At 38.7% G+C, this 144,179-nt stretch overlaps 2 protein-coding genes across 2 annotated transcripts; one reads left to right on the top strand and one right to left on the bottom strand.

Moving 5' to 3' along the window:
• Nucleotides 1-5,299: 5,299 nt before the first annotated feature.
• Nucleotides 5,300-6,323, top strand: LOC126355591 (E3 SUMO-protein ligase KIAA1586-like). The gene is made up of 3 exons (XM_050005954.1): nt 5,300-5,804; nt 5,909-6,040; nt 6,121-6,323. The coding sequence occupies exons 1-3, from the start codon at nt 5,300-5,302 to the stop codon at nt 6,321-6,323; spliced, it is 840 nt and encodes a 279-aa protein (XP_049861911.1).
• Nucleotides 6,324-31,065: 24,742 nt separating this feature from the next.
• Nucleotides 31,066-124,675, bottom strand: LOC126353809 (uncharacterized). Its single transcript, XM_050002907.1, has 6 exons — nt 121,876-124,675; nt 107,996-108,220; nt 77,246-77,339; nt 47,694-47,996; nt 32,249-32,765; nt 31,066-32,145 (listed from the first exon to the last, which is right to left on the bottom strand). Exons 1-6 carry the CDS (start codon nt 124,319-124,321, stop codon nt 31,912-31,914), a joined length of 3,819 nt encoding a protein of 1,272 aa, XP_049858864.1. The 5' UTR covers nt 124,322-124,675; the 3' UTR covers nt 31,066-31,911.
• Nucleotides 124,676-144,179: the final 19,504 nt, after the last annotated feature.

Here is a 144,179-nt window from a genome sequence, read left to right as displayed (position 1 = left end):
TATGGTTTTTGAGAGCGTCATTCAAAGAATTAGCGATAGGGCTTGTAGATTCAACTATCTCCAGTATCTTTTGTTCAACTAATGACTGCAAATGTTTTTTGCAAATTTGTCACAGAATTACATCAACCAGTTCCCTACTTTGTTCTAGAACTGCTACCAAGCCTCAGGAGTCTGAGATTTGATTATTCATATTTTCGAAATTACTAGTTGAAGATTCTTCTATTTGTTTCATCTTTGTGTTTATACATCTAAACTATTCTTCAGCTTCTTTCCAGGTTAGGTCACACTATTTCTGTTTCTAACTCCCTTGATAATTTTTCTAAGGTTTCTTCTATTTTACAAATTTTATCTACTTTCATGTATAGCATAAAGCATGACTACTTTACCCCTGGACAGGGGTAAGCTATGGTGCAACTCTTAAAAGGTTCAATCCTGTCTAGCACCTACTCTAATAAACATTTCGGACCAGTTCTGATTCTGTCCAACAGTTGACAGTTTCTAAAAGCTCATATCTATGAGTTATTCTGTCACTCACTCTTACTTTGTTTTAGAACTGATTCAACTTGGGATGAATCTTATCACATTGAAAATGAGTATTGATAAGATGATGTTATAGTCAATGACTCAGTGCTGTTTTTCTGGGGGAACGCTGGGGGACGCGTACCCCTAAATTGTTCGTCAACAAAGTAATTTTTTTACGATGTTGAGAACTTGGAAGAGTGGCAAAGATTTATTAATTTTTTTATTTCATTTTTTCGTGTTGGTAATTGCAATATGAATGATACCAGTGCAGTTTTTGGTGGGAAAAGCGATGTCATTGACTGTTTCAAGCATTTCGAAGCTGTGGTAACCGTTCTCGACAACTGACTCGCTGGTAGCCAGTTCGACAAGCATGTAGTGCCCTCGCCCGCTAATCGTGGGTGATGATAGTGCTAAACGATTTTGTGATTATTATCAGTGGTGCAAATGACATTTATAGAAACGAAGGGGAAAAAGTGAAAAACTCATTGAAAGATTCATTGTCATCACTCACTCACACTAATGTAATTGTCGTAAATATACCACATTGCCATGACTTGATGGAAAATTCTTGCGTAAATTCAGCAATGAAAACAACAAACTCTAATATATTAAAGGTCAGTAAGCACTTCAAAAATGTTCAAGTTGTAGATATTTCTAATCTTGGAAGGGGAGTGCACACCAGATATGGACTTCATTTAAATCATGGACTTCATTTAAATCAGACAGGAAAAAGATTACTGAGTGATGAAATTTGTAAAATTGTACTATCTAAGCATAAGGAAATTAGTAATATGTTCCCATTAGAATGTTATTCAAGCTCAGGCAGTCAGGAAAGTAATACTTTTTTAGATTATAAATTTGTACCCATAACAACTGCACTGAGAACGCCTTACAAAGTAATTGTAAAACAAGGCACATAGCACATAATACTCAGGAATACAAGCAGAAATTAGCGAACTTTTCTATTGAGAAGGATATTTTAAGTGTTTTTCATATCAATGTAACAGTGTCTGAGAAACAAAATACATGAGCTAGAGAATTTTCTGGAAGATTTTCCATGTGATATTCTATGTATTAATGAGCACTGGCTCTCAGAGGTTGAAGGAACTCTCTATGTTCCATCTGGGTTTGAATTAAAAACAGGTTTTTACAGACAGAGACTTGGTCATGGAGGTGTCTCAATTTTTCTAAGAAGTAATAATCATCTATACCATCAGTTATTGAATCTAGGAACTTTCTGCTTAGAATAGTCATTTGAAGTAGCAGGTGTCCTTTTCTCAGGAATTAAGCTTATTCTGATCTCACTCTACCAAACCCCAGACGTAGACATAAATATATTTATAACCCACTGGGAACAACTGACACAGCATCTACAGAAATACAAGAATTTCAGTATAATTTATCTAGGGGACATTAATACTGATGTCTTAACCCAGTCAAATGCTATGACCCAATTATGTAATATTTTGAGATCATACAACTTCTATCTGATTAATGACCAACCAACAAGAAAGAAATCTTGCCTAGATAATATTCTCACCAACATGGATAGAAATTCATTTTCATATGTAGTTGAAGATCCACTCATCTCTGACCACAGTGGGATCTGGATTAAATTTCCAATGACAAGAACCGAGCATTATAAAAGGGAACAGAAAACGTTCAGAATGTTGGGGGGAAAGGAACACAGAAAAACTGAGATTCATTTTAAGGCAGATGGACAGGGAGAATAAAGTTTTAAACTGTAAGAATGTAAATGAGGCCTTTACAAACTTTTTGTCAACACTTAGCTTTAATATTAATAAATACTGTCCAAAGATAACAAAGGTATTAAATAACAAAGAGATCTGCAAATGGTTCACTCCAGAACCTGGAGTCCTTAGGAAGATTACAATCATCCTTCATAAAAAAGCCAAACAGGGAAACCAGGCAGATAAAGATAAGTATACCAGGGCAAAACAAGTCTATAGAAGGGAAATAAAAGCAGCCAAGATAAGAGCCAATGAAAATTTTATCAATAATTCTAAAAATAAGTGTAAAGCTGCCTGGGGAGTTATAAATAAAAAAATTAGGAAGAAAAGTAAGAAAGGAATCAGCGCCTTTTGCACCCAAAATACTTAATGAGTTCTTTGTAAATAGTGTTCAAAATATTACTCCCACTGACAATCGCGAGTTAACATACAAACATAGAGTGAGCAACTATACCACAGACAGAACTAGGGGATTAAATTTTAGTTGGAAACAAGTCACCCCTAGGGAAGTGTCTAAAATAATTGCAAAATTGAGTAACTCCAAAACTGAGGATTATTACGGTTTCTCTATTGCGATATTGAAACAAATCTCAGACACATTATTGTTAAAATTAACTTACCTCATAAATTGCATCCCTGAGGAGGGAATCCTTCCAGATTGTTTAAAAATGACTATCACAGTTCCAATCCACAAGAAAGGGGACAGAGACTGTCCAAATAACTACAGACCAGTTTCGATTGTCCCTATTTTATCAAAAGTCATTGAATATTGCATGAAAACACAACTATTGAAGTACTTTGAAACGAACAATTTATTTAACAATGCTGAGTTTGGATTTAGGACGGGTAAATCAATCATTACAGCCATAGATAATATCATCAACAAGATTGTTACCAATTTTGAGCTACATTTAATTACTTGTATTACACTCTTAGACCTCAGTAAGGCTTTTGACACTATTTCCCATGAGATCTTATTTTCTAAGTTAAAACTATACGGAATAAAGGGCTCACAGTTACCGCTAATAGAATCGTACCTTGATAACAGATAACAAATGGTCATAATTGAGAACCAACTATTAGACATACTCAAAATTGAAACCAGAGTTATTCAAGGATCAATAATTGACCCACTTCTCTTTCTAGTGTATATTAATGACCTCCCACATAACTTGTCAGACAAATCTATTCTATATGATGATGACATCACCTTAATAACATCAGACAGAAATCTGAAAACTTTACAGGAGAAGAATACAGACATGGTTGGAAACTCCGCCACATGGCTGCAAAGCAATAAATTGGTCTTAAATGGCAATGAACCAGAGACAGTATATATTCATTTGAGTAAGTTGAAACCAGAAGGGAAGGTAAATACATCTGTCAAACCGCTAGGAATTTATTTAGACCCGAATTTGAACTGGGGCGAACATACAAAACAAATATGCAAGAAACTATCCAGAATAATTTTTTTACTGCACAAACTTAGGACTTGGGTCAGTAAGAGCCAAATGTTAGAGGCATACTATGGGGGAAATCTTCAGGGGCTCAGGAAGTGTTTAAGTGGCAGAAGAGGGCAGTTAGGGGTATAAAGGACTTACCCAGCAATGAGTCATGCAGACCAGTATTCAGGGAGCTGAAAATAATAACTCTCTCTGCAATATTCATTTACCACTGTCTGATAGACATCAAAGAAAGCCAGAGTAACTTCACAGTAAGGGGGGAGGTACATTCACACAACACAAGAAATAAACATTATGCTAAAGAAAACCCAAAACTGCCATAACTACATGGGGATTAAGCTATTCAAGAAACTGCCTGTAACACTGAGGGAAATGCCAGTACAGCAACTAGGGAAGAAACTAAAAAATTGGCTGATTCTGAATACAACCTACAACATTCTAGAATTCGAAGAAAACTTGAGATGCCTCCAGAATGAATGATGATTATAGCACGTAGTGAAAATATAGGCAGTATCATACCCTGTGACAAATTTGATCCAAGGAGATGTACAACTGTAAATACTTTCCTTTTCTGTATATTTTTTAAAAACTAATTGGTACTTTTAAAAAAACCTGTATGTATGTATTGTATTGTGTTTTGGTACCTTTCCTTGTATTTTTTGACGCTGTCTATTACAACACTAAGTTGTTTCATGACAATAAAATCTGATTTGATTTGATTTGATTAAACGGATATGCGTACGCTCAAACGCCAAGTTACCAATAGGTATTTCTACGGTCCCGCTACCATGATCCTTCGCGATTCATTGCCATCTTTGTTTTGTTGTTCTTTGTTTGTTTGCATTTGCTGTTCCGTTCTTGTCGGTTGTGCAAAGTTTTACAGTGTGTCCTATCTTTCGCTGCAACTTGTACGTTAAGTTGGAGGTGAGAGATGAGCAGAAAACTAACAAACTATTTTACTTGTTTCTCATCTAAAAACCAAAAACTGTCAATAATTCGTGTGAAAAGCCATTAAGTTCAACGTCAGTGGATGACGAAAGTAAAACTGTAAACCAGAGCACTGAACCTACCTGTGAAAATGCAGTGAACGAATGTATGCATGATAGGAAATTAAATGATCATCCAGAATGTTGGACTTTGGAACAAGAAATTACATTTTGTGAGAAAAATGACTGGTTCATGGTTTCAAACTAAAAACCTGGCTGTAGAATTTGCAAAGAAGTAGGAAGTTTAGGAGTAGAAAGAAATAAAAAAGGTATGAACATTGCACAGCCTTGGGCTACAGTATCTGTGTCATCTTCAGGTGGTTCCAGAAATGAAGAAATGGTTTCATGGGGAAAAAAATATTTATAATCATAAAGAAAGATCCGCTCATCAAGCTGCTGCCCAAAGAATACTTTGTGCCAAATAGAAGACTATGGAAAATGCTTGCATTAGTGTGTTTCAAAATGAACAGGAAGTGACAGCAAATATATTTCACACTGCTTATAAAGTCGCGAAAAAGAACCAAGCATCCAATGATTTTGAGACCGAACTGACTTGCAAGAACTTAATGGAGTTGACATGGGCCACAATTTACATTTTAGAAATGCATGCACTAACATTATTAATCACATTGCACAGGAAATGAGAAAGACAGTGATTAAAACAATTATTGAAGCAAAATCAAACATATTATTATTAATGACAGATGAGAGCACAACAATTAGCCCTTTATCATCTTTAATAATTTATTTACAAACCAAACTGCTTAACAAGGCAGAGCCCACAAATATTTTCATTGATATAGTTAAGCTGGACAGTGTTACTGCTGAAGATATTTGTAACACATTGCTAAATTGCCTGGAATCCATGGGATTTTCTAAAGAATTTCTGAATGACAATCTTATTTCAATTGCAACAGATAGAGCAGCAGTGATGATGGGAAGAAGAATAGGAGTTGTTACCTTAATGAATCAGCATTTCCCACAGATTTTGGTTTGGCATTGTGCTAACCATAGGCTCGAGTTATCAGTTAATGACGTAATAAAAAGAGACTTCCCATCTCATGTGAATCACTTCCCTTCAGGTCTTTCTTAGACAAGTTATATCCACTGTACCACCAGTCGCTGAAAAACACTCGAGAGCTAAAGCAACATGTAGAGCTATAGGAAATTGAAATCTTGAAAATAGTCAGAATCTTGGGCACCAGATGGGTAGCATCGAGCTTCAGAATTGTGTCAGCAGTGTGGAAAAACTTTAAAGCTTTGGTTGCTCACTTCACAACTGCAGAAGGTGGTCAAAGCAGGGAATCAACTGACAGAGGTATGTACGGTGGTTTATTGAAGTACATTATCAAAGTTGACTTCATTCTCCACTGGCTCTAATGTGTGATGCCCTTCAAGAATTATCAGAATTAACTCTTGAGCTACAGTTAAGAGACATCACACTGTATTCTGCCCAACAGAAGATCAGAAATCAGCTGTTGGTGCTTGAAGAAAGAAAACTCAGCTGTGGTCCTCATTACCGTAAAGCTCTCAAAGTAGTCCAAGAGCTGAACTTCAGACGAATTCCACTGGAAAAGGGGGGCAACTATCAGACATTTTGAGCCCAACAATTTTACGATTGTCTGAAACAGCGGATGGAGAATCACCTTCTGCAGACAGAGAATATTGCTATCTCTGAATGTGCGAAAGTTTTGGACTCGTTAAATTGACCTGAGAATCCTGGAATAAAATATGACGAAACAAATATCAAATCTTTATGTTGTCGTTTTTCTCTTACAGAGAGAGAAATATGTAGAGGAATCAGGAGTATTTGATGGAGAAGAAAATTCCAGCATCCCTCCTTCCTCTTCAGAATGCACTGAAATGTGTTCCTCTATCAACGAGTGAATGTGAACGTGGGTTTTCCCAAACTAATCTAATCGTCTCGCCAACAAGAGCTTCATTTCATCTTTCCACAGTCAGCAACATGATGTTCATAAAGTTGGTTGGTCCTCCACTGATGTTGTTCCAGCCCATGGACTATGTACACTCTTAGTTCATGAAAGGCAGACATCTTGCTACTGGTAGCAAAAGTAAAGTAAGAAGGCTTGAAGACTACAGCATCGGTTTGATTGCCTCTCGAAGTTGCGGGGTCCAAACGATACATATCGAACGTGCAATCATAAATCGATCACACGACTCTGGTGGTGGGCATTATGAGTATGTTTACGTTTGTCACTATAGCAACAACAAAAGAGCGTTGCAAAAATACTTGTAATTACAAAGGAGACGACTTACTTTACTCATTGTCAGTGTTGTCATTATGTGAAAGTCCATGTGATGTGTACGCTAGGGAACAATTCCCTTTATGCCATTAATTCGCGGAGGTGTGTATCTTAGAGCAACTAAGGGAATGACAGAAAATGGATAAAAATGACAATCACAAATAACTGATCATAACGCCCACCACCAGAGTCACGTGACCGATTTAGAATCGCATGGTCAATATGTATCATTTGGACCCCGCGACTTCGAGAGGCAATCATTCTTGGAAATTACCACAGCACCCATGAACTAAAGTCAGTTTGGAAACTGTTGTAACGTTATTAATGTAAGTTACACTGTAGTTTTACAGTTAAATAAAAATTGGGTCAGCTGAAGTTCGAGGTACCCCCACCATCTATGCCATTTCGGTAGCCAAACAAGGTGGTGGTGGTTAGTGTTTCACGTCCCGTCGACATTGAGGTCATTAGAGAGGGAGCACAAGCTCGAATTAGGGAAGGATTGGGAAGGAAATCGGCCGTGCCCTTTCAAAGGAACCATCCTGGCATTTGCCTGAAGCGATTTAGGGAAATCACGGAAAACCTAAATCAGGATAGCTGGAGACGGGATTGAACCGTCGTCCTCCCGAATGCGAGTCCAGTGTGCTAACCACTGCGCCACCTTGCTCGGTGGTAGCCAAACAAGGTTACAAAAGATTTTTGTAGTGTAGTTTCTATTGTTGTTGATGATAAGTGTGGATGGTTTTTGTTGAATTGTGTCTTTTATTGGTATTTTATAGGTTAAAATATGTGTTCGGTAATATTTCCTTGTATTGTTTTGTATGTCAGAGGGTTGATTCGACTCACCTGTTTCATTTGAGGTGTACTGTAGGTCAATTGAAGTGTACGATATCATTTTCTTTTATTGTTCAGGAGTTGTTGGGAATCGCTTGCTTCATTTGAGGAGATGTAAACTGAAGTGTTCGATACCACATTCTCTTGTATTTTTGGGTGTTTCTCGGTATTGCCTGCTTCATTTGAGCTGTAGTAAAGTCAACTGAAGAGTCCAATACCATTTCTTTTTTTTAGTTCGACATGTTGATGTCGTCATGGCTAAAAGCAGATGGCTAGTATCCTATGCTTAAGTTATAAGTAATTTTTGCTGCGTTCTATCCAATGTCAGAGTACACTCAAATTTCTGTTTAGAAAAAAAAAAGCACTGGTTATAGTATAGTCTAAAGTAAACAGCCACTGGATCTCACCAATATGCAGTTCACAGCACCGAAAATTTGAAAGAATGCCTGGGATCCATAAGAAATAGAACTATTGCTTCAAATGATGCACATGCTTTTAACCCATTGTCAGATACCAGTAAACAACTTCAGAATAGGAAAAACCCAGACAGTGCTTGATTATTCTGGTGATGAAGATCTATTTGAAGAACACATTCTTGGGGCAGTTTCAGATGAAGATTGTAACAATATTATGAGTTGTTACTCACAATATACCAGAGATGCTGGGTCGCAGATAGGCATAACAAAAAGACTGTCAGAAACTGAGCTTTCGGCCAACAAGGCCTTCGTCAGAAATAGACAAAACACACACACACACACACACACACACACACATTGTGTGTGTGTGTGTGTGTGTGTGTGTGTGTGTGTGTGTGTGTGTGTCGAAGGCTTTTGTTGACCAAATGCTCACTTTCTGACAGTCTTTTTGTTGTGCCTATCTTGACTCGGCATCTCCTCTGCTGTATTGTGAGCAGCAACTATCCTTTACATAACACTGCATTTTCCACTGTCAGATGAAGACTGGGAACCATACAGATGAAATTGAATGGAAATATTAGCAACATCTATGGAGAATGAAGAGAGCCTATCAAAAACACAGGAAAAACTGAAACCAATTGGCACGGAGATCACTGTGTTTATGGTTACAAGTATGAAAATAAACGTTACTATGGTATTTTTGAAAGCTTCATCGAAGATGGTGAAATCATAAAAACAATGATAACATTTCTTGATAACTGGAAATGGCCTGTAACTAGAAAGGTACTTTTTTTGAAAATGGGATGAAATAATGAAAATATAGACCCCTCAAAATGATTAAGTAAAAGAGGTATTACTCAGTGCTACAGCTGGTCAATGGTGATGAATTTTTGCTAAATATTCTGCTAGTGTAGTTGCTGACATTCTGACACTCCAATATACCTAACGAAAACATTGGCCTTCTCTTTGGTAACAAAACATCACTAAATTTTGTTCATGCTTATTACTTTCTTTTTACATATTAAATAAAAAGTTACACTACCCTGATTTGTAATTATTTTTGTCCCTTAATACCAAAAACTACAAAAAATTTCAAAAATATATATTTGATGTCTCTGTATGTTACTAGACAGTTTTTAAATTTATTGATAGACTAACCTCATTTTAAAAAGTCATTTTACAAAATTACTATGCATTAAAAGATTTTGTCTAAAAAACTGTCCAAAATGGAACAAAGTAACCCCACTTTACAGTACCTTATCTCCTTGCCTCTTTACACCTGAAACTTTCCTCCCTTTGGGTTTTAAGCATAGTAATACTATTAGACATTTCATCTAATTATCTCCTTTCTCTACTTGAGCTTTACTACTGTCTGACAATTCTTTCAATTTCTTTAATACTTCTGACTTCCTACTATCCATTTTGAAGATAGTAACTGGCATACAGTGTAGACAAAATGATATACATTAAATAACACTTCAATAGCATGAATCTGAACACAACTGTCCCCAATTAAAGAAATATCTTTCAGTAACATTTTACACACTATACTATAAAAAAAGATTTCAGTTCTGGGCTGTTTACAGCTCACCTGATAGGTCGTACCGCTGACTGCCCTGCACTACTGACGCATCATGTGAGGGCAAAGTGACAAGCCGCTGTGCAGTTGTGTAGTCAGCTGAGTGACTGCTAAACTGAGAAGCAAAGCTGCGCTATTGTCACACTGACCGACACTGAGGCACCATTGAATGTTGAAATTCTTCTATATAGTCGACTTAATTGTTCTTGGCTCACATGCAAAAAGTTTTTAATCAAGCACATGAACATGTCTTACTCTTGACCTGATTGCTATTGTCAACTACTTTAGTTTATCCAATTCCTTGGTTTTCACCAAATGAAAATTAATTCTTCTTAAACATTTTAGCTACTTGGGCAACACTATAGCCAGTGCTCACCTATATCTTCTTCACTGTTTAATTAGGTTACTCTGGGCAAAGTTGCATTTTCTTCCCTTATTTCTTGAAAATTCTTCTTATTTTCAAAAACGTTCTCCTTTATGCACCCCTTATTTGCACCTTGCACTCAGGAGTGTAACAGCTGGACTAAGCCAAAATGAAGTATTACCTTCCAAATGATCTGACACCTTGAAGCTATTCATGATAACTTTTACTTTAAGTATATCTTGTTTCTTAGTGGCCATCTTTCTCTGCAGAGGACTGAGGGCTGTAAGAGAGCTCCGAACTATGCAAGCTACTAAATGGTGTAAATGTCTTTCAATGGTTCTTCTGTATTTTGTGCCCAGTGTGTAAGAACACTTGCAACTGTTGATGGACAGATCACTTCTCAGTTCATAACTTGTATAAACTGTTACAAATAATCATTTCAATAGAGAACCTCGGAACAGAATGATATTTTTGTTAAGCTTTCTTCAATTGTTCCCAGGTGGTGGTGTTATCACACAGCTTCTTACGCTGTGCCGTCTAAGACATAACCAAGCTGCAATGGCAAAGTATAAGAGATACTGCCACTTCAGGTGGTGCGTCTTGATGATGTACAGTACTCCACTTCTGTCACCACATCTGCACATACCTCAAACTACAGCACAAACAGTGGAAAGTTCTCCACTTAAATACTACATAAACAATGTTGTTTTTTTTTTGTTTTTTTCCTACATGCTCGTCCCTCATCGTTATTTTGCAGCCCAAATAGCAAAACTCATCTCATCTAATACTTTTTGTCTCTCATTTCCAAATCCCCTCAACATTGCCTAATTTGACTACATCCTATGACTCTTGTTTTGCTTTTGTTGATGCTCATCTTGTATACTCCTTTCAAGACAATGTCCATTCTGTTCAACTGCCTTCCAAGCCCTTTGCTGTCACTGACGCAATTACACTGTCATCAGCAAATCTCAAAGTATTTATGTCTTCTCCCTGCATTTTAATTCTGCCTCCAAACTTTATTTGGTTTCCTCTACTGCTTGCTCAATGCACAGATTGAATAACATCAGGGATAGGCTACCACACTTTCTTATCTGTTATCAACCACTGCTTCCTTTTCATACCCCTCGACACTTTATAACTGCCATCTTGTTTCTGTAAAAGTTGTAAATAACCTCTCCCTGTATTTTGCCTTGCAATCTTCATTTTTCAAAGAATGTTTTCCAGTCAACATTGTCAAAAGCTTTGTCCAAGTCCACAAACATTATAAACACAGGTTTGCCTTCCCTTAACCTTTCTTCTAAGAGTATTGCTTCAAGTGTTCCTACATTTCTCTACAAGCCAACCTGATCTTCCTCAAGGTCAGTTTATACCAGTTTTTCCATTTTTTTGCAAATAATGTGTGTCAATATTTTGCAACCATGACTTATAAAATTGATAATTCACTAACATTCACACCTGTCAGCACACGCTTCTTTGAATTTGGAATTACTCCATTCATTTTTAAGTCTGAGGGTGTGAGGATACTTTGAAAAGTTTGTGGAATCACCACCAGATGTCATCTCTAGTGCACTGAGGTTCCCGCATAATATTAGGTCATCCTTTATGAGTAAATGTGACAGGTCAGTACTCTGGTTAGAGATCTATAGTGTGGACATCTCTCTGTTATTCCCATATAGTGATTTGTGAAGACAGAAAAAAAAATCGAGATTCAAACAGTGATTTAAGTATTTCATAAGGAAAAGTGTGAAAGCAAAGGAAATTCATGCAATTTTTACAACACACTGGAGGGACTATAACCCTTCATATTCAATTGTTGCCAAGTAGACAAATGAATTTAAATTTGCATGGGCTTAGATGAGAATCTGCTTGGTGGTCAGACAATATGTGCCACTATGCCACAAATTATGGCAAAAGTGCATCAAATGGTCATGGAAGATTAGATTAGATTAGTTTCTCGTTCCATAGATTTGTGCTGAGGAGATCCTTGTGGATGTAGAACATGTCAATATTTTTTTTTTGTTTACTTATTTATTTTAAAAGCTGGAATAACAATACTAATAGTATGAATATATACATCATTTGTTTCTATTTAAAAATTCGTCAATGGAGTAGGAGGAGTTGGCCACTAGTGAGTCTTTCAGGCTCCTTTTAAACTGATCTCTATTTGTAACTAAATTTTTTATGTTTGCTGGCAAATGATTGAAGATGAGTGTTCCTGAGTAGTGGACCCCTTTTTGAAATAAAGTAAGTGCTTTTAAGTCCTTTTGCAGATCATTTTTGTTACTGGTATTGTATGTATGAACTGAGCTGTTAGTTGGAAAAAAAAGATATATTATTTAGGACAAATTTCATTAAGGAGTAAATACACTGAGAGGCAGTAGTTAGTATACCCAGTTCTTTGAAGAGGTTTCTACAAGATGTCCGTGAGTTTACTCCACAAATAATACTTATTACACGCTTTTGGACTCTGAAAACTTTTGTTTGTCTTGAAGAATTATCCCAAAATATTATACCATATGACATTATGGAATGAAAGTAGGCAAAGTATGCAAGCTTTTTCATTTTTATGTCACCTATGTCTACTAACACTCGAATTGCAAATACAGATTTGTTATGGCGTTTCTGCAGTTCTGTGGTGTGCTCCTCCCAACTGAATTTATTATCAAGTTGCAATCCCAGGAATTTAAGACTGTCAACATCTTCTATCTGCTCTTCTTCGTACTTTATGCATATGCTGGGTGGAAACCTCTTACAGGCTCTGAATTGCATACAGTGAGTCTTTTCGAAGTTTAATGTCAGTGAGTTGGCTTTAAACCATTTATTAATATCCATGAAAATATCATTAGCAGATCTTTCTAGAACTACACTCGACATACTATTTATTGCATTACTTGTGTCATCTGCAAACAAAATGAACTCTGCTTCTGGCAGTGTAACTGATGAGAGATCATTAATGTACACAAGAAAAAGCAATTGCTCTAAGATGGGTCCTTGTGGGACACCACATGTAATTTCTTCCCATTTTGATGATGACTGATGACTTAATTCACTAGTCCCTTGCACTGACACCCTTTGTTTCCTGTTAGCGAGGTATGACTTCAACCATTTTGCAGCACTGCCTGTGACACCATAGAATTCTACTTTATTTAAAAGGATGTTGTGGTTTACACAATCGAATGCCTTTGACAAATCACAGAAAATACCTGCTGCTTGTAACTTATTATTTAATGAATTAAGTATATTTTCACTGTAGGTGTAAATAGCCTTTTCGATATCAGAACCCTTCAGAAATCCAAACTGTGTTCTTGGTAATATGTTATTTGTGATCAAATGGTTGAGAAGCTGCCTGTAGATTACTCTTTCTAAAATTTTTGAGAATGCTGGCAAAAGTGAAATCGGTCTGTAGTTTGATGGCATCTCTTTATCCCCTTTCTTGAATAGAGGCTTAATATCTGCATATTTCAGCCAGTCAGGAAATGTCCCACTTATAATTGACTGGTTACACAAGTAACTTAGAATTGTACTAAACTCACAAGAACATGTCTTAATTAACTTTGTTGATATTTCATCGTAACCACTAGAATGCTTTAAAAACAAAGACTTTATTAAGGAAGTTATTTCTTTTGGTGAAGTGAGTGATATATTCATGTACCTGAAGCTATTTGTAAAGGCTAGATTCAGATATTCAGGGGCATTATTTACTGATCCTGACAATCCCATTCTATCAGTAACGGATATAAAGTACTTGTTAAATAGATTTGCCACACTATGCCCATCGGTTACTACTGTGTCATCTACCCTTAGTGCTATTTGCTCCTGTTCCTTTCTGGTTCTACCAATCTCCTCTTTCACTATATCCCATATTGTTTTTATTTTGTTCCCTGACATTGCTATCTTCTTCTCGTAGTGCATTTGTTTAGATGTCTGAATTACTTTTTTTTAATATTTTACAGTATTCCTTGTATTTAGCTAAATCATCAGCATTGGAGCTATTCTTGGACGACAGATACATTTTCCCTTTTGTCTTAAAGGAAATCTTTATTCCTTGCATAATCCATGGTTTTATTATAGACTTCTGCTTAATTTGAGTAACTTTGAGAGGAAAACTGTTTTCAAACATGGTACTGGCATTGCTCATGAATGTGTTATATCTTTCATTCATGTCATGAGCACTATAAACATCCTTCCAGATCATATCTTTGAGCAGTTTTCTAAAACACTCAATTTTTGGTTGATTGACTACTCTCCTGTACTCAGATTTAGCAGTCTTGATAATCTGCTTAAAATTTACATCTAAAACAAGGAGCTGCATGTCATGACCTGATAGTCCATTTATTGCAGGTTTTATGATATGATTTTGTTCCTTTGATTTGTCTATAAACATGTTATCAATGGCTGTCCTTGAGGATTTAGAGATCCTATTGGGAAAGTTTGCAGTGTGAGTTAGATTGAAAGACAACATTACTAACTGCAGTAAATGTTTACCTGAAGATACCATTAGAAAATCTGTATTAAAGTCACCAGCAATCAAAATTTCTTTGTTTCTTCCTGTTAAATAACCCAAAAGAGCTTCTAGATGATTTATGAATAGATTATAATTTCCTGCAGGTGCTCGGTAACTAGTTACTATTATATAGGATCTGTTATGGAACTCTACTTCTGTTGCACATGCTTCTAGATGCTGCTCTAAACAGAATTTATTAACGTCAATGTTCTTGAATTTATGGCAGTTTTTAATAAATGTGGCAAATCCTCCTCCATCCATATCTACTCTGCAGAAGTAGGAAGCTAGCTTAAATCCTGAAATGTCTAACATATCTATACCATCGGTCACTTGATGTTCAGAGAGGCAGATTATGTCAATTTGGTTAGATGAATTCATTTCATCGATACAAATGAGTAGTTCATCAGCTTTATTTCTGAGTCCCGGAATGTTCTGGTGTAATAAAGATAACTGATACTGCATACTAATGGGATAATAACTGCTTTGGCTAAGATGAACTGGCAGTTTCTGATTACTTTCTGTTAAACATTGTTTCAATGGAGGCTGTATGCTAAAATCTGACTCCTGTTCATCTGGTTTCTCAAACTGAGTGTGTATGCCAGTCTCTCTTAAAACTTGTTTTCCTTCCCCGTTCCCTATCCTAAAAAAGGCATCCCTCTGACACCTGTGACCGCTGGTATTTTACCACTTGTGACAGTGTCCCTCCCTTAAGTTTTCTGCAATCAACCCAGACAGTTTTCCGGTCCCTTTCCTATTGAGGTGATGGCCATGCCTAGTGTAGTCCCACCTATCGATAGCATCCACAGGAATCAAACCAATATGGGACCCTATATCCGTCCTAAGCAGCCACTCCAAGTTCACTCTCCCTACAGAAGAGTTCAAATGAGGCCAATCATGGCGTTTCAACAAAGACACAAATCCACACTCGTATGCTTAATTGCTGATGCTATCTTCACCAGGTCACTCTCTATGGAATATTCAGAGTCTCTGTCAACGCAATTTCCCGGAGCACCCACTATAACCACAGCATCCTCCTTTGTGAAATCCTTGCATAAAGAACCTACATCCTCTGTTTCCTGACCCAGATCAGCACTAGGCTTGAAAAAGTTTGTGACCTGGTGCTCTGGACCTAGATTTTCCTGCAGTAGTTGGCCAACACCCCTAACATGGGAACTACCTAACAACAGAACTTACTTTCTCTTTACAAATTTCCCTACCTTTTTCAAGTCCTTAAAAGTTTGTTGCGCCCTTTCTACAGCTTCAGCTACAAGAGGCTCATTCAATTTTGACTGAGGCAACAGGTCAAATCTATTTTCAAGATTTATGACAAAGCTGTCTGATGCTCTCCTTTGCCTATTCACTCTATTACCTGTTGCCACTTCCCACTTCTGTTCACCCTTCTCCCTCTTTAACCTGTCCAGATCCTCCCTTGCCTTGTCTGGGTAAGCTTGAAGAGCTGCAATTTTCCCTTCCTGTTCCAGTATTTTCCTATCTCCACTGCAGATCCTACAATACCACTGGTGAGCCTCATTTACGTCCCCATTTCCCACGCCACTACATTTGCCCCAATGAAAGAAACTACAGCACCCATCACACCATACTCCAGAACTAACAATCCTATGGCATGTCACACACTACTCACTCACGATAAAAACAGAAATGATATAAACTGATTTAAGTACTGACTAAAACGTAAACAAAGGACCCTAGAAACTATCCAGGCAGATATAAATAAATTGAGAGAGTACTGAATTAAAAAAAAACTGGTGATTACATATAAGTTTAAGTCACTGCTTGCTTACAATCCGTGCACGTGAAATGTATCAAATGGTGATGGAGGATCACTAACTAAAATTTTGAGAAACTGCTGAATCAGTATGGATATCATCTGAATGGACATATCAAATTTTAACAGAGGAATTGGATATGAGAAATTTTTTTTTTTTTTTTTTTTTTTGCTGCCCTACTTCCGACCACAGATAAAACTTGGGTCCACTACTATACTCCAGAGACAAAACAACAGTCAAAACAGTGGTAACACATTGATTCTCCACCAACAAAGAAATCAAATGCAATATGGTCAGCCAGAAAGGTCATTGTGTCAGTTTTCTAGGACGCGAAAGGGATTCTGCAGATAGGTTACCTTCCCACATATCAAATAACTATGGAATAATGCTATGTTATATGTCTGGACCACCTACAGCAAAAGAAACACCAGGAAAGGGCAGCAGTTAACATCCATGTTTTGTACATATGGTTCTTGCTCTGTATTACCTTCTCTGTCTACCACTTTTCGAATATGGTCTGTTCATGGTGTAAAACATGATTGAAAATGGTCACTGTTCTTAAATAAAGGTGTTTATGTGATTAAAACTGCTTTTTAAAAAAAAAAAAATGGTTCAAATGGCTCTGAGCACTATGGGACTCAACTGCTGTGGTCATTAGTCCCCTAGAACTTAGAACTACTTAAACCTAACTAACATAAGGACATCACATACATCCATGCCCTAGGCAGGATTCGAACCTGCGACCATAGCAGTCGCACGATTCCGGACTGCGCGCCTAGAACCGCGAGACCACCGCGGCCGGCAAAACTGCTTTTTAATTTTTGTTAAATCCTAGTAGAGTACCCAGCATTGCCCAGGTATGTATTTATTTAAATTCTAATAGTCCACCTCCTAATTTCTCCTCTCTCAGTCTACCTCTTCCATCCCCGCTCTCTGTGCTCTCCTCTCACCCTTCTTTCTGTACATCTGCTACTCCCTCTCCTCTTTTTATACATCTCCTACTTTTCCCTTTCTCTGTACATCTCCTCCCCTTCTCTCTGTGTCATTCAATGATATAAATTTGTAGGTACATTCAAGGGCATATATGAATACTGTGTTTTAAACATGTTGGAAGTAAGGTTAATAGCAATGAAGTGATAAAGTTAAACATCATGATGTCGTGCCTGATGCAACAGTTTTAATTAATGAATGGCAAAAATTTAGTAAGTGATAAACTTATTTTCATTCATCATTTTGTGGGAGCTGCAAGTGAGAAAATGTTTAGCAAATGTCTGAAATTATGTGTGAAGTTTGCTGCAAGTCACTAAGGGTTCTCGTTCCCAAATACTTGATAGCATGCATAGTAGCTATACATTATACAATGGGTACATTATGCAGCAAATATTGTGTAATTATGGGTTAAACACATTGAAGTTGAATCATATCATGAAGCACATATCTACCAATAAAAACATTTTCACAAATATGATAAAGTTCAAAAGTCTAAGAGTAAATAGCTTTTTCAAAGAGTAACCATTTTCTAATCCACGTAATATGCTTCGAATCAAGTATCTTGTGCTACACACTTTCTAAAGTAGCTTACCCCTCAGGGTTCAACACAGCAAGGCCATGTTAGCTAACATTACAAAATCACATTAGTGCTTCATCCAAAATGTTGCCCCTACAGCGATGGAAAAGGCTGCTACCCCCTTCAGGAATCAGATATTTCTTTGGGCTCTTCACAGATACTGGATAAACACTAGAGAGGACCTTACTATTCAGAGGCGCTGAGCGGCAGACTCACTCTCTCTCTCTCTCTCTCTCTCTCCTCTCTCTCTCTCTCTCTCTCTCTCACACACACACACACACACACACACACACACACACACACACACACACACACACACACACACACACACAGAGAGAGAGAGAGAGAGAGAGAGAGAGAGAGAGAGAGAGAGAGTGTGCACCACTGTTAGTTCTGGTACTGCAGCTCAACTGGAGTGAGCACTAACCTTGGCTGGAATAAGTGTGAGATATATGACACTGGGTGAAGTTGTGGATCATAGCCTTGCAGAACATTTAGTGCACTCAAGATGGGAGTATGGCAATGGCCTAACCACAGTAGATACACCGGTTCCCATATGTGCTGTTACCATTTTTCGGGATGCACTCAGCCTTGTGATGCCAAATGAGGAGCTACTCGACCAAATGGTAGCGGCTCCGGTCACAGAAATCCATCATAATGACCAGGAGAACGGTATGCTGACCACACGCTCTAACGCTTCCAACTTAAAGTGTGAGTGTGAATTTGGGTTATTTCTGTTTATTCCCCCACTCTTCTTTACTGGATAGCCGGCTGCTGGAAACCCTCTTGACATCTTCTCCATCGAACAACACTAGGTACAGGAATTTTCAGACTCTTTCTACTTACGAAATAAGTAGATATACAAACTTGGCTTTTCGTCAATTAAAGATGTATTTGACTTTCATACACAATAAAAAAATCTCACTTTCAACATAAATATATAACTTCCAGTAAGTCTCTCATACAGCTGAACATCAGAAGCAAACTGAGTTACAGTTAAAACAACATTGGCTTAGATACCATACCTTTTCTGAACATGAATCAGAAAAATAAGTCTTGCCTATTGCAAGCTTACGACAAGTGTTTTCAAGAGTTCTTTTTCAATGGTCCTTGTTTTAATAACAATAGTCAATGACACAATATGCACATAGCTGCATATAAACTCTGTGGTTCTTCCTTACACACTCACTAAAACATCTATGGATTGCCCAACAGGTACTTGTCGGTGCCGTTCATCCGCCTTGTGTACTTTCTTCCCGCAACTGATTTTAAACCTGCACACACGAATATGTGACGCACAGTAGGTAGGATTATGCCATCCCACACTCATGTTCAGAATATTGTGTGTTCGAGACGGTAGAAGGCTGAGTGGTTCTAGAATTTACACAGAAATTCTCGAATCACTGCGTAACCCCCCTTCAACTCAAACACACGATATTTTATACATTATTATTATCCAAATAATATCACTCATAATAATATTTCATATATTAACAGTATACAATTCTTACATATGTTTATATACATATCTTTCCTTTCAGTAACAATTCTCTATCCTCTCTTGAACAATATTTCGCTTATTGCTTCTCTACTCTTTTCTTATTTTACTTTGTTATTAAAACATGAGCATTTACTCGTGGTTTTAGTGAGCTTTACTAATATTTAGGAATTGTGAGGACTCTTTTTCTTTATTCAGCCCCCCCCCCCTTTTTTCCCCAGTCGTAAACTTCAGGTGTTTATGACACATGAGTAATCTATTTTCTATTCTTATCTTTTGTACTAGCTTTTTTCTAGTATGTACTATTTTCATTATTTGTAGCTTGGTGGAACTCTGGACAAAATAAAAGTCTTCTTTTGACATTCATTTGTTTTCACGAAACCTTATAATCCTAGATGTTCATAGAATTCACACTTCCCAGAATAATCCCTATAAAATTTGTGACTTTTGTCACGATACTGTCCCCTTCTCCTAGGAGTCAGCACCTATTCTTTGCTTGTGGGTTGATCTCATGAGAACACTTACTCTTTCCATTCTGGTAGGTACACCCCTTACAAAACATCTCTATTTTTTAGGCCACAGAGCATCCTATCTCCACATAGGTACACCTGCACTTCATACTTAGTGAATTCTGGGTACAGCCCCCTTATCCTTTCTAAGTAGGCCTCATGGTTCATTACCCTAGTATATTTCTATGTATACCATAATTAAGTATCTTTTGGTAAAGATATATATCTATTTTAAACTTCGCATTCATTCTTTAATATATCATTTACTCCCTAGAGTCCTCCTCTACTTATCAACTTCGATATTTTCAATAGATACTCTGTCTACATATAATATTTACGTCCCACTATCCTTCAGTTCATCAGACTACTTATTACACTGACGTTTCTTAATGATCAACATGACTAATTCCTTTCTTACTTTCATTTTCTTTCTTTGCTCACGCCTCTTTCTTATTTATCCATTACTCACTACTAATTTATACATGCTGTTGTCTCTCCTTGTGCACGAGTTCATTGTGCCTATTCGAATCTGTATTTAGAATTCATTCTTTAATATATCATTTACTCCCTAGAGTCCCCCTCTACTTATCAACTTCTATATTTTCAATAGATACTATGTCTACATATAATATTTACGTCCCACTATCCTTCAGTTCATCAGAGTACTTATTACAATGACGTTTCTTGATGATCAACATGACTACATCCTTTCCTACTTTTGTTTTCTTTCTTTGCTCACACCTCTTTCTTATTTATCCATTACTCATTACTACTTTATAGTTGTTCATTATGTAGCGTTTTTGTTCCATAAACTTATATGCTTTTGTCTCTCGTTGTGCATGAGTTCATTGTGTCTATTTTAATCTCTATTTAGAACTGTGACTGTTCTTTGTTTATGTGCACCTCTTCTTATGTACATTCTATGTAGAATCAACATAGTTTCCTATATGTAGGTGCATATTTCCATATGTACACGCATTTTCCCCAACAACAGCTGGTGGTTCTGACATCATGACAGGCTTTGTCTTACATAATTTAATGTTTGTGTAGAACTGTGTATTTGTGTATATGTGGATGTATGTTCGCATAGTCTGATTTTTCGGTCTTCTCAACTAAAGATAAGATTTAGGTTTCTAGTAAACATGGAAATAAGGAAGGGCTTCAGCTATAGAAGTTTGTGAATATGAAAAGAGGGGAAAAATAGACAGGTCTTCAAATGAGAAGCAATAAAATAAAAAATAAAAATGATGTGGATGCTAGGATCAAAGAAGAGAAAGAAGATAGCCCCAAAGATAGGAAACCGTCCCAACCCCCCTTTCCTAAGATCCCTACCCATCAAGTACTTCAGTGAGACACCGGAGGTCTGGCATTAAATCGTCCCCTATGGAACGGACTTGTCCCACTTTCACCCATTGAGGTCCCCGAAGGAAATCCTAGCAACCCTATGGAAATGGCAAATGATGAAAAAACAGGCACACTTGTTTGAGAGGGTTATTCGAAAGGAGTGATGTGTGTTAGTCATGATTTATCTTTTCTTGTAAATCATGCTTTTAGCTACAATACCCACCTCTTTCAAAATTTATACAAACCCTCTCACCTCTATCACATCTCATAAAAGGTATAAAACACTCTATACACAAAAGAAAAGCTATATACTACCGGTATAATAGTTGTTCAGATAGTCACACAATATTATATTTTCCACAAATATAATACTCTATTCAGTTTATTTCGTCTAGATATCACTTTTTTTCTGTGATTCTCTTAAGTTGTTCTCTATTTTATAGTCATATCCAGTTTTCTAAGCAGTAAGATTACAGACTAGCTTTAGATTTTAAAGGAATTCAGTGCAGGAAAACTATTTTGGCAAAACACCAAAAATAACTCAGTATCTGACAGTCGTTACTCTGCCTGTTAACTCAGAATTTTAATTTCCTTGAGGGATAGATCACAGAATAGTTTAAGATTTTAAAGGAATTTGGGGCATGAAAACTATTTTGGAAGAAACACTGAAAACAACTCAGTATCCGACGGTCGTTCTCTGCCCATTAGCTCAGAATGTTAATGTCCCAGGGGGATATACAATTTTACACCCTTTACTTTGTATTCCCCCCACCCCCCATTAAAAAAAAAAACAGACAATCGAAATATTTCCTTATAGTACCCCAAGTATTATTATATTTTGGGTCCCACAGATATGATATTAGCTTTACTTGAACATTGACAGACCAGTACTTCTCTTTCAATTTCTTTTGAAAGTCTCCCCAAGAGAAAAAATTCTCAGTATTTACTGTTCCCCATTCTGAGGCTTCCCCTAGAAGGTACCTCAAAACAAATTCGATCTTCTTGGTATCTTCCCAATTTTTTGGTAAAGCTTGGTTAATCTTTTTAAGAAATGGGTCGGATGTACATCTCCGTCCGGCTTAAATTTAGGGAATTGTCTAGATAACCCTGAATTAGCTACCCATTTCAAATCATTCTCCGCTTCACTAGTTAACACAACATCACGAGAAGTTACCCTTTCTTCTACTTTTTCTTGGATAAGCTTAAATTCTCTCTACTGGTTCTTCATACCCTTCCTGGTATCACTGAGTTCAGAAGAAGGAACAGGCAATACATTTCTGAATGTTATTCTCTGGGTAACCTTTTGATCTATAATTTCTCTAAATTGTTCCTCTAAATAATTACATTTATATCATCAGAATTAGCTATTTTCTCTTTGAAATTTCCTTCTACATTATCTACCCATGTATTGACATCTGTAATTTGCGATTGAATGATCGGCATTAATTCATTATTCTTCTCTACACTAACTTTCAAGTATTCATTCCCTGTCTTACATAATTATATTTCATATTGTACACATTTTAAAAAAGATCCTAACTTTTCAATAAACTCATATTATATATTATTACATTTGTTCTCAATGTTAAGTTCTAACCTTTTAAATAAATCTTGAAAAGTGTCATTCTGCTTCTGACTAAGATCAGTAAACATATGATTTATATGAGTGGTCAAAGGATTTGTCGGCTCGTTCTTTAAACCTACTTTTATATTCTCTACTTTATTACTTATAGCCTCAAACTCAGTTTTCAAAGCACCCATACCTTCACATAATAACTAAATTCTTTGCTTTGAGAGTCGACTTTGGCATTCAGCAAACTTAAATTTCTCAGTGGAATACTTAGAGTTTCAGTCTGAGCACTTAAAGCTTCACTCTGGGTATTTAATTGAGAACTTAATGAGTTTAACTTAAGACTCTGAGCTTTGATTAAATTTATCAACTCAGCCCACTCAGGCATTTATTTGTTAATTTTCATGACCATAGCTGGATCTTGAGTTTCCCCAACCTGCTGTATATTTTCCATACTTTTATACCCCTTATCTCTTGTAAGCATTTAAAACTAACTTTAAATATGATAATTACACAATAAAAGTTCACTCAACAATATCTTGTACCACTTAGTACTAAAGTAATAAAGTTCTGTTTCACACTCACCCGTCGTATAATTCGCGTTGCGTAGGTGAGCGGATGTGGAAGCAGGTCAGCACTGGCGAACAGCAGCTGGTGCCGGCGGCATCGGATGTATGTTGGTTTCCACACCTGCATCTGTGTCCCCGTGATGTGTGTGAGAGCTGTATACTCCCGGCACTGGATCTTCTTGGTTGAAGCGTTCTATGCCTATTTCTTCTTAGACAAATACGTCAAAATCTTCTTTGCTGTTTTATTGCTGTGAATTTTTAATTTCTTCACCTTTATCTATTTAAATTTTGCTCCAATGTATAATTGAACAATTTCCAATTTTTCGGAATAATTCCCTTGTCTTCATGTGCTTGGTTGGAATGTGAATCTGGGTTATTTCGGTTTATTCCCCCAAACCACCTTCCACTTCGGCACAAGGGGACTTACTTGGAATTTGCAGTCACTCTTCTTTACTGGATAGCCAGCTGCTGGAAACCCTCTTGACTTCTTCTCTGTCAAATAACGTTAGGTACAGGAATTTCTAAACTCTTTCTACTTATGAAATAAGTAGACATACAAACTTTGCTTTTCATCAATTAATGATGTATTTGACTTTCATACACAATAGAACTCTCACTTTCAACATAAGTATATAACTTCCAGTAAGTCTCTCGTATAGCCAAATGTCAGAAGCAAACTGAGTTACAGTTAAAAGAAAGTTGGCTTAGATGCCATAGCTTTTCTTAACATGAATCAGAAAAATAAGTCTTGCCTGTAGCAAGCTTACATCAAGAGCTTTCAAGAGTTCTTTTTCAACTGTCATTGTTTTAATAACAATAATCAATGACACAATAAGCACAGAGCTGCATATAAACTCTATGGCTCTTCCTTACACACTCACTAAAACATCTATGGATTGCCCGACAGGCACTTGTCGGTGCCGTTCGTCCGCCGTGTCAACTTTCTTCCCGCGACTGATTTTAAACTTGCACACACAATAGATAGGATTCTATCATCCCACACTCATATCCAGAATACTGTGTGTCCAAGACAGTAGAAGGCTGAGTGGTTCTAGAATTTACACAGAAATTCTCGAATCACCACAACGCCCCTCGTACCCGCATCCTCAGCTGAGGATGACATGGCGGTCAGATGGTCCCAATAGGCCACTTGTGCCCTGAAGATGGAGTGCTTAAGATGGGATTATGGTTGGGGTGGTGCCTATGTTTTGAAGGAGAGCGACAGACTGAGATAGAGGGCTGATAGAAGAAACACTGAAGAAAATAGAAAAGGGATGAATGTGGAGATGCTGAGTAAGAAGAGTTAAGGGGGATATATGTCAGTTAAATTCAAACAATGGAAAATCCAGGATGGAATGTGACAATATTGAGAAAAGGAAAGTTGCTGCTCACCTTACAGTGGAGATGCCAAGTCACAGATAGGCACAACAAAAAGACTGTCACAAATATTGCTTTCAGCCAGTAAGACCTTCGTCACAATTAGCAGCAAACACGCACATACACACACAAAAGCAACTCACACACATTACTGGCTGAAAGCTATATTTGTGACACACTTTCTATTGTGCCTATCTGTGTCTCTGTTAAATTCAGATGGAAAAGTAATTTGGTGGTGGGAATGTGGGGAGATGAGTAGCACGATGGCATATTAACTAGAGGATGGAATATAGTAGGGAGAGCAATGGTGGTACAAGAAGCAAATGGTGAATAGGGACTAGGGAAGGGTGAGACCACATGTTTTGGAGCAGGAGTTGCATAGGAAAGACAAAGATATTGAATAGCACAGGAGGACTGAAAAGACAGAGGGGAGATATTCTCAGTTTATTGGTAGCTGGCAGGTAATATGGGTCAGTTGTTCCATTTCTGAGTGGTGTGGAGTTATAAAAATGGATGTCGTTTTGTGGCGGGATAGCAGACTTGCAGGAAGTAGATTGGAGAGTGATAACCGGCGTGGTCAAATGATGTGGAAATAGCATTAATTAGACAAAAAGTTTTGTTGTTGTATTGTTCATAGACTGTGCTAATAATTTCAAACCACAGATCACCATCCAGAACATTCAGCCAAATATGGCCAGCAATTATGACAGACTCAACTGATCAATATTTGATGTTATTACATGTGAAGGAATAGAACTATGACACCATGCCAACGACTGCCTGTCCTTGCTGTAGCCATCAGAAGGGTTATACCAGTTGGAAATGGGTGCTGAATGCTTAAAGAAAATACTAGGTAAGTGAAAAGACTAGCAATGTCTGTAATGTTCACCGTTCATCACAGGGTTTACAATGAACACAACCAACAACATGTGCAATGAACAGCTGATCTAAGTGCTACTGTTAATTTCACAGATAAACACTAGTTAACTTCCAAAGTCACAGAAGATGTACGTGTTTTGGCAGTAAACCAGGGCCTGTAATCATCTATTAAACAATGATGAAAGAAATACTTTTGGAGGTGACTGTATACTGGAGTGTGGAGACTGACACATGGTGACACACACACACACACATGCCAGTGTAACATGTGATTTTGTCCAACAATATGGTTATACCCAATCTCACAGTGGTCATCTCATGTGCGAATATAAAACGAATGATCCAGTGGCTGAAGAAGGCAGCTCAATCTTCCAAACTGTGTTGCATATATACATGTTTGGAATGCTCTCATGAGCTGTGTTCCTGCTTGTACTTTCCAAACACCCGTTACTCTGATAGCATCATAGAAAAATATAAACAAATAACATTCATGCCCTTAGAACCTCAAATATATTATCATTTTCGACACGCAAAGAAATTCTTATTTGGAGTAATCACACTCTTAGCTGCCCTATAATGAACTGACCGATCTAATCTGAAATTTTAAACATGTTCTAAATTTGAACATAACATGTATGCTGCTCTTGTGTTCTTCACTCGTACATTTTGAGTTACCATTACCTTTGGGATATTTGAATGAATAATGGAAACAAGTGCATAAGAATGGAAAAAGTTTCTCATCAGAAGAATAATTTGAGCTACCATCCATATTTTTTAACTCTGTCCTGATGTATACTAATTCACAATAGAAATACATCTGTTCTGCTGCAGTTATTGAAATTTTCGAAGATCAATCAAAGTAAGCTCCTATAATTACACAAATCTGGTATTACTGAAGTATGTCAAGGGGGCCAGAGACACCACACTAGTAAGTTTTCCGTGTCACATACACTGCTGACTGACTATTAAAATTGTGACACCAGAAGGGCAGCATGCTTGGGCATGCAAAATATTTGCATTGCAGCTCTACTTTGCAAACTAGGTAAGAATAATGCCATCTTCATTCTGCACTACAGAAATGTTATGCAGTAGGTTTATCATTCATAAATCATATTTGAATGTTGGGTGGTTGTGATATATCATGTTTTACTTCCTGTAAGAAGAAAAAATGTCTAGCAAAAGTTTCGTAGTTTGACAATGATAGCTTCATGACGCAGCAGGTTTGAGCTTTATTATTCTTCAACATTGCTTCTCGCATTGCTCGGAATCCTGCAACTGTCACGCAAATATGGAACTGATTGGTTCAGTAGAACCATACTCCACACCACACAGGATCTCAACTGCCCTAACAGGGTTGTACAGTGACTTCACACACCTTGAGTCAGGAAGTAGTCTTGTTTGCAGCAAGACGAGTATCCACACAGACAACGTGAATTGGAGTACAATGGACTGTCAGTACAGTGACTTTGATGTGGCAGCAAAGGAGTGCGCCCAACAACAGTGGACCTAGAAGTGGCACTACACTGTGAAACTACCTGAAAGATTAAAACTGTTTGCTGGACCGAGACTCGAACGAGAGATCTTTTCCTTTCATGGGCAAGTGCTCTAATGACTAAGCTACCAAAGCACAACTCACAACCTGTCCTCACAGCTTTACTTCTGCCAGCACCTCATCTCCCACTTTTCCGACTTCACAGATCCCACCTGCGAGTCTTACAGGAGTAGCACTGCTGGAAAAAAGGATATTGCAGAGATGTGACTTAGCCACAATCTGGGAGATGTTTCCAGAATGAATTTTTCACTCTGAAGCAGGGTGTGTACTGATATGAAACTTCCTCGCAGATTAAAACTGTGTGCCAGACTGAGGCTCAAACTCAGAACATTTGCCTTTTATGCGCAAGTGCTCTACTAACTGAGGTACCCAAGCACAACTCAGGAGCCGTCCTCACAGCTTCACTCCTGCCCCTATCCCAACTCCTAGTTTCCAAACTTCATAGAAGCTCTCTTGCGGAACTTGCACGACTAGCACTCCTGGAAGAAATGGTAGCTTCGAAGATACAGCACTTGTCCACAAAAGGCAAAGATCCGAAGTTCAAGTCTTGGTCTGGCACACAACTTTAATATGGCAGGAAGTTTCAGATCAGCACACACTCCTCTGCAAAGTGAAAAATTTATTGTGGCACTGCACCATCTTTTCAGATGACTCCCAGTTTGGTATACAGCGTCATGATGGACTCGCTCATGGGGGGAAGCCCTGAGGAGAACAAGTATTACAGATTGCATTTGTCATCACTGGCACAGAGTGTCATTGGGTACACAACATGACCATCCATGGTTCACAAAGCCTGTAGTTACACTTATGACATACTAAGGCCATAGGCTGTGCCCTATCTTTGAGATCGGTGATGTTATCTCTCAACAAGATAATGCAAGACTGAAAATTGCCTGTACTGTCTTGAGCTATCTAGATACAGAAACTGTTCGACTGTTGCACTGACCAGCACATTCTCTAGATCTTTGACCCACTTAAAAATTCTGGTCATGAGCTGGCAAGAAATTAGTAAGCAAACACTCACCAGTAACTAAGACTGATGAACTCTTGGCATAGAGTTTAAAGAGCAGTCATCCAGACTCAGTATTACTCTATGCTCAGTTGAGTAAGAGCCATTGTTACTGGCACAGGTGGTACATCTACGTACTTAATTTTGCAGCCTACAAATTTAATCATGTATTCTTCCTTCTGTACGTTCGCAATACGGAAAATTTCATTAGTGTTGTATTTGTAATGATCAACAATGTATAATCGTAACATCCATCTGATGCTTATCCCACAAAAAGATATTTTTCCTTATAATTGATACCATTGCATTCTATCATTGGTGGTAAAATTAAGATTCCTGTTTCTTGTAAGCCACAACAACCTGCCACCAAAATATGACTGTATATACTGAATGTCTGCCACATAACATAGAGACTGTCTTGTGGGCAAATGTATTTAATGGTAAACAATTCAGATGATTGAATGATGATGAGACCTACTTTTGTTTTTAAATATGTTGGATTCATGACTCACGAGAGAACGGCAAAATAACATTATATTTTACTAAAGTTAGTACACTGGTGTTTTATAACCATTGCTCGTGTTTAATATCAAATGTAAAACTTAATTACATTAAAAACAAAGATTCCAAGACTTACCAAGCGGGAAAGCGCCGGCAGACAGGCACATGAACAAAACACACAAACACACACACTCTTTGCCTTTAAATATGTCTGCTTGTGTCTGTGTATGTGCGGATGGATATGTGTGTGTGTGTGTGCGAGTGTACACCTGTCCTTTTTTTTCCCCTAAGGGAAGTCTTTCCGCTCCCGGGATTGGAATGACTCCTTACCCTCTCCCTTAAAACCCACATCCTTTCATTTTTCCCTCTCCCTCCCTCTTTCCTGACGAAGCAACTGCCAGTTGCGAAAGCTCGTAATTCTGTGTGTGTGTTTGTGTGTTTTGTTCATGTGCCTGTCTGCCGGCGCTTTCCCACTTGGTAAGTCTTGGAATCTTTGTTTTTAATATATTTTTCCCATGTGGAAGTTTCTTTCTGTTTTATTTACATCGTCATTAAGGTAAAACTTAATTACTATTACAAACCATAGGAGTAAACTCTGGTGTCAGGCTCTGCAGAACTTGAAAGCCCACCAGAGGAAATGGACACAGGTCATCATACTGCTCCTGCATCGCTGACTTCGGATGTACCAGCCAAAAATGTGATTTCTCTTGTGCCAATCAGGGTTTCAAGGCTTTGTAGACAAACTCCTTGATTTATGGTGTTGTGGTTTACCTGGCATCTGATCCAGAGGTCTGCACAGTTGCACTGAAACTGGATAACCCATTTTGGAGGACACCTTGCGAATCGCAAACTGGTTCGTAATATGCACATTGTTAATGAATAACTCATGGGGGGCCAAAGGTGGCACCATATGTTCCACCCTCGAATTGCAGACGTCAAACAACCCCTAGCCTGCAGCAACAGTGATGTGTCGTCGTATGACATCTCTATTATATCCGAGCCTTCAGCCATTCCTTACTGGCAGTCATGGGAGCTGCTCACTTCATGCCTGCTGTACTTTGGTTTTTTTCCTGCTGTATTTTTCTGCTCACTCCCGAGGAGACTGGAGATCTTGCACCAGCTGTGGTAAAGAGGGGCACCTTCACTCAGTGAGTGTACCACCTGTTTCCCCTCAAGAAAACACTGGCAAATAGTATTTCTTGCAGCTGGCCAGTACAGCCAAGTGAAATAAATATGGCTGCCCAGCATATGGTCGGTCAGTTCCGAGCTCACATCTGATACTATGTTACTATTGTCACTGTACTATTGACCATTTGATAACATCATCGTTTGGGCCTTGGTTGTGCTCTCTGGTCACAATGAGGAATGTCTCTCTCTTTGATCTTAGCCTGTTGGCATCACTGTGGAAAAGGTTTTTGTTTTCACCTTGTTGTTGCATAGGCTGCTTTGGGCTTGTTCTAGTCTGTGTCTTGCCTGGCATCCGTCAACAGACTTTAGCTTGACTACGGCTCAGTTTTGTGTTCTCTTCCAGAGGTTGGCCTTCTGCCTTGCAGCACCACCCATTTCCCTTCTGGGCTCTGATGCATGTATTGATATCAGGCTACTCGTAGATATAGCAGAAACTGCAAAATTATAAGGCAGAAGAATGGATGATAAGTATTTACCTTGGTCAGATCCTCCTTATTGGGTTGGGTTATTTTGGGGAAGAGACCAAACAGGGAGGTCATCGGTCTCATCGGATTAGGGAAGGATGGGGAAGGAAGTTGGCCATGCCCTTTCAAAGGAACCATCCCGGCATTTGCCTGGAGCGATTTCGGGAAATCACGGACAACCTAAATCAGGATGGTCGGACGCAGAATTGAACCGTCGTCCTCCTGAATGCGAGCCAAGTGTGCTAACCACTGTGCCACCTCGCTCGATTCCTCCTTATTCTCACAACAGGTGGGTCCTCTTCATCCCAGTTTCGAGTGACATGCCCCTCCTTCAAATCAGTCTCTCTTTCCCTCCTGAAAAAGGAACTAACAATTCGAAGAGCTAGGAACAGATTTTTTATCTGCTTTCCTGGAATTTTGCCTCCTAAAGACATGAGAAGACTGGCCAGTCATTCAGCACCTTTGTAATTTTGCTGTGATAGACACATATGTTAGAAAAGGGTCAAATATTGAACCATCGAATTAAGTTGAATGATATTTGTGATTAAAAAAAAAATGAGAGAAACCCAAATATGTTCACAGTATAAAAATATTTTATTTCAAGTTGGCTAGTAAAATCAGTTTTATATCTGTACACAAAATAAGGCCTCAATGTTACCACAACTCTTCAGTGTTTTCTTAAAAAGATAACTGCTAGTTTAAAACCCTTCTGCTGAGTTAAATATAAAAGATATATCTCATATAGGCATACAAAAATCTTGTCATTTTATTTTTAAAAGAGGGAACAGTAATTGACTAATGAACACAATTTTTAACTGAGTCTTTGGCTGTTATAACCTCTCAACACACTACCAGATGCACACATTGATCATAACAAAACAACTGAACACCTACTGACATCACACACAACACAATGTATAACATGGTAATTAGAAGTTCGGTTCAATTTTCAGGTGAACATATGAATTCTAAATACATTTCATTTCAACAAATAAACAATATATAGTAAAAATATTTGTATTTTACACTGGAGGGACTATGAACACAATCATTGCTGTACTTCCCTGAAGACAATTTCATGAGATCGTTAAATATTCTGACAAACGCACAAACATGCAAATTTGGAATCTGCATGCATTTCAACAAGCATAACTATGTATGCTGCACGCGCACACACACACACACACACACACACACACACACACACACACACACACACACACACATTCTGGAGAGAGCTGTACACATATTTCAATACATGAGGTGTCAAAATGAGATGCAGCTGGAAATATGATATCACACTCCATTAAAACTGTCAGTTTCTGCATCAAATACAGTGAATAAGGCATCTCACTTTGCAGGTAAGTCAGTTCAAATATGGATAAAAATTAATATAATTTAACAGATTTTACAATCATTAACTGCAGCCAGCTTCTGTTTTCTGAACAACAGTATGTACATGCTGCAGTGCAGTTTCTAATAACTGCTCACTAGTTGTCTTACAAGTATCTTCTCTGGACTGTACAAGTAATGTGTTGCCTACAACCTTTAAAAGAAGCCTTGTCAGTGATGACGCACAAGGATGGAAAAGATGGTGAGTCATTGTGATGCCCTTTCTCCTCAGAGCCTCAGCCACAGCCCACAATAATTTCTGAAAAATTAAAGAGACTGGTTCACACAAAAACTTTCAAACATTTACTAAGTGCATTACTGGTTAAATATATTAGAGCTGTTTATGCTTGTGGGAAAATTACCTTCTTGTATGTGCCACTTATTCTACTCTTTGATGCTGCTTGACTTGAAGAAAGTGGCTGTGTAAATACTTGGCTTCTATGGCTTCCATTAACGTAAGACGAATTTGACTTCTTTTCTGACAGCTGTCTGCTCACTGATGAGTGTCGGTTAAATTCTGCATTATGTGATAAGGAATGCCCCACTGGCTGAGAGGCATCAAAGACCAGTCTACGTGAAATCTTTCTTGGATGGGATTGTGAATCAGACATCACTCTTTTTCCATTTATATTGAAATTTTCATTAAGATTGCGACTTCTGTTTTCTGCAAGCTTTGTCGTTCCTCCCCAAGCATCTGTTTTCGTATTATTGGATTCTGTTCTGGGTTTTAAATAAGAAGAAACTTTCTTGTCATCAACTGGGCTCTGGAAGAGCGCTCTCCTTGAACTTCTTAACCTGCTATCATCTTCTCCTATACAGATTGTGTTTCTCTGGAGTCGGCGATTATTAATTTTATGTTTCTGTTGTTTCTCTTCTTTCCTATAATACAAAACAGTAAAATCAGGAACTAGTCTCTCTCTCTCTCTCTCTCTCTCTCTCTCTCTCTCTCTCTCTCTCTCACACACACACACACACACACACACACACACACACACTTCCATCTTCCAGAGGTTACTAATGTTTATGAGATCCATTTCATAAAAACAAACATGGTGAACAACACTAGTTTAACAGCAAACAGAGTACTTGAGATCCACAACAAGTCTGTTTTTATTAATAATTGTGACTGTGTTTGGAACTATTGAGAGAACCAAAAAAATCTCATAAGTTAAATACAAAATTAATCTGAATATAGGTGAACACGATGTGCGCACACAAGCACATGCGCATGGGGCAGGGGGGAGGACAGAGCTATTCCAAATGAGTTAATTTATCATTTAGCACTCATTTCAGAAAGAAGTCTAGGTAGCAATCATACTCATTTTTAAAAACACAGTATACACAAAAAGAAAAACAAAACCACTGCAAGGTGAAGACCCAATTAGCAACTTATTTTAGTAATTATTTTTCTATTACCCTAAGAAACTGCAGTGCCCAATTATCTCTTGTCCAGGCAGTAAATGACATAAATGTACAATATACATGAGGTGAAATAAAGCACATTAGAATGGTATCAGTTGTCTCTTCTGTGGAGAATACAGGTGATTATCAAATCCAATTGTACAGCAGAAAACATACCATGCCAAGAGATTGATGGTGCAGTGAGCTATTAACAACTACAGCGAATATGATATGCTATATATGGTAAAGCAAATACTGCTGTCAAATAGGAGGAGGGGAGGGAGGTGGGAGAAAATAAAGAGAAAAAACATGTTTTCAATCACTCTCTACACAGTACAGCTGAAAACAAATAGCACTGACACAAGCAGCACACAAGAGGGATGTCATTAAAACCTATATTAAAAGCATAATTATGCTAAATTAAAGTTCATCAAAGAAGAAATAAAAAGAAATTAGTGAAAATGTCAATAAAAAAGTGTGCAAACAGATGTAGCCTGAAAACATCCTACAGATAAATGGCTGATTCCAGACAGGTTGATGACTATTCTGTACAAAAGCTGAGATGCTGACTAGCGTCCTGAGCATTTCCCACTTAGTGGTCATTTTCTCCTGGAAAATTAATGAACTGTCTTCTCATTAGAAAACTGGGTGATACCTTCCACTATGTTGCATACAGATAGCCATATGCCAAAAGTATTGCACATTAGTGGGTCTCGTTGGAGAAGAAATCCTTGTACCAGAGACCAGTGTCCAATCAGAAGCAAGAAGCACAAACTTAAACTTTAACATCAGTAGATGAACGAGTGGCAAAGGTACAGCAAGCATGGAAGAACTATACGTCAAATATTATATGGAGTGCTAGGAAACAAGTATTAGGTCCCAAATTTTTTCAAGTCAAGAGCAAGTCTTGGCCAGGTGATAGGGGATATACACTAGGTTGTTTGTGCACAGATTTTGGAAAGGAATATAATGTTGTAATAGTAGATGGAGCAGGAAACAGTGCTGACTGGGGCTATGGCTACATTATGAAGAACGACGTGGTATAGATAGCTATACAAATGTTGAGTTTATTCTTGTTTGGAGGCCTTTTGATTGGCTCGTTTGAAAACCTCTTTGAGATGGGTAATATGGAGTTAGATCAACTGGTTCTGTTAGGTGCAGGCTTGAACATGCTCCCCAAAATCCACAAACCCAACAATTCTGGATGCCCCATTGCGGTCGGTTATTGTGCCCATACCGAAAGAAATTCGGGCCTCACCGATCGATACCTCCAACCAGCTGCCCATAATCTAGCCTCCTATGTCAAAGATAACAATCACTTCCTTCACCGACTCTCCACCATTTCCATCCCTTTACCTCCTGGATCCCTACTCGTCACTGTTGATGCCACCTCCCCATACACCAACAACCCTCATGCTCATAGTCTGACTGCTATTGAACAATAACTTCCCTAACGTCCATCAGGTTCCAAAACCATTATCTCATTCCTCATACACCTTATTAACTTTATCGTAACCCACAACTACTTCTCCTTTAAAGGGAAGGTATACAAATATATCCTCATCACAGTCATGGGCACTCGCATGGCACCCCCTGTGCCGACCTGTTTATGGGTAATGTAGAGGAGACCTTCCTAGCCCCGAAAATGCCAAAACCCTAGCCTGGTTTAGGTTCATTGATAATATCTTCATGATCCAAACTCACAGCAAAGACACTCTATCCTCATTCCTTCACAATCTTTAATGCATTCTCTCTCATTTGCTTCACCTGGTTCTCCTCAACCCAGAACGTCACCTACCTAGACGTTGACCATCTCCTCTCTGATGACTCCATCTGCACCTCCGTTCACATTAAACCCATCAACAGTACCTAGATATTGATCTCCTCCTCTCACAACTTCATCTGCACCTCTGTCCATGTTAAACCCACCAACCATCAACAGTACCTGCATTTTGACAGCTGTCATCAGTTTCACACCACAAAATCCCTCTCCATACTGCCTGACTACCTGGGGACGGTGCACCTGCAGTAACAAGAACTTTCTTGCCCAGTATGCCGAGGGCTTCACCAAGGCTCCAGACCTTGTCTGCAAACATATCTCCTGTGCCATTTCACATCACACTCCAAATAAACCCGCCACCCTCAAGAACCAGCCACAAAGGAGTGCCCCCTTCATCATCCAGTACCACTCTGGACTGGATCAACATAACCACACCCTTCGACAGGGCTTCCATTACCTATCATTGTGCCCTGAAATGAGGGATTCCAACCCAAGATCTTCCCCACTTCTCCTGAAGTGGTGCTCTGTCATCCACCCAACCTTTACGACATCCTGGTCCATCCCTATGTCACTCCCACACCCAATTCCAATCCCATTCCCTTACGAAAAGGATCATATCCCACTGAAAGATCCAGGTGCAAGACCTACCCAATCCACCCAACTAGCACTTCCTATTCCAGTCTTGTCACAGTTTTACCCTACCCCATCAGGGACCTGGCCACCTGCGAAAGCAGCCATGTCATTTACCAGCTCTGCTGCAATCATTGCACAGCTTTTAATATTGTTATGACTATCAACAAGCTGTCCACCAAGATGAATGGCCACTGCCAAACTGCAGCCAAGAGCACAGTAGACCACCCTGTCACAACATGCAGTTGAACATAACAGACTTGATTTCAGTGGCTCCTTCACCACCTGAGCCATATGTATTATCCCCTCCACCAGCAGCTTTCTAAATTGCGCAGTTATCCTTACAACACATTCTACATTCCCATAATTATCCCAGCATCACCTTACAGTAACATATTGTCCCTACACCCTCCATTCAAAAGTTTCCACCTCCTCTGTCTTCTCTCCTTCCCATTCTTATCTCCCAACCTGTTTATTTGCAACCCTCTGCCAATGCATCCGCCCATCTTTTCCCACTCCTCTCCTTTTCAGCTTCTTTTTTCCCCACATCCCTGTCCCACAACCTCATGAGGCTGCATCTGTTGGCAGTCTAGTCCCTGCACACTCCACTGCATTTGTCTCTCTTCCCACCCACACACTAATATCACTTCCCCTTCTCGACACCCTTCAGACTGCTTCTTGCATCCCACATTGACAGTTGCATTACGACCCGAGTTGTTGGAGATTGCAGTCGTGTGCATGAGGTGTGCTTGCTCCAGTGAATGAATGGTGTGTGTTTCTCTTTTTCTGATGACAGCTACAGCTGAATGCTTATGTATAAGTTTTTATGGTGCCTGCCTGCAACTTAACGTGTTGTCTTTACAGTAAGTAGCAATCCATCTTTTCCTAAATCATTGTTATTCCTACCTGGAGTTTCCATTGTTTAATTTTCAGCCTAAAATACATGAAGGTAAAAGAGAGATTAAATTTAAATGTACAGCATCAAAATATTAGAGAACCAAAAACCAAAATCGATGAAATTCTGGTGTCTTTAGATGAAATGCAGTCTGCAAATCACATAGCTCTAATACATGTTTTTAAAAACCATTTGACAATAGATACAAGAAGGCTGAAAATGGATAGATATAACTTAGCATTCAGTTAAGGTAGGTTAGGTGTGAAGAAAGGGGGAGTTGTCATTAACATGAGAAAGGATGATAAACATGAAAACATTGATACTCGTAGAGTTTAGAGGGCTCAGGATTTTGAAGCCTGTGTTGTGGACAGTTAATAATAAGTCACAATGTACAGGACTCCATCTTGTAATTTTGATTTATTTATAAAACAACTTGATGCATTATTTAACTTTTTGACTTCCAAATTTTGGAAATTTGTGTTAAGTTTCTATTGGACCAAACTGCTAAGATCATCGGTCCCTAGGCTTACACACTAATCTATCTTAAACTAACTTACACTAAGGACAACACACACACCCATGCTCCAGGGAGGACTCGAACCTCCAACGGGGGTAGCTGCGCCAACCATGGCAATGTGCGTCAGACCACGCGGCGACTTCCAAATACTATAAGGTAACATTAGGTGGAGATTTTAATTTGAATGTTTTAGAGCATATCTAATCTAGAGTTATACTCGAGACTCTTGCCAGTTCATGTAATCTAGTTCCCCTCATACAATTTTCAACAAGAGTTCTGAGAACCAGCAGCTCTTCTACTGACAATGTTTTTATAGATGCAATGAGACTGCAAAGTCATAGTGTAGCCCCATAGTTAATAGTCTCCTAGACCATGATAGTGGTGATGTTTAATATCAGAGTGCATGACATAAAAAGAATTGGAAAACTACAAGAGTAAAAAATTTTATAAAAAAGGATTAAGGTATTCAAGAATTTGTGAAATACAGGCTGGAAAGAAGTACACAACACCCTTGTTGTAAACAAAAAAATGTAATGTCTTCTGTTACACAGTCTACTTTGAAACTATTTTCTTAATTAATCAACACATCTAAACTCTGGATTACAAATGGGATCAGAATACCAAGCAAAACTGTACTGTAAAATTTAATGCAAAATCATCTGAACATCAAAATGTTTGCACCTTCAAGAAAAGATAAGCTCTGTCAGCAACAACATAAAAAATTATTTTGAACATAATAAGAAATGAGACAGTGAAACCAAACCAAGAAAATGAAGAAAGTTCTTCACACATAGAATGACCTGATCAAAGGTAGCCCTAAAAGTGTAGAAGGTTTTTTTTCTGTCAGTAGCAGACAATTTAGCTATGAACACATCCTAAGCAGATAGCCTGCAGTTCCTTAAGAACTGTGGTCGAGTGCTTAGAGCCATTATGCAACTTAGTTGCATCATGCAGTGCGTATCCTATCACCCACAACTAGCATGGCACCAGAGAATAGACTATACTGATACGTCATCTTATTTGTGTACTTTTTTATTTTGCTAGCATGTTCTTATGCACATTATATTTCCAAAATACACTATGTCAGGTGATGTGCAATATTAGTAACCAAAAACTGGTAACATTTCCAATGAAGAAAATAAGGCTGTTTCAAACTATCTCTGATAAAATTTTTAATCTGGATACAATTTACTATGAAATAGCATCTATTAAATAATTTTGAGTTCTTGCATTTTGAGGTAGAATTCACATCTATATTAACATTTATTGCAAATATGTGAATTTTTCATGTCCACATTAATAAGTAAAGATTTTTTTTCTGGGGAAATTCAAGTTACAGGGATAGTATTTTCAAACTACACAAGTGTGATATAAGAATTATATCTGCTGTTAATTCAGGAACATCCTGCAAAGATCCTCTTCAAAAAATTAGGTATTCCGACTACTACTTCACAATACATATATTCATTAACGTCCTTTGTCATTAAAATATTCCTTCAATATAAAAATAGTGGAAAACCATGAATATAATAATAGAACCAAAAACAACCTCTACAAAGACCTTGAGGAGTTAATGTTAGTCCTGAATGGAACCAAATACATGCATACATATGTATTTGACAACCTACCTGAGCGCACTAAATGCCATGTAGATAATGTAATTGAGCTTACGACTGAATTAAAGCACTTTCTATTGGGCAACTCCTTCTATTATATAATCTTCACATAAACTTTTAATGTTTTAGGTTAATGTGCAATTAGAATTAGCATCGTAATACGTTTTGTAATGTCATTTCACTGTATCTCATTTAAATTAAATGAGCATTACTGAGAGAGTTGGCAGCACTGGAGGCAGCCATATGTTTGTTTATAAGTACTCGTGGGAAAAAAAGGTGATTAACCTTGCAATAAAAGTTATTTAAGTGAACATTAGACAGGCTATAGATCTATTCATGTGTTTTGTAAAGCAACTGTCAAAGGTTTCACTCTTTTATACGTATCATGACAAAGTATTGAAAAGTTTGTGAAGGCAGCAAATTGCATATTTTTGACCTACATTTGTTTTCAATTACATTTCTAGTTAGGACAAACAGGGACACTGTTCTTTATTTCTGTTCTCTATAACTAAATAATATTAATCATTTTATTATCTAATATACATTAAGGGGAAATAGTAAAATTTTAAATCTCCTGGTTTGGCAAAGCTGTAAAGTATTTCTTGATCTTAGGCTTAATTTTCTGAACAAATTCTTCCAGTTTATTCAATACTCATCAATTTATTCTAAGCATAATCATGTAGTTTACCATGAGTGAGAAGTGCTTGACTTGCCTTAGGATAGGGTGTGGTAAGATGATTTCCTTAGCTTTATCCATAGGTGTACCGTATTGTGGGTAGTGGCAAAATAAATGAGGCCTGGTATTACAGTTCTTCGAGCTAACTAAAGGAAAGATCTGGCCAGGTTAAGGAGGGAGATAGGTACAAAGATGTGGGAAGTGGCTACAGCAATAGAAGTAACTGACAGAAGACTGTATGAGACATTGTTAGGATCAATGTGAAAAATAGATTTATCTTGTTGCACCAGTCAGACACAGATGAGCCTCAAATATATGCAGCTGTAGAAAGAGCACAACAAACTTTCAAAAAGAATCTGAGAAATAAGAAGGTAGAAAAACCTTTAAGAACAAAGAAAATATTGTTGTTAGGTAGTTCACATGATAGAGGTGTTGGCCAACTGTTGCAGGGTGATATAAGTCCAGAGTACCAGTTCACAAACTTTTTTTCAATCTAGTGGTGGTCTTGATTACGGGATATAGGATGAAGACCCATTATGTAAAGAATTTACAAAGGAAGATATCTTGGTCATAGTGAGAGGTACTGACAGAGATTCCATCTATTCTATAAAGTGTGATTTGAGAAAGATAGTGACAGCAATGAAGCATACCAATGTCAGATTTGTGTCTCTTTTGGGATGCCATGATTGACCTCACTTGAAGTCTTCCATCACAAGACTTAATTTTAAGTTGGAAAGGCTGCTTGTATCAGCTATGGTGTCTCACATTGGTTTGATTCCTGCAGATACTATCAATAGATGAGACTACACTAGGAAAGGGAAAACTGTCTGGGCTAATAGCAGATACAGGGTGTTTCAAAAATGACCGGTATATTTGAAAAGGCAATACAAACTAAACGAGCAGCGATAGAAATATACCGTTTGTTGCAATATGCTTGGGATAACAGTACATTTTCAGGCAGACAAACTTTTGAAATTACAGTAGCTACAATTGTCAACAACAGATGGCGCTGCGGTCTGGGAAACTCTATAGTACGATATTTTCCACATATCCACCATGCGTAGCAATAATATGGCGTAGTCTCTGAATGAAATTACCCGAAACCTTTGACAACGTGTCTGGCGGAATGGCTTCACATGCAAATGAGATGTACTGCTTCAGCTGTTCAATTGTTTCTGGATTCTGGCGGTACACCTGGTCTTTCAAGTGTCCCCACAGAAAGAAGTCACAGGGGTTCATGTCTGGCGAATAGGGAGGCCAATCCATGCCGCCTCCTGTAAGTTTCGGATAGCCCAAAGCAATCACACGATCATTGAAATATTCATTCAGGAATTAAAGACGTCGGCCGTGCGATGTGGCCGGGCACCATCTTGCATAAACCACGAGGTGATCGCAGTGTCGTCTAAGGCAGTTTGTACCGCCACAAATTCACGAAGAATGTCCAGATAGCGTGATGCAGTAATCAGTTCGGATCTGAAAAATGGGCCAATTATTCCTTTGGAAGAAATGGCGGCCCAGACCAGTACATTTTGAGGATGCAGGGACGATGGGACTGCAACATGGGACTTTTCGGTTCCCCATATGCGCCAGTTCTGTTTATTGACGAAGCCGTCCAGGGAAAAATAAGCTTCGTCAGTAAACCAAATGCTGCCCACATGCATATCGCCGTCATCAATCCTGTGCACTATATCGTTAGCGAATGTCTCTCGTGCAGCAATGGTAGCGGCGCTGAGGGGTTGCCGCGTTTGAATTTTGTATGGATAGAGGTGTAAACTCTGGCGCATGAGATGATATGTGGACGTTGGCGTCATTTGGACCGCAGCTGCAACACGGCGAACGGAAACCTGAGGCCGCTGTTGGATCACCTGCTGCACTAGCTGCGCGTTGCCCTCTGTGGTTGCCGTACGCGGTCGCCCTACCTTTCCAGCACGTTCATCCGTCACGTTCCCAGTCCATTGAAATTTTTCAAACAGATCCATTATTGTATCGCTTTTCGGTCCTTTGGTTACATTAAACCTCCGTTGAAAACTTCGTGTCTTGTTGCAACGACACTGTGTTCTAGGCGGTGGAATTCCAACACCAGAAAAATTCTCTGTTCTAAGGAATAAACCATGTTGTCCACAGCACACTTGCACGTTGTGAACAGCACACGCTTACAGCAGAAAGACGACGTACAGAATGGCGCACCCACAGACTGTGTTGTCTTCTATATCTTTCACATCACTTGCAGCACCATCTGTTGTCGAAAATTGTAACTACTGTAATTTCGAAAGTTTGTCCGCCTGAAAATGTACTGTTGTCCCAAGCATATTGCAACAAACTGTGTATTTCTATCGCTGCTTGTTTAGTTTTTATTGCCGTTTCAAATATACCGGTCATTTTTGAAACACCCTGTAACTTAGGGGAATGCACTGTCTCAAGTGAGACACAGTGATCCTTGATTCCCGAAAAGCATTTGACTCAGAACCGCACCTACGCTTATTGTAAGAAGTATGATCATATGGGGTATCAAGTGAAATTTGTGACGGATTGAGATTTTTTGGGAGGGGGGGGGGGCATAGAATATTATCTTGGATGGACAGTCATCATCATATGTAGAAGTAACTTTGGGTGTGTCCCCAGGGAAATGTGTTGGGACCCTTGCTGTTTATATTGTATATTAATGAACTAGCAGACAATGATAACAGTAAAACCAGTCTTTTTGCAAATGATGCAGTTATCTATAATGAAGTGCTACCTGAAAGAAACTGTATAAATATTCAGTCAGATCTTGATAAGATATCAATGTGGTGCAGAGATAGACTACTTGCTTTAAGTGTTCAGAAATGTAAAATTTTGCACTTCACAAAATAAAACAATGTAGTCCTATGACTATAATATCAATGAGTCACTGTTGGAATCTGCCAACTCACACAAATACCTGGATGTAACGCTCTGCAGGGATATGAAATGGAATGATCACATAGGTTCAGTTGTGGGTAAAGCAGGCAGTAGACTTCAGTTTATTGGTAGAATATGGGGGAATACAATCAGTCTACAATGGAGACTGCTTACAAATCACTCACGCAACCAGTTCTAGAATCAAGAGTGTGGGTCCCGTTCCAAATAGGACTAACAGGGACATTGAATACATACAGAGAAGGCTAATATGATTGATCATAGGTTTGCTTAATCCGTAGGAGCATGACAGAGCGATACTGAAGGAACTGAACTGGAAGACTCTTGAACATAGGCGTAAACTATCCCAAGAAAGTCTACTAACAAAGTTTTATGCACCAACTTTAAATGATTACTCTAGGAACATACTACAACCCCTACATATCCCTCACATAGGTATCATGAAGATACGGTTAGAATAATTACTGCACACACGGAAGCATTCAAACGATCATTCTTCCAGCACACCATATGTGAATTGAACAGGAAGAAACCCTAATAACTGCTTCAATGGGATGTACTCTCTATCATGCATCTCACAGTGGTTTGCAGAGTATAGATGTAGATGTAAAAAAGCCATACTGGTCTATTTAACAGTGAAAAACAAAGAAATTGTGGTTGCCTGTGACTACATAGATCATCTTAAAAAGTCTTCCAGTAAACATTCATTACAGTCGGTAACATTATCAGTCAACCACCTACAGTAAACTTTCCAACTAGGATACTTAAATTCTCTAAGACAGCCATTGATAATATTTTTTAACCAAATTGTGTGGGTACAGAATTTGTCTGATTCAAATTTGAGAATTTTATCATAAACTTTTAGAGATGTGAAATTATCTGTTATCTTCATTGTCTACAAATTAACAAATGTGTGTACAACTAATTTTATTACAATTTTAATAACGATTAAATTGGATAACAACAGCTCAAAAAGTTGTTATTTATATGTACATGATATCTTACACACATTAAAATATTTGTTTTACGAATTATTTATGATTAAAGGAGACCATTCACTGAAAGGCAGAAGCGCTGTGTCGCCGACAGTACACAAACAAAAGGTACAGAGTCTGGCTAGCTTTTGGAATTCACTTTCTTTTTCAAGCTCGTAGGAAGGAAACACACACACACACACACACACACACACACACACACACACACACACACACACACACACACGCACACGCACAGGATCAGGATCAGGATCAGGATCGGGATCAGGATCAGGATCCTCACATCTGTTCCGAGAACCAAGCATAAAGCCCCGCCCCCCAGTCATCAAATACCAACTGGACTGGAAAGACAGAATCATGTCCTTTGTCAGGGCTTTCATTATTTATCATCATGCCCTGAAATGAGGGACATCATACTCCAGATATTTACAGCCTCTCCCAAAGTGGTGTTCCACCACCCATCCAACCTCCACAACATCCTAGTCCACCCCCTATGCTACTACCACCCCCAACCCCCTCCCATAAGGATCATACCCCTGTGAAAGACCCAGATGCAACACCCACCCAATCCACCCATCCAGCACCACCTACTCTAGCCCCGTCACAGGCTTCTCATGCCCCAACAGAGGCCAGGACACCTGTGAAATCAGCCACGTTACATACCAGCTCTGCCACAACCACTGCACAGCATTTTACATTGGTATGACAACCAAACTGTTGCCAAAAACAAGGTGGAACATCCAGTGGCACAACATGCAGCAGAGCACAACATGCAAGATTTTTCAGGTAGTGCAAGCTAGCCAAGCTCTCTACCTTTTGTTTGTGTACCTATTGACGAAGCAGCACTTCTGCCTTTCAGTGAGTCATCCCCTTTATTCCTAAATAATTCGTAACTCTCGACCAGAATGTTCTGTATGTTAAAATGTTTGTTTTTGATTGTTATTATTTGTATGAAATACTCCTTGGGCAGTGGGTGGAAATTGATGGCCAAAATTCTTATGTCACAGTAGGAGCCACCAACGTCGTATAGAATACCATGAGAGAACCATATTACTATGTATAACCACAGATGAGCAAGATAACAACACAAAAGAAGAACAAAGATTAATTCATGTAAACTTTTTTGCTATTATGAGCTTAGGTCCTGCTCAAACAAGATGTTTGTACTCACTTGCCCATCACAAAAGTTCATCGCCACCCAGAAAAGGAAGAGCTATTTTAATCAATGAGTAACAGAAGACTAATAAATCACTGAATCACTATTCATGTAGATTTTAGATATTGAAAATGTTGAAAAGCTAAGCTGCAGTAATTGGTGAAACAATAAGTCCTACAATGATGTATTTTACACGGACTTTATTTTATGAAAATCGTGGAAGGAGAAGAGACTTATTGAAAAGAAAATACTAATCACTTTCAATTCTGATGCTCAGAATCACCTTTCAGAATCAAACAAACAAAATCAATAATGCAGAATTGATTTACACTGGCAAAAAACTAATACCAATTTTGGTCACCAGGTGCAAATCTGGCACTATGAATGCAAGAAAGATGTATACAAATGTTTCCATATAAAATGGCTTACGAATGGGAATGAGCAGGAAAGGTCAAACAAGTGAAAAAACATAATTCTGATTTTTTTTATTAACTCTGTTTACATAATTTGTTCAATATGTGCACCAGAGATGTCGAGGAGATGCTGTATAGTGTAAGATTTTCATCTGGTAGTAGAAATTGTAACTAGTTTTGTCTACCCCCCCCCCCCCCCTTTCCAGTGTAAATAGGTTCCACATTAATGTGTTAGCGTATCTACCAAGCTTCACTGTCATATAATAATTGCAGCCTAAACTTGAGTGGCTTCACTTTAATTATAATCACCTGGTATCACAAAACCAAAAAATCAACAGCCTACCAGACCACAATATGCAGTTACTTGTTCCGAGTGTAAAAACTAAGCATGTTAAACTGGAGAGATTTTACAGTGCTCAGGAGATGAATGAAAAATACAACACATTCATTGATAAAGTAATTATCTTGATTGAAAACTGCTTTCCTCCAAAAGTAAATCAGATTAAACAAATGCCTACAAGAAAACCATGGATTAATCAAGGCATAACATTTCTTGTAGCAAAAAAGAAAATTGTTATCTTTCAGCCAGGGACAGCTCCAATGATGATGATTTAGTTCATTACAATCAATACTGCATAACATTAAAGAAAATAATCCAGACATCTAAGAAAATGCACTATGAAAAGAAGATAGCAACATCAGGCAACAAAATAAAAACAATACATGATATTGTGAAAGGGGGGGCTGAAAGAACTAGAAAGAAAGAGGAGAAGATAGCTTTAAGTGTAGATGAAACATTGGTAATAGATGCATGTAGTATGACAAATACCTCAGTACTTAGGTATGTTGCTGATACAAAAAAAAGTAAAATTCATAATAAAACCTTCAAAATCAAAGCATTCTAGTGGTCATGCTGAAATATCAGTGAAGTTGATTAAAGGGTATTCTTGTGGGTTTAGTAAACCTTTATGTTATTTGTGCAACAAGAACATTTCCTAATAAGCTGAAATATGCTGACATCACAACTCTGCAACTTCCAATTGCTCCTTCTTTCAATAACTCATTGCTTTGTGCTGCAACAGTGAGGTATTATTACATTTTGGTGAAAGCTCACATTGTGCTACAGTGTGTATTATTGTCCATATCTCACTGTCTGCTACACTTACCAGTTCATTGCTATAAATTCCCACATACCTTGGTACAGGGTGATGCAAAATGAACGCATGGATTTGAGTTTCAGAGGAGAAGTGAAAGGGAGTGGTCAATCATCCCCCAAGTGCTGTAATTTTGTCTGTTGTGGCATTCATTTCAGTAACAATGGCGCAGTGGAACTCGTCTTGTTTTCACTGTTGAATATTATTTCAAAAGTGATGAATCTTTTATCGCCGTTTAACGGCTTTTCTGTACACAGTTCAGTGCTGAGCGTAATGGTATGATACCTTATCACAACACAATATTTCATTTGGTTAACTCCTTCTGCACACCTGGATCAGTTGTCAATCCAGGCAGCTGGTTGTTCTTGTACTGTGTGGACTCCAGAAAATGACAACAAAGTGAATGTGTCTATTATTCAAGGTCTCCTCACTCCACTGTGCAGAGTGCTCCACATTTGGGCGTGTCTCATCACTTGCAACAGTGCATCCTGAACTGTGAGTTACATTTCCATCCTTATCACATAATGTAACTACAAAAACAATTATTATTGACAAGATTATTTAATTGGATAGATAAAATAATTGGATAGATAAAATAATGATGGTATAGAAGCATCACAAATGTGCTTTTGACAAAAGGAGACTGTTCTGTGAGAGAATGCTTGGTGTTCTTGCAGCTGATATTGTTTTGATAATGCAATGAAGCTTTCTTTCGCTTGGATGGTTTTATAAATAAGCAGAACTGTCACTATTGGGCAACAGACTATTCAAAAGAATTGTATCACAAACCACTGTACAGTGCAAAATGACCATGTGGTGTGGAGTTCCCAGAGTGGAGATCATTGGGGCTTATTTTTTTTTGTAGAAGGTGGCACTTGTGTGACAGTAATTTCTGAATGTTATGTTGCAGTGCTACGCAATTTCTTGTGGCCACAACTTGAGGCTTTGGGAACAAACATGGTGGAAATGTGGCTCCAACAAGATGGAGCTATAATCCACATGGCTAATGCATCCACAACAGTTGTCAGAAATATTTCCTCAATACTCGATCATATGTTTTGGCGATCTCCACTAGTCTGCATGCTTACCAGATCTGTCTGTTTCCAACATTTTCGGGTGTGGAGTCATTTGAAATGCCATGTTTAATACCACAAACCTTGTTCAATCGATGATTTGAAGGTTGCAATATGTGTTAAGTTAAAGAAAGGCTTCTAATGTATGTGTATGAAGATCTTTCTGACGAAATGTTATCTTTAAGAAAGTAACTGCAGTTCTTAAACTGGATAACTTTAGAGTACATTGGTGCAAATGCATTTTAAATGTAATAAAAATAAAGGTAATCACATTAGCTTGTAGTTCACACGTTCTTTTTGCACCACCCTGAACCTGTGAGAATAGCACCTACTCTACCTGCCATAAAATTGGAGCATGAACATATTACATTAAAAAGCTGAAAGTGCTGCAGGCTAGCAGCATAAAGCACAATGACATGACCTTGAAATCTATTCCACTCAAATAATCACTGTTAATGTCCTGTGTTCCAATAATAGTACATTTCAACTGAGCATTAAAATAAAGGCTGTATTTTCTGAGTCATCTTAAACCGAAGTGAAATGAGTAAATAAAAAACAAAAAGTGTACAATGTTTAAACTATAATTCACTTAGTGCTACTTACTTTGCATCTACCATAATAACACGACGCTCTATTGCACTCCTGTGCATAACTCCGGGCAATTTTCCTGAAATACTGGCAGGCTGCAAATTGCACGAAGAGAATGACTGTCGACGGCGAGCAAGATGACTCAACCGGCTTCCAGGAGACTGTCCAAGACTTCGCTGGTATCTTACTGAGCTTTTGCTTGCATTCCATGTTGTAAACCATGGATTGCAACTGGATGCAGTTTCGCGTCCCACAAAGCGTTCCTGAAGTCTCTGATACTGCCGATCTAGTTCTTCGGATACAGCACCGTGATTGTACCTTTCACAAATTTATACAAAAAAATTACTTAATGTAGATATATATGGTGACACTGAAAGATTTGACACCCCCATAAAAACGGCACTGTCAAGCAAAATGACATAAATACAGAGTATAGCATGAAAAATACACAGCAGAAATTAAACATCTTTTCCCTTTAAAGTGGAAAATGTGAGCAAGAGGGATAAAATAAAAACATAAATCAATATACAAGATATCCCAACCAAAAACATTCGTAACTCTACATACTAAAATTACAGCAACAACATGTTTGTGCCCATACATAAACACATAACAAGCGAATTACACAGAAAAATTATTTCAGCAAAAATCTACAAAATATGTATGTAATTTCTGAAATCTTTAACATTTAAATAAGAGTTTTATTACGAGACTACAAAGTTATAAATGGGCACATCATTCATCCTGGAATGATTAAAACCCGGCTGTTGAAGAAGATACTGAGATACAGATGAGCTGTTTATTTTTCAAGGAGCTCTTTGCAGAGTGGGGAGTGGCCATGTATGCCAAACATGATATTCCATTTAAATCTATTGAGATACCAAAACAATGGACTAAAAGGTCACTAAATGTTGTGCAGAATTAGTTGAATTTAGTGAAACTAAACTCATATATACACTCCTGGAAATGGAAAAAAGAACACATTGACACCGGTGTGTCAGACCCACCATACTTGCTCCGGACACTGCGAGAGGGCTGTAGAAGCAATGATCACACGCACGGCACAGTGGACACACCAGGAACCGCGGTGTTGGCCGTCGAATGGCGCTAGCTGCGCAGCATTTGTGCACCGCCGCCGTCGTGCCGTGGCATACGGAGCTCCATCGCAGTCTTTAACACTGGTAGCATGCCGCGACAGCGTGGACGTGAAACGTATGTGCAGTTGACGGACTTTGAGCGAGGGCGTATAGTGGGCATGCGGGAGGCCAGGTGGACGTACCGCCGAATTGCTCAACACGTGGGGCGTGAGGTCTCCACAGTACATCGATGTTGTCGCCAGTGGTCGGTGGAAGGTGCACATGCCCGTCGACCTGGGACCGGACCGCAGCGACGCACGGATGCACGCCAAGACCGTAGGATCCTACGCAGTGCCGTAGGGGACCGCACCGCCACTTCCCAGCAAATTAGGGACACTTGCCCCTGGGGTATCGGCGAGGACCATTCGCAACCGTCTCCATGAAGCTGGGCTACGGTCCCGCACACCATTAGGCCGTCTTCCGCTCACGCCCCAACATCGTGCAGCCCGCCTCCAGTGGTGTCGCGACAGGCGTGAATGGAGGGATGAATGGAGACGTGTCGTCTTCAGCGATGAGAGTCGCTTCTGCCTTGGTGCCAATGATGGTCGTATGTGTGTTTGGCGCCGTGCAGGTCAGCGCCACAATCAGGACTGCATACGACCGAGGCACACAGGGCCAAAACCCGGCATCATGGTGTGGGGAGCGATCTCCTACACTGGCCGTACACTTCTGGTGATCGTCGTCGAGGGGACACTGAATAGTGCACGGTACATCCAAACCGTCATCGAACCCATCATTCTACCATTCTTAGACTGGCAAGGGAACTTCCTGTTCCAACAGGACAATGCACGTCCGCATGTATCCCGTGCCACCCAACGTGCTCTAGAAGGTGTAAGTCAACTACCTTGGCCAGCAAGATCTCCGGATCTGTCCCCCATTGAGGATGTTTGGGACTGGATGAAGCGGCGTCTCACGCGGTCTCCACGTCCAGCATGAACGCTGGTCCAACTGAGGTGCCAGGTGGAAATGGCATGGCAAGCCGTTCCACAGGACTACATCCAGCATCTCTACGATCGTCTCCATGGGAGAATAGCACCCTGCATTGCTGTGAAAGGTGGATATACACTGTACTAGTGCCGACATTGTGCATGCTCTGTTGCCTGTGTCTATGTGCCTGTGGTTCTGTCAGTGTGGTCATGTGATGTATCTGACCCCAGGAATGAGTCAATAAAGTTTCCCCTTCCTGGGACAATGAATTCACGGTGTTCTTATTTCAATTTCCAGGAGTGTAGTTATCTATACGTTCTCAACTCCTGAATTTAGGACAGTCCTGTTCAAGCTAGGAAGAGTTCTCATGGTTCACTTTATAGAAAGTACCAAAAATTAGTTGAATGCTCTGACTTTAATATTAATTTTATAAGTCATTGTACAAACAAAAGAATATTAGAAGATCTTCTAAATTTATATAATCTGATGCACAATGTATTTTTTTCCAACCAGTATGCATGGGGGACAGCAGCAGAACTAAGGACAACATATTTGTTCATTCTTCATTACTAGAGGAGCATTCCATCAGTAAAAGGGTATGCACACCCACACACATATGCATGTTAAATATAATTAGCAGCTAATGATACGAATATAATAGAAAGAAACATTCCACATGGCAAAAATATATTAAAAAACAAAGATGCTGTGACTTACCAAACGAGAAAGCACTGATAGAGAGACACAATTTAAAAAAAAAAAAACATACACACAAATTTCAAGCTTTTGCAACCCATGGTTGCTTCATCAAGAAACAGGGAAGGAGAGGGAAAGACAAAAGGATGTGGGTTTTAATGGAGAGGGTAAGGAGCCATTCCAATCCTGGGAGCAGAAGGACTTACCTTAGGCGGAAAAAGGGACAGGTATACACTCGCGCGCGCACACACACACACACACACATATATATGTGCGGATGGATATGTGTGTGTGTGTGTGTGTGTGTGAGTGTATACCTGTCCCTTTTTCCCCCTAAGGTAAGCCTTTCCGCTCCCGGGATTGAAATGATTCCTTACCCTCTCCCTTAAAACCCACATCCTTTTGACTTTCCCTCTCCTTCCCTCTTTCCTGATGAAGCAACCGTGGGTTGCGAAAGCTTGAAATTTGTGTGTATGTTTGTGTGTTTTTTTTTTATTGTGTCTATCTGCCAGCACTTTCTCGTTTGGTAAGTCACAGCATCTTTGTTTTTTAATATAATTAGCAGCTATTTAGAAATGTTAATCCTTAGAAATAGAGGATTTTTTAAAACCTCATTACAGGAAAAGAGTGGCAGGATGTTGAAAGTGCTGATGACATAGATTATTTCTCATGCTCTTTCAAAACTGCTTTGTGTTAGAATATTTAGAACAGGATACTACCACAGGCTACCTGGGTGGCTGACTGATGGGATAAGGATACCACGCCGAAAATGGGGAATTATATCAAAATGTTAGAAACAGTAACAACAGGGCTGCAGTAGCCCATTACAAAACGTACTGTAAGAAGGTTAAAAATATCATTAGAAAGGCAAAAGGAATGTGGCATGGAAATAGTACAGCTTATTCTCAAAATAAATTTAAAACAATATGGTCAACCATGAAGGAAGTTCTGGCCAACAGCACAGGGTCGAGGATATTTTCTATATGAATGTTATTTTTTTTTATACTGATAATGCAGATGTATGTACATAATCTAACAATCATTTTCTGAATATAGTATGCGCATTGAATAAAAACAGGGAATCATATAACTCTCTTAGCAAATAGCTTTTTAAGACTGCTATCTGTAACACACCTCTGTGCAACTGACAAAGAGGACATTAAGTCAATAATTAAATTGCTGAAGACTATGGATTCTCATGGATATGGCGAGGCAACTAGAAGGACGCTAAATCACTATGCTGCATATGTCTGCCCTGTATTTAGCTACATCTGTAATTTTTCCGCTAGGAACGGTCAGTTTCCTGAATGGTTAAAGTGCTCAATAGTGAAACTGTTTTTTATAGAAGGAGAATGGGATGTCGACAATTTTAGATATATTTCTATACTAATTTCAGTTTACATAATTTGCTATTGTGATAGATCCTATTTTAGTTTAGCCACAAAGTATAAGTCATTTAATAAGTATCAGAACACTGTGCAGGGTAAAGACGCTGTGTGTGTGTGTGTGTGTGTGTGTGTGTGTGTGTGTGTGTGTGTGTGTGTGTGCGCACGCGCGCGCGCTTTTCCTTACTTCCCTTCTCTGATCCCTTCTTATCCCAAATGGTAAGTTTCTCCTTACCCATGATTCTGGGTGACTTTCCCAAAATCTAACCATTTTCCTAAACCTCTCCAGTCCTTTTCATTCACTGCTCTTCCTTCTCTTCACTCCTTCTGCCTAAAGAAGGTGCCACTGGCTCCAAAAGCTTGCCAGTTACAACCATCTTTTATGTAGATTTCTGGGAGCATGCAGACGAATAGTTGTGTGTGCACAGTACAGGGGAAGCGGCAAAGACTCTAGTGTGCACATAATCATTTACTCTTTGCTTTGTTTTTGTTTTTGTCTTAGATGTTCTAAGTTTATGTCTGGCTCATTGCTTCACAATAAAGTTGTACATTAAGAATACGAACGAGTCTATCATTAATAGAATGGAGCTACGTAGTGGCTACAAAGTGGTGACCCGAAAGTCAAAAGAATACGTATGGCAAGAGGCAGAGAAGGACAACGAAGGTACACTAGAACATACGCCAAACGGCAGATGCTCTACAGCACAATCAGTACACCGGCGGGGTACGCTGCGCGGTCAGGCTTGGAAATTATCGAACAACGTTCCACACCATGGAATGGATTCAGCAGAGCAGGACAGTGATATTACCAGGACAAAATCTGTGGCCAGAACACATATACGAGAGGAAGATTCGCTGGGACAACACACGAAAGTACGCCCACCGCTGTTCCTGGCCGATAAACCGCAACTTTGGTTCTCCATGCTAGAACTGGCATTCATGCATAATCGAGTAACTGACTGGGAAATCTTCACGATAGTGGCAAACAGACTGGATGCCAGGGCAACAATAGTGGTTGAAGAGATAATTAGATGGCCGCCGGAAACGCAGCAATATACAACATTGAAGGGCTTTTTAATAAGCCGGCTTACTAAACCGCTAGATGAAAGAATCTGCCAGGTGTTGTGAGGTGAACGTACAGGTGACAGAATTCCCTCCGAATACTGGAGACATTTGCATGGAATCGTGACAGAAAATTAATTTTCGAACACTACACTTCATTCTGTTTGGGGAGCACAGTTTCCGTTTGCAGTAAGAGCAGCTGTGGCAGCGAATGACGGATGCGATATACAAGTACTACTCCAACTCGCCAACAGGGTTCATGCGATGGTTGAACCAACAAATTTTCTCAGTATAGCAAAGGTGGAGGTGACGATGAAAGAATTCGAAGCGACGGTGATTAATAAGCAGTGGCGCACTGTTACTGGTACACAACTTCAAAAACTCAAGGAGCAGCTAGACCGGCTGCAGAGGCAGATGGAGGTGCTGAGAGCTACCGGTTCAGAGGTCCTGGAGACACATAAGGACAGCAGAGATGCCGGAAAGGAGTAGTTGTGTTGGTATCATCGACGATTTGGGGAGCGAGCCTCAAAGTGCATTCTACCGTGCAGTCACACTCGCCGCGTAAATAACATGGAGACTGTAAGTACAGATGTTTCTTCATTAATGGTATCCCGGCAACTTTATGTTCAGCATGAGACGGCTTCATGTTATTATTTGATAGACATGGGGTCCGATGTCAATTTGAAAGACATGGAGTCCGATGTCACGTGGCGAAAGGGGAAATGTACTTCCGTCAGTGACAGTACATGGTTTTCACTCAAGGTTGCAAATCAACAGCCCATAATGACGTATGGCAGTTGTGTCAAAGAAGTGAATTTACTACCTAGTATTATTTGTCATTGGAGTTTTGTCATTCCAGATGCGGCAGAGTGCATATTAGGAGCAGATTTTCTACATGCACTCGGTATTGTGCTGGACATTCTGTTGTCGCAACTTAGAAGGGGCAAAGAGGTGGTGGATGGTCGTGTAGGAATAATCACAGAGAAGGTACACGGTTCGGTTGGAGTGACAGAAGTATGCCGACTTAGAGAACCGTCAGTGCAGCTGATAGCCATGGTAGCCGATCATACAGTTCACCAGATAAACACCGTGTCCAGGCCTCCAGTCTCCCTCGAGAAGATCGGCTCCAGACAGATTTGCAGACACAACAGCTGAGTTCGAAGAGATGTTGGAAATAGGAGTGATACGAAGATCTGATAGTGCATAGCCCTCGCCTTTACATTTAGTGCGGAAGAAAGAAAGAAGTTGGAGACCTTGTGGTGATTCCTGGTTGTTGAATGCCTAGGCTTATGCACTGTTTTCAAACCCGACCTCGGAGCATCTACAGCGGAATTAGTACACGGGGAAACCTTACGCCTACCCGGAGAGTTTTTTCAGAAGAGTACAGGCGAGACAGATCAAACATACTTGTTAACAAGAGTAAGGGCTCAAGTGTCTGAGCTTAGGCCACAACCAGTGACACAGCATGGCGTTAGGCCGTCGTTTGAACATAGAGAATTGAGCAAATGCTCGCATGTAATGTTGCAAACCGACGTAGTCAGAACTCCATTGCAGCCGCCATATATGGGATCTTATAAAGTACTACACCGTAAAGACCAGGCCACGACTATCCTAGTTCGCGATAAGAGTGTTACTGTGTCAATGGACCGGGTGAAGCCATCTCACTGCTAGAAGATGTAAGACAAGAAGAGGTGTCGGACACACTTTCATGCGTTGTCCCAGCGAATCTTCCTCTCGTATATGTGTTCCAGCCACGGATTTTGTCCTGGTAATATCACTGTCCCACTTGGCTGAATCCATTCTGTGGTGTCAAACGTCATTCCATAATTCCTAAACCTGACCATGCAGTGTACCCATCAGTGTCCTGATCGTGCCATTTGGCATTTGTTGTAGTGTACCTTTGTTGTCCTTCTCCTCTGCCTCTCACTGTACGTGTTCTTTCAACTTTGGGATCATGTTGGCTATCGGCTGCTTTGATGATTCTCTAAGTCAGCATACTTCTGTCATTCCAACCGAACCGTGTACCTTCTCTGTGATTATTCCTACATGACCATACACCACCACTTTGCCCCTTCTAAGCTGTGATAACCGAATGTCCACCGCAATACCAAATGCATATAGAAAATCTGCTCCTGATATGCACTCTGCCACATCTGCAACGACAAAAGTCCAATGACAAATAATACTAGGTCCTAAATTCACTTCTTTGACACAACTGCCATACATCATTATGGGCTGTTTATTTGCAGCCTTGAGGCAAAACGATGTGCTGTCACTGAGGGAAGTACATTTCCCCTTTGGCCACATCCTGACATCAGACCCTGTGTCCATCAAATAACAAAACAAAGCCGTCAAATCATGGACATAAAGTCACCGAGATACTGTTAATAAAGAAACATCTGTACTTACAGTCTCCATGTTATTTACACGGCGAGCGTGACTGCATGGTAGAATGCACTTTGAGGCTCTCTCCACGAATCGTCGATGATACCAACACAACTGCTCCTTTCCGGCATCTCCGCTGTCCTTATGTGTCGGCAGGGCCTCCGAACCGGTAGCTCTCAACGCCTTCATCTGCCTTTACAGACAGTCTAGCTGCTCCTTGAGTTTTTGAAGTTGTGTACCAGTAACAGCATGCCGCTGCTCCTGTACTGTGCACCTGCAACTATTCATCTGCGTGCTCCCACACAGCCCCTCCCTGAAGAGCGGAGCTCCAGGAATATGCGGAAACTCATACTGGACCCTTCACCCGGCTCTTGTGTGAATTTCCAGCTGTACTTTCTCCATCGTTGTATCCTCTCGCGGTTTCATCCGACTTGCTGTCCTACCATCCGTTGCACCCTGCAGGGGCCCTTCGTCTTGCTGCAGGCCAATGGAGCTACATAGTGGCTACAGATTTTTTATCTATCCAATTAAATACTTTAATCAATAATTGATTGTTTTCGTTGTTATACCATATACTCTGTGTCATCATGTTCTACCTTGGAAATATGATGTGTGCCATCTACGAAAGTGGCGATAACAATGCCTATGACATTGCAGGGGCAACAGAAAATTTGTTATACATTCAGTCAACTGGAACCTGTTAAATATGACAGACCATTTTTGGACTTAGTACATATCAACATAATTGTGATGTTCTGAAGGATGCAGTACTTTTGTACTGTGTAGTTACTGTAAAGAAAAGAACTATATATAATATCTTGTTTAACAGAAACACTGTATTTATTTTGAGAACTGGATGTGAGAATTGTATTCTTTGCTTCCAGCAGTAAGTGCAAGACTTCGAGAAACAAAGTTCAATCCAAAGAGTTTGGCACGTGTGCTGAAATAGTATGATGGACAGGATTAAATAACAAGAAGTCTTAACTAAAGTAATCTCCTTGAAATTATGATGGACACAGGGGTAAAATACAGGAAATTAAAGACTGTTTACAGCTTGTACAGAAACCAGATTGCAGTTATGAGGCATGAAAGGGAAGCAGTGGTTAAGAAGGGAGTGCGACAGGGTTTTAGCTTATCCCCGACATTATTCAATCTGTATATTGAGCAAGCACTAAAAAAAAAAAAAAAAAAAAAAAAAAAAAAAAAAAAAAAAAAAAATTGGAGTAGGAATTAAAGTCCAGGGAGGAGAAATAAAAACTTGGAGGTTTGCCAATGGCATTGTGATTCTGTCAGAGACACAAATGACTTGGAAGAGCAGTTGAATGGGAAGGGCATTGTCTTGAAAGAAGGATATAAAATGAAAATCAACAAAACCAAAATAAGGATAATGGAATGTTGTCGAATTAAATCAGATGACGCTGACATAATTGGATTAGGAAATGAAACACTTAAAATAGTAGATGAGTTTTGTTATTTGAGGTGCAAAATAACTGATGATGGTCAAGGTAGTGAGGATATAAAATATTAACTGACAGCGATCATGAAAGACTTTCTGAAGAAAAGAAATTTGTTAACATCAAATATAGATTTAAGTATTCGGAAATATTTTCTGAAGATATTTGTATGGAGTGTAGCCATGTATAGAAGTGAAACATGGACGATAAACAGATTAGACAAGAGAACACGAGCTTTTGAAATGTGTTGCTACAGAAGAGTCGAGGTGGGCAGATCACGCAACTAATGAGCAGGTAATGAACAGAACTGAGGAGACATGAAATTTGTAGGACAACTTCACTAAAAGAATGGATTGCGTGATAGAACAGTTTCTGAGACAACAAGGGATTGCCAATTTAGAATTGGAGGCAAGTGCTGGGGGCAAAAATTGTAGAGGAATACCAAGAGATGGGTACAGTAAGCAGATTCAGGAAGATGTGAGTTGCAGTAGTTACTTGGAGACAAAGAGGCTTGCAAAGGATAGAGTAAGAATGGAGAGCTGGATAATTTTACACTGGTTCTCTACTGCGATGCGACATTGGGGGGAGGGGGGGACTGAAGACCACAACAACTCAACAACTCCAAATCATAATTTACTCCCCCCCCCCCCCCCCCCCCCCCCAATATCGTAGTAGAGAACCAGTGTAAAATTGCATGTGGTGATCATCAAAAACAACCCAGAACAAATAAAGTTGAGAGTAAAGAAAACTGATGAAGAAGAAATATAGTAAACAGAAACATGAGATTTTAACTCTCAAGTGGGTGCCTATGCATAAAGTGCAACAACCACATATAACATTGTCTTGTACCATTCCACTGTTGTTTTACAATTGCAAGCCCATACCTATTCCTTCAACACTACTTCAGCTAACACAGTGGTAAACTGTGCTATCAAATGTCCAAGTGAGCAGCAGTAATATAAAATACACAGCGAGCTAGGTGAGAAAAAATTTACGATTCATACAAGAAAATGCAACAGATTCTGAGTTAGTAGCACAATTCCATAATGAGACAGTTGTCTACAACATAATTAGTAATCAAATAAGCATTTGGCTGGGATCTAATGCCACTTAATTGTTTAATGCTCTGAGTGGGTCATTACTGTGAGGCAATACTTGGAAGCAGCAACATAGTGAAGCATTGACAGTAGTTTATTATTGTTTAATTAAACAGTGATTTAGCTAATATAATATGCATTTTATTTAATCATTGTTTCATTACACTAACATTAAACTGTGGTTTAGCTCATACATGTTTACCTTGGTAACATAAGGACCACTGTTCTTTACATGTCCACAAAGTACATCAAGTATTCAGTCATGTTAAGAAAATCAGCAAGCCTGATCAAGAGTTAAAGAGAATTGGTGAATTTTGAGTATGAAGAGTTGCGGAAATTGATATCTGTTGTCAATAGTGTTGAAAATCAACGGCCAAGATTATGCTGCAGTGCAAAATCCATTGCTAGCACTGCAAATCAATAATTCTGGTGACGTTTGGGTAGTCAATGAACAATTATTGAATCCTTTGACTACAATTATGATGGAGAAGAAAATACCTAGCCCACGAATAAGATAATTTCAACTATGAGTACGAAGGGGCTTCAATTGCAATAATCCCACAAACAGCCTATAACAGCAGTCATGGACTCCAGCTGCAGCTCATCACTATGCAACAGTGGCAGCATCAACAATGGACTGCACCCATTTTTGGTGACACAGCACAACTTACACATCAATCCAGCTTCCCGTCAGCATTTATGTTTGTCAAGAGCCTGGTGATCTGTATAAAATCTGAGTTGAATAGTTTCCAATTATTTTTTTCCGTTGTCTTTATATTGTGAAGAAACTGAAAGTGGTTTTTCAACCAGAGTTAGTGGTTGTGCTACAAATGCATAACTAGAGTGATTACAATGTTAAGGTGAGGACAGTTAAACATGTGGCAAGAAACATGAATGCAAAAGTCCCAGCTTGGTTTAAAAAATTTAGTAAACAGTTAAGTAATGAACTATAGGAGATAACTGTTAATATAACAATAACAAACATGACACTTGGACAATCTAGCACAACACTCGAGCAAACAAGCTTGACACTAAAGAATATTAAAATTGAAATATAGAATGAAATAAAAGCAACAAAACCCCACACAGCATATCAATGAATATGTAAGGAAGAGCAAGAAATACAAAATAGCCTACTGTAGTAACAGATGAAACTTCCAACCTTACCAGAGAAGATAAATTCAGAAATAATTCACACAGTGTAATTTACTTCAAAATGAAGTGAATGAGCAACTTAAGAAGTGTAAAACAGCACTTCTAACAATTAAAATAATTAACTGAGCATGAGTTTAATATAATACACACTCAAATCTCAGGCACACAAGCAAGTAGAGAGCATTGAATCAAGCAAAGATTATGATGTATCCACTGTTTTAGGCTCAACACCTACTAGTTTAGAGGTCATCCAAATGATCATAAAGCACAAGAAAGGAGTGAATCATCTGCAGACACACCTAACTCTAAAGTGGAAACAGGTAGAACAGAGAGTGAACTATGGAAAATTTGGGATGACTTAACTACAACCATGAAAGGAATCTCTGAGGACAGACATAATTTAAACATTGATACCACAGCACAACTAGATAGGTTGAGGAAGGAACAGGAGAAGCTATTGGTGCCCCAATGACAGAAGATTTCCAAGTGACAAACTCTTATTAAATATATTTTAAGCAAACATTTTCATATCCATGGGAGTGTACTAAAGTATACCATGCTCAGAAACTTAGCTTAGAAAGCTACTTAAACCGTAGTGAGTATACTAATGAAGATTTAAGCCTTGAGCACAGACTTTGTCATGGGAGGTGGAATATGACTGGATGTACCTAAGCTTACTGTAGTTTTTATTTTTATTGTTGAGTCTCTCAGAAGGCCACCCCCTCATCCATGTTAAGGCATGTGCGCAACACTACAAAGTAGGGGATGACCTAAAGCGAAGAAGTACAGTCGGGACTACTAGTGCCCCGGGACAAATACAGTAGCCACAAACGCTCTGTACGAACTCCAAAAAGTGGTGATCAATGGGTCTCTGGTGAAGCTGTAATAGGACTAACTAGCTGACAGTGGATTAACAACAAGCTATCAACAAAGAAACTAGCCTCCAAAAGGATGGATTTAAAATACATGACACAGCAGGACAAACAGACAACGAATTTGAACATTTAACGTTGGAAAACTGACAGGAAAAAGAGAGAAGATAGTGGATATGATGGAAAGGAGAAAGCTGCATATTTTAAGCATGGGAGAGACAATATGGAAAAGAGAAGGCCGTAGGGAACTGAAGAAAGGTTACAGACTATATAAGAGTGAAAACATAGAAAGAAGACAAAAGGGAGTGGGCATTGTTAGGAGGAATGGTCTAAAAGAAGAGGTACAGACATGGTTCAGATGTACATCCCCCAAGTGGACTTTGAGGAAGAACTATAAAAGCAGTTGAATGGAAAAAGGGTAGCAGTGATGGGAGACTTGAATGCACATGTACGCAGTGAAAGACAAGGGTATGAAACTGTACTGGGAGCAGAAGAATGGAGAAGTAGAAATGAAGAAGGAAAAGGATTGCTAAAATTCAGAGAGGCAAATGGTGTAGTGATAGGTAAATCATGGTTACAGAAGAAAGAGAGCCACAAAAAAGTGGTACAACAGGAATCTAGTGCAGAAACCTTTGGTGTATTACATGCTCTACGATTGGGTAACAAAGAGGACTGTAATGGAGGAGTGGGCAATTCAGGGGAGGGGACCAAACAGCGAGGTCGGCGGTCCCATTGGAGTAAGGAAAGATGGAAAAGAAAGTTGGTTGTGCCCTTTCAAAGGATCCATCCCAGCATTTGCATAAAGTGATTTACGGAAGTAACTGAAAACCTACATCAGGATGATTGATGCAGGTCTGAACCATCATCCTCTCAAATACGAGTCCAGTGTGCTAACCACTGCGTCACCTTGCTCAGTGACTGTAACGGACATAAAGGTCCTACCATCACAGGCATTAGATAGTGACCACCAGCCACTAGCAATGAGCATGAGAATAATGAAAGAATGGAAGAATTTTGCAAAAACAGACATAATGTCTGCAGAGTTATCGCAATCACTTTTTTATGTTACTTTTACAGTTCCTAGGGAAAGTATGCTGTCACTTAACACGGAGAAAATGCATTTTCGCATGGGAGAAAATGTATTTTTAACTGGGAAAACTGGGAATTTTTTCCCTTGTCCGTGTATACATTCTGTTATGTGAATTAATATAAAGTGAACAGCGTTTGAGAGGTGGTGATTTTGTGTTAACTTTATATTACGCATACTTATTTATTGTTTATGTGTGTCACAATAAGTAAACGTGTCAAAGTATGTAAATAAATTATATCTAAAAACAAAGATGATGTGACTTACCAAACAAAAGACTGGGCAGGTTGATAGACACACAAACAAACACAAACATACACACAAAATTCAAGCTTTCACAACCAATGGTTGCTTCTTCAGGAAAGAGGGAAGGAGAGGGAAAGACGAAAGGATGTGGGTTTTAAGGGAGAGGGTAAGGAGTCATTCCAATCCCGAGAGCGGAAAGACTTACCTTAGGGGGAAAAAAGGACAGGTATACGCGCGCATGCGCACGCGCACGCACACGCACACACACATCCCCATCCATCCGCACATACACAGACACAAGCAGACATGTAAATAAATTGTTTTATATAAACAGCACACCCTGTTGTAACAAAGAAAAGAAGGGAACTGGCTGAAACATGCTTCAGTTGGAGCACAGAAAACATGAATATGCTCCATAAAAAAAACCTGACAGAAAAGTGGGGAACCAAACCGTTAATCTAGTGTGGGAGGAGTACTTTGATCATTTGCTAGATCCAAATGGACTTGGAGATGATGATGATGATGATGATGATAATAGACTAAAGGAGGTAGAAGTAAACTCTGGGGAAGAAAAGGACCTGAAATGGAAAGAAATGGAAATGGCAATGGACAAGATGAGAGGAGGAAATGCACCAGGTATGGATGAAGTAAATGTTAAATGCTGAAGTCAGCCGGGGAAGTTGGGAAACAGTAAACTGTATTGTGAAGGTGGTGTGGGATGAGCAGAAGACTCCAGAACATTAGAGGAGGACACTAATTGTCCCTATTTTCAAGAAAGGATGTAGGAAGGACTGTAGAACAACAAGGGAGTCACACTGATACCACACTATGCCAAGGAATATGAAAAGATCCTGGAAAGCAGAATCCAAATGAGAGTTGAGAACAAACAGTGTGGAACAGCATGGCTTCAGACTTGTGAGATCAATGGTTGACCTCGTATTTGCAGTGAGGCAGCTTCAGGAGCACAACTATGAATGTGGGGAAGACCTGGTGATGGCATTTCTTGATACAAAAAAGGCAATTGGTTGTGTCTGTAGAAGAAAGGTCTGGGAAGCGCTAGAAAAGAAAGCAGCGGAAAAAACAGACAACAAGCAGGAGATTCAGGAACAGCTGCAAGAAACTGTGAGACAGTATGGAATGGAATTTAATGTAAACAAATATGCAATCATGGTCACAACTAGAAAGAAAGAAGCTAGACCAACTAGTGGAATAAGGATTGGAAGTCAACAACTGGAGAAGGTAGAGAGTGTCAGGTACTTGGGAAGTGTGATAAAGGAAAATGGAAGAAACGAGAAAGAGTTCAGTGAATGTGGCAGACAGGCAGAAACACTCTTGTGAAGCGTTAGGGGCCTGGTTTGAGAGAGAGGAGAAGATTAGTGTTCAACGTACAGTCGACAACGAGGTCATTAGAGACGGAGCGCAAGCTCGGGTGAGGGAAGGATGGGGAAGGAAATCGGCCGTGCCCTTTCAAAGGAACCATCCCGGCATTTGCCTGAAGCGATTTAGGGAAATCATGGAAAACCTAAATCAGGATGGCCGGAGACGGGATTGAACCATCGTCCTCCCGAATGCGAATCCAGTGTGCTAACCACTGCGCCACCTTGCTCGGTCCTGGTTTGGGACAAAGATGTACCACAAAAGAGCAAAGAAGTGATATGTGGAAGCTACTACATCCCAATACTGACCTATGCATCTGAAACAAAGTTCCTCAGAAGTACAATAGGAATAACAATGAGAGAGAAGATGAGGAATGAAAGGTTAAGGGAAAGAGTGAAAGAGGAATCCTTGGACAGCAGGATAGAAACATCAAGGCTAAGATTATATGGGCTCTTAAAGAGGGTAGAAAATGAAAGTATTCCCAAGAAGACAGATGAAATGTAGATTGAAAAGGAAATGACCAAGGGGTGTGTGTGTGTGGGGGGGGGGGGGGGGGGGGGGGTCAGGTCGTCACTACAGTGGAGAGTTTAGACCTGTAGCAAAGGGGTTCAATGTCTTTAAAATGTTTATCTTCTACACACAACTACAGGGGGTGCGTCTGTGCTATCAGTTTCAGTTCCTCTACGTGAGTCCTGAAACCATTCATTTTCCACTGTAGGATGGGAGCCATTTCAGTGGTGTGGTTTTAATTTAACACTATCTTTGTACCAGGGAGATGAGGCACTTGTAGAGGATGGGGAATTGGAGAGGCTGCCTGGGTCTGGTGATAAGGCATCTAATTCTATGTTGTCCTCCTCATCAGTCAGACGTGCCAGAATGATGTCTGAAGGCATCTGGGACAGCTTTTGACCTGAATGTTGTGACCTTTTATCTGCTCTCATTCTCTTCAAGGGTGATGGGGAAAGGGGACATTCTGCCTTTCATGTGTCTTCTTGATGCTCACTGCAGAACTGTTGCTTGGAATGCTATGTCTTTATTCACTTTGCTTTGGCATGTACAGGTACTTGTGGTGGATAGTGATATGCTGGACGTCGCCTCCATCAAAGCATCCACCTAGGGAACAGATTTCTGTACTATGGAAGCATACTAGGTGGCAAAGACAGAAGGTTTTTCTGCCTCATTCATTTTTAGCATCAGCATAGGGGATCCACTTGGTCACTTTTAGTTCCTGAATTTTGCATTCCTCAAGTAAAATAGGACAGTCTCATCTCCAGACTGGGTGGCTCCCACAGCAATAGATGCAGATCACCAGAGATGGGCTTTCAGTCTCAGCGTCATGGACTACCTTTCAACACTTCCCTCAAGTAACTTCACCTCCACAACTCATTGTTGTACGGCCAATATACTAGCAATTATAGCAATGCATAGGGTTAAGCGTTTAAGACCTAATTGTAAGCTGGAGGAACCTTGCCACAATACCTTCTGACAGCTTTGAAGAATTCAAGGTGACAATGGAAGTGGTGGTCTTCTCAATTTATCCATTATTCTTTCGCATTCGTTGCTCCACATCCACTATTCCCTGTGATGCTCATTCTTGTTTCATCTCTACTATGTCCATGTCCATGATATCACAGCACGTGACCACACTCTTGTTTGAGTTGGAAGAGGTGTGCACCTCAACAACAATATAAAATCATCCAATTTGTGTGATTTCTTAAGAAGTTTCACTTGCTTTGACTCGTTAGTTTTGATCAACACAGAACCACTATGCAGTTGTTTAACAGACTTTAAGATGCCAGCAAGTCCTCCTAAATCTTTAAGGATATAGAAGGGGGACTCTTTTCCAAACACCTCCTCCTTCCTCTTGATCACCAGAAACACATTTTAATTTATGACTCATTGTGACCTGTTACTGAAATCCAACTTATTCTGATTATAAGGAGGCAAGCCTCCTCATTCTTTCAGATGAATCGTTGTGAGTACTCCCAGGCGGTCCACCCACCACACTGGGATGAGAAGATGATTTCGAGGGCTCCATCTTGGTCCCACGAGCAGCTCGGGAAATAAGAGTGCTTAAACAGATACCCCCCCCCCCCCCTCCCCCTCCCGGGCCTGAGTAAACCTAGTACAACTGAGGAGTGATAGGCTCCTCAGGGGTTGTCCAATAATAACTGTTCTACCCTCAACAGCGATCCAACTCTTTGGCACGCTGCACATCTTGAGAGTGAGATGTTTTTTATACAGGTTTTTACCATTCTCGTAACCTGAGAGGTTAGACCAAGATTCCCGTTTCCTATATGACACACAGTACTCCACTGTCATGCTGTACAGTGGTCACTGAAGCGTGCCTAGAGCTTATGGTAACAGAGGATTGGCACTGCTCACCAGTCTTCAGCTCAGGAATCCCAGAGTTGCCAAGCCCATACCCACAAAATGGATGCTGAGCCCCTTAGGTTCCAGAGATTCAAGTTAACCTTAATGTATTACTTTATTTATTAAGTGGGCTTTTCCCAGTAGATGTGTTGAATAAAAAGTTCAACAAAAACCGTCCTTAAAATTTTTTTCTTGGCCTGAAATATATGACGTATCAATAAGAAAATTACAAGAAAAGATAGAAAGGAATTGATTAGATGTGCACAATGTTGAGTGCAAGAATGTAATTTAAAAGCAAGCATCCCTAATTTTAAACTCAGTGACGTGGTGCTAGCGACAATCTTCCATCATACTTCACAATTAAAGAAAGAAACGAGCAAGTTTTTCCACTGTTATGAAGATCCATACAAAATTATGGGGATTGCACACCCAGAGGGTGTTTTCTTAGTAGACACTTTGAGTGGAAAATAGAAAGGTCTCTGTAATACATGTAGACGTGATCAAAAAATGTGTGTCATAAGGAATATCCCTTTACAACTACAACAGTTCTACACCACTATGTGGCACACAATAGAAATTAACCAGACTGCATAAACTAGATGAGTCATTTATTCTAGATGGAGCTGGATGTTAGGTCCATCATACCATCATATTTGACATGGGGATCAAGGTAGATATACCATTAGCTATGAAGTGTAGACATGACAGGCTAACATACAGGTACAATTGTTGAAATACCAAACAGAAGGGCATTCAGATTTACAGTAGTGACTCATTATGTACAGAGAAGTAGTGACTGATTATGTACAGAGAAGTAACACATATTCAGTAAACAAAACAGATTAAAAACCAGGTATGAATAGGTTACCTTAATACATATGCGTAACATAAGAAGATATCAACAGGATAGTGAACCCTATTCTGTATGTATGTGTGGTGTGCTAGAAGGGTGGTGGTGGTGGTGGTGGTGGTGGTGGTGGTGGTGGTGGTGGTGGTGGTTAGTGTTTAACGTCCCGTCGACAACGAGGTCATTAGAGACGGAGCGCAAGCTCGGGTTAGGGAAGGATTGGGAAGGAAATCAGCCGTGCCCTTTCAAAGGAACCATCCTGGCATTTGCCTGAAACGATTTAGGGAAATCACGGAAAACCTAAATCAGGATGGCCAGCGACGGGATTGAACCGTCGTCCTCCCGAATGCGAGTCCAGTGTGCTAACCACTGCGCCACCTCGCTCGGTTGCTAGAAGGGACAGGTGGACCTAGAAGAAAAGGATGGCCTATACCTGAGAGAAAAGGGATGATACATAAATACAGACACTACCACTGTGGAACATTAAAAGATTGTTTAAGGGTAGACTTTCAGCAGAAAGAGGTGAATCTTGACATTTACTACATAAGTTGATACTTAGTTTAGAGGTCCCTCCAAAGTAGCAAAATAGAAGGATTTACCTGAATCTGTTAATCTGTTCCATGTGTTAATTTAAAGATGACATGCAAGTGATTAACTTTTGTTTGCTATTATCCACATTTGAAAAGATAAGTAACTAACTACAGAACGCCTGACAATAAATGTTTGTTAACTGTTCAAAACATGTAACTCCTCTGGTTTGGTGGCAGTTTATGAATGCTGAAGACATTTGATGAGTAAACTGCCTTCGTAACAATGAATGTGCTGTTCCCTGTAACAACTGTGCAGGGCAATATCCCAGTATAGCTCTGTGAATTTTACCGTCTCTCACACACTACGCCAAGAGGAATTATTCATAATTATTTTTTTAAATTTTTATTGGAGATGATAAGTAATATGGCTGGGTTTGTAAGAATTTTCTAAGGGGAGGTTTAAGTAATTTAGTCCATTGAAAGTTTCATGAGCAAGGCTATAAAAGCAACGGATGATTTGACTAAATGGCTATTGGACAGCAGGTCCTGGTAACGAATGGTGCACAAGAGAAAACCACGATATATCCTAAAAAAACAGTTTAATGATCTATATGAATATAAATATTTGTTATCGGGGGTCCCAAATACACGGTAAAAGAATGATTGCATGGTAGAAATGATAAGAAACTTAATCATAGTGACATTAAGGTAAATATGTGCCTACAATTACTAGTTTATAATTCACTGTGAGGGCATTCAGCAAGTAACAAATAGGAATCAGTATTTTTACTGCAAACGAAATGCACTGCAGAACTGATTATGCATCAAATATATACAAACTATTGACATTTCTAATGAAAAGGTGAAAACTAGTTTTGAACTTTGAATATTAGCTGTTTGGTTAACGTTTAACAGTAGTGATGGCACCATTTGCCTAAGGGAAGGAATCTGCAGTATAACACATCACATTGGTGATGTGATGTGCTGCACAAGCATTTTCGAACTGACAAATAATGATTGCCACTATAAAAAGTTCATTTTTAGAATGAATTGGATAAACTACTGTTTGGATGTATGTCTTATTTATGAGCATGTATCACGGAATGGGTGGACACAGCACATCTGCAAGCCAGGACGACGATAAACATTGTACCACGTTCACCACATCTAAAAGTCGCGTGGTTTATTGTGTGTTATTGGACTCTGCCTTGGAGATATAGTGCGTGCCACAGAGAAAGAGTGGCTGTGATGATGCTTATGACAACACAGGTACAAGAGAAAATTTGTTATACATTAGCTCAGTTAGAATCTGTTAAATAAGACAGGCCGATTTTGGACTTAGTTCATATCAATATAATTGTGATGTGCTGAATGCTGCAAAGTACTTTTGCATCGAAAGGTTACTGTAAACAAGAGTAAAATATATGACACATTGTTTAACAGAAGCATAATATTTATTTTGAGAACTAGACACTGGATTTGTACACTTTATTTCCAGCAGTAACTACAGCACTTCAAGAAACGAAATTCTATCAGAAGAGGTTGGCAGGTCGGCTGAAATGTTAAGGTGAGCAAGACTGAATAATAGGAAGTCTTAACTCCCATCAGACTTTACTTCACCTCCTGATATCACACTAAGGAACCAGTGGAACATTGCACTAAAATGTTAACTTTATAGATTCCAGACCTACTTAAATGAGATTTATCCCAGAGTCATCTACATCTTGGATATAGTGAGATAGGTCTCCCATACTTAGACGTGTTGGCCTACAGGAGACCTGACAATACTTAGGACACAATGTGTATAGAATGCATACAAACACTGATAGGTATTGCCACTTTGCATCACCAACGAGCCCAGAAGCAAGTAGTGCTCAACACAGTCTGCATAGGCATTCTGCATCTGTGACAACAACAACTTGGAAAGGAGATATTGAAGACCAACAATTACAATGGTTTGTCCAAGACAGGGCTTTCAAATGTTATTACTAAAGCTAAGAAGGATGACAAAGAAGCACTTTTCTCACTTTGTTATCTTAGTGACAGTTTCCAGCATTACTGACCTCGTAACCAAAATTCTTTGGAAAAATGGTATAGAGATCTTATTTTTCAGTCAGAATAAAATAGAAGTGTTTGTTTTTTTTCTGACACAATACAGCTGCACCTGATCACCTCCAGATCACAGGAATCTATGGACTGACATGTGGCTGTGGCAAAGTATATGTAGGTTAAATGGTAATGGGCAGTTAAAGAAGCTATAAAAGAGCACAAATGTCACATGTGTTTGAAACAAAAATGAAATCTATGGTAGTGGAACATAAGGAGGACTGCACCCAAGATTTAGATTTCTACATCATCTGTGCCAACCAAGAAAAGCAGCATTTGTAGAAGGGAAGTCCAAGAATAGGGTTACAATTTCTAAGAACAAATGTAGCCAACTGAAAAATGTTCCTGTCAGAGCACAAAAAAGATGAATGTGCTCCTCTTTAAAAGACTCTGACAGAAAAATGGGCAACGAGTTGTCTCAATCCTCATTCCACCTTCCTCACCAAAAATTTTGGCATCTGGACACTCTTTTAACACAGAACGTTCTAAATCTTTTTGCCCAGTCTCTCTTCATAATAAAGCCACCACAATCAGACCTCTAACAGTGACAGCCACTATGCCTCTCTATCATCTATCACTGTCTCCTTTTTCTCCCACTGGCACTTTCTTCTGTCTGTTTCTCCCATTGTCTCTGTCTTCATTCCTTTCTCTTGCTCTTCCTTACCACTGTCTACTTCTCTGCTACTCCCACTGCCTCTATGACACACTGCTTTTGTCTTTGCCCCTTTTTTCCTCTCAAATTGCCACTGTCTCTTTCCTTCTCACTTACAGGCAGCCATCTTTCTCTTGAACCACCATCATCTCCTCTCCACATGTCCTTGGGGATGATTTTCTTGGGATTTTGACCTCTATATTGCGAAACTTTAGCATGTGGGTACAGGCGATGGGGGGAAGTGGGCAAATTTACTCACGTTAAAATTAGCTGGAGTGGAAGGGGTGGGGTGACGGGGTGGGTGGGGATGGGGGAAGGGGGAGGGAGGTAGGTGTTCAGAACTCCCAAGCCTACATATAGCCACTATTCATCTGTATTTTTCATTTACACTGTCTCCTCTCTCTTCTGCTTCCACTGCTACTATCTCTATCCATCTCTCTTTCCTGTTTACTGACTCTCACTGACTGTCACTATTTCCTCTGTCTTTGGCTTCCATTGATATTGTTTTCATTCATCTCTCTTTCTCTTTCACTGCTACTTCCTCTCTCCCACAATCACTGTCTTCTCTCTTTCTCAGCCACTGGTACTGTCTCCTCTTCTTTCCACCATTGCCACCTCTCTTTCAGCACAAAAAATGGTGAACTTGTTCACAGGTCAAAGTTTTGGGTGACAAAAGCAGAATGAGTAGTGAAATGTGAAATATGGTTTAATAGACTCATTACACACCGTGTACAGATTGGTGGGTATGCTGTACAAGAGACACGCCAAGTCTGAAAAGAATATAATGATTTACAAAAGATGTTTTTACGTTTTTTTTAGAAAGGTATGCATTGTAGATTAACGATTTGGTTCCCCACTTTTCTGTCAGGGTTTTTTATGGAGGAGCATATTCACGTTTTCTGTGCTCCAACTGAAGCATGTTTCAGCTAGTTCCCTTCTTTTCCTTGTTACAACAGGGTGTGCTGTTTATATAAAACAATTTGTTTACACACTTTGACATGTTTACTTATTGTGACACATATAAACAATAAATAAGTATGCGTAATATAAAGTTAACACAAAATCTCCACCTCACAAACGCTAGTTCACTTTATATTAATTTACATAACAGAATGTATAATGGACAAGGGAAAAAATTCCCAGTTTTCCCAGTTAAAAATACTTTTTCTCCCATGCGAAAATGCATTTTCTCCGTGTTAAGTGACAGCATACTTTCCCTAGGAAGTGTAAAAGTTATCAATCCTTTTAATGGCTATGGCTTTATACACCGTTGTAGAATTTCTCGGCAGTTTAGAAAATGAAACGCTCTCTACTACCTATAGATTACTAAGCTGCAATAGAGGCTAGGCTCTCACATATAATGCTGATCTTTTTTGTGCATGTTACACTTTAAGGAAATTTACTTTTAAAGTATAACACTTTTCAAACCACCATTCACAATATTTTCCAGTGACCTGTTAGAAATAGGTTCATTTTAGCACTTGCCAATGAGCGCCAGATAACAGACATCACCATGTTTACACAGCTACGATGACATAGAAAGCCCGTATGTTTGTACGTGTAAAACATTGAAAGATCTTACATTGTGTCATAAAAGAAACGAGGCATCAGAGAATACTCCAAGATCGGAATTTCATAATCACACTAAAATGGATAATTCGGCTCATAGTGCACATTCGCATGTCCAGATTACTAATGGAGAGGCCTCGACCTGATATTAAGCTTTTCATTGTGGTTTTTGGTATGCAAATTTTCTTGGAGTACCAGTTCCGTATTATCTCACATCTGACTCTTTAGTATGGAATGATGCCATAAGTGCTAGAAGATGAAAACGTGCATTTGAAATGCTGTAGCACTTGAAACTAGCCAACAGAGTGGAATTACACACTTCATTTCAAATAAATTGACAGCCTCAGCGGAAAAGACTAATGAAAGCCAAATTTCTTTAGCAAATCGACAAAAATAACTTCATTGTTCTGCAAGGTGATTAATGCTCAAATATCAGAAAGATGGAAATAAAATAAGATCTGAAACTAACAACATTTTAGCCCTCCGTAATTATGTAAATGTATTTTAATCCATTTGCTACCTCCCCGCCACAGAAATCCATTTTGTTATCATTTGATGTGAGAGCAGTAAATGAAGAGGAAACAGCAAAATCTCTAAACGTAAACAAGCGTCACGTGGAGACTATCCACTTCCCCACTACAAATCAGACTGCTCTCCCCATCCAAACCAAAAATTTAAAAAATCGACCTTTCAAAAAAATGGTCCTGTTGTAGTGCACATCTTTCTGAACAGTCTGATACATAAAACACATGTTCGAGGAAATGTAAGACATGGTTCCCTCCCCCCCCCCCCCCCCCCCCCGCCCCCCCCTTTTCCTACAGCTTTACATGGCGTGCTTTCCTTTCTGCGAAAGGATCTATTACCTCATCAAAGTTCAAAGTTCGACAAATGTTTTCCTACAAGAAAAATCCAAATGTCATCATCTAACACTGAAAAGTTGTTGATACAAATAATACCCACAACTGGTGTGACTTCTCGGTCTGATTACATCTATTTTGTCACTGTCTGCCATATAAAATGACATAGGCCTGCCTAATATTGCTGCAATTGTAACACCCACTAAATAAAGGTGGTTGTTCTGGCACAAATGGTCATCTTCACAGCACAAAGTACCAATATCAAATGCCTATTAGGCCTACTAAAACCAAAAAGCTTTATATTAGGAAATAGTTTCACATTTCATTCATACGCTCCAGCTTCTCAAGAATGAGATTGAAAAGCAGTAGTACGAAATTTTTGTATAAATTTGGAACTGTCATATTCTTCCATAATTTGTGTGGTGTCCCCGTTTCTTCTCCTTCCTCCCTCTAACAATCTCATCCTGACTAATTCTGTAACTATTCCGGCCAGTGTCAAGGCTCATTCTCTGCTTAACTTCACTAAACCTGCCACAATCACTGGTTTAGTTGTCCCACATTTATTCTCCAGTTGGATGTTATTATGTGTTCGTACAACGCGTTTTCTGCGCTACTCCCAGAATTCAACTTAAGCAGCTTCTAACCGAGGACTGTATAACTGGCCTTTACTAGTGTAGCGATCTGGTCAAAATCTTTCTGTCAGAATTTCATTTTATTGGATATCCCGAGAAGATAATATGTAATCTTTACCTGTTATTCCTGTTTGTCATTTATTTCCACTCTGGTAGTCTGAATCCATGGATTTCACTAGTAATTATAACAAAGCAGACCATTCACAACCCAGTCAACCACATAACAAATAGCATTTGGCATTCACCCGTTCGGCTTTATTGCACTCAGCTCATATAGCCCCATCCCATTTTGTCTGCAGGAAAGTTTATTTCTAGATACAATCGGGATTCCTCTGGCAGAGACATCATGTACACTATGCACGCATTCAAAAATCAACCTATGATTCAGTCAAAAAGCAACTTAGAATCTATTCAAAAATGTTACAAAATCAACGGGGATGTGTTTCAAAATTATGTGAATAATCGATAGACCAACGTGCGCTGAATACTAGGCACTGTGCGAAGCATGGTTTTTTTCCTCAAGAATATGAATTCGCCCCCCCTCCCCCCCCCCCCCAGTTGAAATCGCCACCCAGGGCAGACATCTCAGTTTACGCACACTAGTAAAATTTTTCCGGGGAGCCCCTGGCCACTTGCTGCTACTGCTTATACAGCTAACAGGCACACTTCTGTAGCCAGAAGTAGGAAACGGTAACACTCATACGCGACTCAACTGTGCATGCACATGTGACTGCTCGCAACTGCTCAAATGAATGTAATGTAAACAGTTGTGACATCACACACATCTGAGTCATTTTATTGTTGTTAAGCATTGCATAGTCTTCCTAAAGCCCTTGACACATTTTGCTGCTGGCAGACGCTTGTATGAGCACTGTGTTTTGTTGTTGTATGAGGCGCATTTCCTTCGCAACAGATGCTTCATTTTAATTTTTGCTCTCATTCATGTTTTATTGCTGCAGTATTATTCTGCAGAAGCAGGATACAATAATATCCTTTGTTAGAATACTGGTTCTTGCCGGCCAAAATTACAGAAATTTGAATGAAAGTTGAAACAATGAAAATTCCCGGAATTCTACAAAATTTCCGTTTTTTTCTGGTTTTCTCTAGGTTGTCCCATGTCATATACACACTGCACAAAAATGCGCAACATTTCAGGCTACACATACAGTATACCAAAAAATATAGTGTCTTATTTTCAAGTACAAAGAATTTTGTGTGACAAAATAATTTTTTGTAAGGTGCCTATGCCACCAGATGGAACCTTCGAAAAATTTCCTGGTAAAGACAGCCTGGATCGGTGTGTAATGCTCATTATACAGACATAGTGCATCATATGGTTATACTGGTGAAAAAATGATGACTAAAATTTTTGTGATGAATCCACAACATTTCTGTGTGTTCACTATGGCAGCTAAAACTACATTTATGCCTCAGCCCGATATTATGTGCATAATTAAGATAACTCTCAACCTTTGCATCCTTGTAATGGACAATGACTTCAAAAAAATTTCAAGATTCCTGGAGATCATCATTTTAAGAATATGTGGTAAAAATTTTGACAATCTGCCATGAATAGCTATTGTAGAAGTGGCCATACCCAAAACTGGTACTCTTGGTACTTGAAAATAAAGTTTTTCTGGAGTTTTTCTCAGGAACCAGCCAAGAACAAACAGTGCTCTTACAAGCTGGCTAATGGCCAACCTAGAGCATACCCAGTACAACAGAACCAAGCAATTTGCTCATTTGTGAACAAGCACCAGGAAATCGCATCTGCAGCAAGACATTGATGTTTTGGTTAACATTCCTCTCACCCTCTTGCTCAACCTGTTTTGCTATCTATATAATCTGATGGGCCATCAGTAGGAGCCCAAAGAAGTTTATCCAATAACATCAACTCTTCAGAACATGCACAGGAAAACTCCATTTTATAAGCGAATGGTACAGTGGTCCTTTACAGTGTCCAACTAATGAGTAACCCTGGAAGATCCTGAATAAGATCTCAACAGAGGGCCTGAGACATCAATCATGTAAAAAGAGGATGAAGGGGAACATGCTGTGTCCTACAACCTACAAAATTTTATGTTCAGTCATCATTTCTCTTTCAATCTCTTATTCAACTGCCTTCATGAATTCTGATGCTTTTGTGTTCCAATCCTCTTACTAACGAAAAATCATTGGAAATATTAAGAATCTTTGTAAAAATTCCTTGAAGGGCAGTCACTTTGGTAACTTCTCTTTCAGCACTTGATTAAGTGACTATAAAGGGTGATTCAGTTGCCCCTACTGATGCCATTTTATGCTACCCGTGATGTTATATCCAGCCTTCAAGAGCCATGTGTAATATTTTCACATTCTCTAGCTCGCTATGCGCAAACTATCAGTCCTACAGAAAAAATGAATTGGACCTTTTTTTGTGGAAAATTTAATGTAGTTAAATTTTGTACTGGAATATGTTTTCACTAGAGGCCATAAATTTCAAATTATTCAAGAAAAAACATACAAAGAAAAGGACCTTCAAACGCACCCCGTCTACTGGTCAGGATTTCTGGTATGTTTCACGACACTCCCTCTTACCACTGTACAAAATTGTGCAACTCCATGAATTATTTCCCATTTTCAACACTTTTTGGTCTTCACTGACTGGCCTTATTACGCCACCAGTTTAGTCAACCACTTAAAAAAAATCTGATATCTGTGTAAATGTTATCTAACAATTGTGTGAATTTTAATAGCATAAAACAAAAAATTACATTGTTATATTAGTTAACCACTCTGCCTATGAAACTACTGTGCTTGTAAGGGTTAATTTTGGATCAAACTGTCACCATAATTAGTTTTAATGTAACTCTTACAAAATTCATCTTTGTTTCATTATCCTCACAGATAATGATGTTAATGAAATAGCTGACAATGCTGGTGGCATGACAGCCCAATCAATAGTGACCAAAAAAGGTCAAACATCAGAAATATTTCATGTAGTCAGAAATATTTGTACAGTGGTAGGAAGGAGTGCCATGAACAACATACTAGAAATCTTGACTGTTGGAGGATGAGTATGGGGATGAGGGAGCATTAGAAGGTCACTTTCGTATGTTTTTCTTGTGTAACAAGAAAACTGTGACCTCCAGTGGAAAACAAATCCCAGTACAAAACTTAACTGCACTAAATTTCCTACAAAGATATCCTGTTCATTTTTTTCTGCAGAACTAATAGCTTGCATGTAGTGAGTGAGAGAATATAAAAATCTTGCACGTGATTTTTGAAGACCAAATATAACATTGCTGGTTGTATAAACAGGCACTTCTACGAGCAGCTGAATCACCCTGTATATATTGATCAACAAATGATGGCTAAAATGGAAATTTTTATTTCTCACTGAACAATGTCCAAAAGGGGTTGGAGAGCACATTAACTGATCAACTGCCTACAACAGCCCCAAAAAGGAGGACAGGTGAGAGAACTGCGCAACCAAATTAGTGAGCGCTTCTAGGTTTGCATCTTCATTAAGATGCAAACTAAAGGAAATATTTAGTTAACCTGTTACGCCAATTTGCAAATATAGTGGCCACTCACAGTTGGTGGCTAGGGTAAGAAGTAAGCAGTGACACATATCATTTACAAAGCTGACCATTCAACTTAAACTAAAGTCATCTTTTATAGAGAAGAAACAATTTTTTTAGCCTTCAGATGTAAAAAAAATTGTAAGTGCTTCTTGGAAGTAAACATAATATATTCCAAAAACTAAGAATTTTAGCTCATTCTCATGTATTTGGAGACATTTTAATTTCACTGTACACAGCAAGCCATTACGCTAGTGACTGGTTGGTTCTGCCAGTAGATGTCAATGTTAACAGTGTTTGGTTTGGGAGGTTCAGTCACTCTCTTTTTGGTCTCAGATTCTTCCCTTTAGGTCTTCCTTCAAAAGGAATATCATAGCTATTTAACATTTTGGCAATCTGTCCAAAGTTTTTTTGTTACTTTTTGCTATAATGTGGTGAGCAGTTTGTTGATGTTTCCAGTACTGTGTACAACTGATTTGCTGATATACAGCATGGAGGCAACTGTGGTCTAAAGGAGTGTGTATTTCTGTTCGTGTCACTTATCTGTTGTCTGAGCATGCATAATAGCTTCTGGCACAGAATTCTTTACTATGAAGTGAAAGGTCAAGAAAATGGGTGACTTTCATGATTTGCAAATGTTGTTCACTTCGGAACAGGATATGCAAGCCGCACACTAATTGTCTCCAGACTTTCATCTTTTTCCAAATACAAGACACAATCAGCCCTGTGATACATGAATGCTAGAGCAATTGAGGAAGTTATATGAAAATAAGTAGTGTGGCTGTACTACTGGCACAAGAAGTAACAGTCATAGGTTTGATGGTATATGCTCATAAAGTAATAAGTGAATCAAAAGTTTCTTCAATGGCAATTACTTTCTTGGGCTTGTGATTACATTACTGTTATAATGTTTACCTTTTTAAAATTTTCTGTCTTTTCATTCTAGCATTTTTCAGAAATTTCATTATGTACCTATTACAAGCTCATCATTTTATATAGAGGTCATAACAATCTTTGTTCAGTACTTGAGTTTAGTATTGTGAAACCATATTTTCTTCAAACAGCAAAACTTTTTGGTGAAATTCAGTGTATTGAGACTTTTCTTTCAGATGCTATGCCATGAAGTATAGACACCATCTGTTGTCCTTAATTACTTCTTTTCCTGTGACTGACAAATATAGAATACTAAAAGAAGTTTTCTATTTTTTATTCATATATTTTTATATTCTACCTGTAAAATCACAATAAATATATCATGCATGTATATAATAATTCATTACACTAAAATAAATGTACATTAAGAAAGTTTCTAGTGCATATTCTGACAAACGATCAATCTGTCAATCTGTCTGGGGCATTACAACTATTCAGCAATTTATTTCAAAGTTTCATAAAATTGTGGATGATTACATTTTAAGGGCAAATAAAGATATTACAGTACAAGACAACCAACAGTTTAAATAAAGATAAAGGTATACACAAAACATACAACCTCTCATTTTATAGCCTAAAGATTAAAAAAGGTTTTTTGTTTTTTAATTTAAGTATGAAAGAGTACTCACTGTATATCAAAGAAAGCACAATCTTTTACTTGTGGCCAACTGGTATTCAACACATCTCTGAGGGCACCGTTTGTTCTTTTCGGATCACGTGATTCTGAAACAGTGACTTATTAGACAATATAATTGACATTTGAAAGCAGCTTGGATTCAAAAAAGAAAATGGGAAAAAGTTATGACTGAAGAATGAGAAATTCATGAGTAACAGAAAAGAAGACTTAAATTTCAAGTTTGTGACTGATTCCATCTAGTATCTTGATACACTTCAAAAGGTACAATATGTAAGCCAAGACATCTGTCATTACATCTCACGATTCAGCGATTTCTATCAAAACGTTTTGGGCAGCCACAGTGCTGCCCTGTACTCCACTCATCTGATCCATTAATACGTGGTACTAGTTATTAGTCCCCCTTCTACATTGATCTATTGTGGGTTGCAACATTATTTTTAGCATAGAGTGAAATTCTAGGAAGAGGAGAAGTTTAATATCAATTGTTCTCCAGTCTCAAGCTGTAATTTACTTCACTTGATGGTGTAACTAACAATACAAAACCAGTTGTGTTTTTTAAATAAAGTAACCATACAGCTGCCATGGTGTATCTTTTACTAAATATTAAAAATAAATTACAACTTTATGTGTAATTATGTTATCCACATTACTGTTTTTTACGCACTAACATCACTTTGATTGTGTAAAGACTTGAAACACAAAAATGAGTACATCTGTGACACCCTCAGGAAAACTTGTTTCTCATTTCTTCAGAAGAGTCTGACATACTGATGGTGAAGAACAGACAAATTCCTGTGGTCAGTGTTCACAAATAACAAATGCAAAAGAAAAACATTACACAAGCTGCCTGAAATTATTTTTTATTGCAATAAGAGTGGAATGTGTGTGTGTGTGTGTGTGTGTGTGTGTGTGTGTGTGTGTGTGTGTGTGGTGTTCATTCAAATGATCATTCTGTCACGTCCTTTAACACTGACCATTTCTTCTGGGACTACCTGTACATAAAAATCAACTATTTAAGGCTAACTCCATTACGTGTTTCTACAAAATGACAGCAAGAACAATGAGAGGTAGGATATACTCCATAAAAGCACTTTTATGGATTTATGGTTAAGAGTGCTCTAAAAAGTTTGATGCCAACCTCTGTTTCCTATTATCTTGCATTATTCTTGTCAGCTCTACATATAGCTGTGAACAATCACATTACACATATCTACCTAAAAGCAAGGATCATCCTCTTCTGCCCAGATGACTGTGGTGCCACATCATGGCACGTATCCAGTGAGAAACCCAAGGCACTGGGTAGTTATTAACATCAATGATCTCTCCATTGCCAGTTGCACGATTATGGGGGCAAGGAGCACATGCTTATAAATTTAGTGTTCCAAGTATCAGGCAAGCACAACCTGGCCACCACTGAATGCCGTGAAACCACATGCCATGTTCATGCGAGCTCAACTGTTAGACCAATGGGCATTACAAGGACTGATGTCATCCTACTTATGTCACAGGCCACAAAGTTTTAAGATTTGTCATGAAAAATGATTTTTGTCTCTCTCCCTCTCTCTCACACTCTCTCTCTCTCTCTCTCTCTCTCTCTCACACACACACACACACACACACACACACACACACAGAGCATATAAGTGTATTTCCAACATCCTCCACAATCTGTTTTTCTCATTACCTACAACACTTCTCCCTCTATTGCTCCTACCAGCACCAAGTTTACAAACATTCGATATTGTAGCAGATGTACTACTCATGTGTTCCTCCTCTTGATAATGGTGTTCCAGGAATGTTTTTCTTCATACTTTCTTCATATTTCACCTGTCCACTTACTTTTCCTATACTTTATAATCAAATGTCAAATTCTCTTCCTTTCCATATACCTTATGATCAACATTTCACTTCCAACTTCCATTCAATGCTGTGCTCCAGACAAACCCTATCAGGAACTTCCTTCTTCACACTTTGGGGACTAAGCTCAAGCATAGGTTAGATCACAATGTTGTGTTCATAAGATTGCAGCTGAGTATAGGTTGGACCAAGATTTTCTTGACATGTGTATCACTTAAAAACTGGACTAATTTCATATGAGAAGAATGTACATGTTTCGTGCTTCCTGTAGCTCACAGGTGTTGCCTTCTGTTGTCAATTTCTAGAACTAAAAAAAAATTAACAGGTACAACAGATGCTGTTGCTGTCACGAATGGCTGAGCCAATAAAAATTTTAGAAGTTCAAAGCAAGAAATTGCTCAGTAATTCTCCTCGCACTTTCTTTTTGGAAGGATAATTGTACTTTCTGCCACCATTACTTTAAAATGTGTATCTATCAAGAATATAGGTTCCAAGACTTACCAAGCGGAAAAGTGCCGGTAGACAGGCACAATAAAATAACACACACACAAAATTTCGAGCTTTCGCAACCGGCGGTTGCTTCGTCAGGAAAGAGGGAAGGAGAAGGAAAGATGAAAGGATGTGGGTTTTAAGGGAGAGGGTAAGGAGTCATTCCAATCCCGGGAGCGGAAAGACTTACCTTAGGGGGAAAAAAGGATAGGTTTATACTCGCGCGCGCACACACACACACACACACACACACACACACACACACACACACACACACACACACATCCATCAATACATATACAGAAACAAGCAGACATATTTAAAGGCAAAGAGTTTTCCCATGTGGAAGTTTCTTTCTATTTTATTTATATCAAGAAACTAAAGTGAATATGAAAAATACATCTTGAAGGTTGGTCTTCTTTTAGTTTGTAAATTGCTCTTGAAGCTATGACAATTATATATATGTCAGAAATGCTTTAAATAATGGCATGAATGGCCAGTTTTCTAGGCCCAACATTCTTCTAAGTGGCTAGTGTTCACAGTGTTAATTACATACCTTTATTGCATACCAATCAAGTAAATTTCCTGAAAAAAAATAACATCTTCCTTGTTTTACAAGTCCTGCATAATCATGCTTCATAGATAAAATTATTTCTGTACTTTTACAATTGCCAAGTTGTTCCAATAATTAATATTAATATAGTCATTGTTCTGCTTCCTAGCATTTGTCATCACTTTCTTCTTTACTTTTCTTATGCTTAATCCATATTTGGAAGTAAACATACTGTTAATCTGAACTAACCAGTTTATTGAGTTTTCCTTACTTTCAGCCAGAATAGTTATGTGCTTTGCTAATCTAAGTGTTTGTACTTGATCATCTTGCACTTTTGTACCTATTCCGAAATTTTGTTTAACTTTCCCCATTGCTTCTTTAAAATACCGATGAAACAAGCTACAAGCCTGCCTCATGAAAAGATGTGTATGTGTCTTGATCTTCCACTTTCATAGTCTCACATGCATACAGTAGAGAATAAACATTCTTCTATAATTCATCTTCACTGTCTCAAGTTTCCAAGCACCTTTATCCACCTAACATTATTAAAGACTTTCTTTCCATCCATGAACGCTAAGAAAAGTCCTAATTTTCCTTTACTCCTCTTCCACTTCTGAGTGCAGAGTCAGAATTGTTTCACTGCAACTTTACCTTTTCTGAAATCAAAATAATCTTGGTTCCCATTATTTTAGTTTTTATCCTTCTGTACATTATTCAGTCATTAGTTTAAAAACAAACTGACTGAGCCATATTTTCAGTTTTTTTTATCACTCCATCTTTAGCAGCATGAAGATGAAGCATTTTTGGAAATATGATGACCAGTTTTATTCCACAGAAGCATTTCTATTATTGTAATGTGTAAAAGGTGGTGGGTGGGAATTACTAACACATATCTGTAATCTTTATTTCTTTTTATAATAATAATAAACAACTTAAAAATGTGCAGAGTGTAACCCTATTGACAAATTAATTTGCAATGTGATTATACAATGACTCGTTCCACATCATTACGATCTATCACGCAAAAGATCCATGCTAACATGTCACTAACCAACCAACAAGCTGACTGACTTTTCTTTAGACCCAGTCAAGCAGTCTCATGATTCCACAGCTTCCCACTGATTTCTACAACTCAAAAGATATTGTGAAAGGCAATCAAACAATTTAAAATCAGAGATGTTACAACAGTATATACTAAAATTGAGTTAAAGTCCAAATTCACAACAGCTGTTTAATGCACCCAAGGTTTTACCAGGGAGTGACATGTTTTTATGCACACTTGTACCTTGGAATTTGTGTCACATGAAATATTAGTTTCATGAGTACATCACTTTATTGTCTTCTTTGTTTGGTAGGTTATGTTAACTACTAGAGCTTTTACTTATGTAGTTTTATTCTACATGCAGATATGACCTGAAGAGATGCCTCCAGGATATGAAACTGATTGTCATACAGTAAAAACACAATAAACTGCTATCTAATTAACGGAAAATCTCATATAAAGATGTGAAACAATTACTAACAAAGAGATAGAGGGGCTGGCCAGTACTTACCTCAGCTCAGTACAGCCGATAGAAACACAAAAAACAACCGAAAATTTAAGTTCCTAGCTTTCGGAATAAATGTTCCTTCATCAGGGAGGAGACTTAAATTTTCAATTGTTTTTTGTGTTTCTATCGGCTGTACTGAGCTGAGGTAATAAACTGCTATTGTGGGTTTGGGCTTCACTCAATTTTAATACAGACTATTGTACTGTCTCTGATTTTAAATTATTTGACTATCCTTCAACATTGTGTATCAAAAGACATCTTATCTGCTCCTGGTGATTTCTTGTATCTCAGGCGATTATGCACTCAGCTGAATTTCACGTTAATGAATCACCTGTTTATGGCACTTCTTTTCTTTCTGGTTCTTTCGTCATTCTTTGGAACAGGTTTTCCCAGTGTACAAACCTTACATGAGATAACCTCACATGTGCAAATTTAATCTTCCTGTACAACTTCTGTTTCCTACAACTATCCCTTTCTGTTTTGTAGAGTCTCTTCTTATTCATTTTGATCCAGCATATTTGCCTTTGATAATTTCATTTCACTGAAATCTTTACTTCTCACTTGCTATCCAACCCAAAGCATTCTTTCTTTGCCAAGATGGAGTATTTCCAGAGTTATCCAATGGCCTTTTTGTCTCTGCCTTAATTATTTCCTCCATTGTTAGATTCTGTTCCTCTCCCTCTGAACCACTCTTAAGGCTATTACTTATGCTACTGATCCTTCCCTGAGAGAATCTGAAGTTAATCTCATTACAATGTTCCTCTTAATTATGCACTTCTACTGTTCATTAACATGTGATTGTGATTCAAGTCTACTTGTAGTTGGGTGTTTGCAGCAATCCAGTATTCCATTTATAACCCCCAGAACCACTTCTGACAGATCAAGCATCTCTTGTACTCTACGACATGCAACATTTGAAAAGAGGCAATATGGATGACAATGAACAACTGTATCAAACAGTGCAGATGGATGCAGTCTTGGAATGAGAGGATCCCTGGTGAATGGACTGACCCCCCCTACCCCGAAGACTTAAATCCCATCAAACACATGTGGGATATGTTGAAGAGATGTATTATACTATGTCCAAATGCACCAATGACCAGTCATAGGCCATGATGTGGAAGAATAGAACACCCTACCACAAGTACTATTTACCAATTTCGTGGCAAGCAAGAGAGCAAGTTACAAAGCAGGTATTGCTGTCAGTGGTGATCACACACACCATTAAAAACCATCTGTAACATCCAGAAGACCGTCATCAACCATGGAGACTTTGGTGTAACCTTGGAAAAAAAAGTGTCATTTCTCTTAGTCTCACTGCATATTTCTTTCAGTTACTACCTGTACTGTATTGTAGCAGCTCTTCCAATGTACAGTCCAAGCTTTATCGAGCTATGTTTCTTGGCAGTGACACATCATGTGAAAGTTACTTTCATCCTTAAGTTTTCATATCAAAGTAGTTAACATGTCAGAAGAAGGCAATGGCAACTAACCTTCAGAACACAATCCATAACTACAATAAAATAGGTACGATTCCATTTGACAATTGTATGTTGACAAGGAAATTAATATGCGAAGTTTCATATGCCATGCTTCTTTAACAATCACATTTTAAGTGCAACTGAGCACTTTGTAGACTAAGATCACATGAAAAAGTGCTATAATGTGCAGCAATCAATACCAAAAAAACTCCATTCAAAATCAAACAACTTCTTTCAGAGAAATTAGGGAAATAAGTAACACCCAGAAAAATGCAAAATATTAAAAGCATAATCTTATATAGCTACTGTACTTGGCCATCTATTTAATGGGTCAGTTTCCTAACTTACTTTCAAACACAGTAAGGTATGCCATGGTAGGGCCTCTCTTCAAGAAAGGTATTGCTGTGTGTATACGGACAAGGAAAATGAAATTCCCGGTTTTTTCCCGAATGTCCCGTTTAAAAAATATACCTTTTTCCGGACGAAAGTAAACTTTTCCCGTGCTAAGTGACAGTAGGTTTTCCGTGGATTTTTCCCTCGGACATGTAAAACTTCAATCCTTTGAATGGTTAATGTATTACACACTGGTGTAGAACTTCCAAGGGGAAGAAAAAAAAAATAATAATAATAATAAAAAAGAAATTGGGAAGAGTTTTTGGAAAGACTTTTGATGAAGAAAAGGAAAGAAGTTTTGGAAAGACCTTTGATGTGCAGGAACATATATGCTGCATATTTTCATATTACGAAAGTATAAATTCGAATTGCTCCAAACACAGGACGTTAATGTCTGGAGTGTTCAAATGGAGATTGCGATCCCCTTTCGTAAGCCACGTGATCTCGCCAGCCGATGTCAGCAGATATACAGAGCATAGGACACGTGTTGTAGTCAGCCAATAGCAAGATCACTGATACGTAGCGAAAACACAGAAAGATGAAAAGTTAATGGTTTACATTAATATACATGTTGTTGTTGTTGTTGTCTTCAGTCCTGAGACTGGTTTGATGCAGCTCTCATTAATATACATAGCATAGCTATAATAAAAGGTAAAAATTTCACATATAATTTTGGTATTGAAGATTAACAAGCTACAAGAGAAGCTAAGCTTTCACATGTAATACTGATATTTTTTTTGCATGTATTGTACTTTAATCTACATCACACAAACGTGCCAATAAATTTAAAATAATGACATAAATGTCTGGTCTTCTGGGCTCGAAAATCTTGTAAGTGGCTGGTCCTCAAAGTGCTCAGTTTTAAATGCTCTGTGATTTAAGAAATTCATCCCACTTTCTCATACTAACATAATTCACACTAACATAATTCATCTTGCATAAAAAGTAATTTACTTTGAAAAATAACACTTTTCGAACCATCATTTGCACTACCATCCCGAGACTGCTAGAAATTCGATTTAGCAGTTGCCAGAGAGCGCCAGAAAACAGGCATTATTGCGCATGCGCAGATGAAGTGGTGTAGGAAGCCAGCATGTTCGTATGTATAAAGTACTACGAGAGCTTACATTACGCCATAAAAGAAACACAACATCAGAGGGTAATCCAAAAGCATCAGAATTTCGTAAACTATATTAAAATGCACATTTTGGCTTGAAGTGCACATTGGTTTTTTCCCGATTCACAATGAAGTAGGTCCCATCTGATATTAAGGTTTCAGTGTGGTTTTTGGGATGAAAATTTTCTTAGAGTACCAGTACCATACTATATCATATTTGGTTCTTTATTATGGTATATTGTCATACATGGCAGACGATGAAAACGTGCACCTGAAATTCAGTGAACAGTTTGAACTAGCCAGTAGTGCGGCATAATGAAACACTTCCGTTTCTTTAGCAAAACGGACAGAAATAACTTAATTGTTCTGCAAGGCGATTAATGGTTGACTGCTAAAAACTTGGAAATAAAATAAAATCAGAAAACTGAAACCAATAATACATTTTTGCCCTCCGCAATTACGTGAATGTATTTTAATTCATTTGATAGCTCCCGTCAACAGAAATCCGTTTTGTTTTCATTTGATGTGGGAGCTGTAAACAAGGAGGAAACAGCAAAATCACGTAACGCAAACACGAGTCATGTAGAGACTAACCCCAGCACTACTACAACCCTGTGTATACGCGAATCTGGCAACTAGGCCTTACGAGAAAAATTTCTCTCTTTAGCATCTGGGTGCTTACTGCTACTGCTAATACGGCTAACAAACTCACTTGAAGTAATGGAAGTGGGAGAAAGTACTGCTCATACACGAGTCAACTGCGCATGCGCATGAGCCCACTGGCAACTGGTCAAATGAACCTAATGTAAACAGTTGTAACATCACGCTCACAGAAAGCAGTTTATTGTTACGAAGTATAATGTAGTCTTCGCCCTAAGGCCTTTGACATATTTTTGCTGTTTGCAGACGCTTGTGCGTGCACAGTGTTTTGTTGTTGTAAATGGCGCATTTCCTTTGCCACTAAAGTTTAATTTTTTTCCTCTCCTTTATATTTTACTGTTGCAGTATCATTCTCCAGTAGCAGGATACAGTAACATTCTTTGCTAGAGAATCAATTCTTACCAGTCGAAATCACAAAAATTTAACTGAAAGCTAAAACAATGAAAAATTCCCAGAACTCCGAAAAATTCCCAGGTTTTTCCCGGATTTTCTGGGTCGTATACAACCTGTATTAGAAAAAGTATTAATAACTGTCAACCCATTTCAGAACAAACTTTCTCCTCAAAAGTTTTGTAATGTAAAGTAATGTATATATGTTGAAATGAGAATAACTACAGCTATAAAATTCTGAGTCAGTCACAATTTGGATTCCAGGAGGACTTTTCCACTGAACATACCACCTACCATTTCACTGACTACTTATTAAAATATCTGAATGGCAAGATTTCATCTACTAGCATTTGTTGGGGTTGTTTTGAGGTGCAATGTAAACGATTCACTTCGTGTGGCATGTTAGGTAGCTCATATAGCTTTCATGCCAAATCTTTTTGAAAGGGGGAAAAATTACTACTGGTGTTCATAGGGTTCAATTCTGGGACCACTCCTGACCTTGTAATACATAAACGTCCTTCCATCTTACATTGTTACAGCAAATATAATTTTCCTTCCTGTTGATCAGGCACCATACTAAAACCCAACAGACCTGCAACAACAGAAGGAGCAATACATGAAATATTCAGAAGGATTACTGATTGATTCTCAGTGTAAACAGTCTGTCAACTAACTTAGAAAAGACACAATTCATTCATCAAACAGTCCCTGGGTGTACTGCCAGTTCATAGTGTACAATGGGCACAAAATTTCAGTGAACAGACATCTCACAATCATAAGGTGCACTGATGGAACTGAGCTCCTGAGAGCATGCAGCCAATTAATATCCCCCAACCCCGAAAGCCACTCCGTCCACAGTTTGTGACCACAGTCGTATGTTGTAGGTTGTAAAGATGCTAGTGTTGGCATCTGTGACAGCATTGATGTAAGTTGTCTGTCTGCCCTGGTCGTGGGGGCAGGAGATATAAGTAGGCCACAAGACCGCAAGAGCTCAACTCGTCAGTGCATGCAACGATGGTGACATGCCTGATTGCCAAAATACTCTGCCTGTTGGGCACTATGAATTGGAAGTACAACTGTCGACTGTTCAATCAACAAATACACCACGAGAAATAGAATCTTTGTGAGGAGGAGATGTATCACAGCATGAAGAAATTTTACAAGTTCTTGGATTTCCGAAGAGATGTTGTGCCGAACTTTGCTAAGGTAATGCATCACATCAATTCTGCAGCAGCCAGGAGAATCAATAAGTGGGCCAGCCTTGCTTTGGTACATAAGAGTGCATTTTACCTGCCAGAGTCTTGAGTACAACTCCCATGAGCTATTCAGACTAAATTTACAATTGGCCATTCATTTTAATTCCTGGACCTGGGATTGGCTTGATGCTATTGCCTGAGTGGCAACCAATACCATCCACAGGATGTCAAATGTGAAAATTCTCTTGTCTCTCTGAGAAATCATCACCACTGGAGGCCCCATGCGAAGTTGGTCATCAATCTGACTGACATGGAGCCAAGTGACAATACGGTTTCAGATCTGGAGAAGGGCCTTAGCTTTGATTCCGCCCCTAAGTTCACACCAGTTGTGGACATTGTCAGCACAGCTGAACAAGTTGTGGTGCGACTACCGCCTGAAGCAGCCAAAGAAGTATATTGTGAAACCTGACGAGAACTAAGTCTACGAAGATGAACATTATCAGCAGAGAGATGGCAGCTATTTGGGACCTGAGAGAGTCCCCCGAGACTGTCGTCTTACCCCCTGAAAAAGGCAACACTACTGCTGCACTTTCCCACAAGGACTACATTGAGAAGATGCAGAGCTTGGTACATGACAACACCGACAGGAAGATCAATGCCGACCCCACAAAGACTGTGGAGAACAAGGCTAGAGCTCTTCTCAAGGACACCGATTTACCTGAGGGGGCCGCCAAGAAACTGTTACCTCAAAGACTTGTATCGCCAAGACTTTATGGACTCCCTAAGTCCAAAGAGATGGGGTGACATTGCATCCCAATATCAATAACATTAGGGCACTAACATATTTGCTGACAAAATACATGATGGAAATACTAAGCCCTTATGTGGGTAAATGCACTCATCATATTCACAATTCTGTGGATTTTGTAAAACACTTCAACAACTTCAGAGTAAAAGTCTTGGACATCCAGGTGAGTTTTGACGTTGTTTCGTTATACAGTAGGGTACCTCTACAAGAGTCACTAGAACTTATCACTAGAACTTCTTGGTCAGAAATTAGACGATAAGACCACCAACCTTTTTAGGTATGTCCTGACCTCCAGGTATTTTCTGTTTCATGGAGAATACTATGAACAAATGGCAGGAGTTGCAATGGGCAGGCCACTCTCGCCTCTGGTCACAATTTTGTATATGGAGTACTTTGAGGAGGAAGCCCTGGCGCCAACCAAATGGAACTCATGTATTTTTTTCCGTTATGTGAATGACATGTTCATCATCTGGCCCTATGCAAAAACAAACTCGTTGACTTCATTACATATTTGAACTCCACACGTCCCAACATCAAATTCACTATGAAGACAAAGGCAGAAGGAAGATTACCATTTCTGGATGTCATGGTCAAGAGAAGAGCTGATGGAATCCTTGGCCATTGAATGTATCAGAAGGAAACACATACTGACCTACATGATGTTGTTGTTGTTGTGGTCTTCAGTCCGGAGACTGGTTTAATGCAGCTCTCCATGCTACTCTATCCTGTGCAAGCTTCTTCATCTCCCAGTACCTACTGCAACCTACATCCTTCCGAATCTGCTTAGTGTAGTCATCTCTTGGTCTCCCTCTACGATTTTTACCCTCCACGCTGCCCTCCAATACGAAATCGGTGATCCCCTGATGCCTCAGAACATGCTCTACCAACTGATCCCTCCTGCTGGTCAAGTTGTGCCACAAACTTCTCTTCTCCCCAATCCAATTCAATACTTCCACATTAGTTATGTGATCTACCCATCTAAGCTTCAGCAGTCTTCTGTAGCACCACACTTCGAAAGCTTCTATTCTCTTCTTGTCCAAACTATTTATCGTCCATGATTCACTTCCATACATGACTACACTCCATACAAATACTTTCAGAAATGACTTCTTGACACACAAATCTACACTCTATGTTAACAAATTTCTCTTCTTCAGAAACGCTTTCCTTGCCATTGCCAGTCTACATTTTATATCCTCTTTTATTCAACCATCATCAGTTATTTTGCTCCCCAAATAGCAAAACTCCTTTACTACTTTAAGTGTCTCATTTCCTAATCTAATTCCCTCAGCATCACCCGACTTAATTCGACTACATTCCATTATCCTCGTTTTGCTTTTGTTGATGTTCATCTTATATCCTCCTTTCAAGACACTGTCCATTCTGTTTAGTTGCTCTTCCAGGCCCTGTGCTGCCTCTGACAGAATTACAATATCATCGACGAACCTCAAAGTTTTTATTTCTTCTCCATGGATTTTAATTCCTACTCCAAATTTTTCTTTTGTTTCCTTTAGTGCTTGCTCAATATACAGATTGAATAACATCGGGGAGAGACTACAACCCTGTCTCACTCCCTTCCCAACCACTGCTTCGCTTTCATGCCCCTCGACTCTTATAACTGCCACCTGGTTTCTGTTCAAATTGTAAATAGCCTTTCGCTCCCTGTATTTTACCCCTGCCACCTTTAGAATTTGAAAGAGAGTGTTCCAGTCAACATTGTGAAAAGCTTTCTCTAAGTCCACAAATGCTAGAAACGTAGGTTTGCCCTTCCTTAATCTAGCTTCTAAGATAAGTCGTAGGGTCAGTATTGCCTGACGTGTTCCAACATTTCTACGGAATCCAAACTGACCTCCCCCGAGGTCAGCTTCTACTAGTTTTTTCATTCGTCTGTAAAGAATTTGCGTTAGTGTTTTGCAGCTCTGACTTATTAAACTGATAGTTCGGTAATTTTCACATCTGTCAACACCTGCTTTCTTTGGAATTGGAATTATTATATTCTTCTTGAAGTCTGAGGGTATTTTGCCTGTCTCATACATCTTGCTCACCAGATGGTAGTTTTGTCAGGACTGGCTCTCCCAAGGCCGTCAGTAGTTCCAATGGAATGTTGTCTACTCCGGGGGCCTTGCTTCAACTCAGGTCTTTCAGAGCTCTGTCAAACTCTTCACACAGTATCGTATCTCCCATTTTATCTTCATCTACATCCTCTTCCATTTCCATAATACTGTCCCCAAGTACATCGCCCTTGTACAGACCCTCTATATACTCCTTCTACCTTTCTGCTTTCTCTTCTTTGCTTAGAACTTGGTTTCCATCTGAGTTCTTACCTACATATGCATGCAGAAAGCTTCCATCACCCTTCACAGAGTATTGGGGTACTAAAAACACTAGTACACAGGGTGCACGCCATTTCAGATGCTTCCCATGGAGCTAGAACACCTTAGAACTCTATTTCGAAAAAACGGGTACACAGAATGGCAGATTTGACGTGCCTTCAACCCACAACAGTACAATCTGTGGAGATGTAAGAAATCACGGAGCAAGATTCAGCCACTGCCTTTATACCATACGTGGATGCACTACTGGGAAAATCAGATGCATACTGAAGAAGCACTGAGTAAAAACTGTGTTTAAGCCACTCAATAAAACATAAACATTAATGGAAAGTGTCAAAAATGATCTTGGTTTGCAGCACACCAGAATATATCGCATTCTATATAAATGTGGGAAAACATATATTGGACAGACAGTGAGCACTGTTGAAGATTGTTGCCGAATATGCCAGAGGCACAGTCAACTGATGCATCCCAACAAGTCAGTGGTTGCAGAGCTCTATTTATCCTATAATCATGTGATAAGAGTATAAACTTACCAGCTCTTGGCACAGACTTCTGATCTGATGTTACTGAGTACACCAAGGCACACTCAACTGATGTATCCCAACAAGTCAGAACTTGTAGAGCACTATTTGTCCAACAATCACGTGATGGAGTACAAACTTACCAGCTCTCGGCACAGACTTGTGAATACTGAGACAGTTTCATTAGAGAAGAAATAGAAATTCACATCAGGGACAATCCTATCAACCGAGATTGTAGCTATAATCTTACCAAGGTTTGGGAACAAGCACTGAGTTTAATTAAGAAGACTTTCAGCAAACAAATCGATCTGGCGACCAGAGTAGGCACGGAACTTAACGTCAATGATATCACTGACGTCAATGCTAGTATCTCCGCAACCTCCGGCGCTTGCAGCCATGGGTGCAGACAGCAGACCCAGCGGCTGGCAGTTGCAAGGGATATTAGTCGGTCGCATGCCCACAGGAACTCAATTCGTCAGTGCATCTGACAATGGCAACATGTCTCATCGCTGAAATATTGTACCTGTTTGACACTTAGAATTGGCAGTATACTCGTGGACTGTTTGACCAATAAATACGACAGGAGAAACTGAAGAATCACATCACAGTTCACCCAATTCTGTACAAAGCATGATATATCACCATCAATAATCATACACATCTACAGCTATACTTTGCAACCACTGCAAAGTGCGTGGCAGAGGGTATGTTCCACTGTACCCGTAATGGTTTTCTTCCTGTTCAGCTCGTGTGTGGAGTCTGGGAAGAAGGATTGTTTAAATGCCTGTGTGTGTGTGTGTGTGTGTGTGTGTGTGTGTGTGTGTGTGTGTATGTGTGTGTGTGTGTGTGTGTGTGTGTGTGTGTGTGTGTGCTGTAATTCGTCTGATCTTGTCCGCGTGATCCCTATGTGAGCAATACATAGGAGTCTGTAGCAAATGTCTGTAGTCATCATTCAAAAACAGTTCTTGTAAATTTGCAAGAAAGCTATCTCTTGATAGTTTTTGTCTGTGTTCAAGAGTCCATCAGTTCAATTTCTTCAGCATCTCTGTGATGCTCTCCAACCGATCAAATAAACCCGTTACCATTCATGCTGCTCTCTTCTTTATATATTCAATATCCCCTGTTAATCCTACTTTGTAACAGTCCCAAACACTTGAGCAATATTCTAGGATGGGGCGCATGAGTGATTTGTAAGCAATATCCTTTGTAAACTGATTGCATTTCCTCAATACTCTGTTTTACCCACAACTGAACCTATATGGTCATTTGATTTTATATACCTACAAAGTTTTACACCTAGGTATTTCTACGAGTTGGCTGATTCTAGCAGTGACTCATTGATATTATAGTCACAGGATGCTACTCTTTCTTTTTGTGAAGTGCACAACTTTACATTTCTGAACATTTAAAGTAAGCTGTCAATCTTTGCACCAGTTTGAAACATTGTCAAGAACAGACTGAATATTTATGCAGCTTCTTTCAGTCAGTACTTCATTACAGATAACTGCATCATCTTGCAAAAAGTCTGAGTTACTATTAATATCGTCTGCAAAGTCATTAATATACAACACAAACAGCAAGGGTCTCAACACAATTTTGCTGGGACACACCCAAAGTTGCTTCTAAATCTGATGATAGTACAGCATGGCAAAAGGAAATAGCTAAAACTGAGTGTTCAAAATTCCAGGCAGTGAATACTGATCAGAACTAGAATTGGAAGCCATATATTACAGATCATTTAATTTTTTTTAGTTCAGCGACAGTTACTGAATGTTTAATTGCATATTTTGACAATGAAAGCACGAGAGAATTAGCTTACTTAGCATATTTCCATTCAATGACTTGGAATAACTTTCTGGGCCTTTTCCACACATGGGCACACAGTACTCACAGTATAGAAACATGTTGTAAGGATGAAATAGAACCTTGTGTCCAACCTCAAAATTTAATTAAGCAATTGTTTAAAAAAATTAAGCTTTTTAACAACAGCCTCACTATAAATTTACTATTAATTTTGTTGGGAACATTCAGACACAATTTTAAAATACTACAGCACTTTATTTTTGCACAAAAAGGAGCACAGGATGTAGTTGCAAAAATTCATGACCACTTTCTTGTGAATTAATGAGTTTGCAGATAATAAGAATTTTAAAACAACCTAAAATCATTTCCACTTAACAACTACTAATCAACAGGTGAATCTGTACATGGTTGTGTTACGATTATCAAAATTTGTTTTAAATTGAGATAAATACAGTGACACATTCTACATTATAGAAAGTTGTCACAAATATGGTCCACAGAACATGCAAAAAAAGTATACAAACATGTCACCTTAATATGGCGACAAAGCAAATTACACACACACACACACACACACACACACACACACGCACACAAATAAGTTTGTGCTGTAAGAAAGGGAGTCGATATTTCAAAATGTGCAGTACAAGTACAGCAACAGAGTGCAATAAAAAGAACTGCGAAATTCTGAATTCTGCTTCCTGAACTTTGCTCTCAAAAGGAGACCATACAATAAGTAACAATGGAACATAGAGAATTGTGCAAGTGTTGAATTTTAAAGCAAGTGACCTCACTAGATAAAGATAAGGCCCCTCCACCGCCATTACTGATGCAGTGGAAAAATTATCCACAGCTGACTGCCAGAATCAGAAGGGTACTGCAGAAGATGCTTCACTCCTTGCATCAAGTACATGGGCAACGGCTCGACTGAAGCACACAAGCTTGCAAGTGTCACAGCATTTGAGTTTGAGATCAAATCCTTGGACGACAGCATACTTGGGAGTATGGTAACCTGTAGGTATGCACATAAGGGATCTTGTAAAACAGTACACCATAGATCAACCAATGTCACTAGTACTGTTGAAGACACCAATAAGCACACCCCACTGATGGACCACCATGGTCAGTGAACAAAACATTGGTCAGGATGGGGATGGATAACTTCAGATTGTGGTGTGTGGCAGTTTGTTTGCCCAACTGGACCAACAAAAAGGAAATGCCCCCATTCATCTAGGCCACAAAAACAGTCAAAAATGGTTACCACACTCTAGGCTGCACCGAGATATTTGAGGTGCAGAAACTTTGGAGCTTCCAGGTAATGGTGAAGCTCCACCCTAAGGACCCAGGTGCAGAACTACAAAGCTTCAAGTTCCAGGAGCCTGGTCATAAGATAGAGTTCTGCCAGCACGCATCAAGATGTGGCAGATGTGCTGGTAACCACAACTCGCACAATTGTCACTAGAAGAATAATCTTCCTGTGTGTACTGATTGTGCAGTACACCATGTGGCATGTTGGGATGGATGCAAGGTCTTTCCAGATTGCAGCCATGCCACGTCTAATACAAATTACACAGCAAAACCAGTGAAATTTGGCAAAAGAGACATGGACATCGAAGGGGTAATTGCAGTGGACATGTAGTGCCCCTGTCTGCCAGACTTGTCAAAGGCAAGCAGGCATTGACTTTCTTGTAGTGTGAGTGCATGGGGAAACCTGCCATTGAGAGTTGGTGGGGGAACCCTGAGCAGCGTTTGCTGTGACAGATTAGTCAAATCTTTTCACCTGGTGACATGGTCGCGAACCACGAAGTCTGTTCATGTCACTGGTAGCTCATACGATGGCGCGACTGACAGAACAGATTGGGGCCACTATGTACGCAAGTAGCATCAACAGTTGAAATGCCAGCACTCCCAATCAAGGTTTTTAGAGGTTTCCCTTCCAGTAATGGAGAATTTCAGAGCTGTCCCACTTTATCTAAACAAACAAATAAACAGAGCCACAATGGTACAACATAGCTTGAATCTTGACCCATTAGGGCGCATGTTCTCAATGGCTCACCCAACTACATCCAAGCTGAGAATGATATGTTAAAAAGAAGAAAAGATCATAAAACTGTTGACATGGCTCATTCCAACCACTAATGAAACTATAGTTTATTTGATTTTGTTTTCTCAGTGATTGGTGTGAACCTCAGAACTGGTTTTATGTACTGTAAATGGCTGACTTCTTAATTAAACTCAGTGCTTGTTCCCAAACCTTGGTAAGATTATAGCCACAATCTCAGCTGATAGGATCGTCCCTGGTGTGAATTTCTATTTCTGCTCTAATGACGCTGACCCAGTATTCAGAAGTCTGTGCCAAAAGCTGGTAAGTTTGTACTCCAACACGTGATTGTTGGACAAATAGTGCTCTGCAACTGCTGACTTGGGATACATCAGTTGAGTGTGCCTCTGGCATACTCGGCAACAATCTTCAACGGTGCTCACTGTCTGTCCAATATATGTTTTCCCACATTTAAATAGAATACGATATATGTTGATGTTCTGCAAACCAAGATCATTTTTTACACTTTCCATTAATGCTCATGTTTTATTGAGTGGGCTTAAAGACAGTTTTTACTCAGACTGCCAAAACTGATAATTCTTGTGGCGGTGTTGGAAAATAAATTATTTTCATAACAACTCACCTGTTTAAGAAGCAATTAAATGAAAAACCTCTGACATTCTCTTCATTAGCAACATTTGGCAGAGTGAAGACACTAGGACTGTTGACACTAAAGCATTTTCCTCTTTTAAAAATAAATAAAACTACTGAGTAGCTCTTAATCAGTTACACTGTAGCTCAGTAAACAAAATATTTCCTTGAATAATGATTACCTGGACATGGAATCACGATAAGGACTATGTGACAACTGGACTGCTGTGTGCAATTTGAAATAGGGGACATTGTCAGAAAACAGCATTTCTCAGAGGTTTGTTACACAATCATTTTCATCCTCGATAGATTGGAGCAATTGTACACAACTAATCTTCACAACTAGTAAAATGAGAGTAATGAACACTAAACAGAGAGGAATAGTTATCTATTTTATATACATGACAGGCTTTACTGAGCTGCTTTGCATGCCAACCTGCATGTCAGGGGCAAATAACTGATTTTCAAGCCCCTGATGTATAGTCTGCCCTGCATGACAGGCTTGTTGTGGAGTAGTATCAGCCTGTTTTACTCAACTGTATTACAGGAGCTACACATGCCATGCCTGGGGGCAGGGTTAGATGGATAGAGGAGAGGACGGACAGAGCAACAGAGGGGAGGGAATAGACAGTAAGAGGGGAAGAGGGGTGATGCGTGAGGCACATGGAGGGTATAGAGGGATAAGCAGACAGGTGGGAAAGTAAGAGGGCGAGGAAGAAATGAAAAGAAAGTTGTGAAGGAGAATATGGTTAGAGGGAGGGAGAAGGGAGATATAGTCAGAGTGGAGGGCATGGACAAAGAGAGGGGGAGGAAGAGACAAAGAGACAGAGACAAAATGAGGAGAGGGAGACAGATAGACAGAGGCGAAAAGATGAGGTGTGCAGACTGAGGGAGGAAGCAATGGACAGAGAGAGGGGGATGAGGAGGTGTGCTCCATACATGTGTAGAACACAAACTTAGGTGATACTGCAGAAAAAAGGCTAGTATATAAACAGAAATGGGACAAATATGAAAAGCAATGACCATCAAGTTTTTCTCTTCAAGCGTAATACCAACAACTCAGTTTGCCACAGATTATTAGGAACAATACATAATAGGTTACTGAAAAAATATCACACAAAGGTTAAATTCCTAATATATTTTCCCATTTTCCCATCAGCTGCAGGAAGTGAGAGATTTCATAAGTTTTACCATTTACTTGAAGTGTTCCGAGAAATTTTTTATGTAACTAACTTAGTGGTCACTGCTTCACTTGTGTAGGTAGTATGAACGAAATATCTTCATAAAAATTCACCCCCTCAGGGGTTCCAAAAATACTGAAACTTTCTGATTTTTTTTTAATTTCCAAGCAAGAAGACAACTTCTTTTTTAGCTTCCAAAATGCTTTCATAAGGAAACAGTTCCATTAAAAATTTCATCCCCTGTTTCACCCCCTTAGTGGTTGAATTTTCAAAAAACACTGAAACACGTATTTTTTCATTTCTGACTGAGTAGGTAAATATAAATTTTAATAGATTTACCTTTAGAAATGCTTTCACAATGAAATAATTTCTTAGAAGCTATTCTTCTCCTATTTCATCCCCTTCATGGTTAAAATTCTGCAAACACTGAAACACTTTTTTTTTTTTTTTTTTTTAATTTCTAACTGGGAAGCCAAATTTTCATAGAGACAGCTTTAAAAATAGTAGTGCTTAAATAATTTTTTTTTTTTAATTTCTAACTGGGAAGTCAAATTTTCATAGAGACAGCTTTAAAAATAGTAGTGCTTAAATAATTATTTATTTTCAAAACAAATATTCATTCACTATTTCACTCAAATTTCCAAACATACTGTAACACATATATTTATTATTTCTGACCAAGAAATTAAATGCCAGTTTTCGTAGTTATAGCTGCAAAATTTCCTTATAATATTTCATCCCCTACTTCACTTCCTTAGGGGACAAATTTAGAAAAATTCATTCTTAAACAATGCCTACAGTATAAGATCAACACCCTCTTCAAATTTCAACTTTCTATCCTTTGCAGTTTGTGATGTGTGGTGATGAGTCAGTCAGTCAGTCGGTCAGTCAGCATATTCCCTTTTCTATATAGAGATTAATTCTGTAAGATCACTAAAATAGTTTCGCCACACCAGGAGCAGTTTTAGGCCCAAGCATGACAAGCCACAGCTTGAGGTGCCAAACTGTCACTGTAACTGACAGTCTATTCAACATTATTTTTCAAAATGCGATTTTTTTCCCCTGATAATTCTGTCACAGGAATATTTACTGACACACTATCACTCACATAATATATGAATATGTTTGGACATTTTTTGGCATGGCATTGAGTTCACTAATTTAGGTAGATAATGGAAATGCAACACAGGTGGATGGAGATGTATGTTAAATGTGGATCACTTACTCTATAAGGCTTTACTAAGGTTCATGTCCCAAATGAAATAAATTGTGCAATTTGGTAGCTTTTCCCTCTTGTGACAAGGTGAATAGTGGGCTGCTACACTCATCCTGCCTCAGTTATACAATTTTAAAACATTTTGAAACCATTCTCACACTTTCAGATGAGACGATACTAGATGCAGACTGGTGGGGTACAAAAATTCCATCCTGGGAGGGCATAGGGTTGTGGCAGGAATGGGACCCAGCCATGTTTCCTTCTGGCATGTATATCACTGTTGCTTTTGAATAGTAGTGAATTATTTACAACAAACTCCATGACAGAATAAATATACTGTGAAGCAGCAGTCAGTTTTATTCTTGCTTGTTTATTCACTTTTTCTTTGTATTATAGGTAAGTTTTGTTAAACTAAATGTTCTTTTTGCAGTAATTTGATTTAATTATCAAGTGATTTTGGATTTAGCAATTGATTTAGTATCGGCATAATTTGTGCCAGCAGCCGTGGTATATTATTGGTTAAAACAGTTGTTTATATTATTAGGGTTAAAATATAAATTTGTAAGGTGAAATGTTAAAATTTATTTGTAGCTCTTTTTATGAATCTGTGAAATTTAAATGGAGATGTACGTTAAATGTGGATCACTTACTCTATAAGGCTTTACTAAGGTTCATTTCCCAAATGAAATAAATGGCGCAATTTGGTAGGATTAGATACCCTATTATTTTAAATGTTAATTATATTTACCAGGGTACTATTAGTTAAGGTCTTTAAACCCAAAGAATTTGGCAGTATCTCATTCCATTCAGAGGAACCTACCCCGTGATTGATAATACATGATTTACTCTACTTAATTTCTTTGTTTGTATATCTCCGTTATCAGAGAATCTTTTTAGAGTTATAATTCTCAAGATTTATAATTATAAAATATTTCAGGTCAAGGTGCAGCTTATAGTTAAGAGGAGGTGGGTTACAATAGATTTTTGTTCATAACGGATTTGATGGTGAAATACTGTTAATGAAGGTGGATTTGATAGTAATTTAATTTATTTAATTTAACTGATAATGGCTCTGAGGTGTGTACACATCGCCCGTTGCTCTCATTATTGATTATTCTATTTTTATTATTTTAAGGTAGCTTCAATTTAGATAAGTCGTAACATAGTAGATGTTCTGGAAAGTGTATCTAGGAAGAAGTTCAAAATATAACATATTAGTAAAGTGTTTCACTTACACTGAAAATTTTTCTGTGCAAATCAGGATATCTTGATTATTTATTTTATTATATTTTTTGTTTATTTAATTATTTAAGATAAATAATTATGTTGAATTTTGTCTTAGTATATTTTATAGAATTGATTTTTTAAATTATAGTTTATTGGTAATGTAAGTGTTTTATGAAATATTATTTTAAATTTTTTAAAGTAGATTTTATTTCTTATACCTTTTGTATCAGGGTTTATCAAAATTTTAGTATTTATTTTACTTGTCTCGATTTGGGTTGATTTATAAATAATTTAAGTTAATGAATCATAATTATCATTAAATTATTTACAGAAATTAGATGTTAATCGTTTCCTAAGATATCTAGTTTATTAAGAAAAAATTTAATTTTTTTAACTTAATTTTTTTTTATTTTTTAAGTATAAATATTAACTTATTTATTCTTAAAGGGATAAGCTTTGAAGTTAATAACCTACAATTTGTAAATAAAATATTAAAAACAAAGATTCCAAGACTTACCAAGCGGGAAAGCGCCGGTAGATAGGCACAATAAATAAAACACACAAACACACACACAGAATTTCTAGCTTTCGCAATCGACGGTTGCTTCTTCAGGAAAGAGGGAAGGAGAGGGAAAGACGAAAGGATGTGGGTTTTAAGGGAGAGGGTAAGGAGTTATTCCAATCCCGGGAGCGAAAAGACTTCCTTAGGGGGGAAAAAAGGACAGGTGTACACTTGCGCGCACACACACACGCACACACACACACACACACACACACACACACACACACACACACACACACATATCCATCCGCACATACACAAACACAAGAAATGTCTGCTTATTTTGGTATTGATTATTTTTCTTTTAGTTTGATTTTGCTTAGTTTTTGAATTTGTTATTTAATAATTACTGCTAGAGGTTCAGTTTATTTAAGTTCTGATCATTTTAATTTTTTTGTCTTTATGGTTTTAATTTTAATGATTATGCTTTAATGTTCATTTACTAGATTAAAATCTTCTTTATATATATATATATATATATATATATATATATATATATATATATATATATATATATCTGCTTGTGTCTGTGTATGTGCGGATGGATATGTGTGTGTGTGTGTGTGTGCGCGAGTGTACACCTGTCCTTTTTTTCCCCTAAGGGAAGTCTTTCCGCTCCCGGGATTGGAATGACTCCTTACCCTCTCCCTTAAAACCCACATCCTTTCATTTTTCCCTCTCCTTCCCTCTTTCCTGACGAAGCAACTGCCAGTTGCGAAAGCTCGTAATTCTGTGTGTGTGTTTGTGTGTTTTGTTCATGTGCCTGTCTGCCGGCGCTTTCCCGCTTGGTAAGTCTTGGAATCTTTGTTTTTAATATATATATATATATATATATATATATATATATATATATATATATTCTTTTTTTGAGGCTAGATTAGTTCCTACTTTACTTTTGATTTTGGGTTGAGGTTATCAACCTGAATGTTTACAGGCTGGTGTTTGTTTAATTTTTTATACTTTGGTTGCTAGATTACCTTTATTACTGGTTTTATTTAAGGTTTATGATTTTTCTAACACTTTATATTTGCCTTTATTGGTTGATTTTGGTTCTTATTACTTTATGTTTTATGTATTTATAATTTTGGCTTTTTTAGTTAAGATGCCAATATTTTTGGTTCATTTATGGCTTCCTAAGGCTCATGTAGAGGCCCCTATTTCAGGTAGAATAATTCTTGCTGGTGTTTTATTGAAGTTAGGTGGTTATGGTATTTTTCGTGTTATGAAGGTTATTTCTTATTTGGGTTTAAAGTTTAATTGTTTTTGACTATCTTTAGGTGTATCTGGTGGGGTTATTGTTAGATTTATTTATTTTCGTCAGGTTGATTTAAAGCCTTTCATTGCATATTCTTCTGTTGCTCATATAAGAATGGTTATTGATGGGTTGATAACTATAAATTGGTGAGGTTGTATGGGTTCTCTTTCTTTAATGGTTGGTCATGGTTTATGTTCTTCTGGATTGTTTTGTTTATCTAATATTATTTATGAACATTTAGGTAGACTAAGATTATTAATTAACAAGAGTATAATTAATTTGATACCTAGAATGGCTTTATGGTGATTTCTTTTAAGATCATCAAATATAGCTGCTCCTCCATCATTAAATTTGGTAGGTGAACTTAGATTATTAAATAGAATTATGTCTTGATCTTCTTTTAGATTTTTTGCTTTAATTTTTTTATCTTTTTTTAGAGCTGTTTATACTTTATATATATATTCTTATTCTCAGCATGGTAATTATTATTCTGGGGTTTATACTTGTTCTCTTGGTTATTTTCGTGAATATCATCTTTTACTTTTGCATTGATTGCCTTTAAATATTCTTTGTTTAAAGGGTGAATATTTCTTTGTTTAAGTTGCTTAAGTATTTTAATTAAAAATATTCTTTTGTGGAATCAATGATATGAAGTTTTTCATCTTAAGCCGTGAATTTATTTTCTATTTGTCCTTTGAATTTTGTTCTTTATTCTTTTCTAGAACTATAATGTTTATTTTCAGTATTTATTATTTAATAATTGATTATAGAGTTTTTGTTGAGTGAGAACTTTTTAACTTAAATGGTTCTATGGTTGTTATAACTTTAATTTTGGATTGACTGTCTCTTATTTTTATGTCTTTTGTTATATATATTTCTTCTTTGGTTATTTATTATAGAGATGATTATATATCGGGCGAAAAAAATATAAATCGTTTTATTATTTATTCTTTTTATAGGTTTTTTAATTATTAGTCCTAATTTGATTAGAATGTTGTTAGGATGAGTTGGTTTAGGTTTAGTTTCTTATTGTTTAGTTATTTATTACCAAAATGTAAAATCTTATAGTGCTGGTATATTAACTGCACTTTCTAATCATATTGGTGATGTTGCTATTTTAATTTCTATTGCTTGAATATTAAATTTTGGTGGTTGGAATTATATTTATTATTTTGATTTTATTTATAATTCTTTTGAAATAAAGCTTATTACTATATTAATTGTTTTGGCAGCTATAACTAAGAGAGCTCAAATTCCCTTTTCTTCTTGACTTCCTGCAGCTATGGCTGCTCCTACTAGATGATCATGGGTGAGCACCACATATTATTCTTACAGCACACTTTTGAGCAACAAAGACTTACTTTCTTAAAGATGAGTTACCCCAAAACATTATTCCATTTGACATTACTGAATGAAAATATGCAAAATATATCAACTTTCTGATTTGTCTCTCCCCAAAGATTTGCAGTGATTCAAAGTGCAAATGCGGCTAAACTAAGTTGTTTTAGGAGTTCCAAAATGTGCTTCTGCCAAGTTTAAATTCTCACCAATATGGAAACCTAAGATTTTTGAAGTTTTCATCCTATGTTAAACTTATCAGTGGTGTAGTACACCTAGACAAGCGGAACAGAATATCTTACATATTTTTTAAAATTGAGGTTGAGACCATTTGCAGAAAGGCAGTCAATGATTCTTTTAAGAACACTGTTTACCATTTCTTCTGTTTCTGTATGTGTGCCTGGATTGGATTGGATTCTTTGGGGGGAGGAGACCAAACATGAGGTCAACGGTCTCATCGGATTAGGGAAGGATGGGAAAGGAAGTTGACCTCGCCCTTTCAAAGGAACCATCCCAGCATTTGCCTGGAGCGATTTAAGGAAATTAGGATGGCCGAACATGGGATTGAACCATCATCCTCCCGAATGCTGCCTGGATTGATTATAACACTAATGTCTTCTGCGAAAAGAACTAATTCTGCTTGTTGTGTGTAAGACAGGTCAGATACATATATGAGTAAAAATAGTGGACCTCAGATTGGGCCCTTGGGAACCCTATGCATGATTTCTTCCCAGTCAGAATTACATCCCTGGACAAAATTGGTTGAATTGCTAAATACAACTTTCTGCAGTTTTCTGCATAGATATGACAACCTACTGTCTATGATAGTTTCCTCGTAGTTATCATGCAACTGAGATCATAATTTTATCCACACCACCTGAAACATGGTCATGATTTGTTGCCAGATAAATGGACAAATTTCCAGGCACACACCTGATGACCTCAGTCATCCGAACAATGTCCTGCTCAACTGGGGATTCTAAATGCATTAGACTAGGTACCTCAAGTTGCAATTTTTGTAATCAATTTGCACTGTGGACAGAATATATATCAAGCATGTGGAGAAAACAAAATATATTATTGAGCATGTGCAGAAAAGCACATCCTGTCATGTGACCTCCCATGTCTTCATGCCATTGACCTCCCTGTGTGAAATACAAAGAAAATCGCCAAATGGATGATTTGTGTTTCCGTTTCCTCACTAAGCAGTGACAACCGAGCGAGGTGGCACAGTGGCTAGCACACTGGACTCGCATTCGGGAGGACGAAGGTTCAATCCCGTGTCTGGCCATCCTGATTTAGGTTTTCCGTGATTTCCCTAAATTGCTTCAGGCAAATGCCGGGATGGTTCCTTTGAATGGGTGCGGCCGATTTCCTTTACCATCCTTCCCTCACCCGAGCTTGCGCTCTGTCTCTAATGACCTCTTTGTCGACGGGACGTTAAACACAAATCTCCTCCTCCTCCTAAGCAGTGACATATAAATGGAAATGAGAGGACCTACATGGAGACTGAATCCACAGTCAGTATTAATGGGACAATGCACTCAGCATTTATACCTCTGTGTTGGCTAAGGTTGCCTTTAGCCCCTCCACAAATTTAATGAGCTGTCAGCATGGCATGTTAACTTTACCTATAACATACACAGGAGCTTGCTTGAAACACTCTGTTCTTTACAGCAGATTTAACTGTCACTTAATTCAAGGCACAGGGTAACATACTGTCTTTGCCTTACTTCTTGATAGACCGGATATTATTTAGATATTTTATGGAACAGATTGTGATAATTATGTGACACACTAGTTATTACAATTACAAAGTTAATGGCAGGTCTATAGAAACTGTATGATCATGCAAATACCTAGTAATAGCTATCAAGTTTGTACAAGATAGAATAACACCTGGAAGTAAAAATGGGGAAAAAGTGCCATGCAACATTTCAACAGGAGATTTGAGGTGACGTAACTTGTCTACCAAAAATCATTTCTTATAAAAGTAATTTAATGGGCTTCTTGAGAACTGCAGTCTGATTATGATCCTCAACAAATCAGAGCAAATAACGAATATAAAAATTTCTAGAAAGGGCTGGGCTTTTTGTGAAGACTGTGTTTAATGAACATGAAGCTTTAGGGAGGTGACAGCAACTTACAAAGTAACACTACAAGAAAGGCACCACATGCCAAATGGAAATTTCTTAGGTTTTTTTTTAAGCTGATGACATTACAAGTAATATCACACGTTTGATTATGTATGGCTCTCCTTGCACGTATTTTGCTTGGAGATTATGGTCTCATTCAATAGCAACATTTAAAGCCTGACAGATGATAGCTGACCCCACTGACACAGCCATTCATTTGAAAGTAAGAGACTTACACAATAATGCTCATAGTAAGGTTGTCTCCAGTGGATGAAATGCCTTATCTTATGCTTGCCCTTCTGAGTATTCTATACCACAATTTGACTTTTAATTCATATATACCAATCTAGATGCAGGTCTACTACTCTCAAAATGAGTATTATATTTATATAATTATTTCTTTCTTATCTCAGACGTTATGTCTGGTCAAAAGTAGAAAGTGACGCGCACCTTGATCAAGCGTGACTTCCTTTTAACTGTACGGTATATGTTATATTGCATTTAGGAACTTTCGGGTAATTGAACATGTATCAAGAATTACGGATTTCTGTAGTTGTATATATAAGTCTGGATGTAGCTGTATTGCATTGATGTACTGGTGGATATTGTGTGGTATGACTCCTGTAGTTGATAGTATAATTGGTATAACGTCAACTTTATCCTGATGCCACATATCCTTGACTTCCTTAGCCAGTTGGATGTATTTTTCAATTTTTTCTCCTGTTTTCTTTTATATATTTGTTGTAATGGGTATGGACATTTCGATTAGTTGTGTTAATTTCTTCTTTTTATTGGTGAGTATGACGTCAGGTTTTTTATGTGGTGTTGTTTTATCTGTTATAATGGTTCTGTTCCAGTATAATTTGTATTCATCATTCTCCAGTACATTTTGTGGTGCATACTTGTATGTGGGAACGTGTTGTTTTATAAGTTTATGTTGTAAGGCAAGTTGTTGATGTATTATTTTTGCTACATTGTCATGTCTTCTGGGGTATTCTGTATTTGTTAGTATTGTGCATCCGCTTGTGATGTGATCTACTGTTTCTATTTGTTGTTTGCAAAGTCTGCATTTATCTGTTGTGGTATTGGGATCTTTAATAATATGCTTGCTGTAATATCTGGTGTTTATTGTTTAATCCTGTATTGCAATCATGAATCCTTCCGTCTCACTGTATATATTGCTTTTTCTTAGCCATGTGTTGGATGCGTCTTGATCGATGTGTGGCGGTGTTAGATGATACGGGTGCTTGCCATGTAGTGTTTTCTTTTTCCAATTTACTTTCTTCGTATCTGTTGATGTTATGTGATCTAAAGGGTTGTAAAAGAGGTTATGAAATGGCAGTGGTGTAGTCGATGTATTTATATGAGTGATTGCTTTGTGTATTTTGCTAGTTTCTGCTCGTTCTAGAAAGAATTTTCTTAAATTGTCTACCTGTCCATAATGTAGGTTTTTTATGTCGATAAATCCCCTTCCTCGTTCCTTTCTGCTTACTGTGAATCTTTCTGTTGCTGAATGTTTGTGATGTATTCTATATTTGTGGCATTGTGATCATGTAAGTGTATTGAGTGCTTCTAGGTCTGTGTTACTCCATTTCACTACTCCAAATGAGTAGGTCAATATTGGTATAGCATAAGTATTTATAGCTTTTGTTTTGTTTCTTGCTCTCAATTTTGTTTTCAGTATTTTTGTTAGTCTTTGTCTATATTTTTCTTTTAGTTCTTCTTTAATATTTGTATTATCTGTTCCTATTTTTTGTCTGTATCCTAGATATTTATAGGCATCTGTTTTTTCCATCGCTTCTGTGCAGTCGCTGTGGTTATCCAATATGTAATCTTATTGTTTAGTGTGTTTTCCCTTGACTATGCTATTTTTCTTACATTTGTCTGTTCCAAAAGCCATATTTATATCATTGCTGAATATTTCTGTTATCTTTAGTGATTGGTTGAGTTGTTGATTTGTTGCTGCCAATAGTTTTAGATCATCCATGTATAGCAAATGTGTGATTTTGTGTGGGAATGTTCCAGTAATATTGTATCAATAATTTGTATTATTTAGCATGTTGGATAGTGGGTTCAGAGCAAGGCAGAACCAGGACGACTTAATGAGTCTTCTTGGTATATTCCACGCTTAATGTGTATTGACTGTGATGCGATATTATTTGAATTTATTTGGATATTAAGTGTGGTTTTCCAATTTTTCATTACTATGTTTAGAAACTGTATCAATTTAGGATCTACTTTGTATATTTCCAATATTTATAGTAACCATGAGTGGGGTACACTATCAAAAGCTTTTCGGTAATCAATGTATGTGTAGTGTAGCGACCTTTGTTTAGTTTTAGCTTGATATGTTACCTCTGCATCTATTATCAGTTGCTCTTTACATCCTCGTGCTCCTTTGCAACAACCTTTTTGTTCTTCATTTATAATTTCTGTGTAATGACTGAAGTTAATATTCTGTATATTGTTGGTACGCATGTTATGGGGCGGTATTTAGCTGGGTTTGCTGCGTCTGCTTGATCTTTAGGTTTCATGTAAGTTATTCCATGTGTAAGTGTATCAGAGAATGTGTATGGGTCTGCAATGTAACTGTTAAATAATTTAGTTAGATGTGAATGTGTTGAGGTGAACTTCTTTAGCCAGGAATTTGCTATTTTATCTTTTCCAGGGGCTTTCCGATTGTGAGTAGAATTAATTGCTTTGGTGACTTCATGTTGCAAAATTATCACTTCAGACATTTGTGGTATCATCTTGTATGTGTCTGTTTCTGCTTCTATCCACCGTGCATGCCTGTTATGTTGTACCGGGTTTGACCATATGTTGCTACAGAAGTGTTCCATGTCTGTTATGTTTGGTGGATTGTCTATTTTAATGTGTGTGTTATCTATTGCCTGCTAAAATTTCTTTTGGTTTGTGTTGAATGTTTGGTTTGGTTTCCTTCTATTTTCACTTTTTTTGTATCTTATAAGTCCTTTGGCCAATGCTTGTAATTTCTGCTTCTTTTCATCTAATTGCTCTATCGCTTCTTGTTGTAAGATTTTACCTAACCTTTTTCATTTTTTTTTCTGACATTTGTTGCCTTATAAATTATGTTAGCTGTCCAATGTCTTTTCTCAGTTTTTCTATTCTGATCTGTAGCCTGTGTTGCCATGCTGGTTTTGTGGGTTTCTTCTGTGTGTTGGTTGGTTCTGATCTCTGCCTAGAGCGTATATTTAGTGTAGTGAGTGCTCCTATATAAACCAGTAGTTGTAACTCTTCCATAGTTGTGTTTTCATTTATTTTGTTGTTATGATTGTGTTGATAGTTTTTATTGCTGTTTCGACTTGTGGGTTATTTGGCGGTCTATGCAAGAATGGTTTAATGTCTGTATTTGTGTCTTTGTATTCTATATATGTCAGCTGAAATTTTTCTTCTATATCTAACATGTGTGTCACTTCGTGTTCTATTTGTACTTGTTCTGGTGGCAGTCTTAAGATTTCATTTTCCTCTGATTGTTTAATTGGTGCGTGTTGTTCTTTGGTTGTTTGCTCTGGGATGTGTGAGTCCATTATTGTATTTTCTTCTTCTTCTGATTGCACATTATTTTGTTCCAGTATTTGTTGTTTTATGTTTTCTAATTCTGACTGGGGTATCCTGTTATTTTTTATTATTACACGGATCTGATCAGCTAGCCGTTGCTCTGTTAAAAATTTTAATTCTGGGTATCTGGTAATAAATGTTGTGTATACTTGTGATCTGTATCCAGTTGTGTTGGTTCCTAGGTTTGTTATTATTGTTATTATTATTATTATTATTAATGAAGACAAATCCTGGAAATATAAACATTTCATAAAAATAATTTGTTGATCATATTACACTGATTTAATCACTCATGATTTCTACTGATGGATTGTCAAGTGATGCACAACAAGGCTCTTTCATCTTCCCTGTCTGGTTGGATCTTAAATATTTACTGAAAGTAGATTATGAACTTGCATATTACCTGGCATGTTTCCATTATTTGTAAATGACTTCTGTACCATCAGATGCTCATTCTGCTTGACCAGTCTTAGCATTTCTTCAACTGTGTGGTTAGGCATTGTGATTGATGGTGGTGGAGGAATCCCAAGAAGTAACTCTTGTATTTTCTGAAGCTTACTATGCAAGGCTTCAATAATAGTACTGTGCATTGTTACAGGTGTTACAGTTCTTGATGGCGATTTATTTTCTGTAATGTGACATTCTACTATTAATGCTAAAAATAAACACACAAACAACAATCAGAGAACACTTACAGCATATTCAGAGTATGTAATGCAAAAAAGAACTAAGAAAAGTGAAAATGTGATGCAACTAAAAAAATCTGTTCAACATGAAGATGTAGCTCATAAGACAAAAGTTAAGAACAGGAGCAGTTATCCCATTTATGTGTTTTCCAAGATATGTCAACAGACAAATTTAAACAGTCAATTAGGGAATAACAGGTAGATGTCATTTTTCATAGTAAAGAACTCAAGCTCATTTCTCATGTCCTGATCAAAATTTAAACTCCACTATCCTAATGTGTTTGGAAAAGTGAGACAGTAATTACATACATACAGCAGCTACTGCAAAGCTGCAAAATTAGTCACTTTGGGAGCAAACTTTTAAACTGACTGTTTATCCCAAACCTGTACAACCTAAGGGTCTGCAGTGTATTTGAGGGAGAAAAGACAGCAGACTGCAATCTGTGACAGCTATTGCAGTAATACAACTCATAATGACATTAGCAGAGACAATTTAAGCTAAACTTCCGTGACTTCATGTAAACAATATTCAGTTGTTCTCCATATTCAAGAAATGGCAAAGAGGAAGGAACAAAACCTGAACAATACTCAAAGCTTTCAATTTGATACTAAAACCACGTTGTCTCTTTCCCTCTCCCTCTTAAGTTACAAACAAATTTTTGTAAGTATAAGTAGTCACTCAAGACTTCAGCTGAAAGAGGAGTAATTAACACCACTCTTAAAAATAACTTATAAAATAAACTATGTCAAAACCTGCAAATTTTCATAATGTTTAGAAATTCTACATTAAACATACCTGATATTTACAGTAGTATATGGATCAACTGTTATTGACTCATTCTCATGGAAGATAATGATGGTAGAAAAAGCATGTTCACCACAATGAAAAATATTTTATGTCATTTTGCCTCATATGAATAGAAACTAATATAAAACACCTCACTGATTGCAAAGTACTAAAAGGAAACTAAGAACTGAAAACATCAAATCTGAACATAAATTACAATGAAAGTGGCTACAAGGTTGCTCTCCAACATTACAAACAGCTTGGAATCAATAAAAAGGTAAACAACAAATCTGCCTTTTACATGTATATTTGTTCCTCAGAAACTCAGGCAACAAAAAGTGTTAGATTGTATACCTTCCACAATACCTACTGAAATTCTCCTAAGCACATTCCAGTTGACATTTCTCACATTTTTCTGTTACAGTCAAACAAATGAGAGAGAAATATAATCATATAGTTCACAGTTTAGTCGCTCTGAAGAGGACTGCTTCAAAGATGGGCAAAACACTAGTTTATACTGGTTTTAAATGCTTCAACATTACGTAGCATAATACGCAAAACATTATAGTTAATTTTCTCAACAGTATTTATAACTCAACATTCATCTTTTTTTAAAGGTTGAAATTCATTTCCAAAGCTAGTTCTCAATTCCCTTTAACAAACAACTGGCAAAATCTACAAACCAGAGTTCATTATCTCATCTTCCAATGCTGAAAAGTGAGCAGAGGACTGTTTTAGGTAATCAATCAAGGACAATGTATTTTGATCTTAAAAACTGAAACCATTCAGTCTTCCATGCAGTTTACTCCTAGTTACTAAGGGTCGTGAAAGATAACCTTAAATTGCTTCCATGATCCCCCCCCCCCCTCCCTCCCTCCCTCTCTCTCTCTCTCTCTCTCTCTCTCTCTCTCTCTCTGTGTGTGTGTGTGTGTGTGTGTGTGTGTGTGTGTGTGTGTGTGTGTGTGTGTGGCAGAAATGTTGAGCCACATATATACACAACAAAAAGACTGCTAAACAAGTAAGCTTTTGAAAAAAAGTCTTATTCTAAATTAACACACACAGCCATTTTCATGCAAATGCAACCCTCACACATATGACCACTCTCTCTGGCTCCCGAGGCCAGACTGCAAGCAACTGAGCCTGATGGGAGAGAAGCAATGTAGGTGGTGGGTGTACGGAGACTGGAAGGGGGAGAGAGAGCAGGGTAGGGGTGCTGCTTGTGGGAGCAAACAGGGGCGAGATAGAGTTACAGTAGGGCAGCCAGTTGCATTCAGAACATTAGACGGAGGGCTGGTGTGGGGGGGGGGGGGGGGGGGGGGGTCAAACTGAAAGAGGTATGTGAAGATTCAGGACTTTATAGAATTTTGCTGACTAAACTCCTCACAGTTCAACTGGGGAGTTTCAAATCAGTAGAAGAACTTGTATGCCAAATCATTACCCCATCTAGTAAGTGAAATATGGGTGGGTAATGTGCATTTAATTGACAGGATGGCTATAAACCAATGATTCTGAGCCTAGAGAATTCAGATATACCAGTAACCAAAGACGCTACTAAAACTAAATTGTTTAAGGAAGTGAAGGAGAAAAGTACTGTCACTCTATGAATAGTGATGCAGCTAGTGAACAAGAAAGATTACAAAAACTTTGTGCACAATTCCTTTAAGGGACTGAGATACTACAATTGCTATAAGTATGGTGATATTGCATGGAACTGTCACACAAAATCCAAGGGAAGTAGCAAGTCATTGAAAAAACTTCCAAACTTTACGTTTGGAATTACAAACACTGCCAACGGCTTCACACATCCAACACCAAGGCTCAAATGAACCAATATAACACATTGTACTCAGCACATACACACATACCACCAGAGGGCACCATGAAACAGAACAAGACAACTTCTACAAACACAACCAACTCATTAACACCATGTCATAATGACATCACATACCACAAAACCCTTACGTCACAGTTCACAGCAGACGGCGGAATCAGATGCTTCAGTTGACCCGAAGTGTAACAGATATTGTTACTCATGATACAGAGGAGGGATTGAGCTGCAGGCAGGAAGAATGAAAAGACTGCTAAAAATTTAAGCTGTTGAGCAAAAAAGTCCTCTTTGTATAATAAAACAAACTGTGCTGTATGTGTGTGTTTTTCTGTTTCGTAAGCAGGATTTTTTTTGGTCCAAATGCTTAAACCTTTAGCCATCTTTTCATTGTGCCTGTCTGCAACTAAATAACTTCTCTATGTGGAGAGTCACGATCAATCCTTTTTATATTGCTGTTATTCCTTCCTGGACTTCCAATTACTTGAAAATAACACTTTCTTTACAAACCACTGTCCAGTAGAATTTATTTACTGTAAGTAACTTAGTGGGAAAGGGACATCACGTGACCTTTGATAAATGAGGCTGTTAGATTTTTTAAAAAAACCTATTTACAAAAGCAATGTGGACCCACTACATAAATGTTTAGTTAGCGCCAAATCCTTATCACTATTAAAAGATGCGGAACCTGTGGCATAGGAGATTAGAATATTTAAACCATGACAAAACAGGAGGTTAGCACAAAGGTATGGCCAATGGAAACTATTGATACTCCATGTGTTACGTGCTTGTAAGATAAACAGACAAGATTACCAGAATGAGATTTTCACTCTGCAGCGGAGCATGCGCTGATATGAAACTTCCTGGCAGATTAAAACTGTGTGCCCGACGAAACTCGAACTAGGGACCTTTGCCTTTCAAGGGCAAGTGCTCTACCATCTGAGCTACCGAAGCATGTTTCATATCAGCGCACACTCCACTGCAGAGTGAAAATCTCATTCTGGAAACATCCCCCAGGCTGTGGCTAAGCCATGTCTCCACAGTATTCTTTCTTTCAGGAGTGCTAGTTCTGCAAGTTTCGCAGGAGAACTTCTGTCAAGTTTGGAAGGTACGAGACAAGATACTGGCAGAAGTAAAGCTGTAAGTACCGGGCGTGACTGATGCTTCGGTAGCTCAGATGGTAGAGCACTTGCCCGCGAAAGGCAAAGGTCCTGAGTTCGAGTCTCGGTCAGGCACACAGTTTTAATCTGCCAGGAAGTTTCATATAAGCGCACACTCCGCTGCAGAGTGAAAATCTCATTCTGGAAACATCCCCCAGGCTGTGGCTAAGCCATGTCTCCGCAGTATCCTTTCTTTCAGGAGTGCTAGTTCTGCAAGTTTCGCAGGAGTACTTCTGTAAAGTATGGAAGGTAGGAGACGAGATACTGGCAGAAGTAAAGCTGTGAGTACCGGGTGTGAGTTGTGCTTTGGTAGCTCAGATGGTAGAGCACTTGCCCGCGAAAGGCAAAGATCCCAAGTTCGAGTCTCGGTCGGGCACACAGTTTTAATCTGCCAGGAAGTTTCAGACAAGATTACCTTTCCAACATTCCAAATTGAGAGCAAAACGTATCCTTGCATTAATACATCCTGACCTGTGTGGTCTGATGGAAATAAGACCAACTAGAGGAGCCAGACATTTCTTGGCTATAATAGCATATTGCAGAGGAAGATATTTTTGTATACACTAAGTGGCAAAAATCAAGAAAGAACAGGTGAGGTATTTGTAAACTAGAGGTAATTGGAAACAATAGGTATGAAATTTGCTGGAGAAATATTAGGAGTAATTGTAGGCAGCATTGTTTTCAGCCATCATTTTTTATTCTGACATCACTTCTCTGTTTTTTGTTGTCAAACTATATTAATTGCTGAGCTTCTTTTGTTGATGTCTATAGCAGTTCGTCATCTGCAGTTTATGGAAAAAAATCATTTTTCTCCCTTGTATTTATGTTAAAAACATTATGGTTTATTTAAGTTATTTTATCATTCCCAAACAAGATTATAATAATAATAAAATTGTTTAATTATTTAATAAATAGGACACTGCATATTGATATTTACCCTTAAGAAATTACAAACTGGGCTACCTGGGTATAGATAATGAGTGGAGATTGCAAAAGAATATGAAGATGTTATTCCACATCAGGTTTTGAGAAATGTCAAGGACCTATATTACTTATTATAGCAGAAGGGTCAAAACAAGGAATCATTATCAAAAAAATAATTTTTCTGGGAGAGTATTTTCCCCCATTACATATGTAGGTTGGGCATTGAATTTTGTTTCCAAAATTGATTTTTCCCTCCAAAACCTATTGTTTACTTGTGGGAGCCACTGTTTTGAAGACTATATTGTTGTTTGTTCATGCATAAGATTTGATCAATTTCAAGGTAAGGAAAAAAATCATGAAATTTATAATAATTCTCTATGGTTTATATATCACTTTAAAGTGTACAACTTCTTCTTCTTCTTTTTGGTATATTTTTAGAACCAAACAATTTAAGCAGGATAAATACAAAAACATTTATAAAACCTAAAGCAAAATGGGTAAAATGAGTTACCAAATGACAATTTTCTTAAGATTTTACAAAATACATTAAAGTATATAAACTTATATGCCATGCTGTCCTTCACATAAGTGTACCTGACAACTTGGTATCTCAAATAACTTGCCTCCTGGAAGCCTTCTCCTGGTATAGGATATTTAATTCACGTAACGTGAGTTACCTTTATTTATGTATCATGAGTTATAATAATTTTTGTAGGATTAGTTATAATTTTAAGCAGTCAGATTGGTTCAGAAATACACACAACAAAACTATCAATATATTTCAACATATTTAATGTTTATTTATCTTCATATGCCACATAAAATTCCATAGGGAATAGCTATTTCTACTTTACAACACTTTGCAATTTTTGCAGAATGCCTTTAAGTGCAGCTGAAAAGATGAGAAAAAGGCAGAAACTGAAAGATGAAGGCAGATAAGAAGAGTATAAAAGCAAACATAAGGATACTATGAAAAAATTCAGGAGAAAGAAGCAGGAACAGGAAAAATGTTTGAGTAAAAGAGAACGAGAAAAGATTGCTGCAAACAGAAAACGGAATGTTAGAGAAAGAGTTGCCAAGTACAGGAAGGGGCTAAAGAAAGCATCTTCAGCTACACCAAGCAGTTCTGCCTCTCCACCATATAAAAATAGGTCTTCACTGGCAAAAGCCACATCAAAAGTGAAATGTGTACTTCCAGCATCACCCAGAAAACAAAAATGTGTTATTTGAAGGTTGTATCATACGTTTGCTGAACCTTTAGAAGTAGAATAATCTGTAAGTAAAAAATAAGTGATGAAATAATAAGTGCAGTGAGCAAATTCTGTGAAAGGGTTGGCATTAGCAGACAGGCCCCTGGATGCAAAGGCGTTGTGACTGTAAAAGATGAGAAAGGTAAGAGTAAGTTGCAAGTTCGACACTCGATGTTTTCTTTGAAAGACACCCATACAATGTTTTGTGAAGAAAATGGCAAAGTGATTGGTCAAAGTAAATTCACAAAATTAAGACACAAACATGTCATGCTAGCCAATAAACTTCCACACAGCGTGTGTCTGCAGATATCACAAGAATTTCATCTGTGCTATTAACTCTCTTCATAGCATAGTACCTCAAATACCTAAGTACACCAGTAACTGGCCAGAATTTTTTCTATGTGTAGAGCCTACAGCTGATTGTTGGTTGGGAAAGTGCATGAAATGTAAAGATTTATTGGCAGTTAAAAACGGTGTGAAATGGTATGTGTGGCATGAGAGTGATGGCAGAATTTTGAAAGTAGAGGAAGAAGGAACATTACAGAATCTTTTTAATCATATTCTTACCATGGGATCTAAATTTTTACAGCACTGCTACTTTAAGAGAGAACTATCAAAGAACTATCTTAGTGATAAGGAATCACTGCCTTCTGCAATGCTAACTGCCATGATGCAAATCGATTTTTCTGAAAATTTTACATTTGTAATTCAAGATGAAATTCAAAGTCCATATTTGGCAACAGAATCAAATTAGTATATTTACTACCATGATTTGGCATTCAGGTACTTCTCATCCATACGTGTTGGTATCTGATAATCTGGACCACACAAAAAACACTGTCATTCCCTATGTTGATAGACTTCTTGAAGAACTATCAAAAAATATTAGCGAAGTTACAATCAGGTCAGATGGTGATGCCAAAAGAATTAAATGGAAGTACTTTGCAACTTCTCGTGGGAAAGGGCCAGTGGATGGAATTGGTGGGGCTGTCTAACGCCAAGTCTGATCTCATGTGAAAAGCAGGAAACGTGTTGTAAGCAATGCAACATTTTGTAAAAGCATTGTTGAATTCTTCTTCTAATGTGACAGCAGTTCTTATGGGTGGAGAAGACTTTAGCCAAAGAAGCAAAAAACTACATCTCTCGGCCATAATCAAGAACTGCAGACCTATCTTGAACATTTCTAAAATTTATCACTTGGAAATCTATAATAATGAAGTTGAACGAGACACCACTTCACCAGCTGTAGAGGAAAACACTAACAGAACAAAAAAATCACTAGATATACAAGTTGATGACTGGGTGGTGGTAAAATATGGCAATTCATATTTTCCTGGTAATGTTACTAAAATTGAAAATGGTGAGTTTAAGGTTGATGAGATGATGAAAGATGGGAATTTTGAAAGTGGCCTGAAATTAAAGATGAGATATACTACACTAAACACAAGCTTGTCAGAAAAGTGAACCCTCCAAGTGCTGTAAATTCCCATGGTTACTTCAAGTTTGACTGTGATCTGTGTCAATGTAACACGAGTTACCGACGTTGTAATGTGAGTTACCTCTTCACAATGTTTTAATATACATTTTATTGGAGATTAAATGTTTTGGACTTTGTTAAAATACTTATAAGATCTTCTGGTATTGTGTGTAAGACTTGCAAGAAATGTTCACATAAAACAGAGTAAACTTTTGTATTTACTTTATCGTATTCAAAAACCATTTCCTGGAAATGTACCGTGAGTTACCAACAATAATTATAAGATTTGGTTTTATAAATATAGTAATGTAACTATTTTTGTGAAATGGGTTTATAGAACATTCAGTATAAAGTATGTTTTGAGGTATAAAAAATACTTAACAGAAACATTTCCTTCTGTTAATTGTCCAAAACTTATAATATAAACATAACTTTATAACGTGAGTTACCATGGAATGACCCAGAAGCAGATTATGGTATCCCACCATCAGCCATACACGTCACCAAATTAAAGAGTAGAAATTAAATTATATAATTAAAGAATAAAAAGAAGACATTAAATCTGACCCTTTGCATAGGATTTGCATTATTTTATTCCAATTTCTTCTTTAGGTTGTAGGGTACCACTGGATAAATTAGGTATCGAGCATCCTCAAGCTGGATCGACCGAAACATCCGATCCCATCGGTTGGCTTTGACCCGTGACGTAAGACTGTTGTGGTGTGTGACGTCACGACGCCACGGAATTTAGTTTGTGAGAGTGGTGTGTTTGTAGATGTCATTTTGATGCGATCGGTGGTGCTCTCTGGTGGTGTGTTAGATGATGTTTTTGGTTTAGTTTGCAAGTGTGGCGTCTTGTGTGAATTCGGTACACTGTTTTTTTTATGTCTTTGGTAGGTATGAATATGAGTGACAGGGTCAACAGTTTTCGGTTGTCGGCTATGATGGGGGACAGTGCGTTGACTCTAATAAAATTTCTTCAACTATTGGGATTTTTGGATGAATCATGAAGTGTTCAGTATGTCGTGGAAAAATGAGACTAACTTAAAGTTCTGGCGTCTCACAGCAGGGACAGCTGTATGTGGAGATGTCGTAGGGGTAACAGGTCAAGGGAAAAGTTCGATCCCAATGTGTGGCTGTGAATGTTGGTATTCGTATCGGGAGCTGCTGTTGAGCTATATAGGTCAAGGGAAGTGTCCGATTCCAGATGATACTGTGTTTAGAGGTATTTGGGGAGTTTCGTGATGTCGGTTTTTTTCGTCGTTTTGCGTGGTTTTGTATGGGGGTGAGTGACTAAATTTGTTTATATTTATTTTGTCGTCACCCAAAACCCCTATTTCCCACGCTTGTCCCGTTACTGTCATTAGGCTTTTTGTGGAAATTGTGTGTGTGTGTTTTTCGATGTATTTTTGTCCTCATAATGTGTACGTAATGACTATATATGTGCCATATTGGAATCGTGATTTATGGTAGTTTCCGCCATATTTGTGACGTCATGGGTCAAAGCAGATAGGCAGGATCGGACGCTTCTGTATTTCCCTCAAGCTCTTCCTCCACATGCTGAAGATACACTACACTGACCAATTGTTTAAATGCTCTTGAAGAAGTGGGATATTCACTTGAAAAAGAGGAACTTAAACCATCAGTATAATAATGTTGATCAGAATTCATTGAAAACGCCATTTATAGGTGGCCATCAAGATGAGAATTGATATCAGGCATTCATAAAACACAACATGTGCACTTCTTGGAAGAAATGTGAGCACCTTTAAAAATCCCAAAAGAATGCCACATGTCCAATTGTTGTTTAATCACTCTACAATGAACCAAATAATTTGTATTAAAAAATATATGGGCTACAAGATAACGAGAAATCATCATCATTTGTCTACAATGAGCCTAGGTTTGGCAGTGACCCAAGTGGAATAGAAATTACAAGAAGTAAATCGAAAAGCTGCTTGGTTGTAAAATTTGTGTCTTGTGCAGAGACAATGGGGAGGAAATATGTTAACTGAGAACTAGCGAACTTCTTAAAATATTAAGAAGTAAGTCTTCAAAACAACAGTACCCTAGACACTGGAATAAAAACAGTGCAGCAGGAAAGTATAGTAGAATGTTATAAGAAAAGAACAGCTTCTGGCTGACCAAAAGTATATAGGGAGAACATAGTCCGTAAAGGTGTTTACCTCATTAATAGATCACCCACTAAATCTTGAAAAGGCATGACACCTGAAGATACATTTACTGTAGGCCAGCCAAACATCAGCATTTAAGAATATTTGGTACCGAGGCCTTTGTTCATATAGATATAGCATGCAGGCATAAATCGGATCAGAAGAACTCTAAATGCATACTGCTAAAATGTTGTGAACAGAGTTAGGCATATTAACTATTTCATCTCTACCAACAAAAATCAAGAAAGGAGAGAGAGGTGATATTTGAAGAAAATAGTGGTGATATTTAAAGAAAATACTGTTCAGAGTAATAATGTTATAACATCACCTAAAAAGTCTCATGTGCCAAAAATTATTCCCAAAATTATGAATGATGGATCAGAAGTAGTTGACTCAAAGCCTACTAGTGACAAGAATGGTGACAACCAAAGATGAATTTTACCTGACCAAAGTAGCTAAGTAGATTCAAATTCATCGCACACTAATGAAAATTCCGCATCCTCACAGCATACCCAAGCACTCAGATTTTCATGAAGAATAAAGAAACCAACTGAGAATGAATACGTGACTTATTACGCTACAGACAGAGAGAATTCATATCCATCATACTTCAGGCAATTAAAGAATTTGAGTCATATGCTGGCAATCATACATTGAAAAAAAGCAATTATCCCCCCCCCCCCCCCCACACACACACACACACCTTTCCAGATATAAAGCCATTTGACACCAATCAGGTCTTCAGGACTAAGGAGAATCTTCAAGGACATATTTTTAGATACAAAGCATGGCTATTAATAAAAGGAAGCACACAAAAACATGGTTTAATCTAGGAAGAGACATATCCTGCACACATCTGCTGTAATCTGTTTGGTTTAGCTACTAAATATGGCCTACACACAGATCATTTAGATTTTGTTACAGCATCCCTAAAAGACAACACGCAAGAGGAAATTTATGTTAAAATCACTGTTAAGGACAAATGAATCATGAGACTTAAGAAAGTAGTTTATGGATCAAAACAAAAGTAGCAACTAGTCACAACTGGAATATTACGCTAATGAAGCATTCTTCTGAACTTCACAAAAAGTACAGCAGAGTCATGTGTTTGTCAGAAGAATAAAGAAAATAACAATAATCATTGAAATTTATATTGATGATATGTTAATTTTCAGTAATAAGCCAGAAGAGAAGGAAAGCTTATATATATATATATATATTATTGATGATATGTTAATTTTCAGTAATAAGCCAGAAGAGAAGGAAAGCTTATATATATATATATATATATATATATATATATATAAAGATTCCAAGACTTACCAAGCGGGAAAGCGCCGGCAGACAGGCACATGAACAAAACACACAAACACACACACAGAATTACAAGCTTTCGCAACTGGCAGTTGCTTCGTCAGGAAAGAGGGAAGGAGAGGGAAAAAATGAAAGGATGTGGGTTTTAAGGGAGAGGGTAAGGAGTCATTCCAATCCCGGGAGCGGAAAGACTTCCCTTAGGGGAAAAAAAGGACAGGTGTACACTCGCACACACACACACATATCCATCCGCACATACACAGACACAAGCAGACATTCTTTTTGGTATATTTTTAGAACCAAACAATTTAAGCAGGATAAATACAAAAACATTTATAAAACCTAAAGCAAAATGGGTAAAATGAGTTACCAAATGACAATTTTCTTAAGATTTTACAAAATACATTAAAGTATATAAACTTATATGCCATGCTGTCCTTCACATAAGTGTACCTGACAACTTGGTATCTCAAATCTCAATGATGTCTGCTTGTGTCTGTGTATGTGCGGATGGATATGTGTGTGTGTGTGCGAGTGTACACCTGTCCTTTTTTTCCCCTAAGGGAAGTCTTTCCGCTCCCGGGATTGGAATGACTCCTTACCCTCTCCCTTAAAACCCACATCCTTTCATTTTTTCCCTCTCCTTCCCTCTTTCCTGACGAAGCAACTGCCAGTTGCGAAAGCTTGTAATTCTGTGTGTGTGTTTGTGTGTTTTGTTCATGTGCCTGTCTGCCGGCGCTTTCCCGCTTGGTAAGTCTTGGAATCTTTGTTTTTAATATATTTTTCCCATGTGGAAGTTTCTTTCTGTTTTATTTACATCGTCATATATATATATATATATATATATATATATATATATATATATATATATATATATATATATATATATATAAAATTCAAAGTGCAAATTAAGTTGAAATGCCTATGAGCAGCATCAAATTGTTTGGGCATCAGAATCACAAGCGATCACAAAAGGAGCTATTATGGATAGGCAGGTTCATTATCGGACAAAAAACAAATATTAAATAAAGACAACATGAAGGGTTGCAATCCTCATGGTGGTTTGCACAGTATAGTTGTAGTTGTAGAAACCAGTGCCAACACTTTTGGACAACAATCAAGTAGGAGTGTTTACATGTGATATGAGCTCCAAGAGAGATGAAAAGAGAAAAGCCATGAGAAATGTTCCCTTCAGAGAAGCTATAGGCAGTTCAATGTATGTGCAGTTGGGATCTCGGCCTGACCTCATATTTACAATCACAGGTGTAAGTCACTTTAACAATGGTCCAGGCATGCCTAACTGGCAGACAGTCATTTGAAAGGGACTAAGGATTTGAAGCAGCAGCGTAGACTGGGCAGCAGACAAAGAGGATGGTTTTCTGTTTAAATCACAAGGTGCTGTAATTTCCTGGAGCAGCAAGGAGCAACCCATATCAGCTTTATCACCTACTGAATACAGCCTGTCAAGAGGCATTTGGGCTACAGATGTCAGAAAAGGAACGATCTCTATGTCCTGAAAACAACCCTATTAAAGTTTATTATGATAACAAAGTGCAGTTGACTTATCCAAAACAAGTGGCTACAATAGAAGAACAAAAGAAAAAACAGACTCAGCTCAAATTATAGAGGAACAAATCACAGTAAAGCAGATGATCACTGATAAGCTAGAAAAATCACCTGCAAGACCTTCCTTACTCTTGTTCATGTGTGTGTTCTTGATAGTATGTGCATATACTAGTATAATAAAAGATTTCTTGTGTATTAAATCAAACCCTGATAACCTTAGGCCTATGTAAGTGGTTCACTGGCTGTTAAAACCAACAAAATCACTGAATGATTTGGATATATTTTAGGATCTTTATTGAAAATTTCGTAAGTAAAACTATGGAATGTAGTCGAATTAAGTCGGGTGATGCTGAGGGAATTAGATTACGAAATGAGACACTTAAAGTAGTAAAGGAGTTTTGCTATTTGGGGAGCAAAATAAATGATGATGGTCGAAGTAGAGAGGATATAAAATGTAGACTGGCAATGGCAAGGAAAGCGACCTGAAGAAGAGAAATTTGTTAACATCGAGTATAGATTTAAGTGTCAGGAATTCGTTTCTGAAAGTATTTGTATGCAGTGTAGCCATGTATTGAAGTGAAACATGGACGATAAATAGTTTAGACAAGAAGAGAATAGAAGCTTTCAAAACGTGATGCTACAGAAGAATGCTGGAGATTAGATGGGTAGATCACGTAACTAATGAGTAGGTACTGAATAGAATTGGGGAGAAGAAGAGTTTGTGGCACAACTTGACTAGAAGAAGGGATCGGTTGGTAGGAAATGTCCTGAGGCATCAAGGGATCATAAATTTAGCATTGGAAGGCAGCGTGGAGGGTAATAATCGTAGAGGGAGACCAAGAGATGACTACACTAAGCAGATTCAGAAGGATGTAGGCTGTAGTAGGTACTGAGAGAAGAAGAAGCTTGCACAGGGTAGAGTAGCATGGAGAGCTGCATCAAACCAGTCTCAGGACTGAAGACGACAACAACAACAAGTAAAACTAATGAGTACTTTCTTAATAAACTAAACTATCAATGTTAGTACACAATAGCACAAAATTTAAGTTCAACTATATATCAAAATTTGAAACACAATACACCCTGTACAAGCTGTTAAGTTTCTCATATAGCCTACCTTTCAAAGCTGCTTCTGTGCCTTCCCATTGGCTGCCTGAACTTTCATCATCTGATGCAAACAGAAGTGGTGAATTTTCCAACTGATTTGTGCTATTGAAAGTCCTTTCTATAGTCACAGAATCATTCAGACTGTCCTCCGGGAGTATAAAATTTGGTTCCTGCAGAGTGTTATCACTACAATTGACACTATCACCAACATCCATTTGCAAATCATTTCTCACAGGACCACCTTTTGGATCTGACGATGAACTGTCACACACTGATAGATATCGAGCCCTATCACCTACTTTTGATGTATCTATGACTGGACTGTCCAGAAGCTGGTCAAAATAATCATTGTCAAATTCTTTAACTGAATCAAAGCAAAAGTCTTCGAATACACTGTCACTATGGGTACAACTGTCCTCATTATCTCGAATGTATGTCTTGTTACACTTTTCACTGGACTCCTCGTCATCTTGATCAGGAACCATGTCTGATGCTGGACACATGCCTGTCAGCAAGTTTTCTGGAAATCTATCATTCTGTGAGTGGCAGTCCAGCTGACTGTGATCTTCCATTGGAACTTTAAAGTCATTACACTTCTCTTTGACTTGAGATGTCTGATTTTTGTCATATTTTTCTTCCAAGCACCCATTTTCTAAGATCTCACTGCTTGAAATTTCTTGTGGTCCATGAACACAATCACTAATGATGAAGGAGTGTTTCTCATGTTCACCTGCTAATAACTTAATGTCAGAATTTGCCACAGTTCTATCAGTATCAGGTGTTACGCTGCAGACATTATTTGCATGAACATTTCTGCCTTCCGAATGAATGGTGTTAAAAGACACACTTGATCGTGTAGTTTCAATTTCTCCAGCATGTAACAACAATGTTTCTCCTTCCTGGTGTAAATTCCCTGCAAGAATTGAGTTTGCTCCTGGGACAGTACTACTACAGATGTCAGATGCACAAAATTTTTCATCCTCATGTAATCTTACTGAATTGTGGAAACAGTTCTTTAATATTAACGAAGTATCACTGCAGGATTTAAATGAGTTCAAATTTTCACACCCAGCACTAAAGTTTATTATATTTTGATGGCAAATAGCTTCATCATTTTTCCTCGCATTTCCACCAATTACAGAACCATCATCAACACCTTCCTGAATGTTTTGTGGGCTATTTTCATCACCCCTCTCACTTTTATTACATTCCACAGTGGTTTCTGGACAGCTATCTTCCAAAATATTTAGCATTTTTTGTTTTTGCAGACTCAACACACCAATTTCTAAGAAGTTTCGCCTATCTGATGGCAGTGATTGATGGACTGCTTCACCATCTGTTTCATGCTCCCCAATTCCACCACCTTCCCCACTACAGCAATGTGAAACAGTTCTCTGGTACGAACACAGAGGAGTATCACAACTGGCAGCATTATGGAGCCTTTCAATACATTTTACTTTTAAGTGGCAGCTGTTTTCCCCCCTCCTTGTCCGTATACCTTTCTGAACTTTCGAAGCACTTCCCAAAACTGGACTCGCAGGTGAACCTGCAGAGGAAATGTGTGTGTCATTAAGCACATCTCTGTCATTAATATTATCCTGAGATATTATCACATCAGCCATGCCTTCCACAGTGCCATAAAAAGCAAAAGTTGGTGACAAACTAGAAACTGCATTTTCGTCTAAGAGAATTGCCTCCACAGTACCATATAGCCCACTTCCCTTTGAATGTATCTCAGTGGCAGTCATCTTCGAATCTGTTTCAGTAACTACGTTTGTATCCTCTGACCTCACATAAACTTCAGAATCAGGTGTGCATAACGTTTCAGCATTAGTCTCGTTTTCCAGTTCTCCAGCATCAGCAATGGAATTTTCTGTAGCCGAACACGCTGAACTTGATTCCAGTTGGATTATTGTGTTTCTTTTACAATTGAGCTCATTCACGTCGCACAAAGGTGTGTAGTTGTCTTCCTGCTGACTACATGTAGCATCAGAGGGAATGTCTGAGTTCTGTGACCCATTTACCAAACCACAATCTATTTCACATATTGCACTACCATCTGCGATTGCGCCGCACTCATTAATACTTTTCGAAATAGAATCCAGATGTAGCTCAGAACTTTTAAAGCAAGGAACTGTGGCTTCCTCACTCGAAAGGCACGCAATTTCCAGACAATGCCGTGAATATCTATCTTCCTCCACAGAAAGCTGGTTATTTCCATTGTCACTACGCTGTTCACTGCTTGAAGTAAAATTATTAAAGTCACTAATCGAATTTTGCAAAATACATTTTTTAATGATTATTGATAATGGTTTACTACCCGCAATGACCACATATGATTCACCGAGACCGTCCACAGACTTTGTCACTAGCTGTGGGGACTCATAATCAGCAAGCGATGCATCAGAAGTAACAGGAGACTTCACGTCCTCGGATGTGTGGCTGTGAAAAGTCATATTTACCAATCAATAAGTTAGTTTTCATTGGCGTTTTTATTATTTTCCGCAGAAATTTTCAGAATTTAATAAAAATAATAATTCGCTTGGGTTATTTAACTTTCAACCAGCATAATTCACGACACAGAGACCCACGAAGTTCTAGTGTTCATATAGTGGTAGAACATACGAATCATTCTTTAAACAGCCAGCGTAAACTCACAAATCTAAAACGTAAACACATAGTTCATAGGCCACAAACTGTTACAAAACACAAGATATTTCAACGTGCAAGATACGAATACCCAAAGACTACATTACTCTTTACGACAACGAAGAAGTTCAAATTATGTTAGACTGTGTTGTAACCTCCTTGGTCAATCTTGCAGTAGCCTAATATCCTTGGCAGCCATTCTAGCAGACGAATAAAAGAAGCGGTTAAGAAAACTTCAGTCACTACATTCCCATTCCCACGTTGACAGCTCTATTCTGGCATAAAAATAGAGGTTGCAGTTACTAAATTCAGGACTATTTGCATTCTTGCGCTGTGGTTATGGATATTGCATTTTTTGTTTTTGCAGACAGATCGTTTCCGAAGACACTTCTTTTAAGAAGCATAGCAGTATAGTAGCGAGGTAATGCTAGTATTTATAGTTTTCCACATGGATGCCTACAAGATTCCCTACTTTTTTAGCTTTTATTACTCCAAAGGAGCCCTCAACGCTCAATATTTATTGGGCACGATGTTATTGGGCAGCATTTATAATTGGAACGCGTCAGTTAAAAGTCTGCCTTTGTAGCGAACATGTCGACGCTCGATGCTAAGAGACCTTGTAGCAGACGTACATATGTGGGTATCGGAGAAAACGCGACATTATTTCACACACAGCCTCGATAACAGCTTACAGTTATAGAAACATGAATGCATACACGATGTAAAACATGGAATAACTAGCAGAAAAATAAACCAAAGATCAACTACATCAATACAGCCCGAAAATGTGACTGCACGGAACTTTTATCCACCACTGTACATTCACGAGGACAATGCAGAATACTATATGACGCCCCCCTTTAAGGCAAACGATGGCGCAGATTAAATTTAATATTCTGTCCAACCATTGTAACTGATTCTTTGTTGAAACAAAGTGGTGCTCCCCATGAGTCAGTGATTCTAACAGGGAGCAGAGAAGAAACCATCGACGTCGCTCTTAGTGTCGCAGTTCCTCGTTCACCTTGGTGCTCGTGGGAACAAGGAAACCACTTGTAGCTGATTCTTCTGTTTTCTCTGGTTTGCGTTCTGTGGTTGTTGTAATTTCAGCTGCATCCAGAATCGCTGGCTTGTTATGATCCACTGTGACTGTGGTGGATGAACCATTGATCATTATGCGGAAATTATTGCTGCCACTACTGACTACCAGATAGTCCAGATAGTATAGGTACAGAAAGCTGGCTAAAGCCTGAAATAAGTTCTGCAGAAATTTTTACGAAGTCTCAGACGGTGTTCATGAAAGATAGATTAGGCAGAATTGGTGGTGGAGTGTTTGTGTCTGTCAGTAGTGGTTTATCTTGTAGTGAAGTCGAAGTAGATACTCCGTGCGAATTGGTATGGGTGGAGGTTATACTTAACAGCCGAATTAGGTTAATAATTGGCTCCTTCTACCCACCCCCAGACTCCGATGATACAGTTGCGGAACAGTTCAGAGAAAGTTTGAGTCTCGTAACAAATAAATACCCCACTCATACGGTTATAGTTGGTGGGGACTTCAACCTACCCTCGGTATGTTGGCAAAAATACTTGTTCAAAACCGGTGGTAGGCAGAAAACGTCTTCCGAGATTGTCCTAAATGCTTTCTCCGAAAATTATTTCGAGCATTTAATCCACGAACACACGCGAATTGTAAATGGTTGCGAAAACACACTTGACCTCTTAGCCACAAACAATCCAGAGCTGATAGAGAGTATCATGACTGATACAGGGATTAGTGATCACAAGGTCGTTGTAGCTAGGCTCAATACCATTTCTTCCAAATCCATCAGAAACAAACGCAAAATAATTTTATTTAAAAAAGCGGATAAAGTGTTACTAGAAGCCTTCCAAAAAGACAATTTCCATTCCTTCCGAACTGACTTTGCGAATGTAGACGAGATGTGGCTCAAATTCAAAGATATAGTAGCAACAGCAATTGAGATATTCATACCTCATAAATTGGTAAGAGATGGAACGGATCCCCCGTGGTACACAAAAAAGGTCCGAACGCTGTTGCAGAGGCAACGGAAAAAGCATGCAAAGTTCAGAAGAACGCGAAATCCCGAAGATGGGCTAAAATTTACAGACGCGCGAAATTTGGCACGTACTTCGATGCGAGATGCCTTTAATAGGTTCCACAACGAAACATTGTCTCGAAATTTGGTAGAAAATCCGAAGAAATTCTGGTCGTATGTAAAGTACACAAGCGGCAAGACGCAGTCAATACCTTCGCTGCGCAGTGCCGATGGTACTGTTATGGACGAATGTGCCGCTAAAGCGGAGTTATTGAACGCAGTTTTCCGAAATTCCTTCACCAGGGAAGACGAATGGAATATTCCAGAATTTGAAACACGAACATCTGCTAGCATGAGTTTCTTAGAATTAGATACCTTAGGGGTTGCGAAGCAACTCAAATCGCTTGATACGGGCAAGTCTTCAGGTCCAGATTGTATACCAATTAGGTTCCTTTCAGATTACGCTGATACTATAGCTCCCTACTTAGTACTCATATACAACCGCTCGCTCACCGATAGATCTGTACCTACAGATTGGAAAATTGCGCAGGTCGCACCAGTGTTCAAGAAGGGTAGTAGGAGTAATCCATTTAACTACAGACCTATATCATTGACGTCGGTTTGCAGTAGGGTTTTGGAGCATATACTGTATTCAAACATTATGAATCACCTCGAAGGGAACGATCTATTGACACGTAATCAGCATGGCTTCAGAAAACATCGCTCTTGTGCAACGCAGCTAGCTCTTTATTCGCACGAAGTAATGGCCACTATCGACAGGGGATCTCAAGTTGATTCCGTATTTCTAGATTTCCGGGAAGCTTTTGACACGGTTCCTAACAAGCGACTTCTAATCAAGCTGCAGAGCTATGGGGTATCGTCTCAGTTGTGCGACTGGATTCGTGATTTCCTGTCAGGAAGGTCGCAGTTCGTAGTAATAGACGGCAAATCATCGAGTAAAACTGAAGTGATATCAGGTGTTCCCCAGGGAAGCGTCCTGGGACCTCTGTTGTTCCTGATCTATATAAATGACCTGGGCGACAATCTGAGCAGTTCTCTTAGATTGTTCGCAGATGATGCTGTAATTTACCGTCTAGTAAGGTCATCCGAAGACCAGTATCAGTTGCAAAGCGATTTAGAAAAGATTGCTGTATGGTGTGTCAGGTGGCAGTTGACGCTAAATAACGAAAAGTGTGAGATGATCCACATGAGTTCCAAAAGAAATCCGTTGGAATTCGATTACTCGATAAATAGTACAATTCTCAAGGCTGTCAATTCAACTAAGTACCTGGGTGTTAAAATTACGAACAACTTCAGTTGGAAGGACCACATAGATAATATTGTCGGGAAGGCGAGCCAAAGGTTGCGTTTCATTGGCAGGACACTTAGAAGATGCAACAAGTCCACTAAAGAGACAGCTTACACTACACTCGTTCGTCCTCTGTTAGAATATTGCTGCGCGGTGTGGGATCCTTACCAGGTGGGATTGACGGAGGACATCAAAAGGGTGCAAAAAAGGGCAGCTCGTTTTGTATTATCACGTTATAGGGGAGAGAGTGTGGCAGATATGATACACGAGTTGGGATGGAAGTCATTACAGCATAGACGTTTATCGTAGCGGCGAGACCTTTTTACGAAATTCGAGTCACCAACTTTCTCTTCCGAATGCGAAAATATTTTGTTGAGCCCAACCTACATAGGTAGGAATGATCATCAAAATAAAATAAGAGAAATCAGAGCTCGAACAGAAAGGTTTAGGTGTTCGTTTTTCCCGCTCGCTGTTCGGGAGTGGAATAGTAGAGAGATAGTATGATTGTGGTTCGATTAACCCTCTGTCAAGCACTTAAATGTGAATTGCAGAGTAGTCATGTAGATGTAGATGTAGATGTAGATGGTGGCTGCAATGGCTTACACACTGTATTGTTGCATAAGAACACATGTGTGCATATGTCTAGCCCTATAAAAACCAACGAGTGTCTTTCCAACTGCTTTATAGGCGCTGTTGGTCTCAGGTGGCGTTTATGTTTAGGGTGGCGCAGTCTGAGGCAGTGATGGTGTCATCTGCCATACTCAATGAAAACCCTCCAGATAGGCGTAACGTTTATCCATGTACCTGCTCCGCTGTTGTGCTCTTCAGATCACCCTTAAACGACATCCATCAGCATAAATGCACGACAGGCAGTGTTTCTGTGCATTTAGGTGCTGTGTGGCATCTCGGTCCTGCTTTTAACTGCCGATGAAGTAGCTCAACTACATCATTTGGTGCAACGTGATATGCCATGGTGCGTAAGCACTTCGTCCCTAATACCAGGGTTAATGCTCTGAAGACATAGGCTTCAAATTGCTGTCTGCAACCCAGCCACGAAAAAATGGTTGAGCTAACGTTTCTCCCATGATTTCCCTTCATTGGGAATATCTCAGGCGACCAGGTAAACCTGTCTACCACCGTGAGGAAATAACTGTGGTCTTCCATGCTGTGATTGGGCCTATGATGTCGGAATGCACATGTTGAAAATGCTGATTTGGCGGAAGAAATGCTCCTAACGGTGCTCTGACATACCGCTCGATTTTATTCCTCTGGCATGCCTCGCGTCACTGAAAGGCGTAGCCAGGATCTTATCGGGGGGGGGGGGGGGGGCGATTTGTTAAAGAGGACCTTAAGAAAACTCATTTTTCCCATTTACTCTTCAAATTTCGATGAAAAACGATAAACCATTGGATTCGACAATGATCTCGGAGTTTTCACCAAGGTGAGATACCTACTTAGGAGTGTTGTATTTCAGCAAACCACCAAAGCTGCGATCACAGTGGGAACGACGATGATCGTCAGACACTGTCACTGGAGGTCACCCTATAACATCGGCCGACAGCGTGGTCATAATGCATCCGATTTCTTACATCAGTTTTTGGCAGTGTCAAGTAGGTTAGGTTGGAATCTATTCTATGTATGAAGTAGGGTAGATTTTAATCTCTTAGGGTGGGTAGTATACCACGATGTCTCTGTGGTTGGATACAAATGCTGCATAGTGGCTTCTCCTATTAAATGCTTTTTTACAAGCTTTCCTGTCTCGTAAAGAACTTGGCGAGTACTGTACACTCTGTTCTCTGTTACTGGAATAACCAGACAAGTCTTACGAATATACAAGATGATGGGAGAAACATTCTGTTATATACTCGAGATAATTCGTCTCGAACTTGAAATGCAAGACATAAAAACTCTGTTTCGCTGTATTTACTTTACGTTGTGCAGACGTAATCAATTAATCTTCAATGACTGTCATTTAGCACAAAAGTGAATGACAAGCATAAAGTATAGCCTAAGGTACACTGAAGACCTAAAGCACTTAAAAGTGGAAATACATACCGTACACCACATTTGCAAACCACCTCATATTAACAGAATTTCTACCACACTTGCATAAAACGCCAGTAATCAGTAATAATAATTTGCAGATAACTAATGACAACCTACCACAAAAAGATCCAGGACACTAGCTATGAGCATGTAAGATTAGCCACCCTTTCCACTTGACCAAACAAGTTTTTGAAATTATAATCTATGCCTGAACTTTCCAATGAAGATTTTACCTATTTGGGGTTTCGAATAAACCGGTAAATTTAGTCCATAATTCTGAACTGTAATCTGATTATGACATTTTCATCCTCAGGATGCCACAAACTCATTCTTTCTTGGGCTAAATTTATCAGTTTCTCATGCTCCATACTTTGTGTGCAAGAACATCGGTCGATTTTATTGAAGAAAACATACTGATCGGAGTTTCAACAATTGTCATCCGAAATCTGTACGTTTGGGAGATAAGACTGGTTGTAGTGTGATCACACACATAGTGGCGTACCGATTTGAAAAGATCTGCAGTCTCCTGCTGATGTCGGTCGTCAGCAGAATCCATCGAAATCGGAGCCACTGTGACCACAGCCTAAGAAGAAGCCATGCACCAATCCCCTTCATCCTCCACGGTCATTTTACAGTATTCTTCCTTCAATCTGGATTTGAGGCAACAGTTGCCAGCTGAGACACAAGCAGCAACAGGGAAGTAACCGATTATATGCCTTTTACGAGTTCCTAACCAGGAGCGAATTTTATAGTATCATCTGTGTGCTTTAATAGTTTAGTTTCTTGGGTTTCTGAGTGTTTATTTAATATCTAATAGCCACAGTTCTCACGTTTCCGTTTGCGTCGGAAAGTAAATCGATTTTGTGACATATTACAAGTTTCTAAACAGGGACGAATTAATTAGTTTCACTTAAGTCTTTCGGTAGCTAGGCTTTTGAATCTCTGCGTGTTAATCTAATGTATTAGACACAGTTCCTGCGTTTTCGTCAGGATCTACAGTAGGGTTGCGCAGTACATGCCGACAGTCCGTTTGTCTGCATAGTTTAGTTTCCCACGGACTTTAGTAAGGACAGGGACCGCGATTGTTGTGTGTGGATGCAAGCCGAATTGATGACACTTCGCTCTCGGCTTCAGGATGTGATGTTTTCAGTTACACAGCTTGAGGCTGCAGTGGATGGGCACCACTGTTGTGGGCAGGCTGTGGGGATCCAACGGACGTTTATCACGGCCTTGCCCTCCGATCGGTCCTCACCGGTGGACAACCCAGTTATTGCTCCCACTGAGGTTGATCCCTCACCTGTGGTCGAGTGGAAGTTCATCCCAGGGCTTAGCAGGCAGCGAAAGAATCCCCAGGCGGCTGCACGTAAGACCTCCCCGATTTGTCTGACGAACAGGTTCCAGGCAATATCTGTGGTTAACACTGTCGCCGAGGCAGATAATGTCGTAGCGAGATTGAAATTGTAACCCCCAAATCCTCCAAAAATAAACGAAAAATATACCTATCCCAAAAAGCAAATAAAAAACCACTTGAAGACTTCTTGAGAGACAATTTCCACTCCTTCCAAATTAATGATACAAGTGTAGAGCAGATGTGGCTTGAATTCAGAGAAATAGGATCGGCAGTAAGTCAGAGATTGATACCAAATAAATTAACAAACGACGAAGCTGATCCTCCTTGCAGAAACAACAAAAGAAACACGCCAAATTTAAACAGAGGTAAAAATCCCCAAGATTGGCGATCTTTTACAGAAGCTCGAAATTTAGCGCGGGCTTCAATGCGAGATGCTTATAACAGTTTCCACAACGAAACTTTATCTCGAAACCTGGCAGTAAATCCAAAGAGATTCCGGTCGTATGTGAACTATGTTAGCACCAAGAAACAATCAATGCCTTCCCTGAGCGATAGCAGTGGAGATACTATCGAAGACAATGCTACCAAAGCAGAGTTACTAAACACAGCATTCCTAAATGCCTTCACAAAGAAGACGAAATAAATATTCCAGAATTCGAATTAAGAACAGCTGCCAACATAAGTAACATAGAAGTAAATATCCTCGGAGTCATGAGGCAACTTAAATCACTTAATAAAAGCAAGTCTTCTGGTCCAAATGGTGTACCAGTTAGGTCCCTTTCAGAGTATGCTGATGCATTAGCCCCATATTTGACAATCATATACAACCATTAGCTCAACGAAAAATCCGTACCCAGAGACTGGAAAGTTGCACAGGTCACACCAATATCCAAGAATGTTAGTAGGGGTAATCCACTTAATTACAAGTCCAAATCATTAACATCGATATGCAGTAGGCTTCTGGAACATATTTTGTGTTCAAACATTATGAATTACCTTGAAGGAAACGATCTATTGACACACAGTCAAATGGGTTTAGAAAACATCGTTCTTGTGAAACACAACTAGCTGTTTATTCGCAAGAAGTGTTGAGTGCTACTGATCGATTCCGTATTTATAAATTTCCAGAAGGCTTTTGACACTGTATCATACAAGCGGCATATAGTGAAATTGCGTGCTTATGGAATATCTCTCAGTTATGTTACTGGATTGGTGACCTGTAAGAGAGGTCAGAGTTTGTAGTAACTGACAGAAAGTCATCGAGTAAAATAGAACTGATTTCTGCTGTTCCCCAAGGTAGTGTTATAGGCCTTTGCTGTTCCTTATCTATATAAACAATTTGGGAGACAATCTGAGCAGCCATCTACGGTTGTGGGGGACTGATGACCTTAGCTGTTTAGTCCCCCTTTAACATCCCAACAACAACAACAACATCTACGGTTGTTTGCAAATGACGCCGTTGTTTATTGACTAATAAAGTAATCTGAAGATCAAAAAAATAGCAAAACGATTTATAAAAGATATCTGAATGGTGCTAAAATTGGCACTTTACATAACCAAAATTGTGACGTCACCCACATGAGTGCTAAAAGAAATCCGTTAAACTGCGCTTACACGATAAATCAAGTCTAATCTAAAAGCCGTAAATTCAACTAAATACCTACGTATTACAATTAAGAACAACTTAAGTTGGAAAGAACACATAGAAAATGTTGTGGGGAAGGCTAACCAAAGGCTGTGTTTTATTTGGCAGGACACTTAGAAAATGTAAAGACCTACTGAGGAGACTGCCTGCACTACACTTGTCCGTCCTCTTTTAGAATTCTGCTGCGGGGTGTGGGATCCTTACCAAATAGGACTGAACGAGTGCATCAAAAAAGTTCAAAGAAGGGCAGCACTTTTTGTACTATCGCGAAATACGGGAGAGAGTGTCACAGAAATGATACAGGATTTGGGCTGGACTTCTATTAAAAGAAAGGGGCTGCAACGGAATCCTCTCACGAAATTCCAATCACCAACTTTCTCCACCGAATACGAAAATATTTTGTTGACACCGACCTACATAGCGAGTAACGATCACCACGATAAAATAAAGGGAACCAGAGATCATACGGAAAGTTATAGGTGTTCACACAGGGTGTGGAGTCGGCTCAGATGAATTCAAGCAGCCTGTTGAAAACATCTTTTAGATATGAACATACCTTAGAATGCGCTACATACCTCTTCTCCTCCCCACAAAACCGGTTCCAGCTTCGCATGTCGCAACTGGTCTTCTTAACTGGGTACCACTGGGTGACCAAATTGGGCGATATTTTGACATTTGGGGCACAACTGAAAGAATTTTGAGCAATTTTTTTTAAAAGAAATGCAACCTTCGGCGTTTGGGTGAAATTTTTTGTGATCAACGCGGTCTTTTCGAGATACAGGCATATCTAAGCGTATTTTCATGCATTAATTTTAATTCACTGTTATTTATAAGGACGTTTGCCGATCCACTGAAATACTGAAATATTGCAACCCTTAAGTTCTACTACCCTCCAAATAACGAATCCAGTGCTAACACTGATGTGACAAAAGCGATATGGACATATACAGACGGCGGTAATTTTATTCTGCCAGGAAGTTTCATATCAGTGCACACTCTGCTACACAGTGAAAATTTCATTCTGGAAGCATGACATCGCATATAGTGCCTCTTCTGACCTTGTGACCATGTCAGTTGGACTCTAGACGACTAGAAAACCATGATCTGGTCAGATGTGTCCCGATTTTTGTTGGTAAGAGCTGATGTTAAGGTTCAAGTGTGGCGCAGACCCCACGAAGTCATAGACACAGGTTGTCAAAAACGCAGTGTGTAAGCTAGCAGTGGCTTCATAATGGTCTGGGCTGTGTTTACATGGAATGGACTGGGTCTCTGGTACAGTTGAACCGATCATTGACTGGAAGTGCTTATGGTTGGCTACTTCAAGATCATTTGTATCCATTCACGGGCTTCATGTTTCCAAACAACAAAGTCATGTCACCGGGCCACAACTGTTTGCGACTGGTTTGAAGAACTGTATCCACAAGTCGAGTGAATCATTCGGTCACTCATACTGCCTGACATGAATCGCATTGAACATTTATGGGACGTAATCTAGAGGTCAGTTCTTGTACAGAATCTTGCATCGGCAACACTTTGACAGTTATGGACAGCTATAGCAGCAACATGGCTCGATATTTCTGCAGGAGACTACAGTCGACTTGAGTTCACACCACAACTTGCTGGACTATACCAGGAAAGGAGGTCCAACACGATATTTTGAGATATACAATGACTTTTGTCACCGCAGTGTAAACTGCTGTAGATCTGGCAGAAAGTCGCAGAATGACAAAAAAACTGTTCTGATAATAGACTGTGATATATCTGCCACTATAAATTGCCATCCAAACACACAATGTAGCCCCATGTTAAGGAATGATGTTACTCGACCATATATACTAATTTTAGCTGCGAACAGACAGTTAGCATCACTGCTCCAGTGTTTTAGGCAGTTTGCTGGGTATACAGACACTTTTGCCCCTGTATCGACCAGATATTGTAGTTTTGTATCGCAGTCCATTACAAAAAGTTGGTGCATGTTTGTAATACAAGTAGTTGTTGCAGCACCTATGGTGCCTAATTCATGCTTCCGCTTGCAAGATTGCATTCTCTTCTGTGCATCATAACCAAATTTACCAAAATTCCTGTGGTACCGACATAAGTTCTGTGAAGACGGCATTCAACTACGGTGGTGGTATGGCCACTGATGGATGTGTGTTGTTCGTAATGCAGCTGCCTGTGTAGTAAGTTCTGCCAGTTGCAATTGCAGGGAGGCTAGCATCACCGCAGGCACATTTTCTTGTCGCAGCATCAATGTTGAGACACTAGATGTAGGATACATTTCAGCTATCCTGTTAGCCGTTTGTGCTAGTTTGTTTAAATTGCCCACATGCACAGTGAGAATTTCTTGGGTATTCTAAAGCAGTCAGGACAAGCATATAGTCCATAGCACATCATCACTTACAGTGTTCTTTGCCAATGTGTGTAAAGGTCCTAGGAATTGAGATGGACTGTGATATCTGAGTTCCTAAGTGTGCAAAAGCTTCTCTAGCCATTTTGCTTCTGACTGTGACAAGCATGTGATCAATGAGTTTTTAATCAATGCATGCCGTTTGGTATCCAGTGGTGTGACTAGAATATCCTGGACTTCTGCACCTATATTCTCCATGAGTGCTGCAATTAGTCTTGTCCACCAATATTTGTGCGAGGACGAACTGACTTTCTAGCTGGGCAAACCATAATAGAGAACTATGTTACTAGAATGGTGGTGGTTTCATCATCACCCTGTTAACTGCACTGCTTGCTGCCAGTTCAATTTGACTCGTGAGTCAATCATTGTCATTTGGGAACCACTGCATGGAAGTTACAAGCTTCAATGTTGCAAAACAGCACGAAATGCTGAAGCCAGCACAGATGTGCCATGATAGGTCGGGGTCACCAAGTATGTGGATATTGGAGAAAATAAGATTTATTCTCACATTTTATCAATCACAGTTTACAGTTATACAAACAGGAATCCATGTAGACGATGTGAAGCATTGAATAACTCACAGAAAAGTAAACCAAACGACAACTACATCAGTACATCTTGAAACTGCCACTACATGGGAAACTTTATGAGCCACTGTACATTTGCGAGGACAAAATGTCAGAACAGATCGCTACAGATAAATCTGTGAATTTTTAAAGGATGAACGAAAATCTTTCAACGAATTGGTGAACTTTGTTACACCTTACATACACAAAAATATACCGTTCACGTACTTATCTGATTTCACTTCTATCTATAAATCTGAAAATAGTAAAGGAATGTCCACATTGTGCCTCTTTCCTCGTGTGCTCCACAGACACAAGGAAAAAAAAGGCATGCACAAAGAAATTGTCGAAAGAACGCATGTACACAAGGCTGCTCTCGTGTCTACATGTGGCCACACTGTGATAGCAGTCTGCTATGGATTCCTTCTTTGATTGGGAACTTGTGCTCCGTGGATTTTGATGAAAAGGCGACAGAAAAAGAAAACGCAAAAGCGGCTATACGTAAAGTAGTATCTAAATAACACACACAAGAAACAAAAAGTGACGACAACGTGTCATTTGCAAATTTCAGGAGGGGTCATAGCGAGATTTTAGATTCTCTGCTTCAGAGACTACAGCAACAAGACTGGCAATAACATATTGTTAGCTAGTAATTGGCGACGAATATACCAGTTTGGACTATTCAGCTCAGATGCTCCACGCCTCGAGTCAGTCATACTGGGTCATCGATGTTCTTTGCCTTGATATCCCCAGAGTGCCCCCCCCCCCTTTCCATTTAAAGTATGGAGCACTGGAAGGTATGGTGCAAATTCGGCACCTACAAGGCATGCAAGCTGCTTGTTATCGTCAATGGCTGTTGCTCATGGATTGCGTACATTTCATATGGCGCAAATCGTGACATAAGCCAATGTGGTTGGAAATAACGAGAGCTGGCAGGTATGAGCGTTGGTCGTTGCTCCACTAACAATGGTGGTGAATCATCTGTGAGTGGTGGCTGATGGTGAGACATAACCATGATTGACAAGCTGCCTGACATAAATACCGGCAGGGTAAGTTCATTTGCCAGGGAGACCGTGAAGACACTGTCACACAATCCACTACAGTTGGCAGACATAAAGCCCTGATGCAACTAGTAGCAATTTTCTTGCTTGTAGTTTGTGAGGTTACATGTGTTGCTTCTAACTAGTCTGTGTCAACTAGTTTGACAGGGACTGCATCTGATTGAAAGTCTAGTATATCACTGTGAGTATTTCTGATTTTATTGGTCACAGTGTGCTCATATGAGGTTACAGTACATGGCATAGCTCCATGCAGTATATCAAATCAGAATTTCAAAGCAGTGCGTTCAATTAACAATGTAAATACTGCAAACCTTAGGGAAAGACTAAAGGAGCTAGACTGGGATGAAGTGTATACGGAACCCGATGCAAACTTGAAATATAACTTATTTCACGATACATTTTTAAGGGTATTTGAAAATTGTTTTCCCAAGAAAACAGTGAAACATAATTCCAAGAAAACATATAAAAAACCTTGGCTAACTAAAGGAATAAGAATATCTTGCAATCGTAAAAGAGAACTGTATCTAACAGTGAGTACTGACCCCGAAATTGTTCAATATTATAAAAACTATTGTGTGGTACTAAGAAAAGTTATTAAAAAGTCCAGAAGCATGTGTATCATGTCTGAGATCAGTAACTCTGATAATAAAATTAAAGCAATTTGGAATATTATTGAAAGGGAAACAGGGCAACCAAGAGCACAGGAAGACTTTAGTGCCATAAAACTGAATGACAAGTGTACTAACAAACAATCTTAAATTGCAAATATTTTCAATAATCATTTTTTAAATGTTAGGAGAAAGTAGGATCTAGATCTTCACTAGAAGAGGCAAGGCTTCTAATAGAAGAGGCCATACCTGTGCAGTTTGAAACAACTGTATTTCCACGAACCTCTCCCTCTGAAATCAGTAAAATAATAAACTCACTGAAAAGTAAAAGCTCTTACGGAATTGATGGCATTTCCAGCAAGATACTTAAAGCTTGTTCCCCACAGATAAGTAGGATTCTCAGCCACATATGTAATACCTCTTTGGAGCAGGGTGTTTTCCCCGATAGACTGAAATATGCCATTGTAAAACCATTGCATAAAAAGGGGGATACATCGGATGTCAACAACTATCGCCCAATCTCTCTTCTGACAGCTCTATCAAAAATTTTTGAGAAAGTAATGTATTCAAGAGTAGCCTCCCATATATGTAAAAATAAAGTACTAACAAAATGTCAGTTTGGTTTTCAGAAAGGCTTTTCAACAGAAAATGCTATATACGCTTTCACTGATCAAATATTAAATGCTCTGAATAACCGGACATCACCCATTGGTATTTTTTGTGATCTCTCAAAGGCCTTTGACTGTGTCAATCATGGAATTCTTTTAGATAAACTAAATCATTATGGTTTGAGGGGGTCAGTGCACAAATGGTTTAATTCATACTTAACTGGAAGAACGCAGAAAGTTGAAATAAGTGGTTCATGTAATGTTAATACAACAGCTGATTCCTCAAACTGGGGGGCTATCAAGCACGGGGTCCCACAGAGTTCGGTCTAAGGTCCTTTACTGTTCTTGATATACATTAATGACTTACCATTCCATATTGATGAAGATGCAAAGTTAGTTCTTTTTGCTGATGATACAAGTATAGAAATAACGTCCAAAAACCAAGAACTAAGTGATGTAATTGTAAATGATGTTTTTCACAAAATTATTAAGTGGTTCTCAGCAAACGGACTCTCTTTAAATTTTGATAAAACACAGTATATACAGTTCCGTACAGTAAATGGCACAACTCCAGTAATAAATATAGACTTTGAACAGAAGTCTGTAGCTAAGGTAGAATTTTCAAAAAAATTTGGTGTGTCCATTGATGAGAGGTTAAACTGGAAGCAACACATTGATGGTCTGCTGAAACATTTGAGTTCGGCTACGTATGCTATTAGGGTTATTGCAAATTTTGGTGATAAGAATCTCAGTAAATTACCTTACTATGCCTACTTTCATTCACTGCTTTCATATGGTATCATATTCTGGGGTAATTCATCGTTGCGTAGAAAAGTATTCATTGCTCAAAAACGTGTAATCAGAATAATTGCTGGAGCCCACCCACGGTCATCTTGCAGACATCTATTTAAGGATCTAGGAATCCTCACAGTAACCTCACAGTATATATATTCACTTATGAAATTTGTTGTTAATAATCCATCCCAGTTCAAAAGTTATAGCAGTGTGCATAGCTATAACACCAAGAGAAAGGATGATTTTCACTATGCCAGGTTAAATCTGACTTTGGCACAGAAGGGGGTAAATTATGCTGCCACAAAAGTCTTTGGTCACCTACCAAACAGCATCAAAAGCCTGACAGATAGTCAACCAACATTTAAAAATAAACTAAAAGAATTTCTAGATGACAACTCCTTCTACTCATTGGCTGAATTTTTAGATATAAATTAAAGGAGGGAAAAAAACTAACTTAAGCATTAGTGTCATGCAATATTTTGTGTAATGTAATATCTTGTACAGACATCTTTCATTAACCTGACACGTTCCACATCATTACGAAGTGTCGTATTCATGATCTATGGAACAAGTATTAATCTAATCTAATCTAATCTAATCTATGAGAGATGTCCAGATTCTGGTCATCCTGTAGATTGTTCGTGTCTTCCTTTGGTGATGAGGATCCACAGCTGTCGTAGTCCGTAGTAGACTCATAGTAGACTCAGTTCACATATGCAACAAATTCTGCTGGCAGCATGAAAATCTCGCCATAAAGGACCTCTATGAGTGAGGTGGATAGATCCTCTTTGAAGACTGGACAACGAAAATTCTGCTGGCATCGTTAGCATCTCATCATAAGGGATCTCTGTGAAAGAGATCGACAGTTCCTCCTTGAAGGCTGTGTCCAAGCCGAAAAGCACCAACAGAAGGTGCACAGTCCATGCACCCCCATGGCACGTGAGTGCTGTCTTTGTGTCTCCATCCCACCACGCCGCTAGTCTAGGAATAGTTTGCCTTGGAGCAGTGGCGGGAGATGCTGCAGAAAATGCAGAGGGCAGTGAAGAGTGCCGATTCTAAATGGGGACCCTGATCCTTGGTAATGGTATCCGGTACCAAAACGTGATATCTACGCCATTGTGAAGAACTTGGTCGTTTATTTCATGGTGATTTCCATCAGAGGAGCAGCCTATAACCATGGTGAAACTCAGTGAACCATTAACAGACGATATTTGCACCTTTCCGACTTCTGCAAAGGTCCCACAAGGTCAAAATAAACATGGCAGAAGTAGCCTCCTGGTATTTCGAAACAGCCGAGGGGCGTCTGCACGAGTTGGCTCACCTTGCTTTGCTGATAATCGAGGCCCGAGCGTATCGATTGAGGGCAGTCATGTCCAACATTTGGCCAGATAATGCACATGATGACGAGTCAGATCGCCAGTCCAAAACCAGGATGTGCAAGATTGTGTAGAGGTCAAAGACTGTCTGCGACATAGGCGAGGGAAGGATTGGTCTAATCTTGATTTGTGACACATTGCAAAGGACTTTGATCTCCAACCTCAGGATCGATTCCTGTTTGAGTTTGACATTGGAAGAATTGTCCATGGATAAAGGAGGAACTATCAAGCCCCACTCTTGTTCATTTGCTAATCTGTCATAACCCAACATGATTGTCTGCACTTGAGAAAGGTAGTAGGCAACAATGCTATCTGCGCCAAGCAGGTGCTGGGCGTCAGAAAAATATTGAGCAATTAGGTCGAGATAGCAGGAATGCTTTAGGTTGTACTTTTCTGACAGGTGGCGTATGTCGTCTGCCTGTGGTTTGTAGTCGGTTTAAATGATGACATCTCTTTACACCTTCCAGAAAGTATTATATTGTATCGTATACTGCCTGTGGTTCATGGTCGAATGCTGACCATTTTGTTTCGGATGCTGCTAGTTTCCTGGAGAAGAACCTGTGGAGCTGAGCTGTACTTCCCATCTTTTGCTGGACGACCGCCCTGATAGCTGAATCACTGGTGTCATCTGTGATAATGAAGTGAACGTATTTTGTAGGATGTTTAGGGACACTGCTGTCACAAAACACTCATTAGAGCAGACGAACACTATTTTCATGTTTTTGGTCCGTATGACTTTTCGTTTCCTTGGATGTGAGGGCCTGCCAGACTGTCAGTCAGAGGTCCTGAACTTCCGCTGGATCAAGTAAGCGTCGTCGGTAGAAGTTCAGATACTCAGGAACGGGCGAAGATCATGGGAAGTTTGCAGAAGCGGCAGCTGGTGCACGAATTCAGCACAGTCGCTCTAAGTTGAGAGTGTGTTCAAGAAATGTAACTTCATGTTTCCAAAATTGTAATTTGCCTTCATTGATAATCGCACCTGTGTCACAGAGGGCAGTGAGAACGAGTTCGCGGTGTCGTTCGTGATGTGGGAATCGGTTAGAAAAAATAAAATAAAATAAAATAAAATAAAATGTCTTCAAGGCACATGTAACAACAATCGATCTTGGAAAGCACTCCATCAATAAAATATCCCATATCTCTGCCATGTTTTTCCATGCTTATGGCATTACCAAGAACTCGAATAAGGCAGAGGGTGTAATAATTGCTGTTTTATCAAAGTCATCTGGATGCCTGGAGATTTGGTAATAAACTTTGTGGAAGTAAATCACACTAAAAATCGTAGTTCCCGAGAACGAATGTGTGAAATCCTGAATGTTTGGCATGAGGTAGCTATCATGAATCGTGAGAGAATTCAGAGACCTAGAGTGCCCCTCGTAGTCTCATGGTGCAGTGTTTTCTTTTCCTTTTTTTATACTAATTTTATGGGCAACGCAGTCGAGCTGTCTTAGGGATGGAAGATGCTTGCTTGCAACATTTCACCTTCTGCTGTCTTAACTGCCCAGAGAAGAACTGATGTGAGGCACCATGCCTCATGGCAACACATGCAACAAAAGTGTCGCCACAGCTAGTTGTATGTTACAGTGGAGTGTGCGAAATCCCAGTTTTTAGTGGCACAAGTTAAGAAACGCAACTTTTGTCCCGCCATAAAAAGTTCAGCTTGGTTATACTTTGGTGAACCACTTTAATAATAGAGAGAGACCCTATATACAGGCTCTCTACCACGTTCCTACATCCATCGTTCCCTGGTGGAAGTATTTCGAAACACAAGCATTCTGTCGCAGTTATTGTGCATAATTGCTGCTGTACTCCATTCGATTTCAGTGTGTTTCTACTTTATTTTTGAAAAAAGTGGAAACAGTAGTCGGCAGGTACACTTCCGAAGCTTCTAGAACTATAAGAACAACGACCTACGTTTGATTTTCTGCAGCAGTGTTCTAACGTTTTTCGGACGACACGAGATGGTGTGTTATTGGGGTGCAAGAATCACACGTCTCTCGCAGTTGACTTACGTAATGTGTGCAGCCGATCCTCTTTGCTGGCTGACCAGCTGTGTCGATCACTAAAAGGTTCTTCTCCGAAGACTATAGCGGGTACAGGAATTTATTAAGCTACTCCTCTATTCTTGAAATAATTTGTGTACTCGTGGAACACTTTTAGTTCATTCTTTGTATATTTTCATCTCTCAACACAAAGTAACATTTACTCTTTTTCTCATAAGTAAGTAAACTCTGGCGCGTCAACTGGTGTCTTTAAACGTCAGACTCGATAAAACACAAGTACAATATCAGAGCAACAATCACATGCTTCCTGCGTGATGCAGAGCTAAGACATGAAGTAAGATACAATTCTCTAGTCTCGAGCGCGTCCAATATATGAATGTGCATAGATATATGTATTCAATTGTTCAATAGTCTTTTTACAATCAACACGGACAGTAAAGAGCACAGAATACAACATAATTATTCCTTGAGTTTCAACACGTCTTCTGTGACGCTGGCGGGAAACACTTCTCGTCGTCAGTGACTCGCCCCTCTTACAGTCTTCTACTAACAAACTTCCGACCTGCACATAGAAACAGGTGGATCGGCAGAAACGTTCTCACTCTTCCGCACTCGTGCCTAAAATATCGGGTGTTCGCGACGGTGGAATGCCGAGTGTTTCTAGAATTTACCCCGAAACTCTTGAGGCACTACAGTGTGTCTGTGTGTGTAAACCGCTGACATATCCCACGAACAGATAAATAAACAAACTTAATATACGTAACCAAAAAAGCGAGTCATATAAACTTCGTAATTTGTGAGACCAAGCATTGTATAAGTTCCGGATTACAAGCACGAAATTGCTCCAGTGTGTGATGTGGCAGCTCTTAAACTAAAATTTAGTTATTCGAAAAGCCTGTACCAAAAAATACAAAATTCTAAGATCTTGACTTGTCTGCAGATGATATTTACTTGCTACCTGTTGCTTATTTTGCAATTGCAGACAGCATTTTCGTCTCTGAGTGCAATTTCTTTTATAAATGTGTTTGTTTTCCCTGGGCAAACTCTATTTTCGGATCCAGCATTTGGGTTTCGTCTTCCTTGTATTTAACTCTTGTCACAGCTTAGCGTAACCTGCGCTATAGTATTCATACCCTCACTTATGAATTCATCTCAAGCCATATTTAAAGCTGCGCAACTACATTGAATTTGTAGCGTACTGTGTGAACGGTAGCTCACGATGGCACTGTAGCAAACCACAAGCTGTAACGCCACATTAGATACTTGTGTACAAGGCTTAGGATACATTATTGTAGAGGTTTAATAGGTAGTCGTATTATATATTTCGGTAATAAATAATTCAGGTACCTAAAATGAACAAGTAAGAACAGTCGTTTAATTTCTCTGCATTTAAACACTTTTGTTGAATGCATCTACAGTTAATTACTGAAGCTATGCAGGGACTTTGAGAAGGAAGATCAGGTAATTATAGTTGGGGGAGCAGGGAACAGTATCCAAGATACCCTATTAGGAGTTACCTGGATAAAATAGGAGCAGAAACTGAGCACACAAATATGGGGTTTGTGGAGGTCTTTCACCAACATGATCAACCCTGGGTAAACACTACTGTAAGGCATGTTAGCACTGAGCTGAACAGGATGCTCCAGACACCGACAAAATCTCACATAAGTGTTGGTCCAGTAAATGCTATTGGTAGGTGGGGATACACTACACATGGCCTGCACCTGAATAGGATGGGGGAAAATAACTTAGCTTCTCTATTAGCAGAAACTGTAAGGGGGTCCACAGTCACACAATGGGGGTATCCCTGTGGTTAATGGGTCCAGGCAGACAGATTTT

This window comes from Schistocerca gregaria, chromosome 3 (genome assembly GCF_023897955.1).
Source record: "Schistocerca gregaria isolate iqSchGreg1 chromosome 3, iqSchGreg1.2, whole genome shotgun sequence".
Lineage (NCBI taxonomy): Eukaryota > Metazoa > Arthropoda > Insecta > Orthoptera > Acrididae > Schistocerca > Schistocerca gregaria.
The sequence above is the reverse complement of the archived record's forward strand: the minus strand, read 5'-3'. Positions and strand labels throughout refer to the sequence as shown.

Coding starts and splice junctions, on each gene's coding strand:
- LOC126353809 (XM_050002907.1), bottom strand. CDS start 124,321: ATGACTTTTCACAGCCACACATCCGAGGACGTGAAGTCTCCTGTTACT. Junction 32,766..47,693: donor GTTATTATGGTAGATGCAAA/GTAAGTAGCACT, acceptor TTTGTATTATAG/GAAAGAAGAGAAACAACAGA. Junction 32,146..32,248: donor TAAGTGGCACATACAAGAAG/GTAATTTTCCCA, acceptor TTAATTTTTCAG/AAATTATTGTGGGCTGTGGC.
- LOC126355591 (XM_050005954.1), top strand. CDS start 5,300: ATGGGCCACAATTTACATTTTAGAAATGCATGCACTAACATTATTAAT. Junction 5,805..5,908: donor TGTGAATCACTTCCCTTCAG/GTCTTTCTTAGA, acceptor TCTTGAAAATAG/TCAGAATCTTGGGCACCAGA. Junction 6,041..6,120: donor CAGGGAATCAACTGACAGAG/GTATGTACGGTG, acceptor ATGCCCTTCAAG/AATTATCAGAATTAACTCTT.